Source organism: Momordica charantia, assembly GCF_013281855.1.
Source record: "Momordica charantia cultivar OHB3-1 chromosome 5 unlocalized genomic scaffold, Mcharantia_2.0 BLBB01000005.1, whole genome shotgun sequence".
In the NCBI taxonomy this organism is placed as follows: domain Eukaryota; kingdom Viridiplantae; phylum Streptophyta; class Magnoliopsida; order Cucurbitales; family Cucurbitaceae; genus Momordica; species Momordica charantia.
The window spans coordinates 2,955,853-3,095,503 of NW_028275163.1; the positions used below are offsets into that span (position 1 = coordinate 2,955,853).

Here is a 139,651-nt window from a genome sequence, read left to right on the forward strand (position 1 = left end):
CTAAAGATCTCCTGAAGTTGATAAATGAGGATTTTCTTAAATTGCACACGAACAATTTCTCCTTCGAAAAAGTGGCAGAAAGAGGGGAAATCGTCTAATTATATTGACGATCAATGAACCAAAATCGTCTTGTTTCAAATAAATCTCTGGAAATTGAAATATTTTTGGAAACAAATCTCATTGTCTAAATCAAATCCGATCAGATTTCTCCCATTCAATTCGATTCAATTCAATGTCAGCCGACCAACCGACTGTAACTTTTGAAGCCAAATTCAGATAGAACTTACTAATTAGAAAATGAAGAGAAAAGAGCAATTAATAATACAGACGTACCGTAGAGTTGGTTGCCGTCGCGTCGCGAGAGTGCGCCGACTAGAGGCGATTTCTGGCAGAGGCGGAAGAAGAAACCCTAAGATCCAGTAGCCGAACACACAGTATTCGACGTTTGATTGATTGATTGATTGATATCGACGACGATCCGATCAATAATACGTGCCGATCTGACTTTCGAATCAGATATGGACGTCAACTTCTGCAATCGCGATCGCGGATCGGCGATGGCCGTAGTAATAACAACAAGTCGTGGGATCGCTGCTGCTGCATCTCTGACGAAACAGCTCGCCGCTAGCTGTCTCCGATTACGATCTCCGGATTTCGCGCCGACTTTGCCATTCCTCGGCAGCGGCTCTCACTGGATGATTCTGTTTTCTTTTCGCTCGACAATGACGATCGACACCGGCGCCATGATGTCGCTCTGATCAGTCACGGAATCTGACGACGAAGAAGAAGAAAAGAAACGTCCTTCATTTTCATAAGTAGAATGACGTGGCGCGATTTTATTGGCTCGACGTTTGTAACTGAGCCCATTGGTTAGGTGACGGCAGAAATTAGGGTTTTCCTTCTCCCTACCAATTTTATTTATTTACGTTTACATTTTTTTTTCCATTTTTGTCTGATTTTTGAAATATTTATTTTAGTTCATTTTGAAATAAATCTATTTGGGTTATTCTCCTTTCAAAATGTCTAGTTAGTCCATAAATTTTAAAAACAAAAATAATTTTAGTTTTTTGTTTTTGTTTTGTCATTTAATACTTACTTGCTTTATATTTGTCTCGATTAATTTATATGATTTCAATACATGCATATATTAATACTTTAACATAGATGCTCGAAATTATGTTACAAATATTTTAATATATGTGACTTCAATACATGTATATATTAATACTTTAACATACATACTTGAAATTGTTACGAATATTTTTTGAGCTCACACCCTAAAAGTTTAGAAACTAAAATTGAATATATTTAAAAGTTTAAATGCTAAAATTAACCCTTTGAAAGTTTATGACTAAAACCAAAGAATCTTAAAAGTTTAGGATGGAAAATTTATTAATAATTTAAAAATCATATTTAAACATCAACTTAAAAGATTTGGCTTTAGAAGTGTTTGAAGAGTTATTTGGGGAAGGGAAATGAATCTTGAGAATTTTTTTATATTTTCTTTCTTAATTTCATAGTGCAATTAGATACATATATCATTTTTCAATTTAACTGGAAATATATATATATATATATATATATATTTAATTTACTAATGGGCGGGTATTTAAACTTTCCACTTTTAAAATCCGAATAACGTTTTGACCATTAAATTATATTTATGTTGGTAAATTTAAAATTATTTTTCTAAATCAATTCTTATGTTTGACCAAATCTGACGACATGCTTCTAAATTTATTAACCACACTTTTGTTTGATTTTTTATATACGGAAAAAAAAAGATATATAAAACTAAAACCTCGGCTTGTAATATTTTTTTGTTTTAAAAATAATAAAATTACTTTTTTTAAAAAATATATAGAATATAAAATGAAAACGACGCCGATTCAAACGTCACGAAACTGGTCCATATCGAAAGAAGGATTCTCTACAGATAGCCACTGGGATTGGGAAATGCCCTTATTTTAATTTATAATCATTTATAAAGAAAAAAAACAAAATAATCTTAAAATATAGTGTAATTAATAGCTCACCACATAGAAAATAACGGTATATGAATATATATCACCAATCATTTGAAAGTAAAGTAAAATGTGTTCAATAATCTTATAAGAATAGTAGAAAAAGAAGTTTAGAAATGAATAATATATATTCGAGTTTGAGTGTATATTGAGTTATAGGGGTAGGGATGTAAACAACCAACTTTTCCATTCAATATATATTGAGTTATGTTTAGCTACTTTTTAAACTTTAGAAACCAAATTAAAAATTCTATAAAATTTAAAAACAAAATATATATTTTATTGTATAAAATATTTTGTAAACATATTCTTAAATAGTGTTAGAATTCATATAAATGAATTAAATTTACACAATCCATCGACTTAAGCTTTTTAATTGAGTGGTGATTTATTCATTTCTAGGATGATATCAGAGCGGGAGTCCTGTCTTCAAACTTCTAATTCAATTTACCCAACCCATCGACTAAAGCTTACGATTTATCGTTGGTCAATACAGTTCTACTTATTAAAGTATTATAATAACATTATTATCTCGACTAAAAGATAAAAGACTGAATTGTTGGTAAACCCTAATGTCACAATCCACCAAAATACAGTGTTTTGCAATTGATCGATGTGATTTCTTTGGGCTATATATGGGAATCTGGCTGGCTTTTAATTTCCTTTGTATTTAATTCTTTTATACAATCTTTATGTTGGAAGACTTTTTTTTTTATTGTTTTTTTTTTTTTTTGGAAAAATACCTTTCAATCTTTATTAAAGTTTTGGCCTACTATCAACATTAGGATAATCTTCAGTTAGGTGTTGCCAACCAATGAATTTAAAGTGCCAAACAAATTGTCTATTTCCCTTGACCCACCATGTAAAACACATTGCATTCCCACCAATTCTTTGTCAATATCATGACTTATTTTTCTTTCTCCAATTCAATTATTAAACTTTCGCTGTTTTGTGTAATAAGTTATTGAACTTTAAAAAATATTTAGTAAGTGAATGACGTTTTATAAAAATTCAGAAATTTAAGACTTGTCTGGTAATGTTCTCATTTTTTGTTTTTGTTTCTCCTTTTTAATACAGAAAAATAGAATTGCGTGGACAGCATCCATGAATTCAATAATGATAAAACAATATTTTTATTTATGTTTTGGAAGAAATTGGAACTTGAAGATGTCAACAAGAAACAATAAATTTGTTTTGGAAGATAATTTGGGAAATGACTTTGTTTCTGTATGTTTTAGAAATGGATTCATACCGTATCTTCAGCCTATTGCAATTTGAAACTGATGATATTTCTAAAGCTGGTCATTTTGTTGCGATGATAAATGCTAGGGAGTTGAAGGACGTGGTGGTGTCTACCGGTTTTGTCGAGAGGAGAGAGAAGGAGGTGGCTTACAAAATGGCTAAAAGATGTTTGAAGTCTGCTGCTGATTCCATTGGTTCGAGGAGTGGCCTCCTAATTTTTAATTCGTGTTTTCTGTTGCTATGTTTGGATTCTTAAAAAAGAACAAAAAATTTGTTTTTGTTGTTTTCAAAATTTATATACCATTAAAAAAATATTTTTAAAAGATAATAAACAAGAAACATAAACAGTAAAATTTACTAAAAAAACATAAACAGTAAAAAAAAATTTAGATTTCTTAATAAAATTGAAAACAAGAAACCAAACCATAACAAATGGGTCGTTAGGGTCTTGTTTCTTATTATTATTAATTTTTTGTTTATAATTTGTCCAGAAACATAAGTGTTTAGTTATTGTTCATATTTCTCATTTTTCGTTTTTAAAAAACACTAAAAAAATGTGTTCGAACTTTTGGAAATAACAAAATCGAGTTTCTTATTTATTTCTTGTTTCTAATTTCTAGTGTAATCTAGATTCAGAGATAGGAATATTATTTTATTATTATTTTTACTTACAGAAATGTATAAATAATATCAAAATATAAATATAACATAAAATTTATTTTAATTTGAAAAATTAATTTTTTTAATATTTAATTTGAAAAAGTAACAAGGAAAAAAAACAATCATCAAATAGACACCTATTAAACACAAAATTTAGAGGTAATGAAACTTTTTTTTTTTTTTTTAAATTAAACAGTTGATAGAGAATATCAATCTAAAAAATTAAAATTTTATTTTATTTATGTACTCGATCCAAAAAAGACTTGTGACACTGGTCAATATCTTCCCTCTAGATTATTATAGATGTACTAAAATTGTGTTTTGTGGGTGAATAATGGGACTAGAAAGGAAAAATAGTTTGTATATTTGCAGTCCCATGGTATCCAACAATTCCTCATAGGATGCTGGTTAGCATTTATTTGCATTGGTGATTTGTTTTCTTCCTCCTTTGGTTTTAAACCATGTGCTCTGTGCAGCTCCCTTTGCTTTTCACTGTACTTTCTCCACTGCCCCTCTCTGTGCATATTTGCATATTTTGCCTCTATATTTCTATGATCATGGCAGTAGCTCTTGGATCCCACCCTTTTTACCTTTTACCCAATTTAGTAAATTCAGCTTTTTTTTAGGACAATATGCGAGGTGAGATTCGAACTCACGACCTTTCAGTCGAATATAAGTGTCTTAATATAAGGTCTAGATCTAGGATTCGGACTAGGATTACTGAATTTGGAACCTAATTGCCCCTGCATCTCCTGCGACCTTGCCGATTGTCCCTACAAACCAACACAAATCTTTTTAGCATGATATGTTCTCACTCACATGCTTCCTAGTAAATCAACTAGGAGGTCACCCGACTCAAGATTGCTCCAATCTAAGCATGCTTAACTTTTGAGCTCTTATGATTGAACTATCTAAAAATGAAGGTGCACTTTGTTAGTAAGGTAGTATTTATCAATTCTTTTAAGTCTTTCTTAATCATGCTTCCATGATCTCAGGATCTTTCCTATTCGAATGTGGTGGTATCAATTCATTCATGCGCCTCTCCTAGGAGAGGTTGTGCTTTATTGTAACACCCAAATCCAGGATGTGGACCAAGTTTCGAAATCCGGATTCCAAATCCTAGTCCTGGAGTGTTAAACTTAACAACTACGATCAGGTTGACTAGTAAATTCAACTTAGATATGTCAAGTCATCCCTCTTATAGTTCATGTATCGTCAAATTAGCATGCCCACGTGTTTAAATATGTTAACAAAACATCATAGACGGGTACGAAAATCAGATTCCACGCATACCTCCAACTTTTTCTCTTACACCACTCCAAACTCCATTGATACTCTTGGAGTGGTCAGAGTTCACCATCAACAGATTTAATGTTGATCACAAAAGCTTTGACTCATCAAACCAAAAGAGAGAGGCAAAATTCCGTACAGATTTTAGAATGACCAATAAATAAATTGGAAGTGAGAGATTAGTTTTAACTTTTAAATATGCTTGGCTGGAAAGACACTTCTCCAACTCCAAAGTGCTTCACCCACTAACCAAAAATCCCTTGAAATTTGCTAATAATATTCATAATTCAAGAGGGTCAAAAAAAGCCCTGTTCAAAATTTCTCCTTCATCTTTCATTTGCTTTATCACCCATTTTCTCTCTCCTAAGTGCCCAAAAAGGCTCATTGGAAATTTTAAATGATAATTTAAAAAAAAAAAAATCATTTTTATTGGAGTAGCTCTTTTTGGTTCTTATTGTCAATTATACATTTTTTTAATGCATGTTGAAAAGAGGATCAATATTTCATTTTGTTTGTATTATATTTCTTGTTCTTATTTAGGCCATCTTAGAGACAGCATATCTCTAAGAATATTTTGTAGCTAAGACCTTATGACCTAATTATTATATTCTTCAAACATAATATGTTTACACGGTTCGAAAAATGAAAATTAATCAAGTAACGAGTAGTATAATTATTTTTTCTTTGAATCTAGTATTAAAAACTATTTTAATCCTCGTCGTTGTTGGTGTTTTTTTGATAACTTATAACATTTTTAATAAAGTATGACATAAATTAATCCTCAAATTATGAAAGAACAAAATTAATGGCAAAATGCTAACCTGAACTTAGGGGAAAAAATTAGTGGCAAAATAGAGTGTTGGATTAAAAAAATATTAAAAATTTTAGGTTATCATGGGACTAAAATAGGATATAAACTTTGCTAAGATGCTCGCTCTTTCTCAATTTTTTAGACATCAAAATGATTGTTTTTACTCTATATGGCATGGTTGAATACACCCGTATTCAAATTTCTTGTTAATAGCTGGACCTTTTTTCAGCTAACTTTTCAATTTGAAAATTCGAGAAGGAACATATAACAGGCTTTTGAGATGGAGAGATATATTTTTCTTAATCTCTTATTCGCATTTGAAATTTGGATGAGATGATTTTCGCTCACATAAACCCAAAGTATTGTGTATATACCCTTTTAAAAATTTAAAGTTGATGTGTTATTTCGTAAATTACTCACAACTGATATAGTCAAACTTTAGATTTTTTTTAACCTCTGGTATCATTTCTATAATTTTTTAATATGATTTCGAATGTACTTTCTTTCTAATGGACTTGAAATACAAAAATAATTTTTTATTCATCCCCGTTATTTCGTTCCTAATCTGATTGAATGGACTTTTTGAGTAATTTTGATGGGTCAAAAGTGTATTTTATTTTTCAAATTTAATATGTTTAGTAGTAAATAAAAATCACTTTTGCAATAACCTAATTGATTTATAATTTTTTTTAAGACACATTAAAATTGATTTTTCAAAAAAGCGATGGATTTGGGAATCACTCCAATCACTTTTTGGTAATTTTATATTTCTAGGTATTTTAAATGAAATTAAAAAAAAATTTAAGTGGTTAAATGATAATCACGATGGAAATTAAATTTAACTAAGGTGATGGGTTTTAATGAAAAATATAGATTTGAGTTGAGAAGTTCGTGTCCACTCAACTACTAAGCCACTTAATAAATAAATAAATAAATAAATATCCAAACAAACATTCGAAACATCTTACGTGTGGAGATTATGACACCTAACCACAAGATTTCGTAATTTTTTTATTTCGATAGGCCAAAAAAAAAAACACCCATTTAATAATTAATTCATTACCCTTTTGCCTTGCTTTTGGGGTGGATGGAAAAATAAATTAAATCGACAAAAAAGAAGAGGGGAACCCCTAGAACCTGGCAAAGTCACTATCAATGAATTCCCGTCAATCTGCTGTTCATCGATAGACGAAGCTCTCTCTTTATCATCTCGTTCTGGGAGGCCGACGATATAAGACGAAGATCTCCTAGTGCGGAAGTGCCCGTCCATAAACCCTTTCTTTCATTCATTAATAGGGCCCTGGTCGGTCACTTTTCCGTCATCCAATTTCGCTCGCTTGGAATCGGGCTCAAATTCAGGGCCCTCCAAGCATTCACCTGTCGGTTGTACATCGACCTGTCGGGAAACTCGAAACTCTCCGTCCAACGTCATTCGCCCGGAAACATTTGTCATGGCCGAGTTCTTGGTGCGATTCGCGCGGGTCCGCTTTTTTTTTTTTGAAGATAGCAAGGAGGCGATTTGTTCGCTGGGCGATTCAGCTAGGAGCCAATCTTCAACAGGCGCGTACGGTGTTACCGGGGTCGACCCCAAAGCCATAATGTCTCAAAACGAGGAGGCCTCGTAGTAAGCCCAAGCTTCTGATCCATTCTGATCCTGGTTTTGCCAACGTAAATTAAATTACAGATTCGATTCGTTAACCTTTAAAATATACCCCTTTGAAAATTTAAGAACTATAAATTCCAAAAAAAGAAATTTATAATTTATGCTAATCGAAATATATGTTTCAATCACTTAGTACTAAGAAATTGAGCTAAAAGTTTAACCATACAAAATAATTATCTCTCGTGAACACAACTCAAGCGGATACGACACATATTATTATTTCTAATATCGATGGTTCATTCCTCCATTCATAAATAATAATAACAATAATAATAAAAGAAATAAAAACTCCCCCCTAGTCAAATAAGAAAAAAAAGAAGGAAGGAAAAGTTAGAGTTATTTTTTATTATTATTATTTTTAGTACAGTAATTTGGGGATATGGAAAATCAAACTTTTGACTTCGAGGAGTATATGCTAATTACTAATTACTAGCTGAGCTATATGTTCAGTGCAATTACTTTCTAAATATCTTTATTATTATTTTTTTCTTTTCACTCCTTGTAATGATGGCTTGACCAATTCACGGTGATTGGTGTTTTGAATTATCTACCAATTCCATTCCATTAGTATCGGAAATACTTTATATACATGCTATTTTGGATTTTTTTTTCTAGTTTGAGTAAGTTAATTGTCCAACCGCTAACATAAGCATAGTTTAGTGATCAAGACATATTGCTTCTTTAGTGGCCCGAGCTCATTTTTGTCTCACACGAGAGTGCCACATGTTTATACTTTATTTTACTCGTTACAAACATTAATGACTTTACCATACAATTCCTAATACTAAAAAGATAAAATTCCTAATACTACCATGATAATATAATAACTCATGTATTAATTTTAATCATAATGTATATTTCCAACCAAACCTAAAGTCCATTCAATTAAATGTAATAATGGGGTTGTTCAAGTTAGAGTTATTCTAGAAGAATTTAATGAAGCTTTCATTTGTTGTTAAAAGAATAGCAAAAAGGAAAGGGCAAGGTTTTATTCTAAAGAACATGATGCTTGGAGTTGCCTCTTTTAGTTGCCAAAGTATATATCCCAATAAATACAATTTATTTCATTGTCAAATAATCTTCTTTTATATACTTTTTTCTTTAAAACATTTGTCCCTTGTCCCAATCAATTTACACAAATTAATATTATGGAATAACTCTTCATCTCATAATATCTTTTAATAATCTTACCATCCCACTCTAATATTTTTTAAGATATGAGTTTTCTTTTTTATTTTTCCTTAAATTGAGGTTCTGAACCAACACTGAAATAGAACAAATTTTAAACAAAAATTTAGTACAACATATGGGGTTAGGATATCGAATTCACAATCGGAAATATATGTCGATTACCACTGAACTTTTGGAAGAAAAAATTTAGAATTTTGTGTGGAGATTTCATTGATTTAAAATTATATTTGATTTAGATAATTGACACATGTCTCCAACCAATAGTTTAATGCTCATGTAAATAATAATTTTTTAATATAACAATTTAAAAATACGAGAGATCAAACTTTTTAGAAAGAAAGAGTACATGTCAAATATTATTGAGTTACAGTCACATTGAATTTAAATAACATTATTATTATTATTATTATTATTTCTTAATTTTATACCAAAGATTGAGAGAGAGAAAATTTGGTTAAATAGGAAGTGATGACAAGCCTCGTAAGAAAGCAATGTGGATATATATATCCTTTTTTTTGTTTGGCCATTTAAGAATGTGACAAGAATTCTTAAATGTAAAAAAACTAATAATAATAAATAAATGATTATTTTTTCTATAATCAAAAGAAATCCCTCGTTAAAATCCATCGATTGCTTGGAAAACAGCTCTGGACTGAAACACAAGGCCCCCTTCTGTGGCTCTATCGCCACGCTACCCAGTATCAGAGACAAACCCACGCGCTCCCACGCGCCTCTCTCTCTCTGTAAAGCCGCTAAAAGAAAAACCGCCTTCCCATTCCTCTCCCCGTCTGTCGTTTTTCTTATATCTAAAAAGAAACCGAAAGGGGGAAAAAGGAAACAAAAATAAAAATGAAGGAAAACCTATACAGGACACCCTCACTCTCTCTCTCTCTCGGTTTTCACCTCCTTTCTCTCTCTACGATGCTTGTTCACTGATGGTTGGCTGCCAAATCGAGCGACCCATCGTATTATTTCCTCCCATTTTAGAGAAATTTTTGTTCACAAAAACCATTTTCCACTTTTTCTCTATGTTATTTAACGCTTGAATGAAAGTGGGGGTTGCTCTGTTTCTCGTTTGTTTCCTTCTTTTTCACCATTAGACTTGAATCTGAGGTTTCTCCATCGAATCCAGCGTTACCCATTCTCCGGTGACCGCCGAGGACCCGTTTTTCAAGGTTTGTTCGTGATGGGTGTTGGCATCAGGGCCTAATTTTCTCTTTTCTGATTGTTTTTTTTGCCTTTTTTCTTGATCTGGGTTCGGTTTATAATCTCTGTATTTTCTCATTTTTTGCTGATGGGTGTGTTGCTTTCTTGTGATGATCGTTTAGCTCTTGTCTGTTTCACTCTTGACTCACCATTTGTTTTTGTTTAAATTTGCAATTCTCTCCTGGGGTTGAGCTTCAGAAACTGTGAGATGCGTTCTCTCTCTCTTTCCCCCCCCCCCCCCCCCCCCCCCCATTTTCCCCTTTCCCTTTGGAGAAGATTTGAATTTACGTTGAGTTAATGTGGACTGGAACTTCTTTTGGAAAGCTTCCTTTTGAATTAATTTCCCATTGTTCTTACTTCTTACTCTTACCCTTTTGCAGTGGTGATTAGGAGATTTTGCATTTCTTAAGGCTGTTGCGGCAGTTATTTTCCCTCTTTGGATTTTGGGTTCTGAGATATGCTTAAATGCTTATACATATTTCCTTTCTGAAAGAATATAGTACTCATGAACAGTGTCTCTCTTTTTGTTGCTGTCTGCTCCTCTGTCTGCCATGCTCTCCTGTGGGTTTGTGCATAATGTCGTTTGTTTTGGTTCAGGTTTTATCCACTTTTTCCTTTTTGTGTGGTTTTTAAAGCACCCGGTTTCTTGTCTATGGTCTCTAGTTGTCTGGAAAGGATCATTTCTTCATTAAAGTAGTCTAAAATTGTCTGTAATTTTCCCACACAAGTTACGATTTAGGGGGATGTACTGGCAGCTATTACACTCAAGGTTGCGGCATTTTATTTATGTTTTTGTTTCTGTAATGGTTAGCAATGTTATTTAGCAGTCTCTATCTTTTAATTACTGGCCTCCCTTATTTTTTCGTTTGTATTGAATTGAGATATGTCTTTTTTTCTTCACGTTTTGTATTGGAAGGATGTGTTTTATAACGTATGCTTGTTTCAATTCAGAAGAATCGGATCAGTTCATTCCTGCAACATCTTCTTATAATTTGACTCCTGTGCTCAGTTCTTCAAATTTTGAATTTGAACCATCTTTGTTATGGAGGGAGAAACATCATGGATCAAGCATTGCCTCAATGACATGTCAAGAGAGATTGAAGAGTTTGATTCTTTCTCAGATTTTGTAATTGAGGGAGGCAAAGATGCTGTAGCGGTTTCTGTGGAGTCGATCCTACCTGATGATTTGCTGGAACGTATCCTGTCGTATCTACCGATTGCGAGCATTTTCAGGGCTGGTTCTGTGTGCAAAAGATGGCATGATATTGTTAGTTCGAGGAGGTTTTTGTGGAATTTCTCGCACATCCTATCACAGAAACCTTGGTATTTCATGTTTACCAGCTCGGATGAACCTATTGGTTATGCCTATGATCCCGTTCTTAGGAAGTGGTATGCAATCGATCTCCCCTGCATCGACAAGTCGAATTGGTTTATTGCCTCATCATGTGGCTTGGTTTGCTTCATGGACAATGACAGTCGAAGTGAGTTACATGTCTGCAACCCTATAACCAAATGCTCGATGAAATTATCGGAGCCCTCGGGATCGAAGTTCTCTGATTATAGTGCACTTGCAATCTCTGCAAACAGGGTTTCACACAACTATACCATCTCAGTTGTGAAATCCAAGCAAGTCCCTGGAAACTTCTTTCAGTGGGATATATCTATTCATATTTATGATTCGGAAACAATGATGTGGGCTACCTCTTTGACTGAAGTTTTGTCAGGGTGGAGAGGTGGCGATGAGAGTGTGATTTGTGATGGAGTTCTTTACTTCTTGATCTACTCAACTGGGGGTGGGGCGCCCGATAATCGACACGGTCTTGTTACTTACAATATCTCTAACCATTCGTCTCATGGTATGTTGATAAAATCCTTCATTCCTGCTCCGTGTTCTCTCACGTGCGGTCGATTGATGAACCTTAAGCAGAAGCTGGTAATGGTTGGAGGGATTGGCAAACAGGATAGGCCAGACATTATCAAGGGGATTGGCATTTGGATTCTTTGTGGGAAGGAGTGGCGAGAAATAGCACGTATGCCCCATAAGTTCTTCCAGGGATTCGGGGAGTTCGATGATGTTTTCGCTAGCTGTGGCACCGATGACCTTATTTACATCCAGAGCTATGGAGCTCCAGCTCTACTGATTTTCGACATGAACCTAAAACAGTGGAGATGGTCGCAGAAGTGCCCGGTGACGAAGAGATTCCCGCTTCAGCTCTTCACCGGCTTCTGCTTCGAACCTAGGCTTGAGATCAATCCCTGATTCCGCTTCTCACCGTGCAGAATTGTGGTGTTATTAACAAAGTTGTCTGAAACTTTGGTTTATTTTGTTCCTATTTGCTTCTTTTTCTGTTGCCCTGAAGAATCTACAATATTTCCAAGGAAGAAGTATATACATGTAACTGCTGATATAAAGCTGCATGGAATATGCATATTCATGAATTATGAGAAGAATAGAATTCTTTACATAGGAAAATACCACTCACTCAAGTTTAAACAGTTACAAATTTGGTGATTCCTCTCTGCAGTTGCTGCCATTTATGGAACTTCTTCATGTTTTTTGTTCTTCACTTCAATGAATCATTCTCTGTTAAAAGCTTTGAGTTTGAGCATCTATCTACTAGTAGTGTACATCTATCTGATTGAACTCCTGATGTTGAGATAGATTTTAATTCTTGCCATGTCTAGGTTGTTTTCTAATCTCTCTCTCTGCCATATGCTGTACCCACCCGGGGAATGACATTTTTTAATTCTAAGCTTTTGAGTTCAATAGTTATTTGATATCGGCTGTTTAAAAGGCTACTGATGGAGAGGGATGATTGTGGCTTAAAAAAGGGCAGCAGAAAGAAGAATTTGTACCAATTTGGCATTGAAAATGGATGAATGGTGTAAAAAAGAACCTGTTTGGCTGACAATCCTATTCCAGAGTCACTTGCTTAAATAATGTCCTTTTAGCGGGTGATTATTTTCTTTTTAATTGAGAAATAGAAACCACTCCCAAAACAAAGAGAATTATACAGGAATCATCCTTGATAACCTGTACTTAGCCAGATCTAGCTCCGGATGAACTATATAGTTAAGAGAAACTATGAATGTGAGTATAAGATTTTTTTTTAATGGAAAATCTCTATTATTGTATCTGTTTTTCTTGTGATGGAATGGGAGTGAGTCCCACTCTTAGCCTTCCAAAATTTTGATGTTGAGTTTGTTTGTTTCCTTTTTCTTAATCCATTCCATCTGTGGCAAGATTTGGATATTTGTATTTCTCTTAATTGTTTTTTATTTTTATTAGTTGAATTTTATATGATTTATTGTTTGGTTAGATACTTTGCGTCCTTGAACTTGATAACGATCTTTTGGCTACCAATCAATTTTTACCCCTTATTTTAGTTTGTGCTTTTGAAGGAGCACGTTATACAGTAGCACGACAAAATGAAGGCGGAAGTTCGGGGAGCAAATAAAAATAGAAAAACTCGCATTAGGTTTAGGGACTTTAAAGCTATTCCATTTGATCTGGAGAGAGATTAATTTTACCACAAATTTTAAATTTAAGTTTAAAGAAGGTTCATGTTAAGTACTAATATAAAGTAAATAAATAAATAACGGGAATTTTTCTTTGCAATGGCATAAAACTTTTCTGATTTAAGGTTTTTGTTTCTTTTTTGCAATGGCATAATATTGTTTTTCTTTTATCATCTTTTTCGTTTAAATTTGGTCGTGTGATACTTTGTTTCTTCCAATTCGCCATTTTTGTTAGAAACGCAAAATTCAGAACCTAATTTTTTTTTTCTTTTAGTCTGGCTATGAAGTTTTGATATTTTCCATTTGAGTTCATAAATTTTTAAAATATTAATTTTATCAACTTAAAGAAAAAAAAAACCATTTTATTCACATGAACTTCCAAAATAATATATTTTAGTTTTCAAACTTAAAAAAAATTATCATTATTCTGGTAATTGCTACTATTTTACTATCTAATATTCACTCATTTAATACTCGTCTAACTTATGTAACTCTAATACAATTTTTAGTAGATAAGTTAATGCACTTACTAAAAGCTATATCGGCCTGTTGATAAGAAAAAAGAAGTAAATAGACAAATATCAAGATTATTATTATTTTAAAATTTATTAACTAAAATATACACTTTAACGACTAAAATGATTTTATTTTATTTTCTAAACTCTAGGTATCAAAATTAACTCTTTCAAGATTCGAAGACCAATCGATAGAATCTTGAAAGAGAGATTAAATTAGAATGAAAAAAAAAAGAAGTTTAAATTTCATGCTGAAAATTGTCAATTTTAGCTCTGTAACTTATGCAATTATTTTTTACTGGCTAGTTTTGGGTGTGTATATGTATATAATTTTTTTGTAGCTCAACAACACGTAGAAGTAAAGATTCGAATTTTTTCGAGTGGTAGATGATGTATGTCTTTTCCAGCTGAATTATGTTTAAATTGCCTTTGAGTATGAATATTTAAACACCAGCATGTATTTGTTAAAACATCTATTTTTGAGTATGTATCAAACAAACATTTTGAAAATTAAAAAATTAGGATTAAAATGAAATAAAACTCAAACTTCACATTAAGACTTGTACATTAGAAAAGAAAAAAGTGTGCTTTGTTTTAGGCAGGATATTAAATTTCCGTCATACGTTGACGTTTCCATATGTCTATGGATTTGATATCGACATTAGAGATTAAAAAAAATCAACAAAAAATAAGAAATATCAACAAAATACTACTAATATAGATATAATATTAATATTAATAATTTTAAAATTATTTAGAAACAGTGAGACACATATTCATTCATAATTTTTACAAATTTTTTTATTTTTATAATTTTTTCAGAAATATTAATCAACATGGATATTTTATCCATCTTTTTCATAAAATTGAGAGCTCCACGTTTTGATCGAATTTTTGAAAGTGAATAATCATCGTCGGTAGTTCCTTGATCCTTCTTTTGGAAGCTCCCCAATGGAGATTTGATTTTGTGTACCCCTTCCTAAAAATAGCAAGTTTGTTACAATACACCACAACTAAATGTGGCGCCAAAAACTGAATTTCCCCGGCAATTCAATCGCCTCTAACCTCCATTTCTGACACACCCTTCGATCCCCCACATCCCCAAATCTAACCATTTCTTCAACAAAAAGCCCAAAAATCGAAAAAAAAAACCCCACCTCCCTTTTCTTCTTCGATCTCTCCCATGGCCGCCTGATCTCTCTCTCTCTCCCCCCCAGCAACAACCGATTCTTCTGACAAAGGTAATGTCTCGAATCATTGCTCCTCCTTTTATCATTCTGTCTCTGGAAATAATTTGTGCCCTCTTTTCCTTTTTGTCTTCCTCTCTTTTTCTTTATTCATTGCTCATTGAATTGGCTGATTTTTGCGAGGGGGTCTGGTTGATAAATGTTGGGGGATCAATTTAGATTTTCTTTTTCTATATGATTATGAAAATGTATCTTTCACCTTCCTTGTTGTTTGGGATAATCTGGGTTTCTTAGACCCTAATGAAACTGGACGATTTTTTTTACTTCTGTTGGTAATTTTGTCTCTGGGTCCTGTATCTGTACCATTTGAGTACAACCACAGCAGTTTTGTGCAGCGATGAAGACCCTGCTCACAGCTTTTCTGGCTATGGTGGCCCACATTTTTAGAAAAAATAGCCTCGCCATCGCATCCTCTCCATTGATTTTCCAATAGATGACCCAGAATTCATGATATTTGATAAGATATTTTTCTAAAGTAATTATAAACCAGTGGACAATGAAATAGTGGAGATAAATCAGAGTAAGGTTTTTTTAGGCCAGAAGTACCTGCAAATATATCATGAAGGACAAAGAACTAAATTGAGATGGATGGCATGGGAGAATGCAAAATTATTAACTTGTGATCCCGTCTGGCGTTGTATGAACAAGTCAATGGCATGGCATAGATGTATTAAAAATGAACTGGTTCTATGTGAATATGGAGGTTGCTAGAATCACTTCTCATTTTTATCCTATATGTGTGTATAGAAATTTAACTTGATATCCAGTATGGCCCTTATGAAGATACTGGATTGCAGAGGATTTGTCTTTAACTCTGACAACTTACTTCATTTTTTTGGCTGATTCTAGTTGGAATCAACCTGGAAATTCAACCATTTCTGGATCAGTGAAGGGGACTTTGGACATTATCAGGTTTGGATCTATTCAGATGGCATATTTTATGAGATAACATGTGCTTGATTCCGAATTTAACTGCCAGGATATCTATATTTTATGAGATACCCTTAATTTATCTTAGATTAAAAAGTTTATATATACAAATTAAGATTTTAAGACATTTTCTCTAGTTTACCCCTTAAATTTTATAAATTGAAAGAGTATATATTGTTACAGAAATATAGAAGATAAGACTTCGCTTCTCCCTGTGAAAATTTCTGGGCACCACCATTGAATTCCATTGTTTAACTTGCAAAGCTGCTTGGTCAAGTGGTTAGATAATCATATCCAAGTTAGTTTGAATTTGAATAAGCTCTCTGTGTTGCAGGGTAGTTCATGGCAATGGGGAGAGGGGAACTCTCACCACAGGACTTCAAAACCACAAAAAATAATTGGATTCAATATACCAAGAAGAATCATATACATGTTTCTCAAGGCTTATATACTGACTTCGAGTGGAAGGATTATTGTCCTGCAGTTTTCAGGTTTCCCAGCCTCTCAAAATCTCAGCAGTTTTCTTTGAAAAAGAGGAAAAAGAAAAATGAATTATTAGAAAACTGGTTTTTGTTTTAAAGTAATTTTTTTGGAAAGGGGGATGATATCAATAGCTTCACTGAAAACACACTTCCAACTAATCAAAGTTTCTCTTGTCTAAACAATAAACTAAACCCAGAAGATCCATATATTTGTTGGCAGTTTAACAGAGAGTTTCTCATTATCTATGTGAACGCAGACCTTTTTTTCTCTCCGAAACTTCTGAATCTACCCTGAGTTCTCTTCAAGTATTAAATTTTAATGAAAACCACTAATCTTGAAGCTAGATGAAGCTGAAAGTCTGACAGTTTTTCTAATCTCCTTTGTTTTTCATTTTGTTCTTTCAGAAACATACTAGAGCTAGAGAAGATAGAATATGCTGACTATATGTTGTCGATATGTGGTGATGAAACCCTAAGAGAGGTTTCTTCGCCTGGAAAAATTGGCAGCGTGGTATTTCTGTCAAATGACGACCGATTTGTGATAAAAACGTTGCGAAAATCTGAAGTCAAGGTAATGATATCATCATCCGGTCTTCTCATTATACTTGTTCCAAATTATTTTGGTTGTGAGTCTCTCTCATGGTTATACCTGAAAATGAGTGTTTGCTTTACAGATTAAGATAATTCAAGCTGTCCAATCTTTCGGCTCTTTTCTATTTTCTAGGAGAAATTTATACCTGAAAAAGTTGTTTTTGCCCTTAACACTTACTTTATCTCAATATGTGATCTCAGGTTCTCAGAGATATGCTTCCAAAATACTATCGACATCTAAAAAAGCATGGGGTCTCATTGTTAACCACATTATATGGACTTCATGTGGTGAGACCAATCGGAGGTATTAAGGTAAAAATCCTATGCTATATGACCTCTATTAGAATTACTTTTGCTAATTTCAATGTAGCTGATCTGGAAGGGCGTAATTCATAGATTGTAGAGATTGTGTGTATATTTTTCAGTATACCCCATGTCAAAAGTCCAATTCTTTATTTGAACTGAAGCATAATGTGATACTTCCTGAAAAATTAATCCAAGTAATATGAAAATCAAGAACATGGCTTCAATTACTCCTTTTTACATGAGTTTTGTGATTAAGTAATGGTTTTTTGTTATTACAGGTATATTTTGTTGTCATGTCGAATGTGTTGCAATCAGATTTGCACTTGCATCGGCGATATGATCTCAAAGGCTCATCAAGAGGTCGAAATTTCAACAAAGTAATAGTTCACGAGGAGATAATATATAAGGATATAGATCTTGATTTCTACTTTTACCTGGATCCATCGCTCCGCAACAAGATATTGTCGTAAGTCCACTTCTCTAATGCAAGGATGATGTCTCGTATTCATAAAATTCATTCTAAAGGAGAAGCGTCCCATTTGTAATGGCTATCTTCTCTTCACTTTCAACCCTCTCTCTGAGGTGTAGTTTTACGGATGTTCTTGCTCATCTTTTCTACTTTAGGCAACTCAAGTGCGATTGCGAGTTTTTGGAAGCTGAGGGCATCATGGACTATAGTCTTTTGCTCGGTGTACATATAGAAGCCTCCTCGCGTCAAGGTGGTTTCTCTTCTTATTTGTTATGTTTGAATGCATTCATTTTGATGCATAAACAATGATAGTGCAGACTGCTATGCAGAAAGTAGAGGAAGGAAAGAATGACATAACCTTATGGAGGCAAGTTGGTCATGGGATGCTTAAATAAAGATAAGACGAGAAAAAAGAACTCATAAGGAACATCACCTTTTACTCTTTTGTTCTTTGTTGCTTCAAATTATATATAAGTACAGAAGAGAAGGAAGAGGGGAATATTAGGCATCCTCCCTAACTTATTCCAAGAGAGATTATAGATTATAGAAAAAGCTTCCTAATTGGCATTGATAAATGAAGAATAATACTAATAAAAGCTTTGGCTTGCTTACTTCAGGAAGAGGTTAATATTCCTATCAACCAACTTAAATAACTTTCCTATTCCTTTTTAACCAAATTTCCAAAGAAAGTAGCCCCAATTACATTTGAATAACTCTAGTTTTGGACTCCAACTTTGAGGGAAAAAGCAGATAGAATAAAACAAGATGGTCGGTTGCTTCATGCTAAGAAAACCAACCGAGGAAAGACCGAGGTGGAATTCATAACTGTTGGATGTTTTCTTTAAATCTTGTTATTAGTGTTGATGCCTCTATGATCCAAGGACCATGAGAAGAGGTTCACATCTTTTCAAAATGATTACCTTTCCAAACCACCTTAGAAAATTTAGCTGAAGAAATCTACCAGAGGATTACGAGGGTTTTTTTTTCTTTTTTTGGGTGAGTTCAAAAACATGTGAGGATTCGAACCTTGGTCAAGGATATATGATTTAATTAGTTGAGATATGCTCGCGTTGACAAGGATTATAAGGTTTAAAGTTTAAACTACTGTAATGAGTAGTATAATTTCACATTGTGCAAAATAACTTTATATGAATATATTTTTGCTCTGCCTACAGTGATTTTCAATACTGTATAAAATGTGTCTGATACAGTCTGTGGTAGGATATTTCATTGGGATGCACCAATTTGTTAATAGGTAAAGTGTCACATGTTTTCAAAGCATCAAACATTAATATCACGATTAATTTTATTCGTCTTTGTAAGGAATCTTTTGAGTGGTTTTATTTTCAGCTGTTTCTTCATATCTAGACTTCTTTAACCAACCTAACATAATTCAACAACTAAGGCTTTAGAAACCTTCGTCATAGGTTGAAGGTTTGAGTTCCCACAAGTATAATTGTGACGCTACATACTCAGAAAAGGATATTTTAGACTATTTTTTTACTCTTTCTTTGTGACATTTACATCAGAAATAACTCTTGGTTATTAAATATACATTGATGGTAGTAAATACACTTACTTTTTTAAGGCAGTCTGAATTATGCTAAATCGTATTTTGTTTGGCATTTATGCTGAGTAAATTAATTTTCTACCAAACGTAACTTTTTATCGTTCAATTCAGGATTATTAGACAGGAGAAATTCTTCTTCTGGAACAAAGACCTCTCCGGGACGTGACAATGCAGACTTGACTGTTGCTGACATTCTTAAACATAATGGCAGGTATCAACCATCAATCTTGACACTTCTGATTTGTTTTAAGTGGAGAAACCCGCTTTGTTTTTATTCATCTATTATGTGATCTTGAATTCTTGATCTTCATTCATTTGGCGATCATGAACACAAAGAGGAAGAATTTACAAGTTATGGTGTTGAAAACATATTAATCTACTACAGAAACATCATTTGTATTTAAAAACTGTTGAACACTTGGAATCATCAGGTTTGGTGCAAAACTTCCTGCAAGCGCAGTCAGGACGCCAAGGAACGAGATGGGGATTGTTTCTTCACCAAGCAGGGTCAGGGTTCCAGAGTGCTACAACGTTTCACTATACTTTGGAGTAATAGACATTTTCCAGAACTACAATGTGATAAAGCGCCTCGAGCATGCTTACAAATCAATACAGTATGATTCAAAGTCGATCTCAGCCGTGAATCCAAAAGTATATTCTTCTCGCTTCCAAGATTTTCTCAGCAAAGTATTTCTAGCGAGAGAATCAAATAAAATCTGGTAAGACAGTCATCATCAGGAATGTTATTAAAGAAACTGGCAAGCCACATTCACCTGTTTCTAGTGAAACTGGCTTTGGAAATCAACATCTGATCTTAGATGTGCTTTGTTTGACAGGAATTTTGAGTTTTGATCCAATTAAAGTCAATCCAGTGGGGAGAAATCAACAAAAAGAGTCATGTTTGTTCCTTGCCCACATCATGATTTATGTATAGGAAGGCATTGAGAGGGTCAGGTAGTAGTGGAGATCGTTAGCAGAGACAGAGAAATTGGGAATATGGAGCTGAGGAAGATTGTGAGAATGGTTCAGGTTTTACTGTTGTTGTGTTGTTTGCCTGAGGCTTTCCTTTTTACCTTACAGTAGCTCTGTTGAACGCCTTGCTTTTTTTCTTTTGTACTCATTCTATAAGCAAGTGTATTAAGGACACAGGGTGCAAACCAAATGAATGGATGAAATGTGATTGAAAAATTCAGAAAGAGCCCTTTTTCTTTTTTTTGTTTTTTATTTACAAGGGAAACGAATCAAGGGGCAGTGGGAACTGTGAACAAAAAACAAGGGAAAACAGTGTTCATTTTTTCAACTCTCTATAATTATTACGTTTGAAATCTGTTTCTTAGTGGAAACAAAGAATACTGCTTGATCAAAACTAGCTGTTTCTTCCAAAATCTAACCGTTGCAAACAAAGACCTGTCTCCAGATAAGGAAATTTGTAAATATGATGCTCTGTCCCACCATTGACTCTGTAATTTCCTTAAACACAGATCCAAGATCCCTCTGTCTCTCTCTCTCTGTTTCTGTCTCTCTTTCTCTCACATAAAGAGGAGATCCATATCTCAGATTTGGGTCTGCCTCTCCATTAATACCACCTTTTTCAAAAAGGATTCTTCCCTTTTCTTCAGGCCTCAGCCTCTCTATAAATTGGGTGTTTCTGTGAGTGTGAGTACTCCCCATCCGTAGTCTCCACCGGCGGCGGAGGAGACGTCGGAGGAGGCGGCGGTGGAGCTCCCTTTGATTCAAAGAGAGGTGGGGAAGAAGGTGAAATGAAGTGCTGCGAGTTCATGCAGGCCTGTGGGGTGCCATTGCTTTTCGCACCTTTCCAAAGGATTGCATGCGCTCGGAGCTCCTCTTGCCTTCTCCTTTCCTTGGTTGGATTGAAGGGAGCTCCCCTCCCCTTATTTTCTTCACATCCATTTTTCTAATTTTAAAACTGTCACTTTTTTTTCTTTTTTTAGTACAGATCCATGGTAGATTCAAATTCACGACCTTTTGATCGATGTCTTAACTAGTCGACTTTGTAACGAACTTTTTTTTCTCATATAGTATTGAATAATATCAATTATATTAATGGTTGATTAATGCATGGTGGAGATCTTGAAGAGTACTCTTATGTTTAACAATCGAGCTAAGGTAGCAGTTAGGGTTGATGGTTTATTCGAGAGGGAAATGGTTTGCATCAATGGTAAAAAGTTTATTTGTGTTGTATTTTGTTAAATGTGAAATGTCGATGAAGTTTTAATGTGAAATGAACAATTGCACCGTTAATATAGTTTGTTGACCTTCTTTTTTTTTTTTTGGTTAAGTTTTCTCTCTAAGGGAAGTTTTCTTTTTGTGCAAGGGTAACGACAAACTATGTCTTTATGATTTTCCTATTTTGTAGATTTTATGTTTTGAAATATGGTCTAACGTCTACGGAGTTTGACGTCGCATCTTCGAAGGTGGCAATATCATCGTCACATATTGAATCACATAATAAAAAATACAAATATTTGTGCAATAAATCAGGAAATTTTGGTGATAGACGAAGATCTTGGTCCATCAATTCTTTAAAAGCAATTATCTACGTCAACGTATAAAAAAACATTTGTATAGAGTAGTGAGGAGAGTTTATGGAGAAAAAATGACGAATTTAGCGACTCGGGATCAATGTTCAAGTCTATAAACTATGCTCTTTTGTTAAATTCTAGTGTTGTTCTGTTAAATGAAAATTTTAAATATGAGTGTAATTTGTAAAATAAGGAGTTTTTTTTTTTTTTTTGGGAAGAAAATAAGGAGTAATTTAGTATGCAATTGTTCCCTTTTTAGACGTCAATATGTATTCTCTCTTTTTTTTCCTTTTTTATGTTCCCTTGTACTTAAAAAAGAAAAAAAGAAAAAAAGAAAAATAAAAGACAAATCGTAAAAACCACCCCTCAAGTATGGTGGAACTTTTATAAATGAAAAAATTAAACCCTCAAACTTTCAATAGTAATAATTAAATCCCTAAACTTTCACATATGATAAAATTGTACCCTCCAAATTAAAATTACACACTAAATTTTTTTAAAATGGTATTTTTTTTATAATTTCGTCCATATTATGTATCAAAAATATTCTCATCTTCATTAATTTTGAATTCAATGAAGTTTTTTTTGCTCTTCAATATCCGATTTTGCAGACAATGTTTATAAAGCCTTTTTCATCGAGACTTGTCGAGAAATATGGGAAGAGTGTTGCTCAAATTGCACCTAGGGACGTCGAAATCCGAGAGATTGCTCAAAGTTTTTAAGTTTAAGCTTACAAAACAAGACATGAATAATTCTATCGGCGGAATTGACAGGAAATACCAAACGGTCCACCAAGTTTTGGGGCATAGATTCATACGCATAGGTAATTAATAAATCTGATACTTTTCAAGATCTGATGTTGAAAATTGAAATGGAAAATAATGTTCACTGTTCTGTTAAATCCCTCACAAGTTCATGAATAATGGAGCATATTTCCATTTGTAAACTACTGCTTGTCTGCAAAATCGAATATCCACGAACACAAAAAAAAAATTTAATTTTACAATTGTCAAATAGATACAAATTTTCAAAATTTTAGGGTTTAGATTTTACAATTTTTGAATTAGAGGGTGCAATTTTATCATATGTGAAAGTTTAGGGGTTTAATTTTTACTATTGAAAGTTTTGAGGGTTTAATTTTTACAATTGAAAGTTTAAGGGTGTAATTGTAACAACCATCGTACTTCAAGGGTGATTTTTGTAATTTGCCAAAAAAAAATGACTTTTTTAGTTCCACAAATATGGAGGGAGAATCAAACATTCAAATTTTGAGAATTTAATATGTATCTAATCCATGTGAGTTATATTTTAATCAACCCTTAATTATTTCTCTTATAGTTAGGTTTAATTTGTTACCCATTTCAAAATATATGTCTATATAAAACTATATATATAATTTTATTTCATTCAAAATATATATATATATATATATATATAATTTTATTAGAAACTCTATTTCAAACACTGCAAAACAGTTTTATTTTAGTTTTGAAAATATTAAATTTTTTAGGAGATGAAAATATAACATTACACTAATGATTCATTTAAATAGTTATATAATTAATGAAATGTGCTTATAATTTATATATTCTTAATTATCGATCATAATTATTAAATAATTTTAAAATTATAACAATAGCAATTACAATTACATGAATTTAAAAAGTTGTTATTTAATTTAAGAAGAGTTTAATGATTTTCACTAATAAATTTTAAAAATTTTAAAATTTCAAAAGATTTGGTAACTTTTTCATTATCTATTAATTAACAAATATGTATTTTCTTTCACAAATTTTCACTAAAACTACATTTTTTCTTTTATTTTTATTTCTCTCTCATTTTATTACTCTCAAACTTTGCTAATATTGAAAATAACTCAAGATCAAGATCTACCCGATAGGTTTAAGTTGACATGAAATTTATATATCAAGGTTGTGTTGGTGTGATTACAATTTTACTTTATGAAATTAAATAACAATGTTTGTGTGTATTATCTTAATTATTTTTTATAAATTTAGCTCCAAGTTCATTATAATTTCTTACCAATCACTCCAAAATTTATTTTTTTCAATATAATAAATTTTCTTTACATGAAAAGTTTATATATATATATATAATATAACTTTAACTTTGACTTTTTAATTATCTCAAAAAAAAACTTTGACTTTTTAATAAAATGTCTTAATATAAAAAAGATTAATAATTTTGTGAATAAAGATAATATAGTTTAATTTTAATTATTAATAAGCCAAAGTGAGTATAGCTCAGCAATAATTGACATATACTCCTAAGCATGAGGTTGTGAGTTTGATCCTCACCTCACATGTTGCACGTAGAATTTTTACTTAAAAATTAGAGACAGTGCTATTTTAAGGACTATGCATAATCAAGCCCGACTTAAGTTGGGCCTTCAAGAGTTTGGACCCGTCTAAACCATTGTTTACAAAAATAAAAAAAAAGTTATTTTGATCCGTTTACTTTTGGTTTATTCTCAATCTTTGTCTACTTTGATTCATGTATTTTCGAGACATTCGTTTTAGTCCCTGTTTGATTTCGTCTTAATCACTTCATTTTTGTTTCAATCACAATTTCAATACGATACCATACTCAATGTATTTATTCAGATGTGTCAAAACGAGCATAACTCATTAATAATTGATATATATCTCCAATCAAGAGGGTGTGAGTTCGATCCTCCATCCTATGTGTAGTAAAAAAACGAAGATTTTGAATTTGAAATTATAATCCAAACCAGTATTTTAACAAAAAAAAAAAAAAACTGAAATTGGAGAAGAGATGAGATGAAAATAACGAATATAAATAATGAAGGGAGAGGAAAAGAGAAGGGCAGGCAGTAGTCGAAGAAACGGGAGTTTTGGATAGTGGTGTTTGGGGACAGGTCATGATTTTGATAAATCCAACTTCCTTTTAGGGCGGGAAATTGTTAGGGGCGCCTCTATTCTCATAACCAAACAAACAGCTAACAAACGATTAACTCCTCCACAAAGGCGCCTAGTTACCGCTTTAGTTGTTCTGCTTCTCTCTCTCTCTATTTTCTCTCTCTCTCTCTCCTCTCGCAAATATTCATCGTTTGCCTTGTCCAGGTCTATGAACTGAATCCTGTCGCTTTTGGTCCTTTTAGGGCTTCGAATTGGGAATTGGAATTGTGTCTCGTTTTCCGGTTCTTCGGCTTCGGCTTGATTTTGGAGATTTAGGGTTTTGTTTGTTCAGTGGGGACTTGTGGGAATGAAAGATTTGAATACGGATGTGTTTGACCCGACGGCCGGGATGGATTCGGATTATTCGCGTGCCTCTTGTGCTTCATCTTCCGACGCGGATTTTGGATTCGCTTTTAACGACAGTAATTTCTCCGATCGGTTGCTACGGATTGAGATTATGGGTGAACCGGCGGAGTCCCGCCCTGATTCTGTGGGATGTACTAGCATCCTTGATTGGGCTCGGCGGAAGAGAAGGAGAGAGGATTGCAAGAAGGAAAGCGGTAACTTTTCGTTCTACTTGGAATTTTTTGACTTTCTATTTTGTTTGTTCGCCGAAAAATTGCGTCTGTTTGGTTGAATGTGTTTAGGAAAGAGATTTTTTTTGAAACGTTGAAGTTTTCTATTTATTGTTTGGGAAACGGCATAAGTCTCTATTTTGATAGGGGAAGAAAGGTCATCGAGAGGATAGTTACAGGAGTAAGTTGTGTCATTATTGCAAAAAATTGATGCGGGCTTCAGTTTGAGGTGAAATAAGAAATGCAGAATAGTAGTTCATATTGGTTTGTAATGGGGAACAGTTGTTCATGTTGTTTTCTTGAGACTATGAGAACCGAGTAACCCTGAAAGTTATATTTTGACGGGTATGCATAATACAGAGCAGCTGCCACTGAAACACATGGTACATCTGCAAGGGAGGTTTTTTTGTTCATTTGTTGGAGAGGAATCATTTTCTTAGTTGGTGCTACACTAATAGGTGTTGCTATACTTGTAGCAAATTCTTTTGTAACGACTCCTATGCATGGTTCTTCAAAATTGGAAGGCTTTCATGACTTAGTTTCATGGGGAAGGGGTTCTCTCTACACCTTGCCCATAGGCTGTTATTTTTTGTGATTAATACATCTTTTAAGTTTCTTATCAAAAAAAAAAAAAAGAAGAAGAAGAAAGAAGAAAAGAATCATTTCCTTAGTTTCTTTGTTATTGTAACTTCGTTTTTTTTTTCCGTATGATTGCCAGATAAAATGAACCTAATAATCTGAGTCCAGTAAGTTTATATGTCTGTTTGCAGTTTCTGAAAATGAAATCATTGGTTTACTTTCATAGGAATTATTCTGGTTGGTCTTTCTGTTGTTTTGATAGAACTGAACTGTGTCCAAGTAATTCTTTATTTAGCATGTTTTTGATCCATAGTCATCAAATGGCTAGAGTTAATTAAGAGGGAATGGGTTCAAACCCCATGATGGCCACATACCTTAGAAATTAGTAATTCATGTGTTTCCCAGCACCAAATGTTGTAGGGTCAAGCGGTTGCCCCATGAAATTAGTCGAGGTGCGCGTAAGTTGCCCGGACACTCATAGATATAAAATATATATATATATATTTTCTTTAATTGGATGTGGATACTGTTGAATTGAACCATTTTAATTTCAGTTATTGTTGTATACGCCCTTTTCTGCATATTTCTTGTATGTTTAATGTCTTTTCTTGTTCAAACTTTGTTTCTTCATTATCAACTTTCTTTGCAGTCGTTGATCTAAATGGATGCCCGGAGGAGCAAGTTTTAAATGGAAGCCAACCTGACATGGATGATGCCATACCTTGTGAAAATCTAGATGATGAACCTGCTCAAATGATTGAAGAGTTGCATTCAGGTATAAACAATGTAGATTAGGAAGCCAACTTATAGACTTTATCGTGTTATTTCAGGTCACCTAAATCTAAATGAGTTTTCTTGATTTTTTTTCTTCTGCATGGTTAAATCCTTGTGTATGTGTAAAATTAAGTGTTCATTGAGCCTTTTTTTATTTTGTAACTTACTCTTAACAAAATGGTCAGTATCATTCACATGGAATTGACTTTCTATTTGAAATTATTAGATTACAAGAACAATATGTCTTGAAATTTTCATGTACTGCAGGTGATGAAGCTGCAAATGTCGATGAATCAAGCTGGGGGATGGATTGTTCTACTGTTATTAAAGTTAAAACATTGCATATCAGCTCTCCAATTTTGGCTGCTAAAAGTCCCTTTTTCTATAAGGTAAAAGCAAATATACATATAAATATATAATATTTATATGAATAAATATATATAGATTCTTCTACCGTTATATTTTTTGTAGGAACTCTCTTCTATAAGTCCTTTTCTCTGATCTAAGAAATAATTCCCTGTCTAGCTGTTCTCTAATGGGATGAGAGAGTCTGAACAGCGGAATGTGACCTTACGCATCAACGCCTCGGGTACACAAAAACTTCCATTGTCTTACTCTGTCTGTATTTCCTGTTCGTTTACAGAACCCACTGTTTATAATTTTTATTTTTTCCCCTTCTACCAATCAGAGGAAGCTGCCCTAATGGAGTTGCTGAATTTTATGTATAGTAATACCCTATCTTTTAGCACCGCTTCAGCTTTGCTTGATGTGCTTATGGCTGCCGACAAATTTGAGGTTGCTTCATGCATGAGGTACTGCAGCAGGCTTCTAAGAAATTTGCCAATGACACCTGAGTCGGCATTGCTGTATCTAGAGCTTCCATCCAGCGTCTTAATGGCTGAAGCAGTCCAACCATTGACTGATGCAGCAAAGCAGTATCTTGCTGTTCGCTACAAGGACATTACCAAGTAATTTTCTGTTTCTCTTCAGTTATAACATAATCTTTTTCTTTTTCATTATTTTTCCCCCATTTTTAACCCTTTTTGTGGTGGGGTGGGGGGGGGGAGGTATGGGTGGATGTCAATTTGAAGGATTACTCAAGGCCATTGTTTCCTTTATAGTATGTGGTAGATGTTGGACCTTCATCTCCAGCTTTTGTTTTAACGAAGTTTGATGAATAGAGCTCATTGTTCCAATTATTTCTGCTTTATCCCTGTGTTTGGAAGTTTGAGCATGCCCTCTTTTTTTGGATCTTTTATATTCCTTTGAGATTTGTGATTCCACCTTCCACATCACTAAGAAGTTAGTCTTAATTTTGTAAGAAAATTTTCTCAGACTCACTCAATCTTGCATTGTGAATTATGTGTCTCCCTACACTTGCACAGATACAGGATTGAATTTCTGGAAGTGCACGTTGGAAATTCATGCATTGCATCTTGACGAAATATCATGAACTGAAACATTTAGTTAAGTTAAGAAATTTGGTGAAAAAGTTTATTTGATTGGTTTTCCGGGAACCAGCGAGTTGAACATTTAGATAAGAGACAACTTTTAGACTATGTTTCTGATGGTGAACTTTAAATATAATTGTTTCCTCCACTATCGTTTGCTATAATCGTTTATCATGTCTGTTCTGGGAGGGAGGCTATTTCTCAACTAGGCTGCTTGCATTTACCAGGTTCCAGGAAGAGGTAATGGCTTTGCCTCTTGCAGGAGTGGAGGCAATATTGTCTAGTGATGATCTACAGGTTGCATCAGAGGATGCAGTATACGACTTCATCTTGAAGTGGGCTAGAACTCAATACCCAAAGCTGGAGGAGAGGCGAGAAGTGCTGGGGGCTCGACTTGCACGTTATATTCGATTCCCCTTTATGACTTGTCGTAAGCTTAAGAAAGTTCTGACCTGCAATGACTTTGACCATGATGTTGCTTGCAAACTTGTGCTTGAGGCCCTTTTCTTCAAGGCAGAGGCTCCTCACAGGCAGAGAATCCTAGCTGCAGATGAGTCGGCTTCCTCAAACCGCCGCTTTATCGAGAGAGCCTACAAGTATCGTCCAGTCAAGATAGTTGAGTTTGATCGTCCTCGGCAGCAGTGTGTGGTGTACCTCGACCTCAAGCGGGAAGAATGTGCAAATTTGTTTCCATCAGGGCGAGTATATTCTCAGGCATTCCACTTGGGCGGACAAGGATTTTTCCTTTCAGCTCATTGCAACATGGACCAGCAGAGCTCGTTCCATTGCTTCGGGCTTTTCTTGGGAATGCAGGAGAAAGGATCAGTTTCTTTTGCAGTTGACTATGAATTTGCCGCAAGATCAAAGCCAACCGAGGAGTTCGTAAGCAAATATAAGGGCAACTACACGTTCACAGGAGGCAAGGCAGTTGGCTATAGAAACTTATTTGCAATACCTTGGACTTCTTTCATGGCCGAAGATAGTCTCTACTTTATAAATGGAGTCCTCCATCTTAGAGCTGAACTTACCATCAGGCAGCACTGACCCACCACATTATGTTCTGTATCTAAAGTATCGTAAGGTAATTATCAAATCTCTCTGGTGTTCTAGGTTGTCTAACCATCTAATTTTTGTATGTCTTTTTTTTCTTTTTCCTCGTTTACCCTTTTGACATCCTCTCCCTCGACTCGAAGAGGACGATGTAATAGTAAAGGCATTTATATTACTAATACTCTGTTGGATCTCAAGGAGATTATACTAATTCCCTCTCCATACTATTTAACATCAACATTTGTAACTTGAAATGCATTTGGTAGTGTTAGAAATTTGACTTTCCTGCTTCTCAAGGTTGGGTTATGACTATGGACTATGGCATGTTCATTTCAGGAGCTGTTTCTAAAAACTGTTTCTAGCAGAATACTGGCTAGGTGGGCTATAGAGATTTTGTTTCTGACAAGTGAAATCCGTTTCCAGAAGAATACTGGATAAGTAGGCTAATAAAGGATTTTTTTTTTTTTTTTGGTTCAAATATTATTTTGGTTGATGTACTCTCAGTTTTTATTCCTTTGGGCATTAATGTACAAAAAGTGATCGTTTTGTTCATTTTATTTTTTTCTTATTTTGGATTTAATTTCAATACGATCCTATATTCAATAAATTTATTGGAATAGTTTTGTCTTAAAGGATTTCGTGTTATTGTGTTAAAAAAATTTAAATAGGAACTAATATAGTCACTTTTTAAAAGGATACTACTAAAATAGTCTTAGAGGTTCAAATGAAACTAAAATTTACTATCTAATTGAGATTAATATATTAATTATTGATACACATCTATTTGATAAATAGATCAAAAATTTCAATCTCTATATTATATTATTCGTCATATTAATTCTTATGTTCTATTATAGAATAATTTCAATATTCAATATTTATTTTAAATTAGATTCTATATTCATATAAATTAGGAATAGCTAATATCCTAATAATTTACTATGCATGTAACATTTTACATGTGAGTATGTTTGATTAGCAATTGGAAATGTATCGGTTTCATTATAAATAGTATCGGATCCCCCATTCCTACTAAAAAAAATCATCCAAGTTCAATGAAAGCTTATGGCATATGATGCTTTTTCACTATCAGAAATTATTCCTACGTGACACCAACGCTAACATGCATTTCCAAACCCTAGAGAAATTTCTTATTCTAATCTACCATAATACAAATACTTTTTTTAATTAATATTATATATTTCCATAGTATTTTTTTTTAAATCCAATAGTTTTGGAAATGCGATATTTTAGATCACGTGACATATCTATAAACTGCATTACACTCATGATAATTATTCAACTTCTATAAATTTTATCACTTCGATGGATTTATCAATAATCTATCTTGTATATTAATTTTTAACTTTAAAAAAGAAAACTATATTTATGTCATAACTTATAAAATTTTAAGGTATTTTACATTAAAATTGATAAGTGAATGCACCAAAGTAAGATTGCAACACTGGTCCAATTAAAAGCTTAATTTATTTTCATAGTTAGCGAAAATGAATTGATCTTGCCAAATTCTAACATTAGAATTTTTTTTTTCCGAACATTTATTTTCACGGGGGCAAATGATTTAATAGAACAAAATGTTCAACTTTACACAGTCCATTCAGTTGAATCAGAGCATGATTTGGGAGATTTTCTTTAAGAAGATCGATTCCTTCAACAGGCATGGGGGAAAACAGAGTGCCAATTTGGCAAAAGAAACCTGTGAATTCAGAAAGAATATCACAAAGCCATTGAAACCGATCCAAAAACAAAAAGCCAAAAAAAAAAAAGAAAGAAAAGAGAAGAAAAAAGAGGAATAAGAAGAGGCATCTGGCTCCTGGAATTTAATTAAAAGAGTCTTCAGGTTACACAAGTAAAAAATTCAGAAGATTTAATGCTTCGTGGCTCTCTCTTGCAACCATGCGCTTGCCCTTTTTTAGTCTGAAGTTTATGTAGGTAGCTTCATCTACTGCCGCATTTGAAATCTAATCAAACAAAAAAAAAAACAAGAGAAATAATCAATGTGATGCAACAAGACTGAAATAGATTATTAAAACCAAAGTGGGATGCTACCACATGTCTCATTGGTTATCGAACCGAACTCTTATGAGTAAATATTGTAAAGCCTCACGAGACAACTATCTGAACTTACTATATTTAGTTGTAAGGAAACTCGTAGGATCCTGATTAGAAGAAATAGAAAGGTTATTGGAGAACCGTGAAATCCAGAAAATGCTAAGCGCAACGCACATCTACCAATTCATCAGTATAAATGTTTCTACCCTTGGTGATTCCAACAGACAACTACAATACTTCATAAATCATATTGCCTTTTTATGAACAATACTGTAAAAATCCGGGCATATTTTTCTTAGTTTTTGACTTTTGGCCATCCAGGGGAAATCTTCATCTAGTGATAGTAAAGGCCAAATTGTATAGCTCCTGTAGGTGTGAATCCAATTTGATCATGGAGAACTTCAAGCTCTTAGCCTATGAAAAGTGCTTGCTATCCTAGTGGCTTTCAGATATCAACCAAATCAAACCAACATAATCAGAGATATTGGGTCAGTAATTGGGATTATACTGAATTATAAACTGCAGTGGAATTCATAGAACGTGTCTTTGAGTTCTTAACAGTGGATTCTTGGGAGAACAGGATTGAATTTATCTAAAAGATCAATTTCCAAGTCCGGTGATGGCACAGATCCCATAATAAAAGGAAATTGCACATAAGATTTCCCTAAGAAGATAAACTTGAGGGACTTGAAAGTCACCGATGACTCCAATTGAGAAGGTAGAAGATAAAACCTGGAAATTATTTCTTGAACAAGCTAAGGCTTGATGAATTAATTCGATAAGGGAATGCCACGCCTTAAAAAGGGTATCAAAACAAGAAAATTTATGAAAGTTTGAGACAACATAATGCATACTGCGCTGAAAGTAGGGGGAAAATGTCGCTATTCTTTTTCTAGCTAGCTCATCAGTGAGGCCAGATAAGTTCTTAACTCTACCAATCAGATTTTGATTCAATATATGCTTAGATTTGATTACGAATTTGAAGTTGAAGTTCATAGAATTGAACATATCACCAAAAGGCCACTCTACTCGATCCGTTTAGGAAATTAGAACGTAATCAAAAGAAAAATCTGACCTCTCTGATCATCTAAGCTTCTCTTTCCCGCTACTCCTCCTCGCGGCTTCCTTGACCTTTTCAATATAGCCTTCGATTGGAGGCGTCAAAGTCGCCATGAACCGGTTGGGTGGGAATGGAGTCAAATCCGGCACCATAGCAGCAGCTTTCAAATGCTCTGGCAATGCTTCAATGGCATCTTTCTTCATCTGCAACAGCGTCGATTCAGCCGCCTGCCTTGCCCGGTGGCGCCTCATCAACACCCGACTATATTCCTTGGCAAGCCGCCGCCCATCTTCCACCGTCAACTCGTACTTGGGAATCTTATCTGCATCGACTACGCCCAGTGAAATGAGATCCAAACCAACAGTTCCTAGTATGGATGGAGAATCCGAAATCCCTAATTTGGATTTATCCATCTTCATCATCTCAATCTCGCGTTGACGGTCTTTGCTGATAAGCCCGAGCTTCTCCCGCTCCGCCTCGCGTTCTCTATCCTTGGGCTTCAAGAATCGCAGAGGCGTAGGAGCATTTAGGCATTGATCGTAGAGCTTCTCCTGTTCTGGAGGCATTTTTCTTCCTCCTCCTCCTTTCGAAGGGGCGGCGCCGCCCTTCTTGATTGTGATTTTGGAGCGCTTCAGCTGCTGCCCGCCTTTGATCTTCGCTTTGCCCTTCGCCGTGCCGCTCACCCAGCATCTTTGAATCAATTGATGGCGGCCGGAATCTGCAAATTCCGCCACAGATTTCAATTTCGTCAACCGGATCATCTCTCACCAACTGAATCCCCTTCTTCCACAGCTTCTGCATCAAATCTCAAAGTTTCCTCTAGGGTTTTTCTTCAACTACAGTAATGGGTTTATTCCAAAATCGACCAAAAAAATGCAAAAAAGAAGAATTTGTTAAAATATAATTTAAAAAATGCTGGCTATGGGGTTCGAACCCATGCGCACTTATGTGCAGAAGATCTTAAGTCTTCCCCCTTAACCTCTCGGGCAAACCAGCTGCTGATATTAGATGTTCAATTTTTATTATATAATTGTTATATTTGTTTTGTTATGATTTTTTTTTTTGTATGGCTATTTTAATTCTCTATTTTTAAAATCTAAATTTTAGCCGTTAAAGGTATACGTTGTCCTTCCCATAAAATACTAATATAAATATGACATTAGAGTGAACTGTATAAAATCACATTTTCAATAATTAAGAATAAGATTTTAGTTGAACAACGGCTCAAACAACCAAGTTCAACTTAATTGTCCAAATTTTCCTTAAAAAAAAAAATCTTAATTGTCCAAATAAAAAAACCAAGTATATAAACAAAATATATGCTAAAGTTGAATCTTATTAAACAATTCAATAAAAATATACTATAATGTTTTTTTATGAAAAATTCAAATATTAAAACCAACACACTGAAATTTTAAATACCAAAATTAAATAATATAACAAGTTCAGATATAAATCTAAACCTAAAATTGTAATCATCCTAAAATGTTCTTTCTATATGATTTGGGAAGAATGGTTACCAACATTAATGAATTAATTAATTAATGAATTTGAACTTTTTTTTTTTTTTTGAAGCAAGAAAGGAAACTTGAGAAAGGGGTTTCCATCTAAAGAACTTGACAAATCTTATTACACATACAATGAAAAGGTACACAAGTTACAAAGATTTAAAGCAAGACCTATTCCACATTACATGATTTAGATTGCCTCTCATAAGGGTAGGAGAATAGAATACAAAATGATAATAAGAGGAACTAAGCATGTTGAATATGGCGACCGATAACACACATTCTTATTCGGTCCCAGCAATCTTCTTCTTCAATGCTTCAATGTCATCAGCTAGTTCCTTTCTGCTTGACTGCATACAAAAAAACATTCTTCAAGTTAATATCTTGTTTCAGATCCATCCTGTAATTATGATATATTTGGTTTTTAGAACTCGAGATTCTATTCACCATTTTCATTTGATTATGTTTCGGATCATAATGTTAGAAACATGTACCTAAAATTTGAATTTTTCGGATCCCGAATGAATCTAAGAAACTAAACAGATAATCCATAAAGAAAAGAGGGTCTAATCCTTTTAACTTCTCAGAGTATGCATCACAAGTTTCAGACCTTGTTTGAAACCAATCTTAGTTTTCGACTAACCTTGAAGAGTAGATATCGGTACACAAACCACCCTGTATATCCAAGTCCTACCAACTCCAGGATCTTTGGCAGCTGATAAGATGGATGAAAAGTGTCAAAACGGCTTTATTAGGGGAAGAATCAAATTGATAATACGAGAAATTGTTAACTAGCAACAACGATTCCAGTTTGTGAGAAGCGTGAATTTGTCATGTTTTTTAAAGTACTTATGGAGAACTACAAGTGCTTATTATAAAATTGCTCTTAACCGATCAAAACCACTTTTTGAAAATTTTTATAACCAAAAATAGCTTGAGGAATTCTAAAAGCACATAAAAATCACTCGACGTGCTTTCAAAAGGAATGCTTCCATTTTTTCAAATGGCACCCCAAAACTCACCTGTTGAACTAATTCAGCCATAATTGCATCAAAAACCCATTCATACAGCAATAAGATTACAGAAGCATGAGTCTGAAGGAATCACATACCAATGGCACTGAGTTGATTGCACCAACAAGAATTGAGGATAGCCAAACAGCAACTATCGCCCCGCCTCCATAGAGAAGTACTGTGGATTTGTTCTCAAGGGCATCCCACTAATAAACAGTAGGATAACATTATTTCTTAGTCATCTCAGAATCAATATAATTAACAGAAAAAAATAATTTTCAGGAAAAAAAACTCAACAGCTTTCTCAGAACTATGACAATAATGGGCATTATTATGCTTCCTGTGGTTACCTTTTCTTTCAAGTCTGTAAAGAGCTCAGACGCATCAGCAGCAGATGATTCTTCCGAAGACGAGGCCCGGGTTTGAAGCAGAGAAGATCTACGAAACTCTGTCACCAAATGGTTGGTTAGAAAATTCCAATAAAGTTTATAAAGAGTTTCAATCAAGAAACTGACGTGCCCAGTGAGAACTGAGAAGTTATCTAAACCGAAATTCATGAACTATCAAAGGGACAAGGGAACCATTTTGTTGGACTCCAGACCTCATTTCCAAACATCTTTTTATTGAAATGGGGCTGGCTGCCAATAAATAAATTGGCTTTGAATTCTCTGAAATATTCTCATAAATAGAATATATCCCCTCTCGCAAATCTAATAAGACGTTCAATGGATATATATGTGCGTGTATATATATATAGATATGCATCTGCACATAACACTCTTATTTTATATTCACAGATCGCAAGGTTTCTCCAGAAAAATCAGCATATTTATACCTTCTCAATGCTATATCACAACACAATCATCCATTGGAAGCGGATGGAGTTCTAGCCGATGGTGCATAAGCATGTATTGAAACTTTAAAGTGGACTGTTAGCTTCTTCAGAATTTTTAAATGGACTTTAAAATGGGTTGTTATCAATTACCTGGGTGCATAATGCATGGTGACCAAGGTGTCTGTTTGGGAGTGATTTTGGTCACTTCCCTTTTCATGGATCATGTTTAGCAAATCAAAATTTGATTTTAGTAAAGCTTAAAATCACTTTAAATTAATGGTTAAAGTACTACCTAGATGATTTTGAAAAATCAATTATACTTAAATTTCTTTTTTCAAAATCACTAATGCTACCATCACTCTCAAACACACCCTTAATGCACCCGGTCTAGTATCATTTAAGTTCCTATAATTGAATGGACAATAAAAATAAATAAATTTCTGGCTCAATAACAAGAACAGAAATTGCCCATTTTCATCAGGCACCAAACTAATGATGGAATATTATATGCTACTGTTAAAGTAACTAACGAAACTCTCTCCAAATTAAGTCACAGACTACAGAACTTGAACAAAATGAAATGTCTTCTAATCCAAATCTTTAAAGAAACTTCAACCTCTGCGGGTCCGAATGGTTGAATGTATAGACTATAGACTACCAAGCTTGTAAGATAATGTATTATAAAGACCCTTATCTCGATAGTTAAACTTCAGTTCGACGGAAAATTTTCTTCAGAACCAATATAAAGGTGATTTGAATGATACACATACAACTAAACTCAACAAGTTAAGACCCCAACGACGCAGCTATCGGAGAAACAAAGCAAGCCATAAGTTAAAAGGGACCGACCCTAAGGTGTTCGACGAAATGCCCAGAGAAAAATAAAGGGATTCTGCGAGAGAATTTACCTAAAGACAAATTGAGGGAAGTGGGGAAAGACGGGGAGGCGAGGCGAGGAGGGAGGAGCGGCATGGCGGGGCGGCGAGTGGGTTGGGGAGCAGCCAGGCAAGGTCTCAGGGCGGCGGTGGCCGCTGCGGTGGAGGCCGTGGCTGCCATTGCTTTGAAGATAGCTTACTCAACCGCCGGAAATAGAGAAATATCCTCAATCAAATGGGCGTGGAGGAGCTGCTGATGCTGCTGCTGACTTTTTGAGTCGCTGGTTTAGTTTTTGCGAAGATTTTTTTTTCTCCATTTTTTCTATGCTCAGAAATGGCTCGTTTATCCGTGATCACGGTTTCGGAGGATGGCCTGAGGTTGCGACACGTGGAGAGGTCCTTCGTTGTGATTGGTTGGCTCCCTATCTGAAATCCCCGTTTGAGGACCCAATTACCTCTCCCACTCGCCCATGAAATTGGGTTTTGAGTGATACTCCAAAATAAATTTTCATTCTCCATTAAGCATTAACTATTTAAATTTATATGTTTCTCGAAATAAAGCTATTTGATCTTAGGTTAAAATACTAGCTTAGTCACTGTATTTTGAACTATGGTTTATTTTAATAAAAGTATTCATTTTGGTTCCTGTACTTTCTATTTTTGTTTGAAAATGTTCATCTTGGCTCCTGTACTTTTAATCAGTGATCATTTTGGTCATTTCATTTTATTTTAAATCTCATTTTTTCCAATCACAATTTCAACACCACATTATAATCAATATATTTCTTATAATGTAAACATTACTTTATACTAAATTGTTTTCGTTTGGTGTAAAATTTGTGTTAAAATCTTGTGAATAGGGACTAAAATGATCACTTTTTAAAAGTATATGGAGCAAAATTAACATTTTCAAAGTTCAGGGACTAAAATGAACCAAAGTTAAAAGTATAGGAACCAAAATGAACATTTTTAAAGTACATGGACTAAAATGAACCGAGGCTAAAAGTAAGAGACCATGATAACATTTTAACCTTTATTTTATAGGTATAAATTTGTCTATGTGTCTGATACTCAAGTAATTAATATTAAAAGTTCTGCACCTTAAACTTAATAAAGTATATAACTTCGTTCAAGTGAGTTTAAACCAACTCCTATATATTATTATACTCAAAAATTATAAATTAATAAAGATAGCTATTATTTCTCTCCTTTGAAGTTCATATATCTCATCCTAATCATTTATCGTATTGAAAAAAATAAAATAAAACAAAAGTTTGTCATAATTATATTTATATACTCAGTATATGGTTTGGTTACAAAATTATTCTTAACGTTTTAGTTATTTACCATTTTATTTTTTAAGTATAAAATTTAAATCAATATTAAGAGAATGTTTAAACTGTTAATTTTGATATTTGTAGTTTCAAAATATCTATTTTAATTTCTATACTTTGCTTTTGTCAATTCTAGTTATTGTAATTTTGAAATGCCAATTTTTGTTTATTTTAGAAAAATGAGCAGTTAGGTCCATTTATTTGCCTCTTTTGTCAATTTTAGCCAGACATTATAATTGCTGTCAAAAAAAATGGCTAGACATTATAATTAATAAATATTTTGAAATGAAACTTGGAAGGATTTTCGTCGGGTAAAGAAATGTATAAATTTTTAATAAACATAGACCAAAATAGTTTATTTTTAAAAGTACATTAATCAAAATGAACGTTTATAAAGTATATGAATAAAAATTAAAAGTATAGGAAATAAAATTGATGTTTTGAAAGTACATGAATCAAAACTAAAAGTACGCAGCCATAGTATTCGGGTTGCAATATTATTCTCAATCTTAGTTTAATCGTTATATTTTTTACAAGTACAAAAATTAAATCACTATAAAAATAGCTATACAGACATGAGTGTGGGCTTCGGCCCAGACCCATACTAAAAAAACGTATTTGGGGCTCGAGGCCTTCCACATGGAAGATTTAAGGCCATTACAAGCTTAGTTGGGCCGAACCATACCTGACCCACTGGACGTGCACATATTTCTAGGGCCTGTCTGGTTGTACTAAGCCCGGCCTGCTTATTGAAACCAGCATCCTTTGGGAAAAAAAAAAGGGCAAATTTCTTTAACTTGGTTTAAACCCATCTAAACTTTGAAGATTATTCTATTTTAGTCTCTGATAGCTTGTTTAATAATATTCTCATTTATTGTTTATCGTTTCAACCTTGTTAAAAACTTAAGTATCTTGTAACTAGTTATTTTTCTTATTCTCATTTTTTTGAAACATTCTAATAATTGTATAAAAATTATAGAGATTGCTCCAAGTCAAACACGCTTAACTTTTGAATTCTTACTATTGAATTAACAAAAAGGGAAGGTGTACATTATTAGTATAGGGGGTGATAGTAGAAAAGTTGACAGATAAGTCACCCTTACTGCCACTCGACAGAACCCTACATGAGATTTTCACCTCATACGGTTCCTCGTTCAATTCTTTCGAAGTCATTTGATCATTTTCCTCGTTCGAGAATCTCCTCCCTTCTTCAATTCTGTCCCGAAGAGTGACCGGGACCAATTCAATCACGTTTTCATTCATTTGGAATTTGGGCTCTTCTACGTCATTTTTATTTACTTATTTTTCCCTCTCTTTTTTTTTCCTTTTTTTATTCCCTTCCATCATTCCTTAAGTCCCATAGACTAATCAATTCTTTTAGCATTTTATTAATTATGATTCCATGGTCTCAGGATCTCTCTCATTCGGATGTGGTATCGATTCATGTATCTCTCATCTCAATTCGACCGTCACAAAAACTAGTTTAATCCCTATAATTTTAATTTAGACATATGATACAGCATAATATTATTTAAATTATCAATAAATATTAAATTTATGTCTGGTTTTAAAACTAGGGATGTAAGTAATATGTTATGATTCATAAGCGAGTTGTTTTCATGTGTTATTTATATTTAGAATATAATGTAACAAATTTGGAGTAAATATCTGTCTATCAAATTAAAGTTAAACTATAAATTTAGTCATTTAACTCACACACCTATATCTAAATCACTAATTTTTCAAATTTGTAATTAACAAGGCACTAAATTTTGAAAACAAAAATCTAATGGTTTGTTGAGATTGGTAAGTCATATTAAACAATTTTTAAAATTTTTGAAATTTATTAGACACGGCGTTGAAGTCGAATAACTAGGCTTTTAATTTTAACATTAAAATAAAAAATTAATTAATAATGTGTTAATAAACTAACCTTAAAGTTTGGGGAAATTTCCCATCGACACTCATTTGTAGGCCTCTTATTTTTCAGGAATCAAAATGTCTGTGATATTAAGATGCTTGGAGTTTAAAATCTACAAAATTTTCACATCTATAAATAGCTAGATTTGAAGAAAAATTTATAAAGATATTTGAAAACATTCAGATAATCATGTTTGTTTTACATTATTTATTATTGACAATATTTTAAAGTTATATAATATTGTCAAAATATCTTTACAAATATTATTATAATTTACACCTTAGTTCAATATATCTCGTATTTATATAATATTTTGGTTTTTTTTATATTCATTCCATATATTAATTTATATATGTTATCTTCGAAGGCAAATTAATTCACATTAATATAAGATTGTTTAAAATAATAAATTAAATATGATTTCTAATTTTTTTTAATAAATGGATAGAAATATTGAAACTTACAACCTCTTGATTAAAAGCATATATTAATAACTTGACGTGGATTATGGTAAGATATCCAATAACTTCATACTCTTTCAAAACAAATGTATGAATCAGAATGACCCCTCAAAAGTCATGGTTGGACTTCTTACCCTAGTAAGAAAAAAAAATATGCTGGGTGCAATTAAACAATTCTTTGAAGGGGCGTGAATGCAGGGGACTCTGACGTGTACTGTACACAAATTTCCAGTTCATGGGTTTCTACTTGTAACGTACACGTGGAGGCAGACAGAGTTGGTTAATAATAGCTCCCACTTCTCCGTATGAGCTGGAACCAAGGGTCACAATTGTCCCGATCCACTCAAAAGGGGCAGGTGGGGCGCTATATTCGTCTTTCCACATTATATCGGGGGCATTCTTGGGACGAGGAAAAAACCAGCCTAATTTTGACCCGCACTCCAAAATAATTAATAACAAAAAAAAAGAAAAAAGAAAAATTAAGGAGAATGAAAAGGGTAAATGAAATCCGATCTCAAGCATTTGCTTCGAGTCCACGTCAATTCGGGGCCCACGTGAGTGAGTGAGACACGTCACGCTGTCGGTAAGATGCTTCGTCCCATTCGCCTCGCCGTTGAAATTTTAAAATTAGAAAAGGATAAATAAATATATCCAGAATAAAGCGGTTGTTGCCACGTATGATCCACTCCCTCCCTCACATGTCGGTTTGCGTGGCCGCCGTGAACCACGCGCTGCCGTCGATTTTACCTCACCCAATCAACGGTCTTTAATATTCGGTTTCTTTAATAATTAATTTTTTATTTTTCACGCTTGCTTTGCGTCACATCCCAAACCGTGCCACGTAAGGACGGGCAATTGTAACTGGTAAGTGACAGCTAATCCTATTTACTATTTTCCTTGAAATAGGTGCTATCAAAATTTAAAAAGTTTGCTCTTTTTTTTTAAATAATAATATTTGCAAAATGTTTTTAAGGACAAAATGGGTAAGTTTAAACCTCGGATAAAAAAATGTTAATTACTTTTGAACCATACCTATAGATAATATTGACAAAATTTAAATTTTACTATCGTAACCAAAGCGTTACAACAACGGTTGAATTTTCTACTTTTAAAAATTTTACTCTTGATATGTTCCGTAAGAAGACTTATTTATCAACTATAGTTAGATATTAACAATTTCTATTATAAATCATAAATTCGACTTTTCATTGATTGTTTCAACTTGATAAATAAAATCTTTTTAAGAATACACCGGTTGGTTTGATATATTTATAGACTAAAATAAAATAAGTACAACACTTTTAAAGCAAAAATATATTTGTATGCGATATTGCATTTTTTTCGGATAGTATTCAATTTAAATAAGAAGGATGAATATTTGGATCCATCACCTCTAAAATATAGGGCATATTGCAAGTTTAGTGTTTGTACCTTTTTAAGGTTGTTCATAATATGTATTTAACTTAAAAACTGTCAAATTAGTTCTAAAATTTTAATTTTACGTGGCTAACCTACTCATCACACTTTACAATGGTGCAAAATGATGACTATATTAGTTAATATACCAATTAGTCACTCAAACTAAATATATTTAATTTACTTATGGATTCGAGTTTTCAAACATCTAATATATACTATATCGATTGACTCTTAATTTAAAAATTAGAATTTGCAGTAGCAAATATTATTTATTTATTCTAACACTTTATTATACTACATCTACGAGAAAACAAGATTTCAAGTAGATAAAAAATGTTAAAATACTGTTGATGTTTCCGATTAAATCTTCCTGTTTGTAGACGTTCGATAGGAAAAAGTAGTCATTTCCCTTTATCCACACAGAAGCATTTATTCCAAGTCACAACATATAAGCAGTTTAAAAATATATTTCTTTGATTCCAAAATAGAAGATAAGATAACAGAGGATAAATATCAATTTCTATCTGGTCAGTGTAATTGTAGCTTTGATTCATTTTGATATTTGTATTTTCAAAATGTTTGTTATGATCATTGTAGTTTTAAAAAGTGACCATTTTGGTCCCTATTTTTAAAATTTTAAAATAAATTAGACACATAACGGAAATTATTTATAAAATCATGGTTACATTTCAATGAATATATTGAGTGTAGTGTCCAGATCAAATACTGATAGAAAAAATGAATGAGACTAAAAATAAAATTAAGAAACTAAAATGGTTAACTTTTAAATTATAGATACCAATTACCAAAACAACCATTTTGAAAAATATATATCAAAATAATAATTTAATATAGAGAAAATCTAGGTTGGTTCAACCTCGAGACATAGCAGAAAAGAAAATAACAGGATAAAATAATAATAATAAGTTTTAAAATATACAATTTAATTGGTACTATCAAAAGTTTGCTTTTTGTTCTTTTAAATAATATCTGCAAAGTTTAAATTCTACTATAATCGTTGAACCTTTTCTTTTCCCTTAAGATTTAATTTCTTTCATCTTTTTGCTTCTAAATAATTCATTCTAGACTTTTTTTTTTTTTTTAATTTTACCCTTGGCATGTTCCTTAACCATTTATACATATGACATTATTCATCAAATATATACACATTAACAACTATTAAAAATCATAAATTCTACTTTTCATCCATTGTTTGAACATGCATAGGTTAGTTTTGAATATTTATGGACTAAAATAAAATAGATGGACACTTTTTAAACTAAAATATATTTAAATGAAAATTTACAAATTTTTTTAGTATTCAATTTAAATAAATGAGTATAAATATTTGAAACTCGCCCTCTAAAATATAGGTAAAATTACAAGTTTAATCACTATACTTTTTTAGGTGGTTCCTAATAAGTATTTAACTTAAAATCTGCAAAATCGGTTTTAACTTTTAGTTTGATGTGTAATATGTTGCTAACCTACCTATCATTTTACAATAGTAATATGGGGTCGTACTCCTTTCCAGGGAAAAAGAAAAATCATACATGTAATTATTTTATTTTATTTTTATTTTTTTTTTTTGAAAAAAAATATGATCTAATTATATGGGTGAGTTTTGTTATGAGAGAGTAATTATAAATTTACTACGAATAAGATGTGTAGATCCTGTAAAATAATTTATAATTTGATCGGGGCTAAATTAGAAATAACAAAATCTTCTAAACCATGGTTTTTTGGTTGGTTATGTTATGGTCTCCAAGTTAGACACATCACAATTGTTTGAGGAAATTAAAGGTGAATTCATGATCTATATACATTTGAAATATCAAATCCCACCGACGTGCTTTCAATTATGAATTCGAGCATGCTTAAACTTTTTTGGATTTAATTATCTTATATTCGTCGTGGAAATCAATCTACGACTTTAAAGTTTTGAATTTTGTTTTTTCCAACATTGTGACGATATTAGTTAATATACCAATCAATCGTCCAAATTAAGTATATTTAACTTACTGTACATATTTTCAATAATTGATTTACTAGTATATACTATATCAATTGGCTCCCAAATTGATGAAATAAAACTTTGTGTGACGTCTAAGGAGTGATACATGAATGAATCGATACCCCATCCTAATGAAATGAATCATAAGATCATGGAAGTATGCTTAAAAGAATTAATAGTCACTACCAATACCAACATTTGTACTTTCAATTGTTCAAGCATAAGAACTTCTAAGTTAAGCGTGCTTAAAATTTCAAAATTTTAATAATGGGGAATTAAATGAGGGGCGGGGATATGGGGATGGGGAAACCTTCCCCGTCCATTCTCCGTCACATGCACATCTCTACCATCGGAGTCAATTTTGAACCAGTTGACCTCGTATTTTATGCTTCAACAACTTCTACAACAAATCACGAATTTAAGTAAAATTAGATTAAAAAATTATTGAAAAATAATAAAAATTTCAAAGTATAGATTCTAATTGATATCGCTAAACTTTAAGAATTGAAATATTACACAGAAAAAGATACTGATCTTAAATGTTGAGTTGGCATTCCACTCTATCAACTTCCAGGACACATCCAATGTAATGTCAAAATATTACATAAATTGTAATTTGAAAACGAATAATGGGCCCTTTTGGTCACTTTTTTTTTCCTATTATTACCGCATGCGAACAATTGACATAACAGTTTACCATATTCTTGGCCTAATTGAAAAAGCCTATGACTTAGGCTTATTCCTTAAAAATTAAAAAGAATTTCCAAAATAACATTGCATAGGCCGGAATATAATTGAATTTAATTTGATAAATTATAGAGATAACACCTACCCTTTTATTCTTAAATTTTATATTTCGTTTGCCCGTGATTCTTTCTACAAAATTAATGTTGAAATTTATTCAAGATTATAAAATGTTACAACAAAACAAACATAATTATTATTAACAATTAAACTATAGACCGGTCAATGTCAAAGAATCTTACACTTAAATAGATTATTTTACGTGGAGGAAATATCGCCTAGACAATAACTTGAACTTGTTGACTCAGACAATAAACAGATCCCATTTTGATCAGGAGTGCAAGTTTAGATTTAATCAAATTTGATTGGATGATCAATCAATTTGTTTAATTTTATTTTTTTCTCTAAAAATCGGTAAAATCAAGTGCAACACGTAGTTTTTCTCACTCAATCACGTAGCTCAAACACCTTAGAGGAAGGACCTTTGACTTTGTAAGTAAAGCTCGTTTGACTACGACTTGAGAAGGTTCTTATCGGTGAATAAAATCTACTAACATTTAATAGAAATACAAATTTACACGATGCTTTGATTTCAAAGACAAGTGCTATGCCTAAATATCAATTCTCACCGTTGGTATCAAAGACAAAGTTTCACACTTCCAAAATTCTATTTAGTTTTTTTTTTTTTAAATTACTTTCGAATCTATCCTACGTTTTTAACGCTAAATTTAAAAATATAGTAATAGTAATAAAAAGAATCGCATGGATTCTCCATATCCTTTTATCTTCTTTTTCATACTCTTTGAAATTGCAAGCAGAGACCGAATAAAAAGGGCCAAAGCGCAATAATGGGCGATGCCACGTGGCAGTCGGAGGGCTCGCCGGTGGGATTTTGAAAAGATCACTAGAAAGTTTGGGGGAGGGGAGCGTGACGGTGAGCTGGCTACGCAACCGTAGGCCCCACGTGGTCGCGCTGCGGACACGTCACCCCAGGACCACGTACTACCGGCCCCTGCCGGTGGGGACCACTTCCAAGTACGTGTTCAGTTCCATTGTCCTGACACCCAGCTTGGGTGGCGGAGATCCCGTCCCCCGCATCGCATTCTCCGTGGCACTCTCCTCACCATCCGATCCCACTCCATCTCGTCGGCCAATTATTTGACGTAAACTCCTGTGGGTCCCACGTCAATTTCTTTTTTTCTTTTTTTAAGTCGAGGGTAAAAAATCGTGTGGGACCCGCCGTATACGTGGGGCGACTGTGAGGTGACTTGGAAAAAGCGTATAGGATTCAGAGATGGGGAGTGGACGGTCAGGATTTCTTCATTTTCCAGATACTCGACAGAGGGCGCCAGACATGGAGTCCTGCTATCCGCGTCGGATTGAGAGGTCCTCCCTCTGCCCTACCCCTCCAAATTACTTATATACCCTTCCTCTTTTTTCTAATTCTCTCTTCTGCCCCTCATTCCTTAATCTTCCAACTTTGCCCCCAAAGCTTTTCCTTTATTACAATGATTCCTCTACTAATTATTCAAAACAATTTGTTTCATGTGGCTAAATTCCACGGAGAGACGTATACCTGAAACTTATTATTTTTCTATATTGTTATTAATTTTATTGTCTACCGGTACAAATATAATTTTAAATATTCAATTAAATGTGAGTTTTTATTTTATAATTTTCTCTCAAGCTTTTAAAAAGAGGTTATACAGGAAGAATGGTTGTTATTGGAAAACATCATTAAAATGGATCTTACGTAAAGACGTTTTAATACACAAAATTACAATTTGTTTTTTCAAATATTATAGCATTTTAATCCTAATGTCAATATGATTAGAAACTTTTATTTTAAAATTAACTAACACCTGAAACTGAACACTTGACAGAAAAAAAAAGAAAGAAAGTGAAAATATTTTATAAAAATAAAAGTTTTGTAACGAAAATTTCACTAACCTCCAATGTGGCTGTGAATTTCGCCAAAAAAAAGAAAATGCAGAAACAAAAAAGGTGAAATTACATTTACCCGCCCGTCAAGAGTGAAAACCTTTCAATTTATTAAAAGGAAAATTGCAAGGATTTTCCAGGTGGTGAGGTGTTTGTCTTTGCCAATGACATCAAACCACGTGTTCAACCCTTGAATAATTGACTTAAATAGTAATGAAAAATCCAATAACGACAAAATATCTACTAAACCCTTTTTTTTTATTAATAAAACTTGTTTTAAAGACGAAACAGAAGATTTAGACCGTCGGATGAGTGGCCGATGGCGGACTCCAAGGGTCTTTGTTGGCGTACAAACGTGGAGCAGTTATTTTAATGGTAATTAATTAATGAATGAATAATTTAATTAAACTAGCTTTAGGGATAGCGACCACGTCAGCGGAATTGGGCCGGGCCGGGCCCATGACCCAACTAGACGAACAGATCGAATCTTGGGTGGACACGTTTACGGAGGAGGTGATGTCAGAATAAAATAAATAAAAAAAAAGAAATCGGGTGCACGAATCTCGAGGGGCCAGCTCAACAACCACCATAGCCCACCACCCCCGTATATACGGTATACGTATACATTTCCCGGTCATCGGACACGTGTATGATGACGTGGAAGGTGCCTTGGCGTTCCCTTTCTCTTTCTCTTCCCATTCCCATTCCTCATTTCCCCGCCTTCTTCATTCACCGCTCTCTCTCTCTCTCATTTTCTCTCTCTACAGAAACGTTTTTTCCCTTTTGGAGAACTTTGTTCGAGAGATAATGCAGAGGATGGAAGCTGCGGTTTTCGCCATCGAAGTTAGTTGAAGCTTAAGCTGTATGGAATCTTCTCTTGCCCTTTTCTGTTTACGATTTTTTCTTTTCATGTTTTATGTTTCATAAACCTATAGAACTGAAGCTATGTGAAATTTGCCTCTTCTTGAATTTTTTTATTTTTTCTTTATTTTTGTTTTGAGTGCTGTGAAGAATTGAATTCTTGTGCATTTACTACAGTTTTTAGAGTTTAAGCTCCCGTTTGCTTACCTAGGAAATGGAGTAACGTGAGGTTGAATTGTGGATTGTTGAAGTCTGATTTTGATTGTTGAAGTATTGTTGTTTGTTGCTGAGAGAAAATTGAGAAAATGAACTTGAATGATACTGCTGCGAATTTTTATTTTTTGTTATTAGGTGTTGGAAATTTAAACTACTGTATTTTCCTTTTATCTCGAACCGAAATCAACAGCTTCAGTTGGATCTCGGTAATTACTCTTCGTGAAGATCTACGCGCTCAATACCTTTGTATTTGCTGGGTCATTTATCCCAGTTCAGATTATATTCTGGGCCTTATGCCTATTTTCGTTCGGTTCTGCATTATGGTGGTAACGGACGAAGTAAAATTAGATGAGAGGAGAGAATTTGAAACGTAAATTTGTTAAAATTAAACTGTAATCGTTCCAGGTTTTAAATTAGCTGAATAAACCAGGGGTCTTTGGAAATGTCAACTTTCAATTTGCATAGAGAATTGAGCTTACAGTCCCTTTTTCTCCCTTTCTTTGTCTCGTTGTATTAATTTTCTTCGGAGGGGTATTTACGTCATTTAGCTTCCCAGAATTTACTTTTCAGTTCCATTTTGAGGTAATCAATGAGACCCTTTTTGTTTGGGATGCCATATATGCCCCCATGTGGATCGGTTTTTCTCAAGCGCCTTTTTTCCCTTCTCTGATATTTGCGTTTCCACTCTCCCCCCTCTATCGCAGATATAATATTTCTACTACTTTATTATTATTTTATTCTAATGTTTATTATTTTTTTTTTGTTATTTGTTGAACAATTAAATTTGATTAGCTGATATTAACATATACACAGATTATGGTGCAATTCAAGCTATAAAAGGTTTAAATAAATTGTACTTTATATGGTTTTCTGATGAATACTAAAACTTACTCGCAATAGCACTAATAATGATAAATAATTGGAACAGAGTTTTCTGATAGGGCCTCTTGTAGAGAAAGCATTTGTGGTAGCTTTGAAGGATGGCTGCATCTTGTTTTATTAAAAATACAAGGAAAAAAAGGAAACGTTTTGTACCGTCAGTCACATTTTAAAGAAGTGACTTCAAGCTATAATTTGGCAAATTAAAGGCATGACCTGTTTGTGATCCAGATATGAGCTCTTATAAGTAAAGCATATTTGAGTTTGAAAACTTTATAATATCCTTAAACTGAAACACCCATATGCTTTCGAGTTTTAGAGATGGATACAGTTTTGTAGCTATTTATGTTGTGGAAGCTTAACGGTAAGCTTAACTTGGATTAATGTTTTTCACTTGATTTAAAATTTGTATTTCATAAATGATTTACTATGCTAATCAAAGTTATTTTATTTTCTCATGTCTTCTTTTCCTTAGAAAGGTATTTTTGTAGGCTATAATTTCCAAAAAGAGAATGAAATGTAAGACTTGGAAAGACAACTTTTTCTTATCAACTTCTAAAATCCTTCGTCTTCTATAGGATTGCTTCTCTTTTAATTTTTTTTCCAGATTTTGTGTTACCAAATTCTTATATCCCAAGATCTACTTGCTTGATCCGGGAACATTTTCCCTTGTTTTCTAATGTTTCCATTGCTAATCTATGCAGCCCAGCTGATTGTAATTGGTGCCTAAGATCTGTCATATTACTAGTCAAGGTACCTGGTTTGAGCTATAGCTGTACTATGGGGAACAGTGAACAGGCAAAGTCTGTGAAGTCTGAAAAACCATCTTCACCAACGCCGGTACGCTGATAAGTCATAAGTGATTATTTCCTTAGAGAGATAGAGCGAGGCTTACCTGTTTTGAGTTGTTTGTGAAAGATATGTAATACTTTTTGGCCTATAATGATGTGTTTTTTTAGCTAAACTGGTTGGTCTCTGCTCTATACATTTACAGGACCAGAAAAACATGTCAAATTCAGCCAGTATTCACGTTTATCCTGAGTGGGCAGCCATGCAGGTTTGCTTAGGCAGCCCCCATCCATATGTCCATTTGTTACAAACAGTCACTTTAACTTGTTATTTGATAAGATTATCGAAGCTAGACTGTTGTAGCTAATTGAAGGGATTTGCCACCCTTTCAGGCATATTATGGTCCTGGAGTCACAGTTCCACCATACTACAACTCAGCAGCAGTAGCTTCAGGTCATGCTCCTCACCCTTACATGTGGGGCCCACCACAGGTAGTTATTAACTATTGTGGAGTTTAAATGATGATGCTATTTTATCAAATTGTGCTTGGGAAAGGGCTGTATTTGACTGAAATTCTTTTGCTGATTCATTTTTCCAGATGATTCCTCCTTATGGCACTCCCTATGCAGCAATCTATTCTCATGGAGGTGTTTATGCACATCCTGCTGTTTCTATAGTGAGTTAACATTTTTGTTTACTGCAGCTTGATTACGTTGTCATCACCTACAATTACGATTGCATTTTGCTTAGGATACATCTTCGGAGCACAATATTGAGTCATTGACTTTTGTTGGTTTCCTTTTGAATAAAACAAAACAGAACTTTGAATTTGAGCCTGTTACAACCCATCTTTAGTCCTCTTGAGATGTAGTGTGGGTATCATCTTCTTTCTTGGTTGCTAAAGATCTTAGCTGGAAAATTTTACATATTTATCATAATTCCTGGAAAAGGTGAATCATATTTGGATCCCAATTCAATCGTAGTTGGGTAATCTGTAGTATCCCGTGGACAAATTGGATTTTATTTTGCTGTTTAGAATTTAGTAGCTTGATATTATTAAGATGGAACACTTCTTATTTTCTTCTAATTATCGAGTGGCTCCATTTGTATGTTGATGTAGGGACCCCATTCACATGGCCCTGGTGTTACCTCATCGCCTGCTGTAAGTGAAGCCTTCATATTGGAATTTGTATTTCAGTTGTTGGAATCAAATAATTTTTATTTGTAAATATAATGGAACAGTATGAAATGGAGGTGAAAGAATGAAAGAGCTGTTTAAGCCTCCAAGAACAAATATTAATCAAAAGTACATTGGTGCTCATTGCAGACTGCTGTAACTCCTTTGAGCATTGAAACACCTTCAAAGGTGTCTGGAAATGGTAGTCAAGGTTTAATGAAGAAACTGAAAGGTTTTGATGGCCTGGCAATGTCTATAGGCAATGCTCGTACTGAGAGTGCTGATGGGGGAGTTGAACACGGGCCATCAGAGAGGTAACCAATGTTATCTAGTTGTCGTCTTATAATTTCCTATAGATAACTTATTATTCAAACTCAAGTGCTTGTTTTCATTGAATCATCTACACTTATCTCGTGACTCACCTAACTTGTAAATTCTTACTGTCATGCTAACAGTATGGAGACTGAAGGTTCCAGTGATGGAAGCGATGGAACTACTGCTGGGGTAAGATTTCATATCTAGAGAAGACTTCTTGGTTCATCTAAGCTACATCTTATAGTTTTACCATTAATTTCTTGGTGATGAATAATTGCAATTTAAATCATGATTTCCTTTCTTAATATGTTCAGGCAAATCAAACCAAAAGGAAAAGAAGCCGCGAAGGAACACCTACCACTGGTATGACTTCATTGCCAAATATTTTCCCTTCAAAAGTGACGGTGTTACCCAATGATCTCTACTTCTTTTATTGATTAAACCTTTTTTCTTAAAGTGTATGGATTTAACCATTTACATCAACATGAATGTGTACTTTTTGTTTCTGATAATTTATTTTCCCTTGAATAGCTATGACATGTTGATTTTTTCTCTCCCAATTAGATACGAAATTAAAGAAATTCTCCTAGTTAATTCAAAATTTTCAGCATCCTTTAAAGTGATAGGATGCTTATCACTGTCATGTCTGATCCACTTTGTTCTGAAGTTTAGTTGCCACGTAAAGTTTAAGTCTACCATCCCCTTAAGTAGGCTCATAGTCTGTTTCCATGCACATAGCATCTCCCATGTTGATTTTCAAAAAATAAATCTGTTAATTTTCATGATTATGCTCATGAGTGGACAGTTTATCATTCAACTATAAGCCTTGGATGCTTTATATAACTTATGTACGAGATTTAAATTTCTTCAGTCTGATATTGCAGGTAAGGATGCAAAAGTTGAGTCACAGGCAAGTCCAGTTAGTGCTGCTGAGGTGAATGAAGGCTCTAAAAAGTTATTGGGCGCTACCAAAGCAGCTGATGTGACTGGAAAACTTGTTGGATCTGTAATTTCTCCTGGAATGTCTACAGCATTGGAACTGATGAATCCTTCTAGTATAAACGCCATGACAAGTCCAACCAGCGTTCCCCAGCCTTGTCCAGTATTGCCTTCTGAAGCCTGGCTACAGGTATAAATTTGAAAGTGGCTTTCTTAGGCCCCCAAATTAAGCTTATAAACACTCCAACTCCATCCACCTTCCACCTAAGTGTTTCTTTTGTTATCTAATTTTTGAAAACTGGAAGAATGTTTTTTAAAACTTGTTTGTTTTCTAAATTTGATTAAGAATTCAAATGTGTTTCTAATATTGGGTAGAAGCATAATTTGTTTAAAACCAGGGTTAATAATGAAATTGTTACAATGGAGTCTTAATTTTCAATACATTCTCTAGTGGTTTCTTCCTGACAAATGTTGGGTCGTTCAACTTTGATCATCTTTCTACATGAAGCTCTTGTTATGCACAATCTTATGTGAACATATGCTTAATGCCTCTTCATATTCCGCGCAGAATGAAAAAGAACTAAAGCGGGAGAGGAGAAAACAGTCGAATAGAGAATCAGCTAGGAGGTCGAGGTTGAGGAAGCAGGTAGAGTGGGATTTCAAGAAAAGTTCTCTCCATCTTTCTTTCTTTTCCTTTCCTCCTGTCAATTTATTTGAAGCTTATAAATTTTCTTGGTGCTGTTATCAGGCTGAGACTGAAGAACTATCCCGAAAAGTCGAATCTCTGACTGCAGAGAATGTCGCTATTCGATCTGAAATAGGTAGATTGTCAGAGAATTCCGAGAAACTTAAGCATGAAAACGCTACATTGATGGTGTGCTGCCCTCTCTGATGTACTTTTTTCCCCAGCATAATCAAATCTATAAATCGCTAACAAAATAAAATGCCATGAACTTGACAGGAGAAGCTTAAAAGCGCTCAATCAGGACGAACAGAAGCACTAAACATGAATGAGAAGAGGATTCAACAATCTGTAAGCACAGAAATCAAAGCACCTGTGAATAAAAGCATTAAGGAAGAGGGTAACATCTGCAAGAAGAACTCGAGTTCGGGTGCCAAGCTGCGCCAACTCTTGGACACGAGTCCAAGGGCCGATGCAGTCGCTGCCAGCTAAAAGAACCAGTTTAACTGCAGTTTCTTTTTCATGTGGTTTTGGCATTATTACAAGCCCAAAATTACTGCTAACAAAAAGAACAAAAAAAAAAAAACAAAACATTACAAAGAATGAAAACAGCTGAATAGGATTGTGTCTGTGAGAAGAGCAGACTCTAATTTTAATGGTTAGTGTTTCCTGAATAGATGTATTATGTGTAACTATAAAGTATATTTGGGGTTGGCCAACGCAACTGTTACTGCAATGGAAATGATGTAATTGTTGGAGATTAGAGATTTTTAGCTTTAGATCTCTATGCGCAACTCGTGCCAGATGATTTCATCAATTGGTGGGGTTTGAAGTTGAACCCTTTTCATGTATTGTCAATGAAAAACTGAAACTTTTAGCTGTGTGGAGACTAGAGAATCTGTTTGTGATGGGCTTTGGAGTGAGTTTATTGTAAACGTTACCATCTTCTTTCTAACCATCTTTATCATTTTCATGCTGATTATGTTACAGAAGAGAGGAGAAAAAATGAGTATAGAGGGTTGGTTGAAGTGTAAGAATGCAGTATAATTGGAAGATGTCTCATTCTTGAAGTGGACTGAGGAGGGAAAATGGAAAGCTATGAACCACTTTTGTCACAATACAGCGTGGGAGAAGTTGCAACTTTACAATGTGCCACTTTCTTTCCGTTCACAAATTATCACAATTTTTAGGAGCCTCAAAATTCTGGCAACTATCTAATTTCGAATTTCGAATCTAATGTTACGAAGGAAACCTCGAGTTCATATTGATAATGGGTTGAGCTCATATTGATAATGGGTTGAGGACGAGAATTGAATTCTACAAGAACAATCTTCTTTTTTTAATGGTCTTTCCACTTTAGCAAGAGCACAAGTGGATCCACTTTAGCAAGAGCACAAGTGGAATGCCAAAACTGGAGTGGCAAGGTTGTGGTTGTGAGTTTTGTAATAGAAGTGACCAACGTGATGCATGTGTTGAGAAGAATAATAATTGCTCGTGATGCCTGTTCATCCATTTTCATTCTAATGGTGAAGTTTCAATTTCCAATTTTGCAGAAAATAGCAAAATCTAGAGCTCTAACTATGCAGAAGATTATGGAGGTCCACAGAAGGAAAGAGCAAATTTTAATACACCCTTAATGAACACAAAGTCCGAGCAATGATATACCAAATATATATACTTAATTTGATATACAATTGATATATCTGATGATATATCAATGATAAACTTGATATACCTAATATGAGTGCTAATATACTACCAATGACTTACCTTATATATTATTTATCTTCCCTGTGTTCAATTTCACTTACTAAATTGTATTGTGTTATTTACAAATCTTAGATGACATTCATGTCTTGTATAATCTAGATGATTTTATTCTATATTTATGTGAATGATGATATACTAATAATATATATGGTATAAATATTTGATTTGATAAAACGTTGATTTCTTATATACATATTTGATTTTATATACAATTGATATACTTGATGTACCCGAAAATATAGAAGGATAAAATCAAAACATTTAGAAAATTGAAAATTAGATTTAAATATTTCGCCATAATCGGAAAACCCAAAAATCTGTTCTTATATTTACAAATATGACAGAATATTCTAGCTATAGATTATAGATTCCACAAATTTTATTGGAAAGGTTTAAGACTTCATTTTTATTATTTTTATTTCATTTTAGATTGTAACCCTTTTTTTTGTCTCTGGGTTTCGTTATTGACATCATTTTCCGTAAGCCATTTTTTTTTATTTATATATATTTTTTTGGATTTACCTGGTGAGTACGATGTATAACTAGACAAATATATATATATATATAATTCTTCTTCTTATTTATTATTTTTTCTATTGCTTTTTGCAAAGGTATTTATGTTTTACTAATATCAAGAAATTAATTAGTACTGGGACCATATATCAACTTTTTATCAAAGAAATAAAGTATAATAAATTTGATCCATTCAAAGTTTCCTTTCGACTTTCGTTCGGCTAGATTCCAAAATTTAAAACTCAGCTAGCCTTTCCAATGGGAATGGCAAGTTGAGCCCACAGAAATCAAGTGTAATGGATTGTTGGGCCACAGGCCCATGGAACGGGCTAGGCCCAAACAATTCATCAGAACTCAGAAGTTCCGCTGGCCTTTTACCAGCCGTTGGATGGGGCGACGTGGAAATTGAATTGGTTGATTTTGAAAATCAGCCCCGCCCGCGTAATTCATGAGTGGGCCCCACCGAAAAAGGTCCATTTCCCGAGAATCTCACGTTCTTTTTTACCGTGACACGTGGCGTCCGTTATCTGATCCATGCCTCCAACTAATTATTTTTTTTTTTTAATTTTTTTCCCTTGAAATGAATTTAGCTCCAATTTTGAGTTCCTAACAAGGAGGGCATAATTTATGAAAAGTTATAGGTGTTTTAACTTTTATCCACTAAGTTAGTGCCCAAATAATCTAATATGTTTATTAATTAACACGTTTTAACCTAAAATATTGTAATATTTGAAATTATATTTAAAATTATGTGTAATTATGTAATTTTTAAAAAATAATCTTTAAAAAAAAGAAATTTACCATCGACTTGCTCAACTAATTAAGAAAGTCATGGCACAACTTGTAAAAAAAAAACCCTACAAATTAATTAAAAAGAAAAGGGGAAAAGCGAGAAAAGAAAAGGAAAAGAAAAAAACAAAAAAGAAGCAACAGCAGCTTCAGTGGAAAAAGGGGAAAATTGAAAACAAAGGCGTTGGATATTCTCAAACATCCATTGTTAGCTCGAAATCGTCTTTTCCTATTTTACACATTCTAGGGCTTTATTTTTATTTTTATTTTTGCGAAATACACATTACTCTAAGGATTAAAATCAAATTATTCAAATCTTCACCATTGAAATCAATTTGGCATCCGGATTCGATCAGATGCTAAGATACATCAAAAAACCCTAGAAAATTTCGCTTCAATTTTGGAGGTCGTATTTCCCCTATCTTCATCACTCAAATCATAATCCAAAATTTGAAAAAAAAAACTGTTCGATCTTAATCACCGACTGCATCACGGCTATGGGGGATGATTTTTCCCCCAAATCTTATCAAGAAAGAACCTGTTTGGAATCCGAGAAAATTTTCTGGACCTTCAAAATCCATCAAAGTTGAACTATACCTGTTTCTGTTAGTTTGATAAATTTCTCCGGAGTGTTGAGAGAATCTTAAGATTTGCTTTATATTAATTTATTTGATTATTTTAAGGACGAAAAAGAAACATGTTATGGTGTCTTATCTTCTACTTTCTTCGACCCGTTGCGGTCATAATAAATAGTCTCGGATTTTGTATTGTATGGCTCTCCTTTGATGCAAAAGAACAAAACTGAAAGTTTTTTTTTATTTGGTCTTTGTCTAAAATGTCCCGTAATTTAAATTTTCCAGTGTTTGGAAAGAGTACAGAAAAAGGTATGTTTCTCGCAACTCCATGTCCTAGATCTCTGCAAGCGATTAAAAAATTGCAGTTTTTTTTTCCTCCGCCATTTTCATGTACATTGCATCAACATTTAAACTTCTCTTCACTTTTTCTGGAATCCCATAACTTCTGTTCTTGGTGGGTGGTGTCAATTTCTGGGTTCTGGGGATGAAATTTACTTGAATTCCTTTTTGGGTTGCCTGAAATTTCTGTCATTCGAAGGATTTCTCGTTGGAATTCGTTAGATTTCAATATTGTTCCTCGGAAAAGGGAACTGATTATCTGGATTGTCTCTATCTTGGCCTTTTACGAAGGGCTTTCAATGGGAACTCGTTGTTCGAATATTCAGAAAAAAGTTTCCCACGATAAATGCAAATAAAATCTACCCTTTTTTCTCCTTCCAAGTTTGACGGTTTTTTCTTAACAATATTTATATCATATAAGATTTGAAACGGTCGTGATTATTCGTTTTTTGAACTTTCTGTTTCGATACGCGTAACGCCAAATTTCCGCCTTCTGGGTCGCTTCATTTGCGCCCTTTTTGCTAATTTGAACCGATTTTGTTCAGCGGTAATGTGGTTTTCTTTTTTGCAGTGCTCTAGATCCAAGCCATTGATTTACAAACTAATTTGTAGCTCCCAGATGCGACCCATCTTCAGATTTTCAACCGTATCGGCTTGACAAATCAATTAATTTGGTCGTTCTTATACTTTGACGAGAATTTTGGGGGATTGAAGACGAATCGATGGGGCATTCGGCGCCGGTGTGGGATTGTAGAGCGGCGACTGAGATTACCAAGGACTGGAACGGCATTGATCAGGTTGTTCTTAGAAATCCGAAAGGGGCTTCCGCTAGGGTGAGTTCTCTTCTTCGACAATAAGTGCCATTGCCGATTTCAATCTTCTTTCAATCGACTGTTTCTATTCCGTTTTGCCCTTTTCGTGTTCGAATCTGTCGCGTTTTGGGGGTCGGTTGATTGAGTCTCTGGTTCTGGATTGACGATTTTTTTGGTTTCGATGCTGTAGATTAGCTTACATGGAGGACAAGTTAGTTCTTGGAGAAATGAGCAAGGGGAAGAACTTCTGTTTACTAGTAGTAAGGTACGATTTCTGATTCTCTCTCACTTTCAGATTCAATCGAACATTCTTGTTTTGAAGAACTACTGATTGGATACTGCGGCTCTTATGAAACAAGAATATTTGTTCGATAGTTTGAAGAACTGGTTGGAGTATTTCTTAGTTTGAACATTCAGTTTTAGTTTGTTGGAGAAGATTCTGAGTTATTGTGGTTTCTTGAATTTTAGGCAATCTTCAAGCCGCCAAAAGCTATGAGGGGAGGGATACCCATATGTTTCCCTCAGGTATATTACAAGATGAATTTTTAATTTTTTGCAGCTCTCTACAAGGTTTGTTCTCCATTCTTGATGTGCTTTTTATGTTAAACCTTTGTAGTTTGGAAACTGTGGATCACTAGAGCAACATGGGTTTGTGAAGAACAAGATATGGACAATCGACGAAACTCCGCCGCCTATGTGCCCTGACGATATCGAGGGTGCCTCCTTTGTTGATTTACTATATAGACCATCTGAGGAGGACTTGAAATGTTGGCCCTATAGGTAAAGCAAATGATGCTGCTATGTTAAGTTGTTTGAACCTTAAAGAAAGTCGATTCGGATAACTTGGCCTGGCATTGCTAAGAAAAGTATTTGAACATTTCCTTTTCAGTTTTGAGCTTCGCCTTCGGGTGTCTCTACGACCCGATGGGGACCTGGTTTTGAGATCTAGAGTTAGGAATGTCAACGGGAAACCATTTAGTTTCTCGTTTGTCTATCACACGCATTTGGTGGTTTCAGACATCAGGTATCTTCTAGAGGAGTCTGTGTTTTATCACTCAGTATGTTTTTCTTCTCTGCTTGTTGTAAATTAAGATTCTTATGTATGTTGAAATTGAAGTGAGGTGCGGATCGAAGGTCTGGAAACGCTCGACTTCTTGGACAATCTGTGTCAAAAGGAGCGCTTTACAGAACAAGGAGATGCCATAACCTTTGAATCTGAGGTATTTTCTTCTGTTTCTAGGGCACTTATTTTAAAGGAGGCATTAGTTAGTAGAAGTCCCTCCCGCTTTTTTGGTCGATTGATGACACAATTCTCGTTGTTTTGTAGGTGGATCGAGTATACGTGAGTACTCCGAATGTAATTGCTGTACTTGATCATGAAAGGAAGCGAACATATGTGATAAGAAAGGAAGGATTACCTGACGTTGGTAAGATTTATAATGTGTAATTGCTGTGCTTCTTGTTCTTTCCATTCTAGCTGGATATTGTGCCAGATATATGCATGAGCAGGTCGTCCATAATCGCAGAAAGAAACTAATTTGATCGGTTTTCTTACAGTGGTTTGGAATCCATGGGAGAAGAAATCGAAAGCAATGGTTGATTTTGGGGACGAGGAGTACAAACAGATGCTTTGTGTAAACGGAGCAGCGTTAGAGAGACCGATCACCTTGAGGCCAGGCGAGGAATGGACAGGGAAACTGCAACTCACTGTTGTTCCCTCGAGTTTCTCCTTCGACTTGTAGAGGAAATCGAACTGGGCATGGACACGGGCACGCTCACGGCCATACTACTTTTATTGGGTGTAGAATGGCTGATTTCTGGTAGTTTTAGAAGAACTGGTGATTCTCTCTTCTTTTTTTTTTTTAGTGGAATTGGTGAAATTAGGATGTGGGGAATCCTGCAAGCAAATTCTGAAGCCAATGTTTTTATAGAATGGCTGCAACTGCATATCCCCAAACTATCTTATTTTCTTTAGAGGAAGAGAGGGTGAATTTTTGTTATCTTCTTAGTATTAGAAATTGCCTCTTCTGTACTTCAAAAACATGGTTTCTCTTCAATCATAGTTTAACAAATTTCCTTGCTTGTTTTATTATTATTTCATATTTTAATGAACTGTCATATTTCTTTGTTTTCTTTCAAAAAGTGAAAAAAGCACAATTCCTTTTATCATCTTTTATTAATAGTAGGGAAAGGGATGTTGATTGGTTAGGTCGGGCTGAATTATGTTTTGAAATTAATTTTTGTTTTTTATTGTAAATTTGTAGAATTCAAATAGAACCTGGTCGTTCATGTATGGGAGTTGAGTCAATCATATTTTAAGGAGCACATACGATTTGAAATGGATTAATTTGACTTCCAACTTTATCAAAATTTATTAAGAGTTGTAATGGTACGTTCAATCTAGGACCACCTTAGTTTTGATATAGTGGCACGTCACTGTCTTTTAAAATTTATGTTTTTTTTTTTCAAATCTTTTGATCACTAATTTCAGATTTCAAAATTAATTCTTAGATTTTTTTCTATCTAATTTGGCATTGAAGTTGTTTTATGAAATATTACCAACAATTCAGTTTTGGTATTTATAAAAAATGTATTTTATCTTTTACGTGATTATAGTTATTAAATATTAAATATATGGTTTTTTTTTAAAACATAAATCTTAAATATATGTTTTTGGAAAGCAAGTAAAAAAATCGGATGCCGAATAAAATTAAATTAGAGATTCCGTCCATTCGGTGGGGCCCGCAACCAAAACAATCAATCGCCGAAGAAAATTAAACGAAAGATTCCGTCAAATCGTGGGGCCCGCACGTGAAAAAGGATCAAAAAAATATATACGGAAGCCACTCTATTTATCAGAGCCAGGTTTCGATCCTGGGACCTGTGGGTTATGGGCCCACCACGCTTCCGCTGCGCCACTCTGATTTTTGATAGTAATATTCAAACTATATATTTATAATTGCATCTATCTCACAGTTTTTATTTCTTTCAAGTTAAACCAACTTTAGGGAGTAAACGTATTAGTAACTTAAAAATCATGGGAAGATTACAATTCCGAAGTAAAGCACTTATGATTGATTCAATAACTTCTTAATCAAGCATGATTAAGAAAACACACATTAACTATTAATATTATTTGATAGGCTATTGAATATGGAAATTAGATTGGCTTGATATAAATTTTGTGCCGCAAAACTGAACTAAATTAATTAATGATGGCATGAATTCAACTAATTTCTATCATTCTAGTTCAAGAAGGCAAAAAAAAAAAAAAAAAAAAAAAAAAACAAAAAAAAAAAAACAAAACAAATAACTAACACATATTCTCTAATCTGTTATATACACACATGTTGTTTTTTTTTTTTTTTAAGAGCCATATATGTCTTAAAATATCCATCTGCACACAAAAATTATGAGTGAAGAAAGATATACATGGGTATCGTCTTCATTTTTATGTATCAAATCTTATATAATAAAAAATACCTCTCCACAATTTAAAGGTATACATGTATTATTATTATTTTGCTTTTTAGTTTTCCTTATTATTTATCTTCTTTTTTTTCATCTTCTAAATGAAATATTAACGTATATTTCTTAATCGTTTAATCAAATTGAGAAGTCCAAAACAACAATGCAAGAAATACGATAATAATAAAGAATAAACAAAGGTTAATTTGGAACAAATGAATTAAATTTTTTAATTCTCTTAATTTATATATATATTTTTGTCAATAGTCTCATTATTCGTTTTTCATCAAATATGTTCATTTATCATATGTTTTTAGTTTGTTAATCACAATTTCTTATCTTTTATTATTATTTTTAATCTAAATAATAAATTGATTTCTTGTTTTTTTTTTTCTTTTATGAAATCATCCATCTATGATTGCAAAATATTTTTGTGTACAGCAATGAAATAATAAAGGATATCGTTTTCAGCTTTATGTTAAAGTGGAAAATTAAGTTTTGTTGAAATGCTCTAATGGTGTACTTTTAAATCGTGGAGAGATTTTTGGGATTTTGTGAGCTTGGATACTAAAAATGGAAGGTATTTTAGAAGAGGGAAAAAGAGGTGTGAAAAAAAAAAAAGATACTTTGATGAGATATTGCTCAAGATCTATAAATCTTAATAAAATAATTTTTGTCTTAATTAAATATGGAGCAAGGAATTGAATCTGGAAGGGGTAGGATGTTTTTATAATTAAGTTATATTCATATCAGTTTAAACATATGGTACTTTAAAATACTACAAAATTATATAAAAAAAATTGTATTTAATATTTTATCACTTTTATCATAAAATTAAATGATGTTGAGAAGTCTAACCAGTGGTAATGAATGATATTTACTCCTTTTTTGAAGTCAAAAGTTCCAATCTTCACGACCTGTGTTATTAAGAAAAAAAAAAGATATAGTATGATATTTTTATTGGACCAAATTCACAAACAAACACAATTATTAATATAAAATAAAACATTTAGAATTTAAAGTCGAATAATTCTTCTTCAAGTAGTTCCTTTCCTTCCCCCAATTGGCAACAACCTTTTAAGTCACCAATATTTTATTTACTTTTTTCCATCGTCATATCTATTTACATAATAGTATTCAAAATCAATTTTTCAACCTAAGTCGAGCAAAATCAAATAAAACTATATTTACCGATTAATTTATCAATACATAAAACTTTAAGAGTCACATTGCTCAGAGTTAAGAAGAAGCAATGACAATATTTGAGAAATGAGCAGCAACTAACTCTATACATATAATCGAAAAGATGCAATCATACTCACACGTGATAATATCGTAATAATAAATTTTATTTGACATCTAAGCACGTCTATTACACATTTGGCAATTAATAACACGCTTTTCTTTATTCCATATGCCACAGAATCTTTTTCTATTTTTTATTTTTTATTTCTGTTTTCATTCTTAATTAAAAACACAAAATTTATTTATTTATGGCTTATAATTTGCTGCTGGCTTAGGCTGCTGCATTGGTTTCGTTTCTTTGTTGGACGCATGACTCCCTTAATGCCCTTCCATGAACATTCTCTCAACCTCTATTTTCATCATAAGATCATAACTTTTTAAAGAATTTAAAAAAATTAAATGAATAAAATTGATTTAATCGAGTCGGTTCAATTCATCCTAGCATAAATATTGGTTGGTTTGGTTTTACTCGGCCTAGCCATTACGGTTATTAAATTTATCCGTTGACATGTCGAAATTTCTATTAATATTTCGATATGTCTCTAAGTTCGACATCGACATGAGAGATAAATTGACATGTGTATAATATTGTATTGCATACAAAATTTATATAAATGGTTAAAAAATATCAATAAAATATCACTAATGATATAATATTAATATTAATAATTTTTAATTTATTTAAAAAGAATGAAATAATTATTTATTAATTTAAATATTTGATATGAATGTTTTATTTTAATAACTTTTTTTAAAAATATCCATCTGTATATCTACAGGTATTACCATTGGCATTGACTAATATTTCCATCCTTGAAATTTTAAATAGTTTTAAAATTTGTTTAAATTATTAGGCTGATTGAGCATTTATTTAGCGAAAAATTGAGCCAAATTGATCGGCCTAATTTCAAAAGATTATTATTTATTTAATTTAATAATAAAGCTGCCGTCAACCAACTAAATTTGCCAACAATAATTTCTGAGATTGTAGTTTGTTTCATTGAATTTACACCTCAATCCTTCTGGTTTTCTTTCTCTTTTAATATAATTTTGGTAAATCCCAACTGCTCCTAATTGCTGACGTGGATTTCCTTTATCAACTCATTTCATGTATTTGTAGACAATTCGTTTCTCTGTGTTTTTTTTAAATAATTAATTTCTAATAACATTATAATTCCAGTTTCAAGGTCTTAAGATATATTGAACCTATAACTAAATGTGGAATGTAATTTAATTAAAATTGAATGACTAACCAAATCTTTAAGAATTTAGAAATCAAATTAATAAATTACATAAAATGATAACTTTTATGCTTATTTGATTATGGTATGCACCTTCAAACTTTTTTTTAGTACTTCAACTTTTAAACCATCTAATTTAGTCACTAAATTTTTGTATAAAAATTCTTTATACACACTTATTCACGTTACTATTTCAAAAAATAAAAAATAATAATAAAAAGTTATTCGTGTTACCCAAATGTACGGGTTATATAAGTTAACCAGTTTCAATATGAGTATAATATAAGATTAAAAGTTCGATTTTTACCTCAATGAGTTAACAAGTGCTCTACCAAGATAATAATTAATTGGTCTTGTACTTTAGTTCATTTTAGTTCCTGTACTTTTAAAATGTTCTTGTTGGTCTCTGTAATTTAAAAAAATGGCCGTTTCGATTCCTATTTTCAAAATTTTAATAAAAATTCTACACATTACAGAAATCTTTTAATTTAAAGTCGTGATTAGATTTCAAGAAATATATTAAATGTAGTGCAGGTGATAGGAAAAAAAAATGAGATTAAAAATAAAATTAAGTAACAAAAAGGTTACTTCGTAAAAGTAAATGGACAAAAATGAATATTTTGAAAGTAGAAGGACTAAAATGAATCAAGTTGAGAGTACCTAGATTAAAATAAACCTTTTAAAAACATAATTACTAAAATGAACCAAAATAATATGTTAACCTAATTAATTTAATATATAGGAAAATTAATGACATATTTACATTTAATTTTTTAAAATAAAATATTTTTGAAATTCTGCCCATTCATAAAATTTCAATATAATGCCATTTAGCTAAGTCGTAAATAATATTTATTCATTTCTTCGAGTTTGTGGTTTCAAATCTCATGCCTCCTGTTTGTTTTACTATAATTGTGTTGGGTGAGGAAATTGGGAAGCGAAATTGTGCTTACCAAATTGGAATTTGTGTGACGCAACCAGTCGGAAGACGTTGCCGCCATGTCAGCATCTTCGCCAAACGTCTGTCACGCGCTCTCCTTCCAAATAAGACTCACTCTTTTTCCACCTCTCTCTCACTCTCTCATTTTCTTCTCACCGGAACACCCATCGGAAAATCCCGCCGCCGGCAGGTCATCGTCTTCCTCCTCCTCTTCTTCTCATAAATTCCTCTCTGCGTTTCAATCTCATTTGTTATTTCATTTCTCCTGTAATTTCCCCATGATATCATATCATATGGCATTCCACTTTTTCCCTCTTTCCCGAGGAAACGAAATTCCCATTCCTATTATATATTTAATGCGATGCATGTACTTGACCCAACTCAATTGATTCTCTAATAAATTCCATTTCCGTGATCTGAATTCTTCGCAGAACATGGCAGAGCCGCCATTGAAACCCATCCTCCAGAAGCCTCCGGGGTATAAACCCCCAAATCTCGCCGCTCAACCGGTCCCGAGACCGCCGCCCAGGAAATTACCGATTCTCCCCTCACCGCGGAAGAACCGACGGAGCTGCTGCCGGAGATTCTGTTGCTTCCTCTGCTTTTTCGTCCTGTTCCTGATCGTCGTGATCGTCGCCGCCGGCGGGGTTTCATACCTCTGGTTCGACCCCAAACTCCCCGTATTTCACCTCCAATCGTTCCGGATCTCCAAATTCAACGTCACCGACAAACCGGACGGCTCGTATTTAGACGCCAAAACAATCGGTCGGATCGAGGTCAAGAACCCAAACTCCAAGCTATCGCTAAATTACGGCGATATCGAGGTCGAAATCGGCGCCGGCGCCGGAGAAGGCGGTCGTACTGAATTGGGATCGACGACGGTCCCGGGGTTCGTTCAATCGAAGGAGAACACGACGAGTTTGAAAGTGGAAACAGGGGTTAGCAACGAAGTCGTCGACGGCGGAGCCGGGAGGAAGCTGAACTCCGGCAACCGGACCGGAGAGCTGGTGGTGAACGTCGCCGCACGTACGAAAGTCGGATTTCTGGTAGATGGCCGGAGAATACCGCCAGTGAAGATCGAAGTCACGTGTGGAGGCGTGAACTTGAGAAGTCTCGCGAGAGGAGACTTGCCCAAATGCTCCATTCATCTGCGAAAATGGTTTCTGTAATTGAAATTAAATCAATTCAAATTAAATTGGTAATTACAGTGGGATTAAAACTCTTTAATTGAAATTTGTAACACAGAAAACTTTGTGTCCGATTCGAAATCCATAGACAAAAAATATATATATGTGTGTGCTTTTGGTCTCGATTTTTTGAAACATTTTAATTCGATCTTTGTGAATTTAGCCTTTTCAAATGTTAATATAATGTGTGAACTTATATATTGTATGGTGAAATTAAGCTTGGTATCTTTTTTTTTTTTTGGTTGTAAAATAAGCTTGGTATCTCACTTTATCAAAAGTTTAAAGTGACATTAATAAGGATCAGTATTGTAAAGTATTGTCTTGTGATGGACAATTTTTAATTATAGAATTATAAATTAAAACATATGGGAATTTTTCAAAAAAAAAAAAAAGAAGCATATGAGACAAGTTTAAATTCAAAGTTGTATATATGAAACAATAAAGAAATAGGACAAAAATATAACTTAATCAGTATATTTTGATTTCGTTAAACTCTTGTAATGAGAGTACGTGTAATCCTCTTGGGGATGGATTTGTTTAAATATAGATATGATTATATATGTGTGTGAATGATATCTTCTAGAAGTTGTTTGAAAATGATTAATTCATCAAACAATGCTAATATGTGTATGGTTTAAAGATAAAAGATTAGAGGTTTCATCCACTTTAGTTGTGAAACTTGAAAAATATAATAAATAAAAAATCAGAAAGAGTCGTGTTAATTACTGAACTAAAAAATTTCAGATTTTTTTAGAGAAAATCTTAAAAAACAACTTGAATTTATTATTTTTTAACTTAAATTTGAACAAATTACTAAATTCATATCCTTATTTAGCTTTAGGTGCTTTTTAGTGGGGTAGGGATCACGCCTTTAATCACAAAGAAAATAATCAGTAACTTATTTATTTAGTTAACTATTCTCATATTGTTTATTATTGTTTTTTAGGTGTGGAAGTAGAGATTCAAACCTTCCAATTTTAGTCAATAATATATATCTTAACTAATTAAGTTATGTAATATTGGAGGATAATTTATTTAACTAAAGCGTTATTTAGAAACTAGTAATTTTTCAATCAAATCAATTTGTAGTTAATGATTATGTTATGGGTATCTTTTAGTTGGATAAGACTCCTTTAGGGATTGTTTAGATTTCTTGTTGGGGTGTGTTAAAATATTTGGTTATGGTAGAATGTTACAATAGCACTCAATGTTGAATTTGGGGTTTTTTTAGCCTGAATTTGAGTTAGATTTGGATATTGTTGAAGGTTGGATTAAAATGTTTTGTTGACTAAACTAGTAATGATTTATTTATTAAGTTTCGTGACTTGATTTTTAGTAAGGATGGTAATTTCACCATTTTTAAGTTTAATGTAAAATTGAATTATAAAATTTGGTCAAGTAATTTCTAAAAACATTGTATATTTTTATGATAATAAAAGTATGAAATATCGTTTAAAATTAGTATATTCTCAAATTTAAATAAAAAATTATCTACCACACAAAATGCAAACAATCAAAATATTAAAAAATCAATAATTGTCCAAAAACATAGCCCTGAAATTTTATGATATTAGCGAAAAAAAATTAAGCAATTTAAAAGTGTTCAAACTCAAAATTTGAATATTCAAATCAAACCAAAAAAACATTAACATGGTTAGAAAATCAACTCATTTAAATAATATTTTTAGCTACAAGGAGTCCCTTGACATTCTCGTGTATCTATAGGTTCGATATAGATATGAGAAGTAAATAAACATTTCCATCATATTACAACAAATCGAAATAATATGAAAAATATAAACAAAATATCACTAATATTAATTATTTTTAACTTATTTGAAAAATATTTATTTATTAATTTACTTATTTTTTACAATTTTTTAATTTCTCTACCTTTTATATAAATATCCATTAACGATAACATTTTATCGATATTTAAATGAAATTGAGACGCCTACAAGATTTTTTATCACTAGTTACAAATTTAAAAGCCAGAAAACATGAATTAATGAATTATATTAATTGCATGTCTTATTTAAGATCAAAGTTAAATTTGTTTGTTTAGTTTGCCAATCCAAATATGATTATTTAGCGGAAAGTTCGATCACTCTTTTTTTTTTCTTCGATAAAAAGTTCTATCACTCTTATTCGTTAAACTAAAAAAGAAAAAAAGAAAAACTTTATTTTTAGAGAAAAATTAATTAATTTTTAGAAATATTAAAGCAACAGATTCTGACGTGACTGGAATCCTACCTTCAGAATTATTGCTAAAAGTTAGGTTTTGTAATATTAATTTTTATTATTTTTATTTTTTGTAATATTGTCCACGTTACACTTACGCCTTCGTCAACGAGGTTGGCGTCGTTCATTTTTACAGACCGCATCTCCATCTTCTCTCAGTTTCCCCGTCGGAGAGGCCTCTTCTGGTTACCGTTCATGGCGTCGAAGCGGATCCTGAAGGAGCTCAAGGATCTCCAGAAAGATCCTCCCACTTCCTGCAGCGCTGGTTCAGTATTCTTCCTACTCTGGTTCATTTTTATTATCTTTATATCTTCGCCTTTCAAGCTCGATCTAGTGATTGCGTCCTTTCATTGAGCATCGGGGACTCCGAGCAACTATGTTCTTATTCTTTCATCTGGAGATTAAGTGGATCCAAATGTTTGTTTGTGGATTGCGTAAAACTGTTTCAACTCTGAAATTCAATTATCAGGTTCACGATTAGCTATGAATTAGAATTAGGAGGTCTACGAATATTGGTTTTCGAGTTCTTGGTACTGATTTGCCTTCTCGGTTTTAGGGCTTACGCGTGGAATTTGGTTTGATTCGGCTCTTCTCGAAACAATTGATCGTTCTGTGGAATGGAATTCGGAAATGTAGAAGTTGAATCGTGTATTACAGTTTGATTAATCGTATATGCTTTGTTGGAACGTAAAGTTTACAAGCTAAGCTTATTGAAGCAGGGCTTCATTGAGTAGAATAGTGTAGATACCGTTATATTTATTGGCTTATGGATCTGTTTGACTTGAGTTTTCTCAACAGTCAACTCCAAAACATCAATTCTAGGAATCTTGAAGTTTAAAATCATAATTGATTAAAGAACTGAGCTAGACTCAGAACAGTGTAATCATGTAAGATTTAAGTAGGGGATTATAAATCTCATGCTCTGTGGTCGGCTTAGGTCGGGAAAATAATCACAGTAAATCATTTAGATGATTGAATATTTCCGAATAAGTAGTCTGCTCTTACGAAGAGGGCGTTTTATTAAACCAGTTTTGCTTCCTATCCTGAATAGATCAAGATTTCCCTTGAATTACCAAAATATATTCAGACAGGATGTTATTCTGTAACAGGTCCTGTAGCTGAAGATATGTTTCATTGGCAAGCAACGATTATGGGCCCTCCAGACAGTCCTTATGCAGGAGGAGTTTTTTTAGTTACTATTCACTTCCCTCCCGATTATCCATTTAAACCTCCCAAGGTATGGCATCAGATCTTAAATATCCTGGTTATAGTCAACATTTTCAATTTAATTGGACTTTGTAAATTTCAATAGTTCATTATTTCTGTTTTTTATCATTCAAATAATTTGTTACAATATCTGGTTCTTGATTAATTATTCTAGTGGCTGCAGTATGTGTGTATTGTCACTGTGTCCGGTTCTTATTTGATTAATAACTCGGTAAAGTTAGAGCTGGAAGTTGTTTCGACTTCTTGAGCAGAACAGTGCAGTTGTTGTTTGATTGTGTAGATTATCTTTTGAGGTTGTTTGATGAAAATAGCGTGATATCTTATATCCGAAAATTATATTTTGTGGCAATGCATTGACCATACAAAGGCCACACTTTAAAAGCTAAATATATGAAGTTATAAACTACATATCACGTTGGTGGTTATAGATAGTTGTCTGCACATTTTTCATGTTAAATTGAGTTACATGTTATAGTTGTCAAATAGGCTTACTGCCTATTCTCCATAGTAATCTATCTGTAGCTTTATGTAAACACTGGATGGGGAGATAAATGTAAAGACTTGATTAAGGCGAGGTAGCTATGAAGATTTGATTTAATCATATATATGTCTTATTAGGTTTTTGGAAGCCCTTTGGTGGGAACAATACAACTCCCTTGTTCCTTTTATTTCCTAGGCTTTATGCATAATAAGCGTAATATGATTTGGAATGCTAGAGTGCAAATCCTGGGAGTTGGTCTTCTCATTTCAGGAATTCTTATCTGATCTAATTTGTAACCATAGGTTCTTTTTGTGGACCCTGTTCTCAGTCTGCGCAGGTCTAACTATGAAGATGCCTCTCATTTGTTTTTGTGGTGCCCTCTTATTTTGAGCAGAGGCGTATTTTTCAATATTTCAATATCCGGGTGGTTTTCTGCAGGCATCAAATATTTCACTTTCATGTTAGGAGGTCTCCATTTAAAGGAAAGCCCAACCATCAAGGTTACCTTTTGGGAGATTTAGCTGGAAAAAAAATAGCAGAATTTTTCAAGGGATAGATGGGATTTTTTTTTTTTTTTTGGACGTGGGGATCATATTTCTTATGTTGTTTCTTCTAGGAGGGCTTTTGATAAGGTTTTTCTTATTATTCTCTCTCTTCTATTGCTACTAACTGGGGAGTGTTTTTGAATTCCTCACTGGCTATAGTGGGGGAAGAATTCCTATCGTTCCCTTCTCTTCTTTTTTCTTTCATCCTTTTTAAAATTTTTAGTTTTTTGCTCTCGTACTATTATTGCTATGTATAGGTATAATTAATCATGTCACTTAATATAGGGATTTTTAGCCTATAATTTTTTATGTAGCCTCAGTTTATTATTTGCTTAGGTTGCTTTCAGGACAAAGGTTTTTCACCCAAACATCAACAGTAATGGTAGTATTTGCCTGGACATCTTGAAAGAGCAATGGAGTCCAGCTTTGACCATATCCAAGGTTTTGACCTCTTAATGACAATTTTACCATTTAAGTCCTATACTTTTGAATTCTGTTACCTTCTGCCACATTTGCACGATGGCTTTGGATCAAATTTTTTGAATTACCTGTCGGTCACCATTTACAATTTTGTTCTTAACTAGGGATTCGAGGCACTAAGCTGATATACTTGTCAAAAAAGAAAAAAGGAAAAAAATAAAAGAAAAGGAAAACACCACTAAGTTTATTTAATATCTTAATCATTCATGGTACTCAACATATTGATGTAATAGTGTGATTGGCTATAATAATTGAGTAACACTCTGGTACAGTTTTTCACAGTTCATGCCATCTTTATTGTACTTAAATATTTTTCAACCTAGCATTTCCAATTGTAGAAATAAACTACAATCCAAATTGTAAAGAGTAGTAGTCAGGACGTAAGAGATTTTAAAATCCAAGAGCTTGTCATGTGAAAACACAGCTAAGCAATCACTTAGACCAAGCACTAGAAAAGAAAGATGGCAACTACATTAAACGAAAACAGGATTTTGGAGCAAACAAAATGTAGACTGCTGCTTTTGTCATCAAAATCCTGGTGGGAAAGGAGAGGGTGGGTGACGGCATGATGTTCTGGTTAGATTTCAACTTCTTAGGAAATTCATACGACTTGCAAAGGTTACTTATCATTTGAGTAGTCTGGAGTGCAATGGGTATTAAGTGATCACTGTCCAGTGTTGACATGGGGAGACCACGGTATGTTTTACTTAGATAGTTATTTCCCTCTTCCAAAAATCCAGACATTTTCTTATGATATGGAACGTGTAGCAATCTGATTATAGAATATTGAATCACTGTCTGCTCTTCAGTGTCTTTGGCAAACATGATTGAGAATAGCGAGTGACTGCCATCCATTTTCTGCATATCAATTTCACCTTTCTCCTAGCTTTAATTAATGCTATATGCTGTTTTTTAAGTGGTTGGGAAGGGTTCTTGTTTCATATTCAGGTGTTGCTTTCTATTTGCTCCCTTTTGACCGATGCGAACCCAGATGACCCCCTAGTGCCAGAAATCGCTCATCTGTACAAGACGGATAGGGCCAAGTATGAGACAACGGCAAGGAGCTGGACTCAAAAATATGCCATGGGCTAGTATGTATTGTGGGAAGGGCATGAGGGACGTCGCTGTTGGTTCTTAATGTATAAATGAAAGTTCTCTGTACAATCTACTATTGTGGGAGATTGAAATAATTCTATGTTGCCCCCTCTAAAATCAAGATGATGCTTTTAAGCTTGTGTTCGACTAATTTATATCAATTATATGGTTTTGAATTCGTACAGTTCCATGACCAGTGAATTCTTAATCCTAGATCTCAAGCTAGTGAAGAAACTATTTCGCATCATGGCTTCTTATGATGGTGGAGGATAAAGGCGGAAAATGGGCCAGTCCGGCTCCGATTGCACCAACCCACTTGAATTTTGAGGGTATGCGATCTTGTCCATATTCTTAACTTTCATTTTTCACCGTTCATTTTGTCAATTGCCTTTTATTTCTTGCTTGGATCTAGACTTTTTTCTTTAGAAATTTAAGAACTATGTGTACCATTTGTGCTCCAAACAAAGGGTAGGCTGGAGAGTGGAGGGCAAGGGATCTACTTAACCTAAGAACTTGGAATTTTAGAGAGCTCTCCACTTAGTCCACAACAAAACAATAGAAAGGCTGCAAAACTCTTTCGCATGAAAACCTGTAGGTACTCGAATCTTAGGCTTTTTTTTTTTTTTTTAGTTTGGTAGAACGGGATCTAAATGCTGGCTGGGTAAGCGTAAGACACACAAGTTGAAGTAATATATAAATTTTCGAAAACATTTTTGGTTGTTTCAAGATTCACATAGAAATCAAACTGGAAAACTTTAAAGATCCATACGAAAAAGTCTTGATCTTGTCTTGTCTTAGTTGACAAATAAGGATGAAATGTCTGCTCCTTCCACCTACCATTCCCCTATCAATTTATTAATCTTTCTCTCTCTCTCTATCAATAGAAATAGATTAAGGGTTGCAATTTGGTTGACAAAGAAAGTGGGACAATTCCTACATCCTATTCCCAGAAAGAATGACATTATTAAATGTTGGGTTGTCCTTTGGTAAGCTAAGTTGCTTTTGCCATCTCTTCTAACTTATCCTTTAAACGAAACGTAGGTAGGCATGAACTACACCGCAGATTTCCCTTTCAGACAATAATTGTCGTAAACTGTTCATATACTAAAAAACTTAAATCCCAAGGCACATAATATCTATTGAAGATTCATCATACACTTTGGCAATTTTGCCAACAACAGGGCTATTACGTGCATGCTCTCTTTTGTTTGGTTTTGAGACCCTTCACCTTCCCAATAATTCATTTTGGACCATTACTCAACATTTGTCAACTAGTGTGTGTGTTAGAGAGAGATAGAGGAAAATAAAATAAAATAAAATAAAAGACGTTTGGTTTAATATGTAAGCTTCATCCAACATCTTTGAAGCCACTTTTGAAATCTCAAATAAAGTTACTTTTTACTTTTAGATAATAAATAAATAAAATAAAAACGCATTCTGTAAATCTTATGGCTTCAAGTAGTACCGTATTCTAATCCAAACATGTGTATCTCATTTTTAATCATTTAGTTTTCAAATTTTCTATTCATTTACAAAGCTAAATCCAAACATCAAGTACATAAGGAAAAAGAAACTGTCAAAGCGTTGTTCTAAATTAATGTAGGAGTGAAGTCATTTTTAAGGCTATTCCCAAGTGATTTCTTAAATTAAGCATTGTTAATTTGAAGAGAAGAGATTGAGAAAAATATAATTTGTCGGTTTAATTTTAAGATACGAAAGTCAGGAGCCCATCAACTTAGAGTACACAAAATATTAGTGTACATTAAAAAATAAAAAAATAAATAAAAGAAGTAAATACGTGGTGGCTTCTATCTAATCGCCTGTTTCTTCTGTATGATAAATCTTCTGTGCAACTTCATTAAACCCAATACCCAAGGATGATGGAAAGATCACGTGAAGAGAATGAATTTTGTGATAATATCTAATGAGAATGACAGTTTCTTTAATGTCTTTGGACTACATGATGCTTGACCCAAGCAAATAATATAAATTAATATCTACTAGAAAATATTAACTAAAATCTAGATAGCCATAGGATTTAAAAATTTTTGACATTCTCTGTCAATTCAACAAACTCTACGCTAATTAAACCATTTGTTACCCAAAAGAAAAAAAAAATTGGATCATAGAAAAACGCTTAAAGATGAAAAAACATTTAAAGAGTTACCCCACATTTCCATCTATGTTAACTAAAAACAGAAAATAAAATGAATTCTACAATGGAAGAGACAAAAAAAGAACAAGTAAAAATATTTATTATTGTGTCTAATAAGGAGCGAGCACTAACCAACAAAATATCTGCCCCCTTTTCACACTTAAAATAAGAAATGGAGAGACTGAAGGTAGAACGGCCACGTGTCGAGAGCGCAATGCTCTGATAAAATATGCGGCGACTCTAATCTTCCAAATTTATAATAATTAATAAACGCTTATAACTTAAAACATTTTCTCGAAAATTTAAAAAAATAAAAAATTAGGATACGACACTCCTATAAGACTGGGACTCTCGCTTTCTTCCTCTGCTCTGCTCTGCTCAGACACAGAACCTTCTCTGATTCCTCTTTCTTTTAACTTTCGTTTCCAAAAAAATAAAAAAAGATTCTGTTTCTGCAAATTTCGTTACTGAGAAATCTTGTTCTTTGTTTTTTTCCATTTTCTTTTTATGAATTTTGAGTTACAAGGTCCAAGTGTGGTGAAATTTGGGTACCCAGCAATGGGTCGAGTTTGTTCCGGCGGGATTAAGTTCAGAGAAGTCCGAACCATCACCCACAAGGTGACGGCGGCGAAGTTTCTGGCGACTGAAACGAAGGTTGTTCGGATTTCGTACACCGACGGCGATGCGACGGATACGTCGAGTGGGGAAGACGAAGAGCCACTGCTCATCCGCCACGTCAAGCGCCACGTCACCGAGATCAGACTTGTAAGCGATTGTTCGAGGCGAGCGCCGGCGAAATCGAGAGTCAATCCGCCGCGAAATGCGGAGAGTAGAAAATTTCGAGGAGTCAGGCAACGGCGGTGGGGGAAATGGGCGGCGGAGATCAGAGACCCGTTCCGGCGGACCAGAATTTGGCTCGGAACCTACAACACGGCGGAGGAAGCCGCCGTCGTTTACGACCGGGCCGCCGTTCGCCTCAGAGGCCCCGACGCGTTAACCAATTTTCCGGTACCTCCCACTCCCACTACCCCACCGGAATTTCCCACTCCGCCGCCAAAAACCCCGAAGTCGGAAATCCAGACGACGACGACGACGGCGACGGAATCTGGGTCTCCGACTTCGGTTCTTCGATTCCGAACGGGGGCGGAATCGATGTCGGAGCAAAATTGGAGACCCATTAACGAGGTGAGCGAAGAATCAGGGGTGGAGGACGAATTCAATTGGTTATACGATCGGAATTCAAACGGATTGTTGTTGAATTCGAGAAGTCCGCAACCGATGTATTTCGGGGACATGGAATCGGCTATACCGAAATTATACGAAGATTTCGGGGAAATATCGATGGATTTCGGATCATGTAAATGGGACGTAGAGAATTACTTCCAAGATCCAGCCTTTAGTATCGCACTCAACTGAACCGAAACTCACGCACTCGCGAACCAGCTGTGATCCTTCGTACGTGCGAAACAGGAAATGCTAACGTTACGTGCCTGTGACTGTGACTGTGAGGTTTTTGTTTTGCAATCTTTTATTTATTGATTGATTTGTTTTTTTTTTAATTTTGTTGTGTTTAATTTTCGTGTTGTAATTGTATTTTTTGTCTGTGCTTTATTTTTATTTTCATTTTTGGAGTGAGTTCTATTGTATGCAAATTGAATAGAGTTAGTTGCAACTTTATGTACTCCTCAACCTTTTTTATTTTTATTTTTTAGTTTTGAGATATTCAATAAAAGTGGGTAGGTTTTGATATTCTATTTTGTTTTTGCTTTTTTGAAATTTGACCGAATATTTTGAATATTGTATTTGACAAAACAAAATAAAGAAATTACGTCAAATTACCTAACTCGACCATGTGAGTTCAATTTCAATTTAGTGCCCTTTACAAGTGACCTTTTAAGAGGTAAAAATGATTTATTAACTAGACTAAGACCAAACAAATAAGATTGTGTGGGTAATTAATGAGAAATTAGAATTGATTTCTTGATTTGGAAAGTTGAAAAAGCAAAATAGGGAGAGAGAGGGAATGATTGAAGAGGCAATGCACACCTGTCATTGTTAGCTTTTGAAATAAATGTTATAATGTTGGAATATAATTTAGCCCTCTAACTGCAGACAACTGGTACGAGGTTTCTTGTGGACCCTTCACTTTCACCCTCTCCTTTTTTCCTTCTTTTTTCTTTCTAATTACCCCTTTATTCCAATTCTCCCATCCTCCCTACACAATTCTAATAGTGTGTGTTGTGTTTTATGATAATGCAACCATCTTAGGGGAAAACAAATCTCTTTTCCTTAACTAAAGTTTGTTTTTTCAATCAATAATTGCATCGGTATTATTTGTTATATACTTTCGGACTCGAGTTTAATCATTACTATTCATTCGTTTTATACACGTTTATATGATCTTAGTTAAGAAAGTTTTAGTACTTGTATTAGTGTTTCAGCTAGGGAATAATTATTTGAAAAAAGTGGGTGAGTATGATGTACTTATATGTTTACAAATGTATACTTGGTTCTATATAGAGTGTCATTTGTAGAGTTATAAGTAGATAGCTAAGAGTAGGGAGTTCTTGGGAATTTATGCTTCAATAAAATTGGCTGGTCATTGACTTTCTAATAAAATTATTAGATAGCTGATGTTTGACCCAATATGTAGTCTTGGTTGAGTCGAGCCCTCTTGGTTGGTTAAGTTTCCAAAAAAGCAACATATTACTTCAATCATCACATAATTGCTATGTGGGGTCCTACAATAGTTAAAAAAATGAGATAAAAAATAAATTTGAATTGAATAGAGACATGCTTTTCAAGAGATCAATTTTGTTATTTTGAGAAAGTTTTGCAATTTCTTAACGGTCAAAAAGAATAAATAATGGGTAGTATTGAGACCATAGAAGGTGAAAGGACCAAGATTACTACACTATATTTATCCCTATGGAAAAAGAAAAGAAAGCAAAGTGAAAAGAGGGTGAGGGAAAAGTTGCAATCTTGCTTGCAAAAAAGTAACAGAAAAAACCATTCCTTGGTGTCATCTACACAGCACAGCACTGATTCTTGTCTGGGTCTCTCTGTGGTGGGGATTGTTCTGTCCTGCCCAACACCTTTTACAGCCCATCTCTCACTGTCCTTTAACCCTTCTCAATTCACACAACAACAATTTCAAACAAGATGGAAGAGGGTAATAAGAGAGAATGAGCCAAAATCCTCCATCACAAGTCCTTTTCCAAAGCGGCTATATTGAAAATGCAAACGCGATCTAGAGTGAGAAATCGGAGCATTGATGATTGGGAAGGTGACAAGTGCCTTATTTGTTGAGCTAGGCTCAGATTTGGCTATGTGTAATACTTTTTAGGTAGAATGATCAAAAAAACGGTGTAGATTTAATTTCAAAGTGGTTATTGTTTATTATAGATAAATTATGTCGATTTAATTCCGTTCGAGCTCACAATTTTGACTTTAAAGAATTGCAAGATGCTCTCAATGCTTGCTTTGCTTAATTTAGATTATTCCAAACCCATCATGCTTCTACCCATGAATTGTATCCTTTTCCAATATTCTCATTTTGAGTTTAATTATTTCCTTCTTTTCTCTTTTATTTTAGAATGTTTTTTCAAAGAGAGAGAAATAGGTAGAGTATCCAAGGAACTATTAATAATGATTATGTTTGTTTAAAACCTTTTCTATGATTGTTTTTTTTTTAGATTAGAAAGGAGAAAAATGCATAATGTTGTAGTTTTTTAGGATACCATAATCCTTAACATTAATATTAAATGTACTTTGGGTATTTATGTAATTTTCTTTTTAATGATAATGGTTGGATTTGTAAAATAGTGCAAATAAAGTTCTATTCGGTTAGAAAAGAAAGTGATCTATATTATATAAGAGAAGACAATAATATCAGTATTGGTATTATGAGATTTTTGGATAAAATTAAAAGTAAAGTCGTGAGGGTTATGTCCAAAGCGAACAATATCATATCATTGTAGAGATATTTGACGTACGAGGGGTACCGTTTTACTTGACAATTAAAATGCAATTCATTAACCAAATAAAAATATTGTGATGTAAATTTGTTTGTTTTTTCCTTTTTTTTTCTTCTTTTAATTTGTAGAATTTTACCGACCAAAATCAGTTGTGACAAAATTGAGAGAGATCACGTGGGATAGTGGAAAGTGGAAACCGACAGGGGGGGATTTGGGCCTCCATTTGAACTCCTAAAATGGGCCGGGCCCATCTATTCAATAATTTCCTTCGTATCGTACGTTATATTGGTGGGCCATAAACACCTGGATACGCAGAAATAATTGCAGTCTAGGCCCAAACGATTTACTCGTGACGTGGAAAAAATAATAAGCACGAAAATTACAAGAATTAGAAAGTGGATTAAATTAATTTGAATGATATTTATTGAAAAATCGTATAAAAAACTATCCTTAGTAATCTGTAATGTCTGTAGAGATTGTGAAAATTAGGATGCGAGGAACAACGATTTTGAAGTCAGACGTCAACTTCATTTTATATGAATGTCGATAGTGATAAAATATTGATATAATATCAATATTTGTAAAACGATCATAAAAACGAAGAAAATTGTTCATATAAAAAAACTTAAATTAATAAACAAGTCTTTCACCAGTTAAATGATCTCACATCGATGTTGCACTATAATCATATAAATATTTAATATATTGATAAACATTTTAAATGTTAAATGTTAAATTACAAGTTTTATTATTGAATTACTATGTTTAAGTCTCAAAACTTCAAAACATTTATGGTATATCTTTCCATCAACAAATGAATCTTCTTGAAAAATAGTCTACCCGACACAAAATTGAGAGTTCAAGCATTTAATTGATAAGTTTTAAAGTTCAAGAATTCATAAAACATAACGTTAAAAGTGTAGTGATTGGTGGAGTCAAAACGACGTTGGAACAAGCTAGGGATGAGTCAGGATCGAGTCGGGACGCGTTGGGATCGAAGCAGGGATGAAAAACAGGGAAGCGAGTCGCTGCAGGCCACTTAGACCGATAAGACAGCGTCTCGGTGCTGTCCTTGAGGTCGTGTCTTTGCGTCCATAGTGCCATAACGCTGTTTCGATGTTTATAAATATTGATGTTCGGGTTTAGGATTTTGTAGCCAAAAAATATTGTCTAGTCGATTTTGAGCCGTTTTTCACAAAGTTTCGTGGCAGTTTCAAGGAAGAGGCTCATCAAGATGACATATTCGGGGTAATTAGATCTGGATTCTTGTGAGTTTTTCATTCATATTCCTAAATATTAATTGTTTAAAATACTTTGAAGGCCTTTGTTGTGACCTGTAGGCGATATTTTTTTGGAGTATTTTGAATCCAATCTTTAAACAATTATTAGTGAATTATCAGTATAAGTAGAAGTTATTAGATATTTTGTGAGTTTGAGGTTTAAAATTTCTAAATATTTGAAACAAAAAGGGCCCATTGGTCAGAAAAACAAGTTGTGGGGAGCAATCAGGTGGAGCAGACGACACTGGTGAGTACCATACGCACAGAGACCTTCATAATCTCCACGTGAGACAGCGAAGCCCATTCAGCAAATTCTTGCTCCATAATAATAAAACCAAACCCACCAATATATATATTAAAAAAACCAAAAAAAAAAAAACCATCAAATTGATGGGCCAACAATGAAAATTCTATTAAATTTTAATTGTGGGACAATAATGAAAAATCTATAAATTTTAGATATTATTGTAATATGAGTCGTCAATAAAGAGACCCACCTGTGTTGCTATCTCTAATTTTAAATGGTAAAAAAAAATTTATTTTCTTTTTTGAAGGAGACAAAAAAAAATCGTTTTTGTCTTTGGAACGTTTCATTGATCTTCCTTTTTTGGGCTGTACTTAAATTCCATGTTTTTTGGGCTTTCGTTGGGCCTTTATAAATGCTTTGGTATTTAAGAATGCAACTGGATCGAGCCCAACATCATTCTCTCTATTTTTCTTTTGTTTTTTTTTTCCTCGAAAACAAACCCAATATCATTCTTATAAATTGACGGATAAATTAAAACTTATTATAAACATTATTATTATAATAGATACACATTCTTATAATCCATGTGTCTTGTGCTACTTATTATTAATGTCCAGTTAGTTACACCGTATGTTATCCAAAATTACATATAAATAAAGTATCTTACGAATCAAGAAAACACATGAAATTTAAGTGAAAATTAAAAAAAAAAGGGGGGAAAAGGTTATTCACTTTTATATTTTGTAGTTGATCTTAATCTTGTGGTGTCTTGTTTTGTTTTTTAAATTTAGAACAAAACTATGGAATTTTACCCATTTTACACCTTATTTTTATTTCTTTAAACTCTCCTTATTTCATACTTTAAAGTTGATAATTTGATCTAATCAACCATATTAAACTAAAAACACGAATAAAAATAACTTAATATTGAGATAAAATGTTATAATGTCAGCAATTTAAATCATTATAAAAAAGAATAGAGTCGTATAAAAGCGACGACAATGAGGAACCTGGTTTTTTTTGGCCCCCAGTTGTTTTCATCGTTATATTTAATTACTAGATGAATGGAAAAATCAACTTAGATTATGTTTTCATTAAATTATATATTAATAAACAACCAGAGAGGTTAAACTAATTCTTTTAGTACAATAAATATTGAGTTATGTTCAAGATAGTAGAGACATTTGTCCATGAAAATGATCAAGTTTGGGCATGAAGCTTGGACTAAGTACACTGACATATGAAAGAAATATGTCAATACCCAATCCTATTAATATTCAAGAGAGAATATTGTTTCATATATTTTGCGTGGGAGGTGAGATTATTTATTCATAAATGTGAGTTTCTAACAGCACTCCAATGACTCTCTTACTATTCGAAAATCGTAGTGTCTTGTCGAAGAACATGTATGGTGTCCACGCATGTAGGTGCTCTTCAAAATCAATTCGCACGTAAGAAAGATTGGTCAAAGGGTGAAATATGACTAGGCTCAGCTTTCATGGTGGAATTGCCCATACTTAAATTAAATAAAAAGATTCGTTTGATTCTTCTGAACATAATGATAATTTTACCGGGTGAAAGATAAAGAAATAACAAGCATAATATAATTTTACCCTATAAATAATTTACTTGGATCTCTTTAAAATAATTCCGAGAGGAAAAATTGAGAATAAATGCAAAAGACTCCCCAATTGCTTGGCGCCCTTCTGGCCACGACACGAATCCCTTACCTTCCCACGTTAACTCTCCGTTTTCCATCAAAATTCAATTCCATGAAAATTTTCTTTGTTTATGAAATTTCTATGTATCTGTGTTCTTTATATTTGTTTTTCCTCTTCGATTTCGTCCTGATCATCATACTATAACCGCCTCAATTTTTCTTTGTTATTTATTCCAATTCGTCGACCCGTCTTCCCATAAATTTGTGGCATCCAACGAAGAAAAACTCATCCAATTCCAGACGTCTTATTCTCTGGAAATTCCCCATTTCCCCACAATTTTTCTTTTCATATCACGAAGAACAGAAATTACAAGATTGGTGGACGAGTTTCGCGCCGACCCGGGTTGATTTTGCTATCGGAGCCCATGTTCAGAGGCGCTAAAAATGGCCCCTCGGAGCAGCCCCACCCTTCCAATTCCCTCTCCGACGCCAAATTGGGTTTCGGAGAGAGAGCCCTCTCCGCCGCTGGAGCCGCCGTCCTCTCCGCCGTCCTCGTTAATCCCCTCGACGTCGCTAAAGTAATTTGGATTTTCAGGGCCATTGAAGGATGCCAATTTGCTTTACTTTCTGCTGTTGCAAATTTGTGATTAATTTTAAGGTTGTGCTTCGTTTTGATTATGTCACTGCAGACAAGGTTGCAAGCCCAAGCTGCTGGAGTTCCATACCAAGGCCAATGCCGGCTCACAAGCTTAGAAACAAATACGGTGTGTCTTTCAATATTGTTCATATGAGAAATAGTATGCACTTTTTTTTATACTTTTGGGGTCATTTTTTACTAATTTTTTGCTTGGTTATTCCTTAGGTGATTCCAAATTTGAGATGCTCGCCATCGGGATCACGGGATCTTCTTGGCCTTGAACCCGATTGTTCTCTAGAGTGTAATCGGTATAAGGGAACATTTGATGTGTTTAACAAGGTTATTCGTCAGGTTAGTTGAGATTAATGTCAATTGTATACCAAATTCTGCATTAATGGCTGATTAGATCATCCATAAGTTTAATGGATGTCATTGTAGCTTCCATAGTCTGTGTAATGTAGTAGTGTTAGAATTGGTTAGATAGGCTCTGGCTGTGATCAATTTGCTTCTTCCCTACTTGTTGTAATCCCCGCCCGTTTTGTTAGTGTATTTGATGATACTTCGTCGGTGTTTGAATGAGAGAACGAAAGTTTTTGCAGGAAGGCTTTGCGAGGCTGTGGCGAGGTACATATGCGAGCTTAACTCTGGCTGTGCCGACTGTGAGTTTCGCTCGCCCTGACATTTGCCCCAAGATACATTTTGAGCTGAGATCCTTACTTTCAGTGGTTACATTACTGATGATTTTGTGCTTCCTTCCTCGTGCGTACCAGGTTGGGATCTACATGCCTTGTTATGATATCTTCCGCAATTTTATGGAAGATTTCACAACCGAGAATGCTCCGGGTTTGACTCCATACGTTCCGTTAGTTGCAGGATCAATTGCACGCTCATTAGCTTGTATATCATGTTACCCTGTTGAACTTGCGCGGACTCGAATGCAGGTATTAGTTTCTGCACATAGATTTTTTCTTATTTTAGGTTTATATGTGACCATATGCTACAATCCTACATCATATCTCGAGCTCGTAATTCATTTTTTTGCTTCCCTCTCCAAGGCGTTTATAGAAAACCAAACTGCCACTAAGCCTCCAGGGGTGTGGAAGACACTGGTTGAGGTTATAAACCCGGTCAGGAGTAGTCGCCTTCAAGATCGTAAGTACTTTTACAATGCCGCTTGTTTATGATGTTTTAGCAAAGAGAATATGATGGTAACAGTCAAGAAGTATTTGATGTACAGTTAAAACTTGTAGAAGTTAGTATGGTTCTATAGATTACTGATTCCATTTCTAACAGTGCAGAATTATCGTATCTTATGGACCGGCCTTGGTGCACAACTTGCTCGAGACGTTCCGTTCTCTACCATCTGCTGGGCAACACTTGAACCTGTGAGAAATTTTCGGGAAAGCTGCTTGAAAAACACATTTTTAACTATGGTAATGCTTTATACCTGGTATGCTTCAAGATTGTGATTGGCTTTTCTTTCTACCTGCTTTGCAGTTAAGGAGGAAAATTCTAGGCCTAGTTGACGATGAAGCGAATGCAGCCAGCGTGCTTGGTGCAAATTTCTCTGCTGGTTTTGTTGCTGGAAGTCTCGCAGCTGCTGCAACATGTCCACTGGATGTTGCGAAAACCCGAAGACAAATCGAGGTTTCTATCCTTACTAAGAGCTTCTTCAAGTTTATAGTTATGTTTCCTGGATTGCTTTCTCTTGGAGGTTGATTTTTCAGCCCCCTATTCAGCTGAACCCTCTTTTATTGGCTGGGGAACAACTGCTATCTTTGTGTTCAAAGATCATATAACCCTTCATCTATACGGGTTTCTATGGACTGAAACCCGATTATTGTCACGACTATGTCTTAGACTCGTCTTTCCTTAATTGTAGCTATATAAAACTCATCAAACTATGAAGAGTTTTCCAACCTACCTTTACGAATTCAAGAGTAAGCATTTCACTTTTGGTTGTCAGCTCAGCTGGTGTTTCTTTTGCTATTTTTCAGAGAGATCCTGAAAGGGCATTAAAGATGACTACAAGAACAACTCTGGCAGAAATTTGGAGGTAAGCAGCAATCTTAGCATCAAGGTTCCCCTTGCCATAAATAGTTATTCTTCGTGTTAGACAAAACCATTCCGAACCATTTTACAAGCACGACGGTATATCGTTCTGTTGCCATGAGTTCCATTATGCTTAGACAATTGAAACTGGTAGCTTTGGTACAGGGATGGAGGAACGAAAGGAATGTTTACAGGAATTGGCCCCCGTGTTGGCCGTGCTGGTCCCTCCGTCGGAATAGTCGTCTCCTTCTACGAACTCGTCAAGTATGCTTTGTATCACAGACACCCTGAAGAAACGATAAATAAATAGAGGGAGGGGGAGTCACTTGGTATGTCCCCATGTAAGCTGAAGAAATCTCCTCTCCACAGACTGCAACTTCTAAAGGAATAAAAATCTTCATTTTTTCCCCTTTCCACGGAAAAGTAAATTTAAATACCAATCCCAATCTCAATCTCATTGTCCATTTTTCCACCAAAAATTTGTTCAATCGCAAATTTAGGTGTTCTAACTCATGAAGATGTACATGAATGTTGGATCAAAGAATGAAGAAGATATTTCACACTTGCTTCATGCGACTTATCCATTGAAAATTTCAGCAATTGTATCAGTTTTTAGTAGATAAATAAAATAAGATGAAAGAACTAAATCCATCTTTATTGTTCGTGGTTGGCTTAGCCATTGAAAAAGCTAAGTAACCTCTGCAGAGTTCAATCACAACGTGAAGGCCCTATTCTCCCCAAGATTACAATAAGTATTAGAAAAAGAATGAGGTATTGAAACTCTTTGAAGTCAAAATCAAACAATACGCAGACTCGGACTGCAAAAGCCAAATGGATCCAAAGAATGAATTGTGATAAAAGTGAAAGGGTAATCATCAAATAAACAATCAAGAAATAGCCAACTGATCAAAATCTGTCAAAACCAATATGCACATTCCTCTCCAACCTACATTAATCACAGACGAATGGGAAAGAAAGTTGGGCCTTGTTCCTTCAATGAAATTATCGACAAACGCATCTTCAAATTCTAGGTCGCAGAAATAGCGCCAACATTGCTACATTCCTAGAATTCAATTGAGAAAGAAGTTGTAGGAAGATGCATCGAGAGGGTGGATGAGGTATGTGAGAACCAAGGCCAGAAGCATCAGCACGTACGCGATCCCTTGGTCTATGGAGGTCCCTGTTTTCACACACATTTGTCAACGAATTTCACTGGCTACTTGTGCTACAAGAGCAAGGGCTTCTAAAACAGAAATCCCTAATCGGAAGGACTATTTTTCTTCGTAAACATCGAAGAAATCCCCAAAAGAGAGAAGAAAAACAAAAATGCAATTGACAAAATTAGAAAACAGAAATCAAAAGGAGGAGGTGGGATCTAGATACCGTCGCTTGCAGGAGCGGGAGCAGGAGCAGGGGCGGAGGAGTGGGCGTCAACAAGTGGCGATACAATGAAGAAGATGAGGGCGAAGGCGGTGAAAAGGCTGGAGAAAGCCCTAGAAGTGGAAATGGAGGACGCCATTATAGGATTTGCTCTTCCTCTCGAAACAAATCTCTGCAACCTCCGATGAGACGACGCTCGATTGAGATTTGGGATGATGAGAGAAAATTGTTGAGAGGAAGAGGAAGAAGAGAAGTTGGGGGCGGAGGATAATGTGGTGATTTCCTTTTATACACAGAAGAAACCGGCAAATGCACATTTGAATGCGAATATGAGTGGGCTCCACAATTTCTATTTATATTTTTCAATTTTCTTTATTCCCAAAACAAAAACAAAAATAAAAAAAAAGGAAAACTACTCATTTACGAATTATACCTTTTTTTTTCAATTTTTTTTTTAAAATCACATCTTTTCCATTTTAAATATATATATTTTAAAAGATTTTAGATATAATATCTTCCTTTTAAAATTGTATGTGAGTCTTTGTACTTTCAACTTACTTTTAAAAGGTTCATTTTAGTACTTTTACTTGCCATTTTGATATGTTTTGGTTATCTCACCTTAGAAAATATTCATAAGATCTTGTACTTTTTAAACTATAGGAATCAAAATATATGTTATGAAAGTACATAACCAAAATAGATAAAGACTTAAAGCACATTCAAGTATAGGAACCAAAATAGACGTTTTGAAAATACAAAAAAATAAAATAAACAAAAACTGAAAATATTTAAAGTAAGAGGGACGTTTTGTGAGTTTAGAAATTAAAACAAACAAAAAATTTGAAAGCATAAAATTTGAATTTAAATTTTAGTATTATTTTTCTAAAAACATGATTAGCATTCATGGAATATTCTTTTAATGTTATATTTTTCAGTTTCGTTAATTAAATTAATGGATAGAAAGATATGGTTTGTACTTTGTATGTTTAAAATTGTTTCAAAATTATAAGAATATAATTTATAAAATAGAGAAACCATCATTCAAAATAATCTCTAATTTGCTTAGTTGTAACTTGACAAATATATATATTCTCTTTGGTTGAGAATATATGATTACAGGGCCATGTGGTGGGCCCAAATTGACAGCCTGTAAACTTAGTTGGCACCCATTTATTAGTTGATCAAAACTGTATATAGTGGGTCCCCGCTCCCCTAACCCTAACGTTTTCAATTTCAACCACCTTTAACGGCTATAAAGCTTTCTTGTTCCGTTACACGTATTTTGAAACCATTTCTTTTTTTTTTACTTCGAGAAATCTTAATTTTGTGAGTCTTTAATTTTTTGTAGCAGATTTTCTTGAGTTCTGTAACTGTTCATTTTGTAGAATATATTTGTTTAATTAAAATTGATTGTTAAAATCATGTCAACCTAATAAAAATAACATTGAAAAATAATATATATAAATAATTCAAACAAAGCATATAGTACAATAATTTGTTTCTATCCATTAATTCACACATAGGAGTAGAGATTTTAAAATTACCTAATGTTGAATTATTTTTCCTTTTTTAATAACATTTATCTAATAAATAGCGATTCAAATACGTAACAATCTCGTCTTTACAAACCTACTTCATCATAAATCTCAAAAACCATTTTGTAAAATAGACTACTAAACAATCACTCAGAAATCCTCCCATCATCCAATTCACTCAACATGCAATTTGATTTTTTTTCCCACCACTATTTAAAAAAAATTAAAAAAAAAAAAAATCAAACAGTATATATTTCAAACCCGGACGTAGACTGGTCTTTTTCAGCCTATCCTGCATTTCGAAGATATTTTTTATACCAAAAAAGAAAAAGTTGAAATCATAATGGAGAAAAACAACAAAACAATCTAAGCCAAACAAAAACAATCTCTTTTCCCCCACAGCCAGGTACCACATGCCAGGATTATCATTTATGGATCCTATAAAATAAAGCACGTTGAAATTCAAAATTCGAACTAAATCTATCGACAACGAGAGCGACTTTCGACACATCTTCATTGCCCGAAGAAATGTTATCAAGTAATGCTGTAATGGAAGATTGGGAATACGTAAAATACCTGGCATTCATTTTCTAACCGAATGTTTTTAGTTGGAACAGAAAGCCAGTGATCTGCAAGTGACAATGGAATAATTCTCAAACATTGTTGACAACTTGAAGATGCAGTTCAACTCAGACTCTCAATCAGAGATGGGGTCTGTAGAAAATGGCAATACAATCCCACCACATGCAATGTTAAAGTAAGAAGGCCTACCACATGTGGATGGTAGGATGAACAATGGCAGTTCTCAACTATGATGTCACAACCCTCACTCTTCACCACACAAACCCTCCCAAAACATATAAACAAGAAAAGAAGACAACCCCATTGACGCAAAAGGCAAAAGGAAGACCTAAAAGGATCGGGTATGGATTAGAATAGTGGGAGTCTGGCCCCTAATTTAAAGAAGCAATACAGGGAGAATCTGTATTTTCAGATAGTATAAATACAAGCAGTACCATGACCTGCAATCAGGAAATTCAAGCAGTCAATCATGTATCGCAGTACATGGAAAAACTCTCGTAAGAAAATGAGTTATGGTAGGAGTAACATATAGGTGACAGCATAGTACAAAACCTAAAATTATTTGTCTTTTTATACGTGTGCTGCGCGCACAAGTCTGTATGTGTATATTTGGGGGGTGGGAGTTGGAAGGGGGCATATTTTCATATAAAATCTAAAGTTTATAATAGTGCCTTATATTCAAATTCCTTCAAACAATTAAAAAATGCTTTGCCAGCTTGGTCATATTCTCCAGAGAAAGAAAAAATCCCAAAGAAACTGGAGGAAATTTTCTTCTATATATTCCAGTTCTGGAAGACCAGCTGGCATCCTATCACCTTGTAAGTTTGCACCAGATTTTTTTTTTTTAAATAGATGTTTAGCAGTCAGGTGTAAGACCTCCAATAGTGAATACTTATATTAGAGGGGTAAAGAAGAGAATCCACCCCCTCAGGTTAGTTTTTGTTTATATGCTTTTGGGATCCTTTGTTTATTTTGGAAAGTCTTGTATAGGGAGAGAACCAGCCCTCTCTAAGTGGCTGGGGAGACTTTTGTATTGTTTCTCTGAATATCAATCCTCTTGTAAGGGCCTAAGGGGTTTCCTTACAGAAGGTCATGCAGGGTTCGGAGGATGGGGACAATAATATCATTGTACAACAGACTACCAATGTTTAAAACCCAAGAAACGACCCATTACTGTGATTAGAAGGTTAAGCATCCTCTGTTAGAGCCAAAAATAAACTCCATATCACCTTATTCACCTATTTAGACGGCTAAACTTGGGTCTGCTGTCCCGGATGCATTTCCTTCTCCTGTAAGAATTTGGTCAGGATCCTGCATCGGAAAAGCACATATAAGTGAATCATATACTATGTAGGAAATGAAGCAGCTCAGCGATACAGGTACCAACCTCCATTCCCCATTTGATATAATCTGGAGATTCGCAAGCCTTATATTCATCAACCAAACTTTCAATTATATCCCTTGATTCATCAAACTCTGAGAGGTCATTGTCCTGTCCAATTTTAATGTTTGTTTTGAATTTAGACTTTGTGCAATGAAAAAATTCACGAGGAAGGTACTAATCCACAGAATTCAATACGCTAGACCAGTCAACTAATGCATGGTTAACCTAAATTCATTAAAATATCTATTCCTGACACAATAAGATCAACTAGATAAGGCCAGTGAACAGACAATAAATCTTGAATGGGAGAAGAAAATGTTGGAATAGAAATCTTACAGCAAACATTGGGAACTTCCGATAGTTATCAAGAAAAGCTTGCTTTTTTCTCAACTTCTCATACTGGCTCAAACACTTGCTGAAGAGGTGCCGGATGCTGGTATGGCTAGCTAACATAAGACCACTCACCTGAAAATTATTTCTTTCAGTGAGCATTTCATTGTTTTATACAAATAAATAAAGAAATAGAACAGATAACAAAAGATCGAAATTTAACAATGACAAAAAGCCAAATTAATAGCAGAAAGAGATGAGGTTAAAAAGGGATCTGAAGAGTCCTACCCTATGGGCAGTTTGTACATATGGTGATTTTCGTGAGAGTGCAACCTAAATCAAGTCGGCATATTAGTTCATATGAATCAATGCAGAAAAGTAAGGAAAAAAATGATATCAAAATAGGTTGCTTTTACAATTAAATGAAACCTGGATACTGGCAGGGCCCCACTCAATGAAATTCACGAGCTTCCGTTCACGTATCCTCTGCAAACTTTCATGAACCTATAGCATAATGGAAACATCAAAATATATCAACTGCAAACTTGTAGTAAACCAGTTGTCTTTCATTTTTTTGGCATTTTAACCATCAATACCTGTGTAGGGTCCACTTCTCCCTGTATGATATTCAATATTGATATGTATTTCGCTTGACTAGCCTCTTTTGTTCGAGCATAAGAGGAGACCATAATATTTTTTGTCTGAAAATGATCATAATGTCAGATGAAAGGCACAAATTTGATTATTTAAAAAAAAAAAGTCAACCAAAAACTCTTGCCTGCAGAAGTCTTCTCATCACATCCAGGACAGTGGTTTTCCTTATAACGTTAGCCTACATAGTAGATACTCACAATTTTGATTATACATTGCCAAAAACTGCTACAAGCAAACATGCCAAATGATAAATAATAAAAAACAAGAGCGGTTACACAAACAATTGACACCAAACACCTACAAAAACATGATAAGAAAAGGTGTAAACACAAATCTGTGCAAAGAAGGCCCAACTTTAACCATGTCAACTTGAAATTAGAGGATGATTGTAAAATCAACAGTCACTGATAATGCTCAAAAAATTCAGTTGAGGGATAATGAAGCCATAAAACATATAATATAAATTAGTTACAAGCACAGAAAGAAATACCTGGCGCTCAACCGTTAGTGGAGTGTATCCTGTCATTAGAAAGTGACATCTTGGTGTTGGAATTAGAGAGGCCAGGAGACCAACCAAATCATTGTTCATGTATCCTGGATATCTCAAAGTGGTTGTGCTAGCTGACATTACTGTAGACACCAAGGAGTTTGTTTGCGCAAAGGTTGGATTTGATAGATGAAGGCGTTCTACAGCTATTCTATTCAAGGCAGTATTATCAAGAACAACAACACAATCAGCATTGAGTGTTAGCCGCTTGAGAGTCAGAAGTGAGTTGTAAGGCTGGACTACAACATCACTTGTTTCCATCTGGTTAGGGAAAACACTGTACGTCTGAACCAGTTTTTTGCTGTAGCGATCATTCAGAGTCTCCAAGAGATATGAACCCATGCCTGCATTATATCAAGTGGTAAAACTCCAGTACAGAAGTAGGGAAGTAAATAAACATTTATTTACACATTTCTAGTCCTCAGAATTCTTTTAATTTTTATTTATTCTAGTATATGCCCTTTTGATTTTGGCAGATTTATTTACATGTATACCTGATCCTGTTCCTCCAGCAATTGAATGGCATAGAACAAAACCCTCGAGACTGTCACTTCCATCTGCTTCTCTGTCAATCATGTCCATTATATCCTCTTCAACACCCTTTCCCTGATCAGGTCTTCAAATCAATGTTAATAAGATGCCACATGGACAGCTTATAATTTTAAGAAGCAAGTCGCATTAACTTTGTTGTGTACAAAGTTAATATCATAGAAGGAATATCAGCAGGTTTCTCAAATGATGATTTCGAAACTACAGGGAAAATAATGGAAAACAAAAACCTGATGATATCCACTAGCCCAGTTATTTCCAGCACCACCACCATGATCTGAAACAAAGATGTTCTCGTGGTTGTAGAGATTTCGATATTCACTATTTTGAATACCATTGATGACTCTGGGCTCCAGGTCAATAAGTAAAGCTCTTGGTATGTAGTGCTGATCATCAGCTTGATAGAAGAATACATCTTTCCGGTCACCTCCCTGCATATCATAATCTATCTTTACATCATTCCCTTGGAATGTATTTGCAGCTTATGTATGCAAAATATATATATATATATATATATATATACATACATATATATACAAACATATATGTGTGTGTGTGTGATTACGATCAAAGAGGCGGTACAGTGCAGTGTCACATAGTCACTACTAATAAGAGTAATGGATACTCTTTCCGTTCTTCATATTATCTCTGCCATATTGCTAAGAAATCTATGAACTCTGAGGTGCAGGTAAAAGTGGAGCAAGACCACGTCAGTTGAACACTAATAACGGAACTAAAATGAAAACCCGAGAATCTTCAACCAAGGGTATGATAAATTACAATGCTTGATGCCCCATAAAACTAACACCTCTCTCCCCCCAATGCCCCAGTTAACCCCTTCGCGCAAGTTCATGTTCACGATCACCATGCAATTCTTGCTTGTTACAACCTTTAGGCCATTTCCCACTTATCTCCTAAAGTATTACAAAAAGAGAAAAAAAAAACAAATTCGAAAAGTGCCTATACTGTTCATTTCGTTATTTCTTCCCGATTTTCTCAGCAATCAAACAGACAGCCACGTGCACAATACATCACACTATGAACTAATTAACAAGCAAAACAGGAAGAAGAGAAGCAGAGCAGAGACCTGAGTAGCAAAATCTTCGAGAATGCCATCTTTGCTGATTCCATGCTCGAGGCAGAGCTGCTTCCAGAACTCCATGCCGATCTGGTTCCCACATTGTCCAACTTGCAGAGTGATGATCTCCCTCGGCATATTGTTAAGAAAATTAGGGCTGGACAATGAATTAAGGTGGAAGAGGTAAAAATTGTTATCTATAATCTGGGTCTGGGTCTGGCGCGGAAGCCCTTTCAAATGGGTAGAAGAAAGAAAGAGAGGGAAAGGAAAGGAAATGAATTTTCCCGGAAATTTTGTGTGAAAATGAGAGTGGATGGAAGCAATTGAATTCACGGTTCGTTCGTAAAGACTTCTTTCTGATCAATGCTAACTTGCGCACTGCCAGTTCACAACCTTGGGCTTCTTGGCCCAGTACAATATGGGTTGGGCCGCCGGAGCTCTATTGTGCCCGATGTCTGAAAATGGCTATTATTATTATTTACAAATTGCTTAGTGATTTTATTATTATTATTATTTTTAGTATTGGGGTAGGTATCAAACTCACAACCTCCTAGTTGGAGATATATACCAACTATCGTCTTTTCAATATATTTTGAAATATTACACTATATAAGGAGTAGAGATGTCAATACGAACCTATCTCAATGATAGGTAACATCTATTCTTTCTATTAAAATAGAGGATTCAAATTCTCGTATTTCACATTTATTATAATAAAAAACAATCACAGAGAATAAAGGTTATAACTAGAGACTATCTAAGAGATGTCTTAACTACTAATTAACTTTTTAATGGGTTTCTTAACTTATAATTTACTTTACAGCATTGATTTGATATTTTCTATTGTTTCTAGTTTCTCACCAGTTTGATAAAATTTTTAAAATTCGAAGGTTCGATCTCGGCCCAAAAAAAATCCAAAATGATGTTAATTTTGATGATTTATTTACAAAAAGTACTGATATTTTATTGTGGAGATGATGTAAAAGAGAAGGGAAGAAGAAGGTGGGGTTAAATAAGAAAGAAAACAGTTGAAAAATGTAGTTACTATAATAAGAGCTGCTGCAAATTGGGAAGTATGGCCATCGAAATTCGCGGGAAATTCCCATTCGAGCATCCTCCACCATTGTTCAACCTCGCCAAATCTGGACAAGTGTTGGGCTCTCGCCATTCCCACTTCTTAAACTCATTTTCCAACATGAATTTTCACTTTCCCCCGTTCATTTTCTCTCATTTCTTCCTTCTCTTGCCTCGTCCAATAACCCTTTTCTGTTCGTCTCTCGTATCCATTGATCCGAACAAACAACCACCTTACTTCCCTCTCCGTTTCCACAAATTTGGGCGGATTTTCACATTCTGGTGGAAGATTTTTCTCCGACCACCACTGGATTGTTGGGTCTTTGATAGGTTGGTTTTGATTCTGCTCAATTTCGTTCCTAATTCTGAGGGCTAGGGCAGAATCTTGGTTTCTTGTCGATTCTTCTATAAGGGGTCTCGAGGTCGACTGCAATTGCTGGTATGTTGTTCGCTTCATTTCCACGCTCCCTTGATCTGAGATTGATATTGTGTTTGCGTGAGACGATTGATTTTCCCTAAAAATTTATTATCAGCACATGTGATTGAGTTCTAAAATGGAGCAATTTCGGCAGCTCGGAGAGGCCTTGGGAAGTCTAAAGGCCCTAATGCTATTCAGAGATAGCATTCATGTAAATCAGCGGCAGTGCTCTTTATTGTTTGATGTTCTGTGCTTTGCGTATGATTCAGTGGCGGAGGAGATGAAGCAAAATCTTCGATTCGAAGAGAAGCACACGAGATGGAAGGTTTTGGACCTGCCATTGAGAGACCTGAACAGGGTATTCAAAGAAGCAGAATGGTACATTAGGCAGTGTTTGGAAACCAAGGATTGGTGGGCAAAAGCCATCATGCTATATCAGAACACCGATTGCATCGAATTTCATATTCACAATTTGTTGTACTGCATCTCGGTTGTCGTTGAAGCCCTTGAAACAGCAGGAGAAATCTCTGGTTGCGATCACCATGAGATGGCGAAGAAGAGGATAATAAACTCCACCAAATACAGGAATGAAAACAAGGATTTGAAGATTTTCCGGTGGAAATATGGGAAGCAATACCTGATTACTCAGGATTTCTGCAATCGGGTCGATGCGGTTTGGAAAGAAGATAGATGGGTTCTACTCAGTAAGATCCGGGAGAAGAAATTCACAGCTTCATCCAAGTATGAGCAACGACTAACGGATCTTCTACTTAAAAACTTAGATGGGTTAGAGTCTTTGAATGGAAAGCTGTTGCCAAGTTCAATGCTAGTAGGATCAAGGGACTACCAGGTGAGGAGACGATTAGGGGGTGGGAGTCAATACAAAGAGATACTCTGGTTAGGGGAAAGCTTTGCCATGAAACATTTTTTTGGGGAAATTGAATCCTTAATTCCAGAGATCTCCACGCTGTTATCTCGTTCCCATCCAAACATAACAAGATTTCTTTGTGGGTTTACTGATGAGGAAAAGAAAGAGTGTTTCTTGATTATGGAACTTATGAGTAGAGACCTGTCGAGCTACGTAAAGGAGATTTGTGGCCCTCGTAAGAGAATTCCATTTACCCTTCCTGTAGCTCTAGATTTGATGCTTCAAATTGCAAGAGGAATGGAATATCTCCACTCAAATAAAATCTACCACGGGAATTTGAATCCTTGTAACATTCTGATTAAGCCAAGAGCTTATTCTACTGACGGGTACGTGCATGCTCAGGTCTCTGGGTTTGGCCTACCTGTTGTCAAGTTCAAGAACTCCTCAAATCAAAACGAAGCCCTCCCATTCATATGGCATTCTCCAGAAGTTTTAGAAGAGCAGGATCAATCAGGAACCACCGAGAGTTCCAAGTATACTGAGAAGTCCGATGTATACAGCTTTGGCATGGTTTGTTTTGAGGTTCTGACTGGGAAAGTCCCTTTTGAGGATAGCCATCTTCAAGGGGACAAGATGAGCCGAAACATTAGAGCAGGGGAGAGGCCACTTTTTCCCCATAGTATGCCAAAATATGTGACGAACTTGACCAAGAGATGCTGGCATACCGACCCGAATCAAAGGCCGAGCTTCTCGTCCATTTGTAGGATTCTTCGGTACACAAAGCGATTTGTAGCATTGCATCCTGATTATAATAGTCAGACAGATCCTGCTACGCCAATAGTAGATTACTGTGACATTGAATCAGGTTTGTTGAGGAAGTTGCCGCCATCTTGGGGAAGGTGTGATGCATCATCAACAATATTAGATATCCCATTTCAGATGTTTGTTTACAGAATCGTAGAAAAACAGAAATCCGGTACAAGCAGTACTAAAGATACTTCAGAATCAGGAAGTGATGGTGCCTCAGCATGTGGGGATGAATCTGCATCATCAGTAGATGATCCTTTCCAAACGGTTACTGAGAAAAGATTACCAGCTCCACGTGAAGGAATGAGCACAGGCCGGAGGCTTTCGTTGACGAAGAACTCTTCTGATAATAAACTGAACAAGCTACCAGGTTCTCCTCGTTATTTCTAATGCTTACTTTCTTGTTGAAATATCATCTATTTTGTCTAGTTTAAGAGTTATAATTACTGAAGCTAAAATAAACTGAACACTGCACTTAGAATCAACAGATCACAAAGATTAAACAATGAACAGTTGCGCATGAATGGAGAAGTAACACTCTCTTAATCTTCAATAGATCTTCTAGACTCACCTGCACGAATTGCAATAGAATACATACCTGAATCTCAAACTGGTTGTAATTTGAACTAATGAGCGTTTCTGTTTCGTCTTCATAAATGATGTAAACTGAAGTCAATCAATATAACAAATGATTAAAGTGCTCTTAAGTTCTAAAACTAACTTCAAGTTGACTCCACAACACAGGTACACCAAAAGGACGATCTTCAAGGCCTCCACAAATTAGTCCTCGCGGGCGTAGTATGCGAATGAATTCTGAAAGCCAGCTTATGGCATTGAGTCCAAAGGTTAGAAGATCATGTGGCCATGCTTCAGATTCTGAGCTATCCTAGAAACCAAGGAAGAAGTATTGATGGAGCTGACGACCTCAGTGATTTAAGGCATTGCTCATTCAAATGTTTCCCTGATAAGGCCTGAATGAACTATGGGGTTCACAAGAAATTTCTTCTTCCCTTGATGGGTGGTGGGTGGGAAAGGACATGGAGCAGCGTTTCACAGCTTAGAATGATTCACCATGTTTTGTAACTAGGAATAATCAGCCTTATGAAAGAACAGTAGATGAGTCAAAATTCTGAAAGTGGGGAAAGAATTGCTGTCAAGTAGTATATTTCTTTCAAAGTTTTGCTGTCTATCTTGAATTCTAACTTGAGCTAATGAGCACCTGAAGGAAAGCAAAGCAAATGAAGAGATTAGAGTTCTGCAATCCACTACAGAAGACGACTATGCTGTGTTCACCCATGAAAATGGGTTTGGAAATGGAAGGGGGAAGGTCAAGAATACATGGAAATGGAAGCAAGATTCGAAAGTTTATTAAATTTTTGTTAGAACCAGAGTTCATTTGAGATGTATTGCCTTACTACAGATTTCAACATTTGGAATGAGAAATGATTTAAACTTGGCATGAAATATTGTACCATCACCATTCAGCTACAATACAATAAAGTGGCAAGAAACAAGAAACAACGACATCTCCTCGTCTTCCATGAGTTCCTAAAATGTAAAATCAGAAACATGATTAATCAATTTGTTCCATGCCCTGTGGAAGAAACTTGAATCTGTTCAAATTACCGATGGATGATGAATGATGCACCTTCGACAACTTGAGCAAATTTATGGCCCAAAGAAACATAATGTCCAAAAATTTTAACTTGAGAGTTTCTCTGTTCCATCATTCTAAAAGTTTAAATTCTACCCAATTTTTCTTTTTTTAACAATGAAAATTGTAATGGTGAATTATAAAAGAGAGCATATGAGGGAATAGGAATCGATAATTTCAATTATACTCTTGAACTTTATAATAAATTTTAATTATGCTTCTGTTTCAAAAGTCTTAATGTTAAAATTCTTTTTTTTTAAATGTTACAACTATTAACTAATTACGAAAATATGATGTGACAATAATGTGACAACGAGCTATAAAATAGATAAAGACACAAATCTCAATTAATAAATAGATAGACAACTCTAGTCTTTAATTTTGTCTGTTTTATAGCTCTTTTGGTGGCTCTATTTTTTGTCAATTAATAGTGGAAATTGAGGCCTCATATCTTCTTCATCATCCATGGTTTGCTTACCATTTAAGAATTTTGTTTTCTCTAAGAATTGTTTATTTCAAATGAGAGTATTTTTTAAACAAATTTAAAGTGTAAAATCAAAACTTTTGAAACAATCAACTAGAATTGAAACTCCACTAAAAGTTCAGCAGTATTTTGTATAATTTAACCGTTTTTATTTTGTTATTAACCTTTTAATTTATTACAATTTAAATTAGTATATAATTGTAGTCCGAGGGTTTTTTGTTCTTTTAAGCGTAGCAGTTAAAAAATGTAATTTAAAAAACACTCCTAATAATAGAACATCTTATTTAATTCAAATAATTTTTGTTCTTTAAAAACATACACTTGATTTTGGAAAAAAAAATATATTATTTGTAGGTGGGTGGTCTACTGGTCTCCCAGACCATTTATTAAGAAGCTATTTATCTAAAATCATCTTAAGAGATAATTTTAAAAAATGACCATCCAATATTTTTTTTAAGACAAGATTTATATATTCTTATATTTGAAATTATTTTAAAACTATTTTTAAATTAAAAAAAAAACTTAAAATACAGCTTAAACGTGAATAAAATCGTGTGTAAACCTTTTCTTTTACTCGCCTCAAACTCTTAAAAAAGTAGTGCTTTTCACATGAAATTTAACGATTGTGTAAAGAATTCTAAATCAAGTAGAATAAAGAAACCTCACGTTCTTAAACTAAATATCTAAAAATATTTTCTCCTCTATTAAAATTTTCCTTTTGTTACACTTTAGAAAGTTTAGTAATTTAAGAGCTATTTTTATAGCTTTCTATTTTTTAAACAAAATTTAAGTAAAATTATGTTTGAATAATTATTTTCAAAACTTATTTTTACATATGATTTTTTTTTTGTTTGTTTAATTATCAGTCTAAAAAAGTCAAGAGTATCAGGTTTTAGCATTGACTAAATTTAACAATAGCATTAAATTAACGATAAACCTTAATTAGCTAATCCCATTAGACCAATTCACAACCAAAAAGAACCATTAAAGCAATAGGAGAACTTCAAGCTAAATATTGTGAAGGTTTTGACTTTGTGGTCCAAACCTTCCCTATTGATCAACAAGGGAACAGGGAAAAATTTTGCTTCCAAAAATTTATGTCAGTTTTTTCTTTTTCTCTCTTTATTTCCCAAAATGTCTCATTGACTTGTGTTTCTAAAGAACATAATGCCGTTTGTTTGTGAAACACGTTACAGATCTAAAGTAAAAAATGGTGGGAGGAGCGACAGGAAATGGAGCAGACACTAAAGAAGAACAAGAATGGAGAGAAGCTGGAGGAGGAGACAGTCAAGACCCAGTATCGAATTCGTCATTTCTACCGGAATTGAATCTTCTACTTGTGCTTTTATCATTGGTTCCTTCCAATTCGGATGAAGATTCAAACGGTGACAATGGTGAGTTGAGAATGAAAGAGCTTGAAACTAGTAAAGTTTGTAATACTGCACGATCGAGCGTAAAAAAGAAAGACGTAATTGAATCGAGGCCTGAAGGTCGACGAATACCTCAAAGGTTTCATACAACAATAAAAGATCACAGGTTCTTCCTCTTTTTACAATTCATCTACTCCATGTGCATGTTCTTTAGAAAGAAAAGCTTCAAATGGCAATTATTATTCACAGGCATGGCAGAAAAATGTGAAGCAGTCGAATAAGAAGACAGTGAAGAAACATGAAGATTTGTTGCCGCTATTCAAGTGATGTTGAAATTCTTCTTTGCTCTTCTTATTTGGCTTGATTTTACCATTTTTCCCTTTTTGTAATTTTGACTTCTTCGATGCTTGTGGCCTATATCTTTGAATAGCCCTATTACTTTCATTATCCTTCATAAAACAGGCATAAATAATGGTGAATAGAATCATACTCATACAAAAATTTTCCATTATTATAGCTTAACAACTAACATACTTAGGCTCTAACCCAATTTTCAATAAAGACGTTTGTCGTTAATCTAATGGGACAATCGTCTAACCCTACTACATTAAATTACCAAGGAGTAAAGAAATTTGTCTTATATTCAAAAACTTCAAAGGTTGTGTCTTGACCAACCGTGTCATTGTACCTTAAATTCTCATTTGGAAATATAGAATGCATACCAAACCGTAAAGATATATAACTCCACTTAGGGTTAGAATAGCCTCATTGTACTAAAAAAAATGTGGTCAATATTATCTTCATTGGGCAAAATTACTTGCGGAAATCGAAGGACCTGGATTTCGAAAATAACTTGCCTATCTACATGAGTGTGACAGAACCAAATCCTGCAGAAAATACAATCAATGAAAGAATTCAAAGCAAAGGATGTTCAAAAGTTTGCATTTCAACCATAATATTTGAACGCATGTAAGTGAAGAAAGCGATATATAAAAGGCAGAGGGAAGAAACCAATAGATGAAATTATGGATATTGCCACTACATGCACTGTTCCTGTATCTTTACGCAAAGCAAACAGAGCCATCTTAAGGACCATATCGAAGTCCCATCACATAAGAGCGCGGGGGAAAGAATAGCACGTAATTGAAAACTAGAATCATTAAAACCTCTGCTCTCCCAAATCTAGCGGAGGCATTAAAATGTGCTTATTCTATTGTCAAAACATTTATTGGACATAGCATAAGAATAAAAGCTTATGCTAGCATGCGTTTGTAGAAAGATATTTAAAATCAGGGATGCAAATTATAAACACACTCAATACTGCCTTAAACTAGTTCTTGGAAAGAGAATAATTAAGACATCCTAGTTTACCATCCCTCCCTTGCCTACAAAAATAGCAGACCGTTCAACAAATGTAAGTTAGTACCCAATAATCAGTCCGAGATTCTGATCTCGACTCCCAAAACGTCCTTCACCATTTCGTATGTCACAAATGCGATTGCAATTGATGGGACAACCTGAACAAGGCAGCAGACGAATCAGAAAATATCCTTCATCCAGTAAAAACCATTAAAGTCAATTCGTAAATCAACTTGTAATAATTATGCTCGTCAAATTTAAGCCAGGAATGATATATACCACTCTAAAAGAAATGCTTGTACACCAACTTTTTAAAAATAATACAATGCGAAAATTTTAAAAGAAGGGACCACGAAGGGATGCAATTCCACATATCCATGCTTCTAATTTAAATGGGATATAAATCGGCAGCATTTACAATAAACATCAACAACAATCTTAAGATTATAATTTGACCGAATCAAAACTGTCCATCAGACACAGATGATGTGAGTACAACTTCAAGCAGCTCAACTATATTTTAATCTGCATATGTGCTGCCACTGGAAACTCCAGTATGAATTCAGAAAGTACGAACAAAAAACAAACAGATATTATCCAAACAGGAGAGACTAAAATTTACTTGGAGTTTTCTTTCCTCCTTTTTTAGTTATGATTTTTTTTCATTCTTACTGGTTGGAGGCAGTTCTTTAATAGCTCCCCAGTGATTTTCATGTGGCAACTGGCGAGTAATTTTGTATCTTTTCATTTTATAAATAAAAAGTTGATAGTTGGGGAAACGAGTATAAGTTAGAAGCAACCATTATATGTTGACCCATTGAATAAAGTGGCAAGCTATAAACCAATATGCCTGCTAACCATCCATAAAGGATATTAGATATCCTACATTTTCTCAAAGTCAGAATGTAAGATCAAACAATTACGTATAATGATCAAGATGAAGCTCTGGCCCCCAAACTCCCACGTTATTTTTCTTCCATAAAAAAAAAAAAAAAAAAGATATCAAACTTGAGAGCAAAAAATAATATTACATGCAACATGTTTTCAAAGTAATCAACACATGCTTTGAGGTTAAGATAATCTCAATTCGTCACTGTTCTTATGGTTTGTGGAGCTTTTAAAACAAACGTTCGAGGTAATTAAAATAACTGCTGCTGGTGAGGAGTGGCTACTATCCCTTTGGTTTGAGTTATAGGTGACAAGAACCTGAATCTCTCTATTTGAGTTCCACGATGTATAGCTTTACCTTATTTGTATACCTGTACTTGAAATTAACAAAGCTACAATTCCAACCAAGGGGAAATCTTGTTAACTCTAAGTAATTGGAGATTCTTTAATTGGGTTGTCCTTGTCCAAAAAACAGTTGCAGATATAATCTTTGAAGATTGTCTATAGAAAACCAATATCCATCGGCATTCATGACTAATAACTTTAGATAACAATAAAGATCTAAATCATCATAACACTATTCTTACTTTTGCTGTTTTTTTTTTTGGTTTTCTAAAACCATCTTAAACCGGCATGATTAAACAATCTTCTAACATTAAAAAAACAGGCCAAGGTATCATACAAATATATGTATGTATATATATATATAATTTTTAAAACCATTTGTCAAACAAATAAATAAGACTAAGACCTCATCGATCCCCCAAACTCAGTATACAGAACCTTTCAATCATACCATCAAATTCAGAATTAGACCCAATCAGTCAACTTTTAGATAATGCATCATATTAATATAAACAAGTAGAGAGGAAGAGCATGCCTAACCTTCACTGAGTTGGGGACCAAACCCTTGTACAATGCTCTAAAGCCTTCATAACGAACAGTTTTTCTAAAAGCATCGACCATGCCAGTGTATTCGAGGGATGCCTTACTTCTTCCATCACCAGTGACTATAGAAGCAGCATTATTCCAGCCCACCATCTGCATTCTTCTACGAATGACATCAAGAGGATAAGCAACAGTTTGACCAACTGTACCAGCAGCAGCTCCACATGCTAGGCGTGTTGTTACACTGAGCTCTGAATCTTCAACAAGTCCAAGTGGTTTGTTTTTTATTAACCAATCTTTAAGTGATTCATACACAGCAAAGTTAAGACCCACATACGGAACCTGCAAAATGGAACATGTTTAATTTAAACTTCATGCACAAAGTATATGAACAATGTACCTTCTATAAACCAAAAATTGTAATCCAAACAAGTTTCATAGCATTAAGACAATAAATTAAACTAGTAGTAATTGCTCCTTAGTAAATGAATTTAGGATGATGGAAAGGAAAGATGACATCAAAGAAGCACGGACATGATTCATTATATTCTAAAAACCTAGGACATGAAATGGCAAAGGCCCATCAATTAAAATATATATAATTATTATTATTATACATTTCAATAATCCCCATGCTAAAAATTTAATATAGTTTATGATATTTTCATATAAAAGAGTAATAAAATATGCAATATTTTCTAGAAATTAAAGAAACTAGTTACCTATTTCTAATGATACAAAAGATTGCTGTCTACAATATTTCTTTTTTTTTCAAGTGTGCTTTGCTTCACTCAATTGACACATTATCATCTCCAGCCTCTAAGTGAGCAAGAACCTCATCACCGCACCACAGAAATACTTATAATGACAGCAAATATTTAAAAAGATAATAATAATGAACTTACAACACCAATGACAGAAGGAAGCCAACCCTTGTACAAAGCCCTTGGACCTTCTTCCCGGAGCACTGTTGAAAGAGCATGAAATATTCCTCTATACTGGTAAGGAGACTTATCTGTCTGGAAAAAAGAAAAGGAAAATAAAGGAAATCTCAATTTTATTGGAAAAAAAAAATGTCACAAAATATAAAGTTGTATTGCCGCATCAATCCATTTTCTGGGATTACAGACACTCGGCCATGAATACAGACTTGGAAACCCATCAAGAATATATCACCATACAAAGGGCAAGAAACCAAGGACAAGTACCTGCACAGTTAGTCTGCCTCGCACCATGTCCATAGGGTAAGTTGCTGACATGGCAATTATTCCAGCACAAGCTCCAGCACCAAGACGTAGGAGAGGAGTGAGTTGAGCATTTTCTGCAAAAATAATAACAAAGCAGTTAGATTGAGATTTGGGCAGGAGGGGTAGGAATTGTTGTGGTTGTCATAATAGCTAGCACGAGCAGGTCACAAATCATATTACAAAAATGATATATGGTGGCCAATATGGACTTACGGTCACCAGTCTGCTCCCTGTAGAAATACAGTATTCCCCTGTCGATGGAAAACAAAATAAATATTAGCAATTCAGCAAATATTAAAGAGAAAATTATGGCATTTAAGGAGATCTGCATCCAAGATGTATGGTTGGTTCCTTAGGGCCCATTTGGTAATATTCATGTTTCTTGTTTCTCGTTTCCAATTTTTTTAAGAAATTTAAGCACTTTACAACTAATTTTGTTTCTTGTTACTCATTTTTTTAGAACATTCTCACAATTCTATAAAAAATTTTGGAAACAACCAAAACAAGTTTCTCCTTTCTTGTTCCTATTTTCAATTTGTTCCAAAACGTAAATAAAAAGATTGTTTTATCATACTTGAATTTGAATTTTTAGATATTGGAACCATGCAATACATTTTTAAGAAACAAAAATAAGAAACAGGAACGTTACCAAACGGGTCCTTATTGACATATTAGTAAGATGGCCAACAAGTATGAATGGTTATGCAAATCATCGATCATACTTTTTTCCATCTTCCACCTTCAGCAATTAGATTGTCCTAGTAACCCTAGTCCAAAATGATACACTGTGTTGGGAGATTCATAGCACTCTATGAAATCGGTCTCTCTCAAAAATGATCAAGCAACAATAATGGGAAAATTAAAAAATAAAATAAAATAATAATAATAATAATTTTGTGGATAAGAAGAAGAAGAAGAATAATAATAACTATTGCTTTTAGCTAGATTCACTGTGCTCTAATCAAGCAAGAATAATGGAATCGAGCCACTACTCATCAGTGATCAGTGACATAAAACCAAGGTTCATAGGTACTTTTTACCACCGGCTAGAAATAAACCACGGCACCCATCCAACAAGTGCATCAGATTTAACTTAAATCACTAAAGCTATCCATCTCTGAAGACAAAATTGAAGCTGAATATCGTGCATTATTATGCCAGAACATTGACTTAGAGAAGAAAACTTACTGAGAAGCTTGCTCATAGCTGAAGAATTTTACTGCTGAATTTGGTACTATACGGGCACAATTTGTACCATTGCCTTTGAATAGTCCTCGAAATCCCTCAGTTCTCCAAATATATTTCAACCCTTGTATCGTTCCATTATATTTTATACTATGAGGATTCTGGACCTGTTTGTCGAAGGAGCTAAATAAGAGATTGTAGCTATGTATATCCTACTTTGTGCCCATGCATATATGCGTCGTGTGTATGTGAACAAAATGATCAACTAATCATGAATAAACTAGACAAACCTGTAGTAATATCTTCAGACGCTCCAAAGGGGCAACAGCGGTCCGAGACCTGAAAGGATACAAAACCTTTCAGAAAATGGATTCGCACTATAGGAAGGTCAGATATAAAGTTCTATAAATCAGGTAACTCGGAGGACTAAAAAGAAGCAACGAAGTCAAAATATAGAAAACCCTATACGATGCACGCACTAACGGTACCAACATAATTATTTACGTAACTTCTTCCCCAGGTCCAAAATAGTGACATACTATCAAGTTCAATAGTCAGTCTGATTTACGAATTAATAGAATGGACGGTCCAAAATTCAGTTGTTAGGTTTACTCTCCCACATATCTTTTCCTCATTAACAAACAACCAAAGCAGCGGACGAGCTACGACTTTACAAATTGTGCTACAATTTAAACAGGTAGCCAAAAGGACAAAACAAAATGTTGTGTCCATTAAAAACTCAATTTACATCGATATAAATGACAGTAATCATGGAAGAAATGGAACTCACACTCCACCGGCGACTCCACCAGCAACCAGAGATTTGCAGATGGTAAGCACGGCATAACTGGGTGCTTTGACGCCTTCTGTGGCAAGCTTCGCCTCCTCTGCCAGGTTTACGATCGTAGATACAGCCGATTCGGTTCGTTTGACGTCCTCCGAAGCCATATATTAAATCAGCGATATAGAAAACGAAGTGTAGCCTCGCCGAAACCCTAAGTCGCCGACGGTCGTCCTTAATGGAAGCTTGATCTCAGCCTCCGAACAAGATTCCGGCGATTATTCAGAAAGCGAGCTTTTGCATTTCTCTCTTCGTCAGTGTTAGTCGGGGAGGGCGGGGGGGTGCTGCGGCTGCGGTTGCGAAGTCATGAACAAGACAACTGAGACCTCAAAACTACAGCCGTTAATTGACGGCGTTTAGTTGATGTTGATTGACGGCGTCTAATTGGTGGTCCGGCTTGCTTTCGATATTGAGATCAATTCTCAGCCACTAGGTTTACTCTCTCTAAATAGTGAAAAGTAGTGTACTCGCCTTAGTTGAATGACACGTGGAATCGTGAGAAATACTCGGGTGTTGGAAGGATCACCATAGTAACCAACGGTCTCACCGATTACATTCCACCGTCAGGTAAGAATTATGATCGCTAAGATTTTTTTTCAAACAAAATATTCCGTAAGAAGTCAAACTATATATTTTTTTTTGTATTAAGTTACAAATTTCATTTTTATGGCTTTCGACTATTTTAGATAGGATCCTAATTAAGTTTCAATTCAATTTTAATATAGCTTAATTGGGTAAAATATTATAATATGTTATAAAAGTTAAACGTTGGAATTCCATCCCCTAAAAGGTTCTTTATAGTTTTTATTGTATCCAATTTCGAGGTTAGTTCTATACTTACCACTACATAAGTCGGTGATGGAGAAAGCTCGAACGCGATGCCTGTTTCCTAGTAAAGGAACTAGGAGATCACTCAACCATACTTAACTTTGAAGTTCTTATGACTGAGCCACCGAAGAGAAAGGTTCATACTGTTGGTATAGGTAATAACAATAAATTCTTTTAAGCCCTTTCCTAACCATGTTTACATGGTCTCGGGATTTCTCTCATTCGAATGTGGTATCGGTTCATTTCATGTACCCCTCATCTCTAGTCGAGCGTCACATAGTGAGGTATATAGTCGATGTGGTCTGTTCTTGAACTAGTAGGTGTTTTGGGACGGGTCGTGCACTTAACAAGGTAGTGAGTCCCAAAATATGTGTAGTCATGGAAATATGTGGTTGAGCTATCCAACAAGTGGTATGTGCTGGTAAGGAGGGTTGACGCATGTTAAAGGTAATATGCTCATAATAAGACATGGATAGATTAATATTGGAGTGGGATTCGGTGACACTTTGTTCAAAGAAAAGATCGTTGGGAATGCGACCAAAGTCCCAAATCAGCTAAATAAGGAAGAATATCTTAGGTATATATGGGAAGCACTACATATTCATATATAATGAGGGGTTTTGAGTGATTCTAAAAATACCAGAAGCAAAACCATGAATAAGATTGTATCGTATGAATGGAGATGTAGAAAGTAGTTTATTGTCTCATAACAATTTATTTATATGGTAAAAAAGTACCCTAAAAAAACTTTAAAGAATTGTTTTAAAAAGCCTTCAAAGGATAAAAAATCCTAAAGAATTATTAAATGAAATAAAATTAAAATAAATAATAACTATATATAATTTTTATGGTGAGGAAAGAAATCGTTTTGAAATTAATAATAAGTTCAGGTTGGTTTGGTTTAACCTAAACTTATTTTAAGTGAACCATCGAACCACTAACTATGAAATTTTCATTTATTTGAACCCAATTAATTTGAGTTTGGTTGGATTGATCGATTTTTTCAGGTCATTCGATTATTTAAACATCCCTACTAGTCATAAGCAAAATAAATGCCACAACTAAATGAGGAGGAGCAATCTCAATTAGTCACAGACTTTGTGTTTGCGAGGATTAAACTAATTTTATGATGCTAGGCTAGTTTGTATAAATCCCAAGTCAAACCGATCTAAATTAAATGATTGTTACTATTTTATTACTTTTTGTTACTAAAAAGGTGTAGTCTATATAATTTGGGTTTGGGTCTCACTGGATATTGTTTCACTTTCTTTTCATTTTTCTTTTATTCAATTATAAATCTTGTTACAATTAATTAAATAGAAAATAAATTATCGTATATTAATCGATATGATTATGATGAGGATAATTTGATCGAGGTGAATGGGTTGAATTGACTTGGGTTTTTTCAACAAAACAAACAAACCTACTTGAAGTGTTTTTTTCTCCCTCCGGACCAGCTATCTTTTTAGGTTTGATTTTTTTTAATCAAAATAACATTTTCTTTGTCAACCTAAATATAACTCAATTGATTAAGGTACTTGTTTTCGATCAAAAGATCGTGAGTTCGAATCTTCATATTCATATGTTCTAAAAAAATACTTTTTCTTTAAAAATACAAACTTATCAGTATTTTAACAATAACACCTTTTTTTAAGCCGATACAGTAGTACTTAGATGTAAAAACAAACAAGCTATCGTTTTGATAACGTCCTAATATCACACTTGAATTCAAAATTTTGAAATTTGAATGTGGAGGAAACTACAATTATTTTCTTAATTCAACAACATGTGGGATTGTAGATTCGAATCTTCAACATTTTGGTCGATGATATATACTATAATCAATTTAACTATATTCAAATTCTCATAAGCTACCAATTTAAACCGTCGGTAACATTTCAATTCTTATTATGGCAACACTATTAAACGTGCTGCTTTATTTGTGCTAATTGCCAACTTAGCAAATGAAGTAAATAAGTGAAGGTTAATTGGATTTGATTTAAGTGCAAGTTTGCAAATTAATGATTATATTTATTGTATTTTAAGAAAAAATTCATTACACATCGTGGATCAAAAATCAATGGTTTAGTCTCCAACCTAGCAGGGTTGAACTAAAAAAATATTTTTTAGAAACTACCATCACTTTTATTATTATTTTTTTAAATATAGCATAAATGTGATTTTTCTTAATAATTTACATTACATTCGAGTTTGAGTTTAATTTGGATTATATTATTTTTGTAAATTTCAAAATTTATACTAAATTAAAAAATACATATTTATTTATTAAATGTTCCTACTTCTCGACCAAAGCGAGCACAGGAAAAATAGAGGGAGGGAGAGAAATGTCCATATTGCCTTAAAAGAAAAATCATCAGATATTGCTTATACTTAATAATAAATATATTGACATACATGATTTAGGAAATTACAAAAACATCAGTAAAGGAAATATATGTATAATATTAGGTTTAAAATTTTACAAAATGATATAAATTGCATCTAATCTAAGGCTAGCGAAAATTTTATAAATACATATATGTTTTAAGTCATTTAGTGTAAGTTTTGTTATTTGTTTTATAATATCATATTACAATTGTGATTTGAACACATATAAGATTTTTTTAGTTGATCATGACTTATTAAATTACGAAAAATAATTACATTTTCAATTGCTATAACAACCTTCAAATATCTCCGATGTCTTGTACTAAAAAAAACCTTCAAATATTTTAATAAAAATAAAAATAAAATTGGAAGCCAAGAACATATACACAGCCAGAAAAAGTTAAGAAGTCAAGGGCAGTGTAGTAGGTAGGGTTCTTAACTTGGGCCATATGTGGGCTGAATTTATCTAGTTCTAGCCCACAAAAAAGGCCCACGCCATCGTATACCAAAAGAAATAAATAATTAATTAATTATAGAAAGAAAAATTACAAATTCTCATCTCCCTCTTTCATAACTGTTTTATTTTAAAAAAATTAAGTTTATAAATATTACTCCAACGCCTATTTATAGGTTTATTTCTTAAAAGGTTTTCAAATTCTCACTCACATTAAAATAAAAAAGTTTTAAAAAGTTTTGTTTATTTTTTCTAAAAGTTTAGAGGATTTGAATGTGTTGTAAGAAAAAGTAATACCAAATAAATTGAAAATATGAAGCATAACTTTTAAAAATTAAAAAACAAAAAACCCATATGAATTTTTAATGAGGAATTTTATTAATAGCATAACAATATGAATTCTAGAGGGTGCTAGTTTGGCGCAAGAGATGAATAATCTTCGTTAATGTTAGCGTTTTTATTTCTAACATTCGCTCCAACATTCTCCCCCTTTGCTACACATTTCGCCTCGTGATAAATGTTCTATTTTTTATTTTTTAAAAATCAAGCTTATAAATATCACTTTCACTAGGTTTATTGATTTTATTACTATTTTTTCAAAAATATTTTCAAAAGTTAATTCACATTTTTAAAACTATATAGCATAACTTTCAAAAATTAAAAAACAAAAAATCCTTATCAAATGGGACCTTCGATTCCCAACGATGAATTTTATCGCTTGTAGCAATACGAGTTTTAGAGAGTGCTCGTTTAACTCAAGAGATTAATATAAAAATATCAACAACTCTATTTTGGCTGATGTGAACGTTTTCATTTCCAACTTTTCCTCCAAATCACTCATTTTATTTTTTTTGCCAAGTTTGTCGTATTGTTGTATATATGTGATGGAAAAGACGAAATAAATAAAATGAGTTGTTTTTTCTTTTCCTTTAAATTTAGTGTAGGAAATGGCGTATAAAGCCGTAGGCTGAGGGATATGATAGGAACGGGATGTTTTTCTAATATAATGGGCGGCCGAAATGTGAAATCTCCTCCACACCCATTGCTGATTTCTCCATCACAAATGCAACAAAACAGTACTTGGTTTTGTAGACTTGTCTCTTTTCCATCTTCCACAAAAGTTTAAAAGCTCGAATTAATTTTATTTTGATTTTTTTCAGTACAACATGTGGAGGTGGGGATTCGAACTCATGACCATTTTGATTTTTTTCAGTACAACATGTGGAGGTGGGGATTCGAACTCATGACCTTTTGGTCAGAATTCAGTGTCTTAATCACTTGAGTTGTGCTCGATTTGACAATTTCATTTTGATTCTTAAACTTTTGAAATGTGTATTTACGGTTCATTCTCGTCCTATCTAATACCGACCATATGATTCGACTTGTTCTAGTGGTGTGGCCATTATTTATCTCATGGGGTCTAGACTTGAGAGGAAGAAAAAGATTGGGCGGCTTTTGGAAGGGGGATCGATTTCCAAATCCAAAGCTTGAATACGACATATCGGAGAAACTAAAAGGAAAATTGTAATTGGGACCTTGGGAAGTTGGGCATGACCCCAAAATTAAACCACATTTGTTTTGTTTCTGTTTTTATTTTTTAAATAATAAATAAGGATCAGAGATTCAAACTCATGAATTTTTTGTCACAGCTATATGTCACTCCTTACTGAGCTAAATTCATGTTAGTCCATCAATTGATTCTCCTTGATCTAAAAAAATAATGAAAATAATTGACTGACTGAATATTATAAAAAAAAATTAAGTATAACCACATCTTCATTTATGGTTTTTTTTTATTGCCTCTCTCAACTCTGATCTTTCTTGCCTCTGCTCGCTCACCTCTGGCTCCCTTTGCTGTCTAAACTCGAATCTCTCACCTCTGTTAGCTCTTATATTCATATATGAATTAATTTATCCAACTTATCAATTTAAAATATGTGTTCGCAGTTCTTTTGATTCTTTTTTAAAAGTTAAACCTTGAAAAAAAACGTTATTTTAAACCAAAACTGAGTGACCCCTAATTATCCCTAACTCTATGTAAATAGAGTGGAAGTGTGTGTTGTATTGGATAAATAAATAAAAATATAAGATATATTATAATAAATCAACCAAAGCATAATTCAATTGGTTAAGATATGTATCTTCGACCATAAAAAAATCATGGATTTGAATTCATGTTCTTGCACATAATAAAATATTATTTAGGTAACTACTTTGGTGCTCCTCATGTGAGCATAATTTCAATTTGGTTCAAATAATTTGGACCTTGATATAATCTTTGAATGAATATTATATATTAATAAGAATGCAGGGAACTAAGCCTATTACTTAGAAAAACCTTAGTCCTCAGACATAATTAACAACACAACTAATATGTTGCAACAACCAATTATGGATCGACTAAGTACTAACTCTCTGGTTAGATACGATACATCTCTCAAGAAACTTATTTCTAACTCGGTTCTGTAGTTTTAAACCTTTCTACTTGATTCCTATAATTTGGTTAAACCTCTTCGGTTATTCATAACTTAATTTTTACTCAAAAAAAAAATCCATATTTTTTTCTTAACTTTGTTACTCAATCTTAGACCTTAATATAATCGATGAAATAGAAAACATAAAATTATTACCCGTAAATAGAAAAATATGTCATGTATTCGAAACTAAATCAAAATTGTAAGGAATAAATTAGAAATTTAACCTAAAATATAATTAGAAATATGAAATTTTGATGTGAAACAAAAACGAGGAAGACAATTAAAGTTTGGTCTGTAGTTGGGTTGGAGGGGACACCCAAGTGAAGTGAGGCTGAAAATTATTGCAAAAAGGTATTTTAGTATGCGTTGAAAAATATTCTAATTTTCTTGGTCGGTTTATTATTATAATTATTTTCTTTAAGTATTTATATTTTATATATATATATATATATATATATTGCCCACTTGTGTTGAAGTTGTCAGATATCGATTTTATGATATAAGTTTACTTTTTTACTTTTTAGGCGTATGGTCGAATTTTTTTTATGAGTATTTATGGAAATAGTTTTTGTCAAAAATTATTTCTCTTAATATTGCATTTCTAAATCACCTCGGAGAGACGAGTGCATTAATTCAGGGTTATTATGACGTCATAGTTTATTGAAGAGATGTGTTTAAAATTATCTCTTCAAAAGACCATTTTTCTAATTTGTTTTTTAAATAGCTTGTTTTTTTAGTTCTGGTTTGGCGTAGTGATTTTTTTATATCTCTAAGGTCATTGATGCAATACTTTTATAACTTTTTCATTTTTTATCCAAGTAAGAAACTCACTATTCCATTGATCTATAATTCTACCTTTTATAAAATCGTCACTTCAAAATACAAGTTTGTATCCATCCCACCCCAATCAAAATATGTTTAAAAAATTATAATGAGCAAAATCCATATCTTCAAACTTTACCGTCTTTAGATTTAATTAATTTATTTTTTTTGAGGTCCGAACTATTGACTTTTGAGACGGTGATAGGTACCTAATTCGTTAAATTATGGTCAAATTGACTTGAGTTTAACCATCTTAATGTATTGATTCGAATATTTGATTGGTTACTCGAGTAACATATTAACCTCTCTAAATATCCACATATGTGTATATATTTGAAAAATGTTTCTCCAAATATATAAATAAAACAACAATTTATTATTATTATTTTTTTTTTACAAATTTTAACAACTTTTTCCCTTTTTAATACATTAAAAGAATGATTGAGAATTTTAAAGATGAATGATTAAATTGAAAAGAATGATTGGTGATGATGCGATGTTTTTAATCTATTTTTGTTATTATTTTGACAATGGTTCACTTTTAGTTAATCATCAATCCAATCATTTTATTTCTTTCCTCTTTCTTTTTTATCTATTGATTTATTATCTCTCTTTTGGTGAGGATATTGTCAATCAAATCATCATTTTAACATTATAAGTAGATTTGTTGAATGTTTGTGAGAATCTCTCGCCGAATGAAACAAAATTACACGTGCTAAAATAGAACCGTGAGTTGTGCATGTTTTAAATTGACATTTTTTTTTTATCTTCTTTCTTTTTTGATATAAATTTGTCGAAATTTTTGAAGTTTGGAACAAATCATAAATTCTCTTACTTAAAAGGGTAATGCAATTATACTGATATTAATGAAGACTACACCTAAAGTTCACACAATCCTCAATTGTTTCACTTTATTTTCCTTTTGAAAAATACTATCTAAATATTGTATTAATTTTAAAATGTTTAAATATTATTTTAGTCATTTATTTTTTATAAAGGATCATTTTTCGCTTATTCTTTCTGTTTTGTTTCATTTTTTTGGATCAAAATTTAAGCATGTCACTAAATTTCTTGAAATGTATCTCTAAATAAATTTGTACTAAATGGTTTCCACGGTGTATAGAATTTGTGTTAACATTTTGCAAATAGAAACCCAAAAGGATCATTTTTAAAAGTACATCCCCAAAATAAACGTTTTAACATGTACATATATTAAAATGAACAAAAGTTGGAAAATACATCGATAGAAATAGACATTGTAAAAGTTAAGAGACCAAATGAATCAAACCCGAAATTACAAAGACAAAAATAGTGTTTCAACTTGAAAACAAAACTAAAAATTTAGTTCACATCCTACTGCCTCGATTTTATAATCACTTTTATTTCACTAGTTTCATTATCATATTTATTTTTCATTTTTAGTAAAAGATATGCAAGGGTGGAATCAAATACAATTTTTTTTCGAAAATATATGTCTTAACTAGTTCAAATAAGCTCAAATTAACTATTTATTTATTTTCATGAAGTTAACCTAGCATCTATATTAGTTGCAAAATAAAAATAAAAATAATTTAACATGCAAAAGTTATTTATAGGGTAATTGGAAAAAAATAATAATTTCAAAAGTCCCACCGACCTTATTGGTTGCATTAAAAAAACATGAAAGGTCTTCGTAGCGTAGTTCAATCCAAAATAATATTAATAAAATTCGACCTAAATTGCCAACAACTTAACACTAATTAAAACTTTATAATCTCTTTTATGTGATGGAAGTTCGACTTTCGAGTCTTTTAACTAATATATAAAAAAAAAAAAATCTTGCATCATGAAATTCATTTTCCATGTCTATACAAATAAAATTTGCTTATTTCTCACTAAAAAAATTTCAGAAAAAGCGAACAATTTGAAATTAGAATTAAAAAGATGAAGGAAACTAACATTATTACCTTCTAAAAGGAAAATCTAGAACAATACTTTATAGTTATCCAGACATTATTTTTTCAATTTTAAAATATTATTTCGACAATGGGGTTAAAATATTATTTAACAATATTTTCGTTATTGCCAAAAATTAAGCTGACTTTTCGGTCCAATTAATTAGTTAATTAATAAGACTGATCGTACAAGGAACTGTTTTATAACAGTTTTATTGACTTTAATGATTTTGATAATGGATCTAGCTGCAAATTTAAACTTAACTTTACCCCATCAATTTAGTTTTATTTTCTCCAAGGTACTTGTCTTATGATGATCCGAATCTATTGTTTCCTATTTAACATTTTTATTGTATTAAAAAAAATTAAATAACAAATTTTTGCTAATACGGTAGCTCAGCATAAATGATAAGTTAAAAAATACATTTGATCCCTGTAGTTTTACTAAATTAACAATTTAGCCCATGAACTTTAGTTTGTAACAATTTAGTTCCTATATTTTTACTAAACAAACAATTTAGTCCCTACAGTTTAAAATTTATAACAATTTAGTCCCTATCGTAACAAAATTGATTAAAATTAAGTGTTAAATTTTATCATATAACAATTTAATCTTTCTAACTTATAAACATATTTGGTCATCAATCTAAATCTATAAGAAACTTAACAAAAAAGTTTCACAATAAAGACTAAATCATAATCAACTTTAAATTACAATGACTAAATCATTACATATTAAAGTTCAAGGGCTAAATTGTTATCAATTTGAATGTACAAGGACTAAATCGTTACAAACTGAAATTCAACAAAAATATCGAGACCAAAAGTATTTTTTAACCTAAATGATATGTATTACTTCTTTTTTCCAAACCTTCTTGCGTTTCATTTATTGTATCAAAAGACGTAGCATAGGAAGGTTCGGACAAAAGAAGTAATATAATACCATTTATGTGTTGAGGCAGCAGTATTAGCAAAAATATTCTATTTAACTTATTTAAAACATTGAATGTAGCGTAGGAAAGTTTGGACAAAATAAGTAATAAATATCATTTGACTTTAATGATTTTGATAATGGATCTAGCTGGAAATTTAAGTTAACTTTACCCGGCCCCATTAAATCTGTCTTATTTTCTCCAAAAGTACGTGTCTTGTCCTGATTTGAATCTATAATTTTCTATTTAATTTTTTTAATACAACAAATGCAAGGTTTCAATGGAAAAAAAAAAAAAGATACCATTTATGTTGAGCTACCGTGTTAGCAAATATTTTTTATTTAATTTTTTTAATACAATAAATGTAGCGTAAGAAGATTTAGACAAGAGAAATAATATTTATGTTGAGTTACGGTATTAGCAAAATTTATATTTAGGTGATGATTGAAAGATGCCTAAATATTCTAAAGATACCGTTGGATGGATTATTTACTATTTCAATTTAAATATGGATAAATTTGTACCCACTTTAACTAATCTAGCAAAATATTTTATTATAAAACAATTCATTCGATAAAAAATAGATGATCATCATGAGCTTTCTTATTGTTAGAGGACGTATAATGACGTACCGCATCTCAGAATAAGGATTGTGTCTACTTCGATAAATAACACTTCGAATCCATCAGATCCGACCTATGATTCGTTCTTAGATTCTAACCTTGAAGTTCGACCAATCCAATGCTAGTGGGCAACTATTGGCCAACCGCTCAACTCCTCCACTACTACGCTTGCTTAATTCACGCTGTCATTTAGGAGATGTATAAAGTAGATGAATAACTATTCTTATATCTGAGCGCCTACAAATACCAGGGTTCACTTTTTCTACAAGGTACGCAAATTTGATTGCTCGTCCCAAGACAAAATATTCAGATTGAGGCTGATTAGATCGTCGGAGTGCCTACCTTTGTTTTCTAGATTTTTTTTTTCTCCACGATGTTCAAAGCAATCAAATTTTAACTAAAATAGTTTCATTTTCTTAAAGTGTCTTTATTTTTTTCATTTCATTTATTGTCATTATATCTAACATGCAAGTTGGTTCAGACACCCATAAATATTGAAAAAAAATACAATAACCAAGTTTTCGTTCTTTTTTAAAGTGTTACAAATAAGATACAATATCTTATTATTTCAAATCATGAGATTAAAAGTTTTAAATCAAAATTTATTTTCTAAAGAATAACACTGTTTATTAAGTTGGCTGAATTTATGTCAAAATAAATATAGTAATATATATCTCAAAATAAGAACCTATGAGTTGGATCCGTCACTTTACCTGTTGTCCTAGAAAAGATGGCCGAATTTATTTTGAAGTTTATTAGAACGTATCTTAGTTTAAAATGTTTGTTGGGCAAAGAAAGTTGAAACACGTGACAAATTTAGTAAAAAGGAGGCATCTTCACCCTGTGAAGGTGGGTTAATTGTCAGACTAGAGAAATCAATTACTTCCAATTATGAAATAGAAATGATTACAAAAATCAACTATTTTTACCATATTTCAAAACATGAAGAAATTGTTGGGTGAAAAATTCTAGGTAAAAGTAAAATGACACCTCCAAAGCCGTGACTTTTTGTTATTGGCTACTGCAATTCAGATTTCCTCGTCGGTTGCAATTGCAGGACAGCGAAATAAATAAATTAAATTAACCTTTTTTTTGTCTTTTACTGTTATACATTTTAACATTATTTTAAGAAATTAAATTATTAATGTTTTAATTTTAATTTTGTCAACCTGCTCTAGAAAGTTGAATCATCGTCATTGTATTAGATTTAATTAAAGCTTATCAAATATACCTACTACTAATGAGGAGAAATAAAAGTTCAATGTAATGAGTTATTGGTCACTGCGCTCTATAGAATTATAGAAACTCGACATACACAATATAATTCACATAAAAGTATTATATATATATATATATAATTATGTTCGGGGATAAAGTATCCAATTGTCGCGTAGAGGATAGAATTAGCAACAAGAAGAGATTGTTTTGGAGAGTTGTTTTGCAAAGCTCCTCCTCGGAGGTTCCGAGGAGGGAAGTTCATTATTCCAAATTGTATTACCGCCTCGAAAGTATCCGAGTTCGATCTACTCGGACCCGACATATTTGACCTCAAAACCGACCAAGGTAACTGCCTGTCGCGACCTATGTCAAGATCTAAACCTATAAATAGAGGGCCTCATTTCATCGTCAGGTATGAATTTTTTTCCTCGAGCTTAATATTGAGTCCGAGCTACTTACTGACTTGAACGTCGGAGATTTTGCCCTCTTGTGCAGGTCTCCCCAGTCTTTCAGGTTGAAGCTAGGACCGAGTTTGAGGCAAAGAATCGTTATGCAAATTCTTGCATAAACAAATTATATAATAATAAGACTAAGATGTTGATAATAATAAATGATAGAGAAAACTAATAAATATTATTTGAAATATTTATATATATTATATAAAGAATATATAATTATCTTAATTTAGTTATAAAGATTAATTACAAATATTATAAAAATAAAAATAAGTAAGTAGTATAGTATAAAATATACTATATAAACAATATATTATATAATAATTATATAATCTATATAATTCGTTAAATAATGTATATATAAATTATATAAAAATAGTCTATTATACTCTAACCTAATATTAGTAGCTTAATCTAATAGGTTAGATGTGCACTGACGTATTTAGAAAAATGGTAGCACGGCACATATGTATAAAGACAAACATAATGTAGAAATCAAGATTAAATGTTGTACATAGTAATAACATATTTTTATTTAGATATTATCGATCTAAACACTTTTTAAATGAAATGGTGTACGTTAGAATAAAATACCTTCATCATAGCTAAAAATTCTTGCAGTACTAACTTAGAATTTATATAATAATAATTTAATTGAAAAACCCATCATTTTAGTATGAATTTGAAAATGCACACATATATATAATTCACAAGAAAAGTATAATAATTTTGCTAATAAAATAGCATTACTAATTTTTTTCAACTCAAAATGGTAAAAAAGAAAAAAAAAACAAAGCTACACTTTTTGACATCAGATAACAAAAACCAAATAATTACTACTTTAAGCAACTCAACAATCTTGAGAACAAACATTAAATTTTTTTCAACTCTCTCATCATTTGATTAATAAGCACATACACTATTTAGTTATTTTTTATTTGATTCTATAATAGAAACTAATATAAAATTGGTTGAGTTTCGATGAAAATTAAGGAGCAAAATGCTTAATTTTGTAATCATTGGACAACACTTTAAACGACCGTCAAGTGGATTTTTATTTTTATTTTTTAAAAAGTAAATAATTGTGAGACTTTTGTTTTTACACGTAATCATCGTTATACGTTCTTACTCTTCGGAGGGCAAAATTGTCAAATCAATCTTTACATTTGGAAATGGAAACCCCCACCACTTGGTAAATGGGATTACATAATCCACCACTTCAAAAGCTTCTTAGACAGATAGAGATATCATTCAATTAGTTAGTTAATTTATTTTTCTTTTCTAATCCTATATTACTTTTTTTAATCATTATTTAAATAGTGTGCTTCCCATTGGTTCAATTGTTCGGGTTATAAATTTATTCAATTCAAATTTATTAAATAATGAGCTCAACCCAATTCAATTAGGTTCGAATTATCCGAATCACTCAAATATTGTATACCAAAAAAAGTAAATACTAATACTTTAAACATTTATTTACATATTTTATAAATTCAATCAAGATGATAAGTTAATGTTTATTTATATGGTAAAAATTACACTCCAAAAACTTTGAAAAAATTTTAAAAGTTAGTTTGATAATAAATAATCCATAAAGAACTATTCAATGAATTAAAACTAAACCAAGTCTATCAATATAAAATTTTGTGTAAGTAAAACAAAACATTTTAAAATTAATAATAAGTTCGGTTTGATTTTATTTCACTCAACCAAACAAATTTAACTGATAAAGTTTTCATTTATTTAAAATCCAACTTAGCCTACACAAATTTATAATACAACATAAATCGTATGGGTTGTATTAAGTTGATTAAATTTTTTAACACCCTAATTACAATAATAAACTGAGATTTCAATACAGATAATAAAAATGGTTGGCCTTGTAGCAGAGGTATGAAAAAAAATTGAAATTATTTTTCGAATAATTTTTTAGTAAAATAACATATGTGATAATATGTTTGAACTCACAACTTTTCGGTAAAAATATGGAGCTATATTTTGATAACTTTTTTAACTATATATCTCAAACAATAATATTAGAAGGGTAATAGTTATTTTATTGTGGCTAATTTCAATAATTTTTTATAACTACATAAAAAAAAAATCAAATCAATCAGCTGGTATAAAATATTTATTATAATATTTTTAAAGTCTCGACAAAAAGTCATTTTCACTTTCTTATCTTTTTCGAAGATTTATTTATTACATTTATGAAAAACGAATATTCGTAAAAACCATCATATATACGAGAAAAGGAAAGGAAAAGAAAAGAAAATAAAAGATTGACAGAGAGAGGCTAATAGATAGTGAAGTTGATGTCCTTTTGGATCTTTTTTCCCTTTATTTTTCTTTATATGTTAGTGTTTTTTTTTCTAATTAAAAAAACTTTGATTTGATAGGATTTAGTTGGAAATTTAAAATATAGCACTTTTGACAGTTTCAATGACTTGGTGGAAAGTTGATCCTTTCTCTAATAGAATATTCAATTCCTATTAAATTAAAATGTTTTCTAATACAAGGTACTATGCAATAACAAGAATTGTATTGATAAAAAGATTTATTAAGAAAATTTTTCAAGATTAAAGCCAACTTTTCAAAATTACAAAAATAACTTTCAAAGAAAGCACTTCTCTTTACGTACTTGGTCTTGATATTTCTCTCAATACTAACTTGTTTTTTATGGTAATAAGTACTTTTCTCATTAGTTGACTTACCTTTCAAGTACTTCCTCCATTAAGTTCTTTGGTACATTTTTTTTATAACTTTATCTACACATTTTTTGGCATTAAAATCTCTCTACACAAATTAACTATCGCTAGCCTGTTTATACTAAGACTACCCTTCTCTGAAAACTCCACGGGACCACCTACCACTAATCTTTGGTCGAAGGGATTTATTGCACATCGGTAGGGGAACGTTCTTCCTTTAAAGAGAAGCACCCGACACAAATAACATATACTTTTGCAAGTACTTTTTTGTTTCACCTTCTACACAAAAATCCATCTTTAATTAATTTCCATTTTACACACGCCTTCTCTCATTAAAGTTTTTTTAGATAAACTTTATCTTCACAGTATCTATATCTAAATTCAAAAGATATTTAATTTACACAAATTAAGACAATAGAAATCCATTGTACCTAATTTCTCTCACAAAGTATATTTTCTCGATAACATACACATACTTTTCTTAATAACCTCTCTCTGTACGTCGTCCATTTTATCTCATGCCAATTAATTTCTAGGCACACTTTGAGCCATTTATGTACTTTTTATGTTCAACAACATGCACGTACATATAATTTTATAAGATGTATACTAATATATACAAAAAAAAGTTAAATAAAAATGTATTTATCAATAGGATGTAAAGTACCTATTATCTTATTTTAAATTGAAAGTTTGATCTTTCTCTCCAAGTTTATTAAAAGAATAACATTTGAGTACCGACTATCTTTACGTCAAATACTCAACGAGAACTAGTCGGTACCGAAATATTATCGAAAGGGAAACGTGTGTTTCCAATCTAAATGGAGAATATTGGGATGTACAGTACAAAGATATATTGGAGAGATAAGAAAAAATGGAAGCTTGTTGATGATTACAAAAGGCATTATTGGATAAAAGTAGAGACTAGCTAGACAGAGAACCACCACGGAATTGCCTTTACCTTTACGTATATCCCCTTTTTGATTATGATGCTGTTGTGCTTTTTTTTTTTTGCACATTTTAATGAAATGGCCGTCCCTTCCTTTATTTAGTTTTATTGTTTTAAAATGTCGGTCTCGTTTGATAACCATCCGATATTTCGTCTTTCGTTTTCTAAAGTTAGGCTTGTAAACACTTATTCTCGAACACCTACACATATAAGAAACCTACATACTAATATGGTGCTAAGTACAATGCTTCGATACTATAAAATGTTCATTTGAGAGTAACAAATAGTTGGATATTAAACATAACTCGCGATCCATGGCAGCTTCTCCTATTATTTATAAAGAGAATCTCTTCGTATTGGTTTGTGTAGACCAACTCGATCGGTCTAGTCGACTCGAATAGGTGATTCGATATTGGTAAGATATGGTGGTCCAACTTAGTCAAGCTGTTTCTAGTATGGTATGGTTAGATATGGTGGTCCAACCATGGTAGTTCGACCCACATAATTTTATTGGTCTTACTTCAAGTGAACCAAGTTGGTTATTCCACCGGTAATAAGTCTCTTTGTGTTTTAATTTTTCAAAAAAAATATTCAAATTTTGAAAATTAAGTCCCAATTTCATAATTATTTTATTTTTGTTTTATATTTTGGAAGATTAAACTTAGAGATGTTAATTCCAATATGTTTATTTGTTCCATTATGCACTTAGTAAGAACAACGTTTTGATAATTTTAAGGAAATAACAGACGACGAAAGTAAATTTAAAATTCACACAGTAACAAATAAAATAAAATAAAATAGTTCGTTAGTTGAAAAGATAAGAACAATCCTTTTTTTTTTTTTTTTAATTTCTGTTTGTGCCGATAATTTGGTTGAAGATGAAAACTAATCAAATATAAATCAAATTGACTAGAACCGGTGGCAGAAAGGCCGACGTGGTTTGCGGCCGCCGCAAGCCCCCAACTCAACTCAGCCGCCGACGCAATCTCAATCCAATTATTCACAACTTAATTCTTTACCAATCACATTCAATTATCAACTCATCACATCCCATCCACCCAAAATAAATAACAATCCAATTATGATATTAATAAGGTTAAATTAATCTTGGTCTCCGATATTAAATTCCTATCGACCCATGCCAACATTTTTATTGACATTTTCGTCGGTCTATGAATAGGAGTGAATCACACAAAATTTGATAAAATATAAAAAGATAAACAAAATATTATCAACATAAGCGTAATATTAGTATTAATAATTTTGACTTGTTTTAAAATAGTAGAATGTTTATGTCAACCAAAGCATAGCTAGTAGGTTAACTTAAGACATATTCAACTATGAGGTTGTGGATTCAAATCCCCCCTCATGTTGTACTAAAAAATAGTGGAATGTTTATTTGTTATTGATTTCTTTGTTTTTATAATGTTTTAGAAATATACACCGACATCAACATTCTATTTGATATTTTCATCAACATTTTTCATAAAATTGAATTGAAATTTAGAATATAGTTGGTCTAAATTTAAAAAGAAACGAAATATATGTTTCGGATCCTAATGTTTTAACATTTTTCAATTATTTCATCCTCATAAATAAATATTAAAATTCGTTGATAATGAACTTGCATGACCTAATATTTAGTGGTAGGAGCAGAGCTATAATTTGTATAGGGAGTGGTAAAATTTTACGTTCAATCATTCAACTTTTAATACAATTTTTTAACTTAATATGAGCTACGCTTATTTCTTCTTTGCTTAGCGAGTCAAAAAAGATTTAAAGAGGAATTAGGTCACCTAAGAGGTTGAGAAATCAAAATTTCTGTCTAATTTAAAAATTTTGGATGAGGAAAAAAAACAATTAGTTAATAAAAGACTCAATTTAGTAATGTGTTGAAAATTAAGTTAAACTAATTGATGCTTATAGATCTTTTGTGCATAAACTTAAGCAATCGACAAGCTTTTTTTTAATCTGATATTCAAGTCAAATTCTTTCACTTGTCCCTAATTTTATATTATTCTTTTTGTCACTGTCTAATAACTTATGTAATAATACAATGAGCATATATCAAAATATCTTAAAATTAGAGGTTCAAATCTTTACCCTACGTCATTTGTTATAAAAAAAAATAGAATCAAAATCTTAAATGGGTTTTATCAAAAAAAGACCAAAATATAATCATAGATGTTATTAGAATAATCATACAATGTATATTGCAATTTATGGTAAGTTATCAATAAAAAACAAAATAATAATTATAGAAAAGAAGATACCATGTAAAATCAACTACCATGTATGGCATGACTACTAAATTTGTTAGACAATATTTTTTCTTCAATTATCCCATCATATAATCTAACTTAAAAAGGGACCACCAACAAAATATAGAACCATATATCATTTAAAACATAAACAATTAATAAATACACTAAACAATTATAAAAACAACCAATCTAAACATAGTTCAACTGGTTAAGGTTTTCATCTCAGACCAAAATGGCTGTGAGTTCGAATTTTCACTCTCACACGTACTAAAACAAAGCGATAAAATATCGCTAAATCATTATTTCATTTATTGATTTAGGATTTAGACCATGTAGGCATATTATTTGAACTAATTAAACATGTGGATGTGTCATCTAATTTTGACTTATCCACCAACAAAGTAAACATATCCCTCCCACAGTACTAGCCAACAAGCTACCTTCCAATGCCAAAATAACTAAGCATATTCATTCACCTTTTATGTCTTTGAACAAATATACACGCTTTGTCATCCTCAATTGAATCGTCCTTTCCACAGGAAAATGATAAAAGATTCTATGCCAAAAACACTTTAAAAAACTAAAGCCTCGTGCTAAAGAAATTGAGACTACAGTGATGTTTGAGAGTGATTTTTGTCGTCGATCAAAATCACTCTCATTTTCATTGATCATATTTGACAAAATTGATTTTATATTAGTTTAAAATCACTATCCAAATGATGAAAAAAAAGGTGGGTTGGTTAGATCGGGTTTTATATGAAACTCCACTTAAATTTAAACTTAATAATAAAATAACAATTTAATAATATCTCACTGGTATGTCGTAAGAGATTTTTTTTTTAAATTTTAATGAAGACTCAACTGAGAAAAATCGATACAATTAAAATAAGTTTTAACATTTTTTAAAGAAGAAGAACAAAATTAAGAATCCCTTGAAAAACAATTAGGGCATTTTATATATTTAGCTTAGAATTTATTCCATTGGAGCAATCTAATAACAATCAAATAATTAAATAATAAAATATTACGACAACTTAAAAATCTTATCCACATCTCGAACTTGAAAAAAGGAAAAAAAAACCCAAATCTGGCAAGTTAAAAGAACTGAACAGCGTGGAAATTAATACAGAAACTGTACATTTATTTTCAAATTTGGAAATGAAAAAAAAAAAGAAAAGAAAAAACACCAAATCTAACGTTCCAAAGTGGGCTAGAAACGCGGCCAGCCTTCTAATATCCTCCCTTCCGTCAGATCCCATTTCCGTAAATAAAATTTTAAAAAATAAAACCCGGATTGTGAAATAACCCGACCCGAGAAGAGTACAGAATCCGGCAGCTCCACCCACCGGCCAGAAAGGGGGCGGTAATTGGAGTGGAGAGGCAGGGGTAGAATGGGGATTTGAGCGCCGTATTTGGACGGCATCGGCCACCGGGGGAAGGCCTATAAATATATTTGACTGCCCGTTAGAATCTTCCATCGCATCCACTTCCGTGTCTCTCTCATTTGCAGCCAAGTAAAGCTCTGTAATCTCTCTCTTTCTCTCTCTAGAACCTTGAGAGAGGGACGGTCGTCTTCCATTGGTGCGTTCAGTAACAAGCTTCGTACCTGTTTCTGCAGATTTTTTTGATACTTTGTCCACCAAAAGTCTCCGTCGACTGTTCCGAAGCCTTGTTCTGCGTCACTCTCCAGTAGTTTCCATTTCCAGTACGGTTTCAGGTAATTTGTTTTTCGATTTCTCGAGTGAACTTGCAAGGGCACGAGTGTTTTCCGGTCGATTTTTTTTCTTGATTTACTGTGCCCTGGATGCGAATACCGCGGCGTTTGTTGGAATTTGGAATGTTTAATTTAGTTTGATTCTATGTATCAAATGAATTCGGATTGTTTCTTCTTCTTCTAGTTCCTTGGTTTGCTGCGTTCTGTTCTGCGTGCTCTGTTCTTTAATCCGTTTTTGCCTTTCTTCCTCTGAGTCTTTTTTTTCTCTGAAAAGTCTATGTTATTTTAATCCTCGTTGACGACTTCCTACCTGTAACCTGCCTTTTTTGTCCACAGGAGTTAATTTTTCTAAGTTACTTGTTTGTTTAAATTTTACATTTGAATTGTGGGTTTTTTTAATGTCATTTGGTCGGTCCTGAAAACGGTCTGGGTTGCAGTTGCAGTCTAGTTCTGTTCGTGGGTTTCTGCTGTATTTTCCTGGAAAATTTTTCGAAGGTTGACTTGGTTGAATTCCACCAGAAAACTTTAGATCTTCGAGCAACGTTTGTGCTTCTGCTTTGAGAAGTCTTCAATCCAATCAATCAGTTCCTCTCGCTGTGATTGCTTTTTCTCAAGGTTTCTGTTCAAATGTTGACTTAGATGCATATCCACGAGTTTGCTACATATTCTCTCTTACTTTTCTTTCCTCTTGGGTTTTGCAATAAATTTCAATTCCCAAATAAAATTTTCCGGATGCTTGTAGTTTCCTTTATCTTATCTCCTAGACCCCTTCTGTCTTTTTTGTCCATCTCTCAATTTTCTTACGTAAACATTTCGTTATTCACGTTTTGTGTCTAATCTTTATCTTTAATGCCTTATGGAGCAGTTTGGAGCCCTATGCTGTCTTACAAATATGCTTGGCTTGATATAAATCTGACCTCCGTTCACTCCGTTGTTGTTTTTATGCAACAGTTCGCCGTCCGGCAAGAATAATGTTGGATAAAATGGAAGCATTTGATGGGGAGAAAGTGATAGAGCAATTCGAGGAGATGACCAAGGATGCAGAAAGAGTTCAGAGGGAGACTCTTGAGAAGATTTTGGAGGAAAATGGGTCGGCTGAGTACTTGCAGAGCTTGGGACTTAATGGAAGAACTGATCCTCAGAGCTTCAAGGACTGTGTCCCCCTTGTTACTCACAATGATTTGGAGCCATATATTCAGAGAATCGCGGATGGCGCCACTTCCCCCATTCTCACCGGCAAACCGATCAAAACCATTTCATTGAGGTACTTTTTGCAAATTTGTGCTGAGGAAGTTTTGCTTTTGATTCCAAGTATTGGAGATTTTGTTGCTGTTCCTTTTCTGAGGAGATTCTTGTTTTGTTGGCTGTATGATGTAGCTCTGGTACTACTCAGGGGAGGCCCAAGTTGATTCCCTTCAACGATGAACTCTTGGAGACGACAATGCAAATATATCGCACTTCTTTTGCCTTCAGAAACAAGTAATGGAACTTCTTTTCTGTTCTTGTGTCTCCTGTTTGGACGTTGTTTGTAGTCTGGCCTCTGAATCATTTCTTGTCTGAAATGAACATGGTTAATGCAGTTTGTTGTCTTTTTGACTGTCGGTTGTCATCTTAATAGTATAAAAATGGGCTTGTCATGGCTGATGTGGGGAGAGTTTTTTTGTTCTACAGAGAATTTCCCATTAGGAATGGAAAGGCCTTGCAGTTCATCTACAGCAGCAAGCAGTTCAAAACCAAAGGGGGTCTGGCAGCTGGAACTGCAACAACAAATGTTTACCGCAGTGCGAAGTTTAAGTGCACGATGAAAGCGATCCAGTCGCTGTGCTGTAGCCCGGACGAAGTCATCTTTGGCCCCGACTTCCACCAGTCACTGTATTGCCATCTCTTGTGTGGGCTGATCTTCCGCGATGAAGTTGAGTTTGTGTTCTCCACATTTGCACACAGCATTGTCCATGCTTTCAGGACTTTTGAGCTAGTCTGGGAAGAACTCTGCAGCAACATTAGAGATGGTGTTCTATCTAGTTGGGTCACCGCCCCCACCATTCGGGCAGCTATGTCGAAATTGCTTAGGCCAAATCCTGAATTGGCAGATTTGATCTATCGAAAATGCGCAGGGTTGAGTAACTGGTATGGACTGATACCGGAGCTCTTTCCTAACGCAAAGTACATTTACGGGATCATGACCGGGTCGATGGAGCCTTATCTGAAGAAACTGAGGCACTACGCAGGTGATCTGCTGCTGATGAGTGCAGATTATGGTTCTTCAGAAGGATGGGTTGGAGCAAATGTTAACCCAATGTTGCCCCCTGAAATGGCCACCTTTGTGGTTCTTCCGAACATCGGATACTTCGAGTTCATCCCATTAAAGGAGAGTGCTGAAGAACAGAAGCAGAACGAAGATGGAGCTTTGGTTGCAGCAGAGAACAAGCCAGTGGGTCTGACTGAAGTCAAGGTTGGTGAAGAGTACGAAATTATTGTCACCAATGTCGCAGGTAATTCCTTTCAATTCATGACATTATGCGCTATAACCCTGTTTTGTTTCCTCCAAACCAAACATGAATGAATAGGATGACTGGGTGACAGTTGTGCTCCCAAAATATATTATTGACTCACCATCCAATTCATATGTTATGTTGGATTATTAAAATCTCTTGTTTGTTTCAATGCTCCCCATGTGACCTTGGGGGGGTCTGCAGGATCAATCTCTGCCTCTTGCTTTGTCTTCTTCTGTCCTACGTGTCGTCGAGACGTTGAATTGTCCACTTTAAACCTAAACCCGCTTGATAAAACCGAATTTATTTTCATTCGAACTGTACTCTAGAAGTCTCCACTGGCATTAATGTAGATATTAACTATGGACATTGCATTATAGGGCTGTACCGTTACAGACTGGGGGATGTGGTGAAGGTGATGGGGTTCCATAACGCGACCCCAGAGGTGAAATTCGTGTGCAGGAGGAACCTTCTGCTTAGCATCAACATCGACAAGAACACGGAGAAGGACCTGCAGGTGGCGGTCGAGGCAGCCGGGAGCCTGCTGGCGGAGGAGAAGCTGGAGGTGGTGGACTTCACGAGCCATGTCGACATGTCGAGAGAGCCAGGGCACTACGTGATATTCTGGGAGACGAGCGGAGAGGCGAAGGGGGAGGTCCTGGGGGAGTGCTGCAACTGCCTGGACCGGGCGTTCCTGGACGCAGGGTACGTGAGCTCGAGGAAGGTGAATGCCATTGGAGCACTGGAGCTGAGGGTGGTCCGGAAGGGGACCTTTCACAAGATCATGGACCACTATTTGTCGCTAGGGGCCGCTGTGAGCCAATACAAAACACCCCGTTGTGTTATCCCCACCAACACAACTGTGTTGCAGATCTTGTGCGCCAATGTCGTTAACTCCTATTTCAGTACTGCCTATTAGTTTTTCTTTTACTTCTCCCCACACCATGTGCTCTCTCTCTCTTGTATAATGTAATATTCAAATTCTAGTTATAAGCTTTCCTTTTTCTACCTTTTAAAAATCAACCCAAATATAGAATCTTCACCGTCTAATCTAAATAGGGTTTAAATATCATCAACATGAACTTAGTTCAGCTGTAATTGGCATCTACCTTTGACCATGAGCTCACGTGTTCGAATCCTTCACTTCTACTTGTTGTACTAAAAATATATATATATATATATATATATATATATATATATATATATATCATTTGATCATTGTAATTTCTCTCTTACCCCGAGTATCTCCACAATGATATGATCTTATCTGTTAAATAAAATTTTTAAAAACTTTACCAAAATAAGAAGATCAAAGTTAATGGTAAAAGTACTTTGGCAAAATTAGGCTAAATGTAAAAGTAAAAAGTACGGATAAGTTCAATTACAAGCTAGAAAAAAGCTGGAACATTCATTGTATAAAGTCAATAATAGTACTTTAATTCAACCGTATATTGATTAGACGATGTACCATAAAAAAATATATTGTTGTCAAATCTGATGATTTATTTCAATGAAATTCATTAAATTTGCATTCTAGAGATTCATTTGAAAATGGGAAATGAACTTTGATTCGTCGGCGGGAACACACATTGGTCTAGATTCAGAAGTTGCCTTGTTGGCACGTGTAACAGTGGGATTGGATGTCTTCAGATCTAGACAGAAAACTTAGAATATGGACCCAATTTCATAATTTCTTTTAATAACAATGAGATGAGACCAACTTGTATTTAATTTAATTACAAAGCAAAATACCACTTTCACCATTAATATTATTAATACTAAACTTCCACCATGCTTATGACAAAGATTTATTAAACTACTAAACCTAACCATATTGTAAAGTTTGTTGCTTTTCTTTAGGGTTTTTTCTTTTCCCTTTTGTTAAAGGTGTAATTTTGTCTTTTGTTCCACTGTCCACCTATTGACATGTAAGGATTATATTTAACAATGGGTCCGACCCGTTAAAGGTGTCATGTCATTATTTAGTTTTATTGGTGTTAATGAGAGGAACTACGTACAATCAAGAAGCAACATATGTAAATATATATAGAGATAGAATGACCCCTACCACCTACTAAATGCCAGGAAACTAAACTTGGATGCAATGTGGTTTGACAACGAAAGAAAAGACGAGTTAGGGTGTGTGGTCCAACATTAGAAAGTGAAATCATCCTCACCTAGTATTCTACTAGTTGTTTTTGTCACAGAGAAGAAGGGAAATCATAATTTTGAACACGATAACTATTTGTAAAGGAATTAAAGTTCTAAAGGATGATAATAGATACATGGGAAATGTAAAGATTGGGGATACTCCCTGGTCTACTCGGTTATGTAACAAAAGTTGAGTTTGCACGTGACTAATGAATTTCGTTAAAAAATAGTTTGATGATATTTAACTATATTCTCCGCGACATGAACTCTACTTTTAAAGCAAATTTTAAAAAATAATATGAATATATTGAGTCATTTTCTTCTTGGTTATATTATTATTATTAAAGAAAATTCAAGTTATTTAATGCCTGCCGGCTAGCCCAACTATGGTTTTGATCGGACATTTGAATTACTTTTATAAATTTTTTTTTACTTTTTATTTTAAAAATCGAGACTACATTTCGATGCCACACATAAAATCATATTCGGAAAATTAATTATCAAGATAAATCATATAAGACAGCAATGGCTTACTGTGTAGTCATTATCTTAATTGTCTAAAAAAAGTCATTATCTTCATTAATTAATTTGTCTTTTTAGTTAACCCTATTATGCTCTTATTTTAATAATAATAATAATAATAATATAGTTAATTATATCAATCCTTTAGTTAATTCTTAGTTTGGTTATTGAGCTTTTAAAATTTATAATTTTTATTATTAAAGTATCAAATATTTTCAATTAGATTCCTCTTTAAAAAATATTAACATTTTATTAAAAAAATAATAATATTTAGCCTACTATTAGTATTATTAGTTTGTTAATTGTGTTTTCTATTTTTTTTTTTTTGTTATTAAACGGGGCCCGCAACTCCTTTCGGAAAGACCATAATATCCCTCATCATTCATCGATCCGAGGGGCAGTTTTACAGATGACCGAAATAAACATCCAAGTTCAATGATCTGATCAAATTGGCTAATCAATTATATATTATTCCAAATTAATTCAGATAAAACAAATAAGGGTTTCTTTTTCTCCAACCATAATAATAATAATTATTATTATTTGGATGCAATCCGAATTTTGAGATTCACTAAATCCATAATAATATAAATTTTTTTTGGATATTGTGTTCCAAAAAAGTAAAAAGACTTCTATGTTATTTTCAGTATTTTCAGATTTTAAATTTCAAACTTTAAAATGCATGATTATATTAAAAATATAAATACTTTTGTTAAATCTATTATTTTAGATTATAAACTCATTTTGTTCCCGTTAACATTAAGATATATAATTCCGTTTTTCATTGAATTCCTTATTTTTATAATTATGTTTTTAGGTTACCAATTAAACACATCCTAAATATATCAATCATACTATTTAATTTATTTTAAATGTAGTTTATACACTTTTATAGTTGGTAAATAATTAATATACAAATCATACCATTTTGTTATTTTTAAAACTAATCAAAATATATGAACGTTTAAACTAATTGTAAAACGTAAGTATATGATTAGTTTGAAGAATCTTTGTCCTCTAATTTGAGGGCATGGAAATGTGCAAAATCGCCCATTTAAAGTGAAAAAAAAAGTGATTTTTTTTAAAAAAATTTGTCTGTCGTTCAAAAGCGAGATTAAAAAAGGCTCATAGAAATTTAGAATTGAATCTCATCTCAATTCTCAATGGCATTGGGTGTTTGGGACTGTGGCAGTCCATTATATGACTCCTACGAGCTGGCCTCCCTCGGCCACGTCATCGACCGGAATCTCATGGCATTGCCGCCGCCCTATCACGGCGGATCACGGCGGTTCTTCCTCAACAAAGTCTCCCACTTCCACTCCTCCGATTCCATCCCATCACCGGCGCCGTCGTCCCATGCAGTGGGATCCACGACCTCCACCACCGTGGTTGCCGCCGTGGTGGGCGAAACGAAGCAGAAGCTCAAGAAAATCAAAATTGTGAGACTATTTGCAAATTTTGGCAGGATCGGATCTTGGAGGAAGAGGCAAATCCAAGTATGATCGCTGGTAATTTTAATTTCCGGCCCATTTTTTTAACCTTAATTTATAATTTCATGTAATAGGTTACTTTATAAAATGCTTTACTTTGGATTTACCATTTTACTGTCCTTAATACTTTTGTTTGAGCGAATTATCTCTCTCTCTTTTCTTTTTTCCTTTCTTTTCGGTCAATTTTAATTTCAGGCACGGTAAGTTAAAAGAAACAACTGCAGTGAATTAATGAAACAGTAATTGGTTGTATTAAAAAAATTACAATGTTTTCTATTAATGATGTCAATTAACATTTTGTTTCTAAATTTTTTTTTATGCTGTGAAAAGAAAATTTCTATATAAAACTTAAAAAGGCAAGTTTTGAATCACGAGTGGGTGAATATAATTTTGCAACAAGAATGACTTATATGGAAAAAAATATATTTAATTATAAATAATTATGTTATTATTGTTGAGAGCTAATAATTTTTAAGGGGTTTTTTTTCCTGAAAAAAGAAGTATCGAGTTATCAAGGTAACTAAATAGGTAAAAAAAAAAAAAAATACTCGATATATTATTTTTCCAAACATCTTATAAGGATTTTTCCAAATTTGATTATGTCCGCTATTTTTTTTTTCTTTTTGGTCTATTTTAGAATTTTAAAAAACATGTAGTGCTATTCGACAGCTCATATAAATGGAAGCAAACATGTGTTGAATAAATAGAAAATAGAATAATTTGTAGTAATGTTTAATGTTGAATAAATGATTGGCTATTTAGGGTTTATAGATAGAATCGAATTATTTGTTATGTTTTAAATTCAAACAAGTTATCATTATTTTTCCTATAATTTGATAATAGAAAAGACAACCACTGTACGCATGAGCTCCACCCAACATCCCACTATTCCTGTCCAATAAACTCACTCAAATTATGAGAAAGAGACAGAGTAATTTCTTTTAGTGTCACAAATAAATGGCTAAATTATATTTAAAAAAATTTCAACTTTGTTCTACTAAAAAAAGAAAAAAAAAATTTTATTGAAAGATACTTGTATCCTTTCAAGAGTTTCCATCTTATTATTGATGTACCATAAATATTTCAAGAATATCCCTTTATCAAATATTTGTTAATATTTTGGACAAAAGTTAGCAGCATGATAGAATCTAAAATGACGTGATAATTAACGTTAACATGTACTTGGATTAAGTCTTAAAAAGAGTTGAAATGTGGGGAAGAAGCTGTCATTTTTTAAAGGGAACTATGGCAAATTTAGAAGACAATAGAGAAGTAGACTCTCTTGACAATGGAGAACGAAGACTTTTTAAACAAATTTGAGACGACAATTGCAACGTCGTTCCAGATCCTAGTATGAAAAGTTAAGAATAGCATTGAAACTTTTGGAATGATAAAGATATCGCAACAAGGCAAAATGGTTTTTTATTTTTTAATTTAGCCAAAGTAATCAATAAAATTAAACATCTAAAGAAAAAGTACATAAGTGTCAAATTGAAGTTATTTCATTTATTTAATGATGGTTTTCTTGATAACGCAAAATTTACAAATTTTATTTTCTAGACAATGTTTTTGCTGAAATGAAATACTATTTTTCCAATTTTTCAAATTACTTTTATTGAGTTTAATGCTATTATTCTCATTATCGGAAATAAATATAAATTTACTATATCTTAAAACATATTTTATTTAAGGTTTGTTATTTATTGAATTTACGAGAACCTTAACACTACTTTATATAGCTTCACCCCTCGAGATGGAAAACAAACTATCCATCAATTAACAAAGTTTAGTTTGCTCCGATTGACAGATCAATTTTATGTGGGTAAAAAAATAACCTTAAGAAATTTTAATGCATGGTAGGCCTGGAGGAGAAAACTTGGGCCTGATGGGCCGTATATGAATAATTTGGTAGAATTGCCAGACAACAGATGTATGCAGTCAGGCCCTATCGCCTATATGGGCTGGGCTACCCGTTCAGGTCCACTATATGTATATCCTATCGTTTTTATTTTTAATAAAATAAAATCATATTTAAAAAAGCAGAGGTTTTGTACTGAAAAATATATAAATAAAAGTAGAGGTTTTGCTTTTTAGTGAATTTTTTAAACAAGTTCTATAAATTTGACCATCATATAAATATTTAGCCGTATGATTTTTGTGATAATTGCGTGTGTTATATATAAGAAAGGAATTGACCTTGAGGTAAAAGTCATTTTATATCATATATCATGAGAGTAAATTTCCTTAAACAAAAATTTTTAATTAAAGAACAAATATTTTACTGGTTCAACAAATTATAATAAAATGAAGATTATATTACAAGATATGGGGTTAGAAAAGTAGGAGACATTTATTATGATTGTAAACGTTGGGGCGTTGGACGAGTTCAATGTGATAAGGTGTGAAAAATCTAAATTTTATAGCTTGAAATTAGAAGGAAATTATTTAGATAACATGTGTTACGGGGTGAAACCAAGTACAAATCTGTGTGACCCTCTCTCATCGTGGTATGCGTTTGAGCTTTAGTTTCGGACGCGGACAAAGAGGAAGTGTCAATATATCTAAAAGCATGGTTTAGTTCAGTTTCGACCTAAGAAAGATTCTGATCGACAGAAAATTCGTTAATAGCCAACAAACGTCAATTCCGCTGGCAAAGGATCTTTTGATTGCTAGCTGAATATTTGTTCAATGACAAATACGATATATTGTAATGGCAGGATAAAAGGTCATACATTCTCAAAGGTACGCAAATCTCTTGCATTTAACTAAGCTCAACTCGACTCCATATTGTCAATTAAGCCCTAGTTTAAGCTTCGAATTATACATGACCAAACACTATACCGATGTTAAATTTTATTTGAAAGATGTCAGTTAAGCCCATGTGTCGAAGTGTTTACTCGATTTTTTTTTAATTCATATATTTTATTAGATACAAAAATCAACTAAAGTGAATGTACCCACCAAACTTACAAATGTTGAACTTAAAATTATGAAGCATTGATGCATAAACCAAACATTTTGAATGCACTTGTGCGTTTTGTTTTTTTTTTTTTTTTGTTTTCAAATGTAATAATAATAAAAGAAAGTATAGAAAATGATTTTGTCCTTTGAGTGCACAGAAAGCAAAAACACATAACTGGAACACACAGCAACTCTCCAACAGGAAAACAAAGATATTGTTCCCTTTTATACCCAACATTTTTACCTGCAAATTAAATAAATCAATTTTCTTTGCCTAATAAAATACTAATAAATTTTACTAAACATTATATTTATATGGACATCTTCAGCATGCTTTGCTCAGCCTGCAGGTAGACCCATCAACACCTGCCCATAGGAATCCTAAATATTGTTTTCTTTTTCAAAAATAGAAATTATAACATGGGACAGCATGCAAGTTTTGGAACTCTAATTAATATTTCAGTTATTATTGGAATTCTTCTTTTTTTTTTTTATAAATTTTATAGAAATATCAAATAAATGCAACATTATTGGTGAGGATTGTTTGTTTTTTTTTTATCCATTTAGAGGTGGAAAATTGAAATTATGAGTTCTCTTTTTCCTCTCAAAATAATTTAATACCGTTTTTATACGAGTTTGATCTTTAAATGTTAAGGGCTGTGTCTAATAGATAAAGAGCTATTATTTTTTAAAATCTAGGAGACATATATTAAACACAATATTAGAACTTAATTAGAAGACCGTATTTATAATTCAGCCTATTAATTGCAACGGTAATGAGGTAAGAATATATAGATATATTTTAATTGTCTAGTGCATCACACTATCTTTTCAATGGCCATGTGGTTTTCTAAGGTTGAACATGACCATATAGATATATGGTATACAAATTTAAATTTCCTTCAACAATTTATTGTACAAATTTGGACATAGACACCCCTAATTCCATGTCACAGATTTTGTGGCCTTTCAAACCCCAACATGTCAAATGGCATAGTAGAGAGAGAGAGAGTATGGTATTTGTGATTGAAATGATAAAATGATAAAGTTGTGTGTTAGATTATGTTGATGCGTGGATTTCGGTCCTCCGGTTCACTACCTCGCATCCACCAAACTTGTTGATCCGGGACTAGTACCTGCAAAATCAAATCGAGCTAAACCGGTGTGACTCTAGTCACACGGGCTCCGATGCTTAAGTTAGCAAGAGAATAACGTAAATGTAGTCAACTCTCTTCCCCCCATACCTCTAAGGCTGGATCAATACTTATAGCGTGAAGTTGTTCCAGAATCTTCCGTAGCTAACCCTAATTCACCGTTGCAGGGCCTGGGCGACATCGTCGATCGAAGACGGGGGATCACTGGCTGGGCCGTGGGCCGAGCACCGGGTCGGGGCCGAGCCCTTTGTGGCTCAGTGGGCTTCCCTCTGGTCGCTTTCCTCGTTCTCTGCCCCGGCGTTAGGTCACTCTTTTGGCCGGCCCGTTATGTCCCGGGCCGGTCTTCCCCAATCAGACTTCAACTCCTTGTCTCGTTTCGGGTCATTTTCGCTCTCCATAAAAATGACCCCCACTCTCAAAACAGAAGACGAATAATTGTGTAATGATCTTTGTTTTGAGAGTACTTGTCACTTTGTCGTTACCACGAGATCATTGTATATCAGTGGCTAAAAATGGGAAGGTTGCTAACGCAGGGGGCTTCTACCAAAAGCTTTTGATCCAATTTTGGATCTTAGTGCTTGGTTCCTGCCACTGGTTTTGTACCTTGAACTTGTCGATACTATTCATGAATTGGAAGTTTTTCCAATTTTCGTTGACCATAATCAAGTCTCCTGAGCCTGGTTTTATTCTCATCTGAGTTTAAACCATTTTGGCCTTGGGATCTAACTTTAACAGAACTAATGTCGATACCTTTGGGTTTCTAACCTATTTGGCTTTTGCCCATGTTTTATACCTCAGGGTTTACTCTCGGGTTTCTAACCCACTTGGCTTTTGCCAATGGCCTTTATACCCTGAGTTTAGTCGGTACCCTTAGGTTTCTAACATATTTGGCTTCTGCCGGTCTTTTACCCCCAGTTAAATCAACACCCTCGGGTTTTTAACCTATTTTGGCTTTTGCCATATGATTTTCTACCCGTGGGTTTCGTTGATCGGTTAGGCTTGCCTGTTTTCTGTTTTAACCTTGCTGGGCCCGTACGCATGCCTTTCTCAGCACCTCGGGATTCTTTTCCCTGGTTTCACTGATTGGCTTTCAGCTTATCGACCTACTTCTAGGTCCGTCCCAATTTTGAGTTCCTTGATTGGTCGTAGATATGTAGATGTTCAGGTCGTAGATATGTAGATATTTATATGATGCCCCCTGCTTGAGAAATTTATTTCAGAATGAACATAAGAACTCAAGTATCACGTCGAACGTCGAATACTTTATTAGTAGGAAAATCGTCATGTCGAAGATTTTGTCACAATAAGCTTAGTTGGTCAAATAATGGAGAAACATAAAAATGTCCAGAAATATGTCGAACTAGTGGTAGTATCTTTTGAGGTGTTGGGCGTGCCACGAGTGTAGTAAGGCCTTCCCCCGCTGGTCTTCTAAAGCATAAGTGCCTATTCGCACCACTTTAGTGACTTTGTATGGGCCCTCCCATGTTGGCCCGAGCGCACCGCTAGTTGAATCTTTTGTATTGGGCATAACCTTTCTTAACACCAGATCACATTTTCTAAAGTCACGTTGCTTGACCTTCGAGTTGTAGTATCGAGCTATTCGATTTTTGTATTCAGCCGTTCGTAGTCGTGCTGTTTCTCGATGTTCTTCTAATAGGTCGAGGTTGAGCTTTACGGATTCGTCGTTGTCAAGTAGAGTGAACTGCTCTACCCTTGGGGAGGGGAGTCCGATCTCGACTGGCACTACCGCCTCAGAGCCAAATGATAATGAAAATGGCGTTTCTCATGTCGAAGTACAAGGTGTCGTTCTGTATACCCATAATGCGTTGGGAAGTTCCTCTGCCCACAACCCTTTGAGCTTTTCTAATCTGGTCTTCAGAGTTCTTTTGATAATTTTGTTGACTGCTTCAACCTGCCCATTAACCTGCGGATGTGCTGGCGAGGAACAGATGTGCTTAATGCCCAACTCCCTGCAAAATTCTCGAAAGGCAGCATTGTCGAACTGCTTCCCATTATCACTGATAATGGCGTAGGGTATTCCGAAGCGGCAAATTATGTTCTTCCAGATGAAGTCGGTGACTTTTTTCTCTGTAATTGTCGCTAGGGCTTTGGCTTCGGCTCACTTAGTAAAATAGTCGACTGCCACTACTGCAAATTTGGTCTGGCCCTTTCCTAGTGGGAGAGGCCCTATAAGGTCTATTCCCCACTGAGCAAAGGGCCAAGGACTCATTATGCTTGTCAGAGGCTCTGGCGGTTGTCTAGGTACGGTTGCAAATCGTTGGCATTTGTCGCATTTTTTGGTGAATTGCTTCTTGTCATTCAGCATGGTCGGCCAGTAGTACCCTTGTCGAATTATTTTGTGACTTAGGGATCGTGCTCCAGAATGGCTCCCACAAACACCCTCATGTATCTCTCTCATGACTTAGTCGGCTTCATCGGGCGTTAGACATTTTAAAAGCGGCAACGAGTAGCCTCTTTTGTACAGATTGTCGTCTTTAAGCACATATCTGGCCGCTCGTCGTTGTAGCTGCTGGGCCTCTATCTTTTCAGTAGGCAGGATCCCATCTTTCAAATATTTGATTAAAGGGCTCTTCCAGTTTTCTTCTGGTTGCCCTTGATTGTCGATATCCATGGCTTCCTGAGCTTTTATGCTTGGCTCGGGTAGAATCTCGACCGGTACAGTTCTGCCTAAGTCGGTTTCATAAGCCGCAGCTAGTCGAGCTAACGCATCGGCGTTGACGTTTTGAGCACGTGGAATTTGTCGAATCTCATATTTTGAGAACTGGTCGAGCTGGTTTCTTACCTGTGAAAGGTATTTCGCCATTCGCGGTTCTCTAGCCTGGAACTCCTCTTTCACCTGACCCACAATCAGCTGTGAATCACTAAGTATTAGTATGTTCCTGACCCCAACGTACCTGGCCACTTTTAGTCCTGCTAGTAGAGCTTCGTACTCGGCTTCGTTGTTGGATGCATGAAAGTTGAATCGCAGCGCATATTCGAATCTTTCTTTATCTGGAGAGATTAGTAGGAGTCTTGCCCCGCATCCCCGTAGAGTGTCCAGAGTTGTTCTTCCTCAACCACTTGTGGGTCGATACTATATACTTGAGGCTCTGTTGGTGTTAATTCCGCTATGAAGTCTGCCACAACCTGCCCTTTCATGGCAGTTCTTGGCTTATAGTGAATGTCGTACTCGCTGAGCTCTACAGCCCACTTTACCAGTCGTCCAGAAGTGTCTGGCTTTTGTAAGATCTGTCGTAAGGGAAAGTTGGTGAGGACCATTATTTTGTGAGCTTGGAAATACGGGCGTAGTCTCCGAGCTGAAGTGACCAGTGCCAATGCCAGCTTCTCCATTGGTGGGTATCTAAGTTCTGCATTTACCATTGCTTTGCTTGTGTAGTAAATTGGGGATTGTCGTCCATCTTCTTCCTTTATTAACGCGGAACTCACCGCAGTGCTGGATACAACTAAGTATAAGTAGAGCTCATCACCCACGATCGGCTTTGCGAGGAGTGGAGCTGCCCCTAGGTACTGTTTCAGCTCCTTAAAGGCAGCCTCGCACTCTTCCGTCCATTCAAATTGTCCTTTCTTCCTTAAGATTTTGAAGAATGGTAGGCACTTGTCAGTGGAACGGCTAACGAATCTGTTGAGTGCTGCTATCCTTCCATTGAGTCCCTGCAGCTGCTTTAGAGTTTTAGGTGGATCCATCTCCAGAACAGCTTTGATCTTATCTGGATTGACTTCGATTCCCCTTTGGTGCACTAAAAATCCCAGGAACTTGCCTGAGGTCACTCCAAACGTGCATTTGGTGGGATTCAACTTCATCTTGTACTTTCGCAAGATGTCGAACGCTTCTGCCAAATCCTCCTCGTGTCGCTCGTTCTTTCGACTATTTACCAGCATGTCGTCTACGTAGACTTCCACCAAACTTGTTGATCCGGGACTAGTACCTGCAAAATCAAATCGAGCTAAACCGGTGTGACTCTAGTCACACGGGCTCCGATGCTTAAGTTAGCAAGAGAATAACGTAAATGTAGTCAACTCTCTTCCCCCCATACCTCTAAGGCTGGATCAATACTTATAGCGTGAAGTTGTTCCAGAATCTTCCGTAGCTAACCCTAATTCACCGTTGCAGGGCCTAGGCGACATCGTCGATCGAAGACGGGGATCACTGGCTGGGCCGTGGGCCGAGCACGGCTCGGGATCGAGCCCCGGGTCTGGACCGAGCACCGGGTCGGGGCCGAGCCCTTCGTGGCTCAGTGGGCTTCCCTCTGGTCGCTTTCCTCGTTCTCTGCCCCAGCGTTAGGTCACTCTTCTGGCCGGCCCGTTATGTCTCGGGCCGGTCTTCCCCAATCAG

The 139,651-nt window shown here is 33.8% G+C and overlaps 17 protein-coding genes, 1 long non-coding RNA gene and 2 other non-coding genes across 33 annotated transcripts; 12 read left to right on the top strand and 8 right to left on the bottom strand.

Moving 5' to 3' along the window:
• Positions 1–9,562: 9,562 nt before the first annotated feature.
• HWS (Galactose oxidase/kelch repeat superfamily protein) lies at positions 9,563–12,684 on the top strand. Of its 2 annotated transcripts, none has more exons than XM_022291682.2 (2): positions 9,563–10,056; positions 11,042–12,684. In XM_022291682.2, exon 2 carries the CDS (start codon positions 11,130–11,132, stop codon positions 12,345–12,347), a length of 1,218 nt encoding a protein of 405 aa, XP_022147374.1. In that variant the 5' UTR covers positions 9,563–10,056; positions 11,042–11,129; the 3' UTR covers positions 12,348–12,684. The 2 variants fall into 2 exon arrangements, with proteins under 2 accessions (XP_022147374.1, XP_022147373.1); XM_022291681.2 differs by having other exon boundaries at positions 9,564–10,056; positions 11,039–12,684.
• A 2,379-nt stretch (positions 12,685–15,063) lies between these two features.
• LOC111016325 (phosphatidylinositol 4-phosphate 5-kinase 10) lies at positions 15,064–20,912 on the top strand. Its single transcript, XM_022291683.2, has 10 exons — positions 15,064–15,362; positions 16,218–16,280; positions 16,633–16,789; positions 17,186–17,351; positions 17,573–17,683; positions 17,956–18,143; positions 18,302–18,396; positions 19,828–19,927; positions 20,148–20,435; positions 20,553–20,912. Exons 3-10 carry the CDS (start codon positions 16,641–16,643, stop codon positions 20,566–20,568), a joined length of 1,113 nt encoding a protein of 370 aa, XP_022147375.1. The 5' UTR covers positions 15,064–15,362; positions 16,218–16,280; positions 16,633–16,640; the 3' UTR covers positions 20,569–20,912.
• A 4,340-nt stretch (positions 20,913–25,252) lies between these two features.
• LOC111016336 (BTB/POZ domain-containing protein POB1) lies at positions 25,253–29,874 on the top strand. Its single transcript, XM_022291703.2, has 6 exons — positions 25,253–25,758; positions 27,002–27,127; positions 27,394–27,515; positions 27,652–27,715; positions 27,815–28,094; positions 28,805–29,874. Exons 1-6 carry the CDS (start codon positions 25,506–25,508, stop codon positions 29,619–29,621), a joined length of 1,662 nt encoding a protein of 553 aa, XP_022147395.1. The 5' UTR covers positions 25,253–25,505; the 3' UTR covers positions 29,622–29,874.
• Positions 29,875–31,439: 1,565 nt separating this feature from the next.
• LOC111016425 (uncharacterized) lies at positions 31,440–33,644 on the bottom strand. Its single transcript, XM_022291830.2, has 2 exons — positions 32,776–33,644; positions 31,440–31,609 (listed from the first exon to the last, which is right to left on the bottom strand). Exon 1 carries the CDS (start codon positions 33,519–33,521, stop codon positions 32,784–32,786), a length of 738 nt encoding a protein of 245 aa, XP_022147522.1. The 5' UTR covers positions 33,522–33,644; the 3' UTR covers positions 31,440–31,609; positions 32,776–32,783.
• A 29-nt stretch (positions 33,645–33,673) lies between these two features.
• TRNAL-UAA (transfer RNA leucine (anticodon UAA)) lies at positions 33,674–33,756 on the bottom strand. Its single transcript has one exon. It is a non-coding gene; the product is annotated as a tRNA-Leu (tRNA).
• Positions 33,757–34,348: 592 nt separating this feature from the next.
• Positions 34,349–37,309, bottom strand: LOC111016262 (CURVATURE THYLAKOID 1A-like protein). The gene is made up of 5 exons (XM_022291575.2): positions 37,025–37,309; positions 35,632–35,729; positions 35,380–35,487; positions 34,912–34,983; positions 34,349–34,618 (listed from the first exon to the last, which is right to left on the bottom strand). Exons 1-5 carry the CDS (start codon positions 37,170–37,172, stop codon positions 34,553–34,555), a joined length of 492 nt encoding a protein of 163 aa, XP_022147267.1. The 5' UTR covers positions 37,173–37,309; the 3' UTR covers positions 34,349–34,552.
• A 10,216-nt stretch (positions 37,310–47,525) lies between these two features.
• Positions 47,526–53,638, top strand: GBF3 (G-box binding factor 3). Its single transcript, XM_022291684.2, has 13 exons — positions 47,526–47,687; positions 49,486–49,621; positions 49,776–49,838; positions 49,963–50,061; positions 50,169–50,246; positions 50,691–50,732; positions 50,898–51,061; positions 51,203–51,251; positions 51,377–51,425; positions 51,947–52,191; positions 52,570–52,647; positions 52,750–52,875; positions 52,963–53,638. Exons 2-13 carry the CDS (start codon positions 49,562–49,564, stop codon positions 53,173–53,175), a joined length of 1,266 nt encoding a protein of 421 aa, XP_022147376.2. The 5' UTR covers positions 47,526–47,687; positions 49,486–49,561; the 3' UTR covers positions 53,176–53,638.
• Positions 53,639–56,127: 2,489 nt separating this feature from the next.
• On the top strand, positions 56,128–59,570 carry LOC111016413 (Galactose mutarotase-like superfamily protein). Of its 3 annotated transcripts, none has more exons than XM_022291814.2 (9): positions 56,128–56,639; positions 57,241–57,502; positions 57,672–57,746; positions 57,950–58,006; positions 58,098–58,261; positions 58,371–58,505; positions 58,599–58,701; positions 58,809–58,908; positions 59,039–59,570. In XM_022291814.2, the coding sequence occupies exons 2-9, from the start codon at positions 57,392–57,394 to the stop codon at positions 59,221–59,223; spliced, it is 930 nt and encodes a 309-aa protein (XP_022147506.1). In that variant the 5' UTR covers positions 56,128–56,639; positions 57,241–57,391; the 3' UTR covers positions 59,224–59,570. The 3 variants fall into 3 exon arrangements, with proteins under 3 accessions (XP_022147506.1, XP_022147507.1, XP_087980734.1); XM_022291815.2 differs by lacking the exon at positions 56,128–56,639 and adding an exon at positions 56,653–56,784; XM_088124608.1 differs by lacking the exon at positions 56,128–56,639 and adding an exon at positions 56,704–56,720.
• A 764-nt stretch (positions 59,571–60,334) lies between these two features.
• TRNAM-CAU (transfer RNA methionine (anticodon CAU)) lies at positions 60,335–60,406 on the bottom strand. Its single transcript has one exon. It is a non-coding gene; the product is annotated as a tRNA-Met (tRNA).
• A 3,906-nt stretch (positions 60,407–64,312) lies between these two features.
• LOC111016357 (NDR1/HIN1-like protein 6) lies at positions 64,313–65,687 on the top strand. Its single transcript, XM_022291738.2, has 2 exons — positions 64,313–64,565; positions 64,807–65,687. The coding sequence occupies exons 1-2, from the start codon at positions 64,323–64,325 to the stop codon at positions 65,542–65,544; spliced, it is 981 nt and encodes a 326-aa protein (XP_022147430.2). The 5' UTR covers positions 64,313–64,322; the 3' UTR covers positions 65,545–65,687.
• A 2,206-nt stretch (positions 65,688–67,893) lies between these two features.
• On the top strand, positions 67,894–71,815 carry LOC111016302 (ubiquitin-conjugating enzyme E2-17 kDa). The gene is made up of 4 exons (XM_022291636.2): positions 67,894–68,068; positions 68,913–69,040; positions 70,393–70,497; positions 71,485–71,815. Exons 1-4 carry the CDS (start codon positions 67,999–68,001, stop codon positions 71,626–71,628), a joined length of 447 nt encoding a protein of 148 aa, XP_022147328.1. The 5' UTR covers positions 67,894–67,998; the 3' UTR covers positions 71,629–71,815.
• A 6-nt stretch (positions 71,816–71,821) lies between these two features.
• LOC111016301 (ethylene-responsive transcription factor CRF3-like) lies at positions 71,822–75,535 on the top strand. Of its 2 annotated transcripts, none has more exons than XM_088123840.1 (2): positions 71,822–71,960; positions 74,306–75,535. In XM_088123840.1, exon 2 carries the CDS (start codon positions 74,345–74,347, stop codon positions 75,200–75,202), a length of 858 nt encoding a protein of 285 aa, XP_087979966.1. In that variant the 5' UTR covers positions 71,822–71,960; positions 74,306–74,344; the 3' UTR covers positions 75,203–75,535. The 2 variants fall into 2 exon arrangements, with proteins under 2 accessions (XP_087979966.1, XP_022147327.1); XM_022291635.2 differs by having other exon boundaries at positions 71,828–71,960; positions 74,313–75,535.
• A 5,442-nt stretch (positions 75,536–80,977) lies between these two features.
• On the top strand, positions 80,978–84,210 carry LOC111016380 (Mitochondrial substrate carrier family protein). The gene is made up of 10 exons (XM_022291769.2): positions 80,978–81,528; positions 81,640–81,714; positions 81,813–81,938; positions 82,187–82,246; positions 82,358–82,528; positions 82,643–82,739; positions 82,881–82,972; positions 83,085–83,234; positions 83,585–83,643; positions 83,805–84,210. Exons 1-10 carry the CDS (start codon positions 81,376–81,378, stop codon positions 83,947–83,949), a joined length of 1,128 nt encoding a protein of 375 aa, XP_022147461.1. The 5' UTR covers positions 80,978–81,375; the 3' UTR covers positions 83,950–84,210.
• Positions 84,211–84,471: 261 nt separating this feature from the next.
• Positions 84,472–85,417, bottom strand: LOC111016381 (arabinogalactan protein 41). Its single transcript, XM_022291771.2, has 2 exons — positions 85,023–85,417; positions 84,472–84,819 (listed from the first exon to the last, which is right to left on the bottom strand). Exons 1-2 carry the CDS (start codon positions 85,156–85,158, stop codon positions 84,710–84,712), a joined length of 246 nt encoding a protein of 81 aa, XP_022147463.1. The 5' UTR covers positions 85,159–85,417; the 3' UTR covers positions 84,472–84,709.
• A 1,222-nt stretch (positions 85,418–86,639) lies between these two features.
• Positions 86,640–92,010, bottom strand: LOC111016348 (tubulin gamma-2 chain). 6 transcript variants are annotated; one of them, XR_015790801.1, is made up of 13 exons: positions 91,688–92,010; positions 90,831–91,031; positions 90,546–90,657; positions 89,995–90,395; positions 89,629–89,682; positions 89,447–89,551; positions 89,280–89,354; positions 89,139–89,183; positions 88,857–88,985; positions 88,524–88,628; positions 88,375–88,447; positions 87,131–87,183; positions 86,640–86,846 (listed from the first exon to the last, which is right to left on the bottom strand). XR_015790801.1 is itself a non-coding variant. In XM_022291722.1 (12 exons), the coding sequence occupies exons 1-11, from the start codon at positions 91,814–91,816 to the stop codon at positions 88,379–88,381; spliced, it is 1,425 nt and encodes a 474-aa protein (XP_022147414.1). In that variant the 5' UTR covers positions 91,817–92,010; the 3' UTR covers positions 87,197–87,576; positions 88,375–88,378. The 6 variants fall into 6 exon arrangements, 2 of the variants coding, with proteins under 2 accessions (XP_022147414.1, XP_022147413.1); XR_002602175.2 differs by having other exon boundaries at positions 86,640–86,992; XR_015790800.1 differs by having other exon boundaries at positions 88,366–88,447.
• A 712-nt stretch (positions 92,011–92,722) lies between these two features.
• On the top strand, positions 92,723–96,309 carry LOC111016392 (uncharacterized). 3 transcript variants are annotated; one of them, XM_022291787.2, is made up of 3 exons: positions 92,723–93,191; positions 93,286–95,215; positions 95,590–96,309. In XM_022291787.2, exons 2-3 carry the CDS (start codon positions 93,307–93,309, stop codon positions 95,733–95,735), a joined length of 2,055 nt encoding a protein of 684 aa, XP_022147479.1. In that variant the 5' UTR covers positions 92,723–93,191; positions 93,286–93,306; the 3' UTR covers positions 95,736–96,309. The 3 variants fall into 3 exon arrangements, with proteins under 3 accessions (XP_022147479.1, XP_022147480.1, XP_087980773.1); XM_022291788.2 differs by having other exon boundaries at positions 93,325–95,215; XM_088124647.1 differs by having other exon boundaries at positions 92,723–95,215.
• A 1,697-nt stretch (positions 96,310–98,006) lies between these two features.
• Positions 98,007–98,689, top strand: LOC111016361 (uncharacterized). Its single transcript, XR_002602178.2, has 3 exons — positions 98,007–98,082; positions 98,180–98,519; positions 98,603–98,689. It is a non-coding gene; the product is annotated as an uncharacterized LOC111016361 (long non-coding RNA).
• An 804-nt stretch (positions 98,690–99,493) lies between these two features.
• Positions 99,494–105,061, bottom strand: ADNT1 (adenine nucleotide transporter 1). Its single transcript, XM_022291744.2, has 8 exons — positions 104,711–105,061; positions 104,211–104,259; positions 103,924–104,087; positions 102,949–102,986; positions 102,697–102,809; positions 102,394–102,507; positions 101,486–101,830; positions 99,494–99,870 (listed from the first exon to the last, which is right to left on the bottom strand). The coding sequence occupies exons 1-8, from the start codon at positions 104,866–104,868 to the stop codon at positions 99,787–99,789; spliced, it is 1,065 nt and encodes a 354-aa protein (XP_022147436.1). The 5' UTR covers positions 104,869–105,061; the 3' UTR covers positions 99,494–99,786.
• Positions 105,062–124,281: 19,220 nt separating this feature from the next.
• Positions 124,282–128,027, top strand: LOC111016355 (jasmonoyl--L-amino acid synthetase JAR4). 3 transcript variants are annotated; one of them, XM_022291736.2, is made up of 6 exons: positions 124,282–124,530; positions 124,965–125,142; positions 125,479–125,791; positions 125,905–126,006; positions 126,199–127,019; positions 127,400–128,027. In XM_022291736.2, the coding sequence occupies exons 3-6, from the start codon at positions 125,499–125,501 to the stop codon at positions 127,936–127,938; spliced, it is 1,755 nt and encodes a 584-aa protein (XP_022147428.1). In that variant the 5' UTR covers positions 124,282–124,530; positions 124,965–125,142; positions 125,479–125,498; the 3' UTR covers positions 127,939–128,027. The 3 variants fall into 3 exon arrangements, with proteins under 3 accessions (XP_022147428.1, XP_087980586.1, XP_022147427.1); XM_088124460.1 differs by lacking the exon at positions 124,965–125,142 and having other exon boundaries at positions 125,393–125,791; XM_022291735.2 differs by lacking the exon at positions 124,965–125,142.
• A 9,692-nt stretch (positions 128,028–137,719) lies between these two features.
• LOC148211155 (uncharacterized) lies at positions 137,720–138,121 on the bottom strand. Its single transcript, XM_088123898.1, has one exon. The coding sequence runs from the start codon at positions 138,119–138,121 to the stop codon at positions 137,720–137,722; it is 402 nt and encodes a 133-aa protein (XP_087980024.1).
• Between the last annotated feature and the right edge of the window lie 1,530 nt (positions 138,122–139,651).

Coding starts and splice junctions, on each gene's coding strand:
- LOC111016381 (XM_022291771.2), bottom strand. CDS start 85,158: ATGGCGTCCTCCATTTCCACTTCTAGGGCTTTCTCCAGCCTTTTCACC. Junction 84,820..85,022: donor TCCCGCTCCTGCAAGCGACG/GTATCTAGATCC, acceptor GTGTGAAAACAG/GGACCTCCATAGACCAAGGG.
- GBF3 (XM_022291684.2), top strand. CDS start 49,562: ATGGGGAACAGTGAACAGGCAAAGTCTGTGAAGTCTGAAAAACCATCT. Junction 50,062..50,168: donor ACATGTGGGGCCCACCACAG/GTAGTTATTAAC, acceptor TCATTTTTCCAG/ATGATTCCTCCTTATGGCAC. Junction 52,648..52,749: donor GGTCGAGGTTGAGGAAGCAG/GTAGAGTGGGAT, acceptor TGCTGTTATCAG/GCTGAGACTGAAGAACTATC.
- LOC111016425 (XM_022291830.2), bottom strand. CDS start 33,521: ATGATCCGGTTGACGAAATTGAAATCTGTGGCGGAATTTGCAGATTCC.
- LOC111016336 (XM_022291703.2), top strand. CDS start 25,506: ATGAAAGATTTGAATACGGATGTGTTTGACCCGACGGCCGGGATGGAT. Junction 27,516..27,651: donor AAAGTCCCTTTTTCTATAAG/GTAAAAGCAAAT, acceptor TTCCCTGTCTAG/CTGTTCTCTAATGGGATGAG. Junction 27,716..27,814: donor CTTACGCATCAACGCCTCGG/GTACACAAAAAC, acceptor TCTACCAATCAG/AGGAAGCTGCCCTAATGGAG.
- LOC111016301 (XM_022291635.2), top strand. CDS start 71,888: ATGATGGTGGAGGATAAAGGCGGAAAATGGGCCAGTCCGGCTCCGATT. Junction 71,961..74,312: donor AACCCACTTGAATTTTGAGG/GTATGCGATCTT, acceptor TTGAGTTACAAG/GTCCAAGTGTGGTGAAATTT.
- LOC111016357 (XM_022291738.2), top strand. CDS start 64,323: ATGCCTCCTGTTTGTTTTACTATAATTGTGTTGGGTGAGGAAATTGGG. Junction 64,566..64,806: donor GAAAATCCCGCCGCCGGCAG/GTCATCGTCTTC, acceptor AATTCTTCGCAG/AACATGGCAGAGCCGCCATT.
- LOC111016348 (XM_022291722.1), bottom strand. CDS start 91,816: ATGCCGAGGGAGATCATCACTCTGCAAGTTGGACAATGTGGGAACCAG. Junction 90,658..90,830: donor GGGCTAGTGGATATCATCAG/GTTTTTGTTTTC, acceptor AGACCTGATCAG/GGAAAGGGTGTTGAAGAGGA. Junction 88,629..88,856: donor GGAAGTTCCCAATGTTTGCT/GTAAGATTTCTA, acceptor AAAATTGGACAG/GACAATGACCTCTCAGAGTT.
- LOC111016262 (XM_022291575.2), bottom strand. CDS start 37,172: ATGGCAGCCACGGCCTCCACCGCAGCGGCCACCGCCGCCCTGAGACCT. Junction 35,730..37,024: donor TTCCCTCAATTTGTCTTTAG/GTAAATTCTCTC, acceptor ATTTGGTGACAG/AGTTTCGTAGATCTTCTCTG. Junction 35,488..35,631: donor TTACAGACTTGAAAGAAAAG/GTAACCACAGGA, acceptor ACTGTTTATTAG/TGGGATGCCCTTGAGAACAA.
- ADNT1 (XM_022291744.2), bottom strand. CDS start 104,868: ATGGCTTCGGAGGACGTCAAACGAACCGAATCGGCTGTATCTACGATC. Junction 102,508..102,696: donor GAGGCAGACTAACTGTGCAG/GTACTTGTCCTT, acceptor TCTTTTTTCCAG/ACAGATAAGTCTCCTTACCA. Junction 99,871..101,485: donor TGGTCCCCAACTCAGTGAAG/GTTAGGCATGCT, acceptor TGCCTTGTTCAG/GTTGTCCCATCAATTGCAAT.
- LOC111016302 (XM_022291636.2), top strand. CDS start 67,999: ATGGCGTCGAAGCGGATCCTGAAGGAGCTCAAGGATCTCCAGAAAGAT. Junction 68,069..68,912: donor TCCCACTTCCTGCAGCGCTG/GTTCAGTATTCT, acceptor ATTCTGTAACAG/GTCCTGTAGCTGAAGATATG. Junction 70,498..71,484: donor CAGCTTTGACCATATCCAAG/GTTTTGACCTCT, acceptor TTTCATATTCAG/GTGTTGCTTTCTATTTGCTC.
- LOC111016392 (XM_088124647.1), top strand. CDS start 93,307: ATGGAGCAATTTCGGCAGCTCGGAGAGGCCTTGGGAAGTCTAAAGGCC. Junction 95,216..95,589: donor TAAACTGAACAAGCTACCAG/GTTCTCCTCGTT, acceptor TCCACAACACAG/GTACACCAAAAGGACGATCT.
- LOC111016413 (XM_022291814.2), top strand. CDS start 57,392: ATGGGGCATTCGGCGCCGGTGTGGGATTGTAGAGCGGCGACTGAGATT. Junction 57,747..57,949: donor TTCTGTTTACTAGTAGTAAG/GTACGATTTCTG, acceptor CTTGAATTTTAG/GCAATCTTCAAGCCGCCAAA. Junction 58,007..58,097: donor TACCCATATGTTTCCCTCAG/GTATATTACAAG, acceptor AAACCTTTGTAG/TTTGGAAACTGTGGATCACT.
- HWS (XM_022291682.2), top strand. CDS start 11,130: ATGGAGGGAGAAACATCATGGATCAAGCATTGCCTCAATGACATGTCA.
- LOC111016325 (XM_022291683.2), top strand. CDS start 16,641: ATGGCAATGGGGAGAGGGGAACTCTCACCACAGGACTTCAAAACCACA. Junction 16,790..17,185: donor TATTGTCCTGCAGTTTTCAG/GTTTCCCAGCCT, acceptor TTGTTCTTTCAG/AAACATACTAGAGCTAGAGA. Junction 17,684..17,955: donor GACCAATCGGAGGTATTAAG/GTAAAAATCCTA, acceptor TTGTTATTACAG/GTATATTTTGTTGTCATGTC.
- LOC111016380 (XM_022291769.2), top strand. CDS start 81,376: ATGTTCAGAGGCGCTAAAAATGGCCCCTCGGAGCAGCCCCACCCTTCC. Junction 81,715..81,812: donor CAAGCTTAGAAACAAATACG/GTGTGTCTTTCA, acceptor GTTATTCCTTAG/GTGATTCCAAATTTGAGATG. Junction 83,644..83,804: donor ACTCTGGCAGAAATTTGGAG/GTAAGCAGCAAT, acceptor GCTTTGGTACAG/GGATGGAGGAACGAAAGGAA.
- LOC148211155 (XM_088123898.1), bottom strand. CDS start 138,121: ATGGCGAAATACCTTTCACAGGTAAGAAACCAGCTCGACCAGTTCTCA.
- LOC111016355 (XM_022291736.2), top strand. CDS start 125,499: ATGTTGGATAAAATGGAAGCATTTGATGGGGAGAAAGTGATAGAGCAA. Junction 126,007..126,198: donor TCTTTTGCCTTCAGAAACAA/GTAATGGAACTT, acceptor TTTGTTCTACAG/AGAATTTCCCATTAGGAATG. Junction 127,020..127,399: donor TATTGTCACCAATGTCGCAG/GTAATTCCTTTC, acceptor ATTGCATTATAG/GGCTGTACCGTTACAGACTG.